The 114,667-nt window shown below is 46.4% G+C and overlaps 4 protein-coding genes and 1 pseudogene across 5 annotated transcripts; 4 read left to right on the top strand and 1 right to left on the bottom strand.

Moving 5' to 3' along the window:
* Nucleotides 1–3,835: 3,835 nt before the first annotated feature.
* On the bottom strand, nt 3,836–109,909 carry LOC126533226 (uncharacterized). The gene is made up of 11 exons (XM_055071824.1): nt 109,845–109,909; nt 25,374–25,918; nt 24,024–24,398; nt 16,182–16,293; nt 16,002–16,084; nt 15,175–15,509; nt 14,472–14,530; nt 6,414–6,514; nt 6,232–6,286; nt 5,466–5,647; nt 3,836–4,542 (listed from the first exon to the last, which is right to left on the bottom strand). The coding sequence occupies exons 2-11, from the start codon at nt 25,710–25,712 to the stop codon at nt 4,489–4,491; spliced, it is 1,695 nt and encodes a 564-aa protein (XP_054927799.1). The 5' UTR covers nt 25,713–25,918; nt 109,845–109,909; the 3' UTR covers nt 3,836–4,488.
* Nucleotides 16,440–19,034, top strand: LOC126533222 (ipis-1-like). Its single transcript, XM_050180498.3, has 2 exons — nt 16,440–16,791; nt 17,799–19,034. Exon 2 carries the CDS (start codon nt 17,817–17,819, stop codon nt 18,960–18,962), a length of 1,146 nt encoding a protein of 381 aa, XP_050036455.1. The 5' UTR covers nt 16,440–16,791; nt 17,799–17,816; the 3' UTR covers nt 18,963–19,034.
* Nucleotides 34,681–61,001, top strand: LOC126533249 (uncharacterized). 2 transcript variants are annotated; one of them, XM_055071825.1, is made up of 5 exons: nt 34,681–34,910; nt 48,539–48,643; nt 53,429–53,508; nt 58,346–58,420; nt 60,892–61,001. In XM_055071825.1, the coding sequence occupies exons 1-4, from the start codon at nt 34,707–34,709 to the stop codon at nt 58,392–58,394; spliced, it is 438 nt and encodes a 145-aa protein (XP_054927800.1). In that variant the 5' UTR covers nt 34,681–34,706; the 3' UTR covers nt 58,395–58,420; nt 60,892–61,001. The 2 variants fall into 2 exon arrangements, with proteins under 2 accessions (XP_054927800.1, XP_050036481.1); XM_050180524.3 differs by lacking the exon at nt 34,681–34,910 and adding an exon at nt 44,800–45,069.
* LOC126533247 (uncharacterized) lies at nt 71,662–78,264 on the top strand. The gene is made up of 4 exons (XM_050180522.3): nt 71,662–71,986; nt 74,524–74,628; nt 75,080–75,159; nt 78,114–78,264. The coding sequence occupies exons 1-4, from the start codon at nt 71,741–71,743 to the stop codon at nt 78,166–78,168; spliced, it is 486 nt and encodes a 161-aa protein (XP_050036479.1). The 5' UTR covers nt 71,662–71,740; the 3' UTR covers nt 78,169–78,264.
* LOC126533237 (glutathione peroxidase-like) lies at nt 82,816–106,258 on the top strand (annotated as a pseudogene).
* Nucleotides 109,910–114,667: the final 4,758 nt, after the last annotated feature.

Raw genomic sequence — 114,667 nt, forward strand, 5'->3', positions numbered from 1 at the left:
TATATTCATCATCATGGCCAGCGTCATCATCTTCAGCGCGTGACCGGCGCAATAAACCGTTGAGGCTTAACAGCTGTCTCACAAGTGGTGGAGGCTGCTTTCGATCCCTTGGTCCTCTACGCCTTCGAGTTTCCCTGGAGCTTCGTTCAGGCCGCCGCTTGCTCCACCTTTCTGCCAGGATGCCCCCAAGAGGATCCTTCAGGAGCCTCCGGTGCAGTGGCGTAGCTAGGTCGTCTGGCACCCGAGGCCCATAGGTCTTCTGTCATCCCCCCGAGTGTAGCCGGCTGAAAGAGGGATGTCTTCAGACGTACTATATGACACCCCCCTCCACTGGCCCCTTGGACCCGGGGCCCACAGCCCCCCCCCCCCCCCCCTGTTGTTACGCCACTGCTTCGGCGTCACTGTCTCTGCCCCACCGGCCGTTCCTTCAAGGACCATCAGCACTTGCAGCGCCTCGACGAAGTCCTGACATGCCTCTCAGCTGCTGGCGTTCAGCTCAATAATACAAAAAAGTGCCACTTCGCCAGCAAAACCATTAAAGTGCTCGGACACCTTGTCAGCAAAGAGGGCCTTCAATCCGACCCCGACAAGATTACCACTGTCCTCCGCTTCCCCAGGCCTCAACGCGCCAGAGACTTGCGTAGCTTCATTGGCCTAGCTTCGTATTTACGGCACTTCATACATAACTTTGCCACAATTGCGGCGCCACTCCATCAACTTCTTTCTTCTGGAGCTCCCTACATATGGTCGGACGAATGCCAAACTGCTTTTGACGCCCTCAAGCGTGCCCTCATGTCCGAACCTGTGCTTTGTCATTTCGACAACACTGCACCCACTCTTCTACATACTGACGCCAGCGGACACAGTATCGCCGCTGTTCTTCTGCAACGTCAGCAAAATTCTGAAGAACGTGTGGTTGTATACGCAAGTCGCACGCTAACAGCTGCAGAGAAAAATCATACGATTACCGAGCAAGAGTGTCTCGCCGTTGTTTGGCCCGTCCAAAAATTTCGGCCTTATCTGCACGGCCGCCACTTTACGGTCATTACTGATCACCACGCCTTGTGCTGGTTGGCGACGTTAAAGAATTTAACGGGACGTCTCGGCCGCTGGATACTCCGTTTACAAGAATACGACTTCGACGTCACCTACAAGTCTGGAAAGAAACACCAGGATGCCGATGCTCTCTCTCGTTGTCCCCTACCACCGTCTTCAAACGCTACTTGCTTACCACCTTCCGCGAGGGAACCGCAGGACGCGTCGCATGCATTCCCTTTGCTCGCAGCTCTCGACCGGCTCCTATCCAGCCATTCTCATACGTTTGCCTCTAGTCAACGTAATGACTTCTACTGCCACTCCGTTATGGAACGTATTCGTGGATCATCTCGCCCACATAACGCTCGGCTCCATCGGCAGTTGAACTTCAAGATCAAAAATTCGATATTATACTGGTACGTGTTTCATACCGAAGAACACCGTTGGGTTCCTGTCGTTCCCCGATCACTTCGGGCCCAGATACTGGAAACCTTTCATGACGATCCCACTGCCGGTCACCTTGGTTTCCATAAAACCTACGAGCGAATTCGCAGCCACTTCTCTTGGCCTGGACTTGCAACCAGCATAGTGAAATACGCGGCTTCCTGTTCTCTCTGCCAACACCGCAAACGACTGACCTCACCTCAGGCTGGACTGCTCCAACCTGTCCCGTGTCCTGAAGCTCCTTTCGCAGTCATTGGTATCGACTTTTATGGACCGCCACCCTTAACCACTGGCGGTAAACATTGGATCGTTACAACTGTAGACCACTTGACATGGTACACTGAAACAGCCGCACTATCTTCGGGATCCGCAGAGGAGGTTGCAGCCTTTTTCTTGGAAGCCATCTTTCTACGGCACGGAGCCCCACGTGTCCTTTTGAGTGACCGCAGCAAGACCTTTCTCTCTAAACTTCTCGACGACGTTCTCCGTGCGTGCAATACCATCCATAAAACGACTTCCAGCTACCACCCTCAAACTAATGGTCTCGCAGAGCGCTTTCATCGCACGCTATCCGACATGATATCTATGTACATCAACCCTGACCACACCAATTGGGATGTCATTCTACCATTCGTCACTTTCGCATACAACACGGCTGTCCAATGCACTACGGAATATTCGCCCTTTTTCCTCGTGTATGGTAGCCAACCGCTCACTATCCTCGACGCTTCTTTCTTCGGTGTCCCCGTGCCTTCGTCCACATCAATGTGCGAGCAGTTTGTTTCGCGCATTGCCTGGTGTCGCCAACGTGCCCGCCTCAACACCGACGCCAGTCAACAAGACCGCAAAATTCGCTATGATGCATATCACCATGTCGTTTCCTTCCACCCTGGAGACGAAGTTTTACTGTGTACCCCAATTCGCGCTCCTGGATTGTGCGAGAAATTTCAGTCCCATTTTATCGGGCCCTACATTGTTCGGGAACAGACTTCGCCAGTTAACTATCGCGTCACTCCAGTTGTTCCGCCTTTGGACGGCCGCTGCTGTGCCACGGAGATTGTGCATGTTTCTCGTTTAAAGCCTTTCATACGGCGTTTCCCGCCATAACCAGCGGCCAGGTTGGCCGCTTCCATGCGCAGGGGAAATTGTGTGTGAGCATTATAATACCACTTCATCTTCTTCATCTGTATATATTCATCATCATGGCCAGTGTCATCATCTTCAGCACTCGACCGGCGCAATAAACCGTTGAGGCTTAACAGCTGTCTCGCACATTGCATTATACAACAGAAAACAAATGCTACTTGTCGGCTTCTATTATATCCCTAGAGAAACAAACTACCACCCTTGTGTAAGGCTCGCACCCACACTTTAGGGTGCAAGAATTAGAAAAAGAACATTCACCAAGCATCACATGCATACCCACGTTTACATTAATTTCTGAAAGCTGCTACGAGATGGCTCTAACCTGTGCTAAAAAACATCTGTTGGTGTCGGCAAATGTGTTCATAGTCGGCCGCCAGTGGTTGCATTTATTTGACAGCACTCCAAGTTCAGTTCGTCGCTACAGTGAGTAGCCACAAGCATGCTTCTACTGAGGCCTGAACCAGTAAAAATTTGGGGAAAAAGATTTGTTGGCCTTACACCAGTAAACATAGAAATTTATGTAACCCTCGTCAATGATGTAGGTGGCCAAATGGTTTCATTTTTGCTCGACCCCACACCGCCCATACTTTCACATGTTGGTAGTTTCGGTATCGTGTAGTGCTGTGCTAGTCTTGCTGGCTTGCGAAGCTCACAGTAATTGCAAGCAGCAGAAAATGTATCGTTCGTGTGATGTTCTGCCTCTGGCTGCGTTTTACTCGAGAAACCGTAGCACCAGTTCATGGGTGCCATTTTATTTAGTGACGGCAGTAAAGGGCGGTGATAATGTGTGCAGTGCCACACCACCTCACACGTGACAGGCAATTTGTACGGTGCTAGAGGAATGTGGCCCTTTCAGTCGCAATTTTCCCTGGACGCAAGTATTTTCTTGGCATGAAACAAATGCTACAATGCTTCTGAAATGGTATAATAACATTGCACATTGGCTTAATATTCGCCTTTAAAGTCCCTTAAACCTGCTCAACCCTGACAACTCTGGCTAGGCCATCCTGCCTTCAAGCTCAACTGAACAGGTTCAATTCCCTGTTGCCATATTCTGATGGAGGGCAGAATGCAGGAAAGCTTATCTGCCAGAGTGTGGGTGTAGTATCTGGGTGTTTTGACCAAGTGGTCAAAACGACAGAACCAATCCATGGTCATTCAGTATGACATCTCTCACAGCTTGAGTGTTGCTTCAGGATTTCAAACCTCATCAATCAACGATTTATTAGTATAGTAGAAACACTGTGCATCACGCAATGTTGTTAAAATCTTGCTTATGATAGACTTGAAAAGTTTCAAAAAGAAAAAAGCGAAAATTTCTGCGTAAAATAGAATCAATACTCTTCTTTATATGGCTCTATGTATGTTTATTTCGCACTCGTGACATTAGTTCCACAAATCTTTCAGTAACAAAACTCAACAATGTGTCGGATACTGACTAATACTGATCTGCATTCTATTAGTAGTGTCAAATTTGAAATGACTGCAGTATGTACTGCATCAATAAGACATCACGCAGAATTTGTCAAAGACGTGCTTGAAGCCATATCAAAGCTCAATGATGCCACTGGCGGCTTTAATAAACAACAGCTTGAATAAGCTGCTTTCGTTTACATGTGTACCAAATACGATACAAATTTAGCGACTTTGGGAAAAGGTATGCCGATCTTGCTTCACCAATTTCCTTGTTTTGAATACTAGTACCAATCGCACCTTGTGTTACAAACTCTTGGACGAAATGTTAACATTCTGATGATTCATACATTCTAACTGCACTGGAACTGCGATATGTACATGTTACGCTGCAAGGATGATGCGGAAGATGATAACATCTTATGTGCACTGATAAATGAAAAATGTGCTTCACTTGAGCCTTGTGGCAGGTGGTTCTTTTGTGATAGCCGGCCTCCAGGAACACTGCAAAAAGAAAGCAGTGACAATGCATCATGGGGAACAAGTCAAGCAAACTGTAACTGTGTTCATATGTAGTTACACAACATGTGGCACAACAAGAAAAGTACAGTAGGCATTGTAGATTGAACCCCACATCTGTCTGGCACCACCTCTTGACACTACAGCCTCCAAAAGGCTCTGGAACTTTTCATAGTAGATGAGAACCATGGCAGAGAAATTTCATTGCATCCTTCTTGGTGTCATTGGGTCTGTTCCAGCCTTTCTTTTGCATGATCGGACTTATAACACACAAGACACCTCACAAACAATGCAAGAACTATAACTTGTTATTGCAAATAATTTGTGGCTACATCAGATGAAACGGAAGGTTATTACTGTACTCACAAAAACAGAACAAAGTAAAATTCATGGCGCAAAATAAGTGCCAGTGCTGGCCTGTAAAGGCACACTAAGGGTGAACACTGCTGAGGTAGTGATGGATTAGGGCTTCAAGATGTCTGAAACAGTGGTCTCAAACTTGCGTTGGGCATTGGACCACTTGCACTGCACAAGGCTTCCCTGGGCGACACTGTGACATGTTTGGCAAAGGGGAGATAATTTTCTTAACCCAAACTAAACTAGTGTAACAAGTGGTGAATGCACAAATGAATTACATCTGCTGCGCACAAGATCTCCGCAGGCAAAGTGTTTGAGGCTCCTGGTCAAAAACTCCACTTTTTTGGGAGAATGAAGCATTTTGTGAGAACATAAGCCTTTTCTCAGGTTATCTCCTATTTTCCGAAAGCCTGCAGTAGTTTCAGTAATTAGGCCATCGCTTGTGGCAGGCTAAGGGCTGAGGGAATCTATTACTTGAACTAGGTGTAATATTTGGCACCAATTCCCTTGCAAAGGGGAAGAGAAATTTCACACTGCAGCTGAAGACTGACCGCCACAACGTCGTCTCGTTGTAGCATCTGCGCACGCACGTTCCACCGGAGCTGCTTGTGGGCCTTTTCGCCTGGTGCCTTGTGCCGCTCCCAGAAGGCCTTGTACTCATGGTAGCGTGTCACAGGGTCACACTTATGTGGGCCTTTGTTCCACATGACTTTTGTGCCTGAAACCTTGAGCACTGCAACCGAAGGTCAAGTTGCATACGCTAAGAATCCGCATGTGAAACAGCTGATTAACCCTTTAACTGTCAAGCATCCTTAACAGATTATACCAACGTCACAAAAGACGACTGCTATCCATCCATCGTGAACATTTTCAAAGATGTGGTTCAATTCTGGCTTACATTCATGTTAATTGCGATTTCACACTTCATCTCATGATGACTTGCTCAGATGAAACATTTTTAGAATTTACATTTGTGCTAAGAGAAAGCCTCTTCTAAGAACCATGCTGTCCTTATTTTGGGTGGTAATAGTAAAAAATGAAAGTGTGACTTTTTTAAATTGGAGTATCATGCAAAAATATGTAGTACAATAATAAGTTTTCTAAATTACATACTTTGTTTTTGTTCTGCAAAGAACACAGAGCCATAGTTTTGACAAGCAGCAACATCCTGTTGCATAGCAAAAATGGTAGCACATGTCAACTTGACATCAGATTCTAGTAGTGGAATAATTATATATGGATTGCTTTGACTGTAATCGCTGTAGAAGTCCCAGGCACAGCACACAATAAATCGAAAAAGCAAGTCCTGAAACTTACGTGAAAGCATGGTCCCCTTTGGTGGCTTGATGAGATCTTTATGAATGGGTTCTCCCTGCAAACATTGTGCAAAAGTACATGCAAATTAATCAATGAGGTTGCATGATTGCCACAAACTGTGTTTTGAGCTGCAGTTTATGGAGTCAAATCACAAAATGCAAAGGTGGGCAACACACACAGACCTTCAACAGAGGCAGTGTGGCTGGCTTCAGTCTTTTTGGCAGAGTGTCGTCCAAGTTGGAATAGTTTTCCTTGAAACTCTCCAGTACGCTGCCTGTAAGTGCTTTAGTATGGAAAAAAAAGAAGAAGAAAGGTGTACCTCTAAAATATGCAAACGGTTACACATGCGTACTGCAGTAAAACCTTTTCAATGCATATTGTTTAAGAATAGCATTATCTGGGAAAATCTAATGTTCAATGATACCTACGAAAGCACTACAAATAAGGCAGAGCTACTTTCGCACAAAGCTTTAGTTGAAGTTGAATAGAAGGCCAAACAAGCTATTGGAAACAAACTATTAAATATGTGTTCACCAATACTGTATGGCAGTTAAATTGGTCACCAAACACTTTTTTTAAGCTGTCATAGCCATGAAAACACACTGAATGAAGCTCACAATTTCTATCTGGCACCTAAGTCAAATGTTCAATACTAGCAGCCTTGTTTCAAACACTCACAACCCTTATTCATTTTCCATGCAGTTGTGTATAAAAAAGTCAGTGTGCAAGGTATCGAAAGTCACAGGAGCATCCGTGGACGTGGGTGTGAGGCTGACCACTTGTGCCTTTATTCATCTCCTTCTCACTTTCAACACTGAGAGTCCTACTGAAATCGACGATGATGTTCAACCCACTCGGCAAGTCCACTGTCCAGACACCATCGCAAGACACATATTCTTGATAGGTGGCATAAGCTATTACTTGTGCCATAACATTCTCAAACTCCTGCAATTATTGCACTGTTGAGTAACTGTTCTACAGTAACATGCGGCAGTCAATGCATATGCTGCTGATGGATGATGCTGCGCCGGTGGTGCAATATCTTAATGGTAACAGATGAGGCGGGGAACTTAATAAACAGGCAGGTAATGTACGCATCCCTAACATAACTAAATAAAACTTGCATTTCAAAGGGTAACAGCTGGGAAAACATAACAGGAACATATCAACAAGGATCCACTATACTACATTGCATTTTTTCTCAGATCTTGCTGCTCATCCTTTATTTCAGAATGAAAAAGATTCACTAAGGTCCATACAAAAATTAAATAAACTTTTTGTTTTTAAATTATTGGCTGCTGACTTGTATCCGATATTGCCACAAGGTCTTTTTTAAGAGTGTACAATTAAAAACATGCTCAACAGTCATTAGACAAGGAGAAATCGTTTTTAGTGTGCAAAATGTACAAAGGAAAGAAGAAGGCAACAGGACAGATGCTCAGCAGAATGGAAGGGCATGTCGTGGATACTACAAACACAAACAGCAACAGTCAAAGCGTCCACAAAAAGAATTCGTGACAAGTTGCAACCTAACCATAAACAAACATGATGATGGCAAGCAGTACTTGTGCCAGATGACTATGCTGTCAAGTTGAAGTGATGGGTGCAGGCAAATAACACACAGGGTGTGGTAAAAGCATACCAACAAAAATTCATGTGGCCACACCTGTTTTTTTGCACAATTGAAATGACTTCGGAGCATTTACTTTAGCACTTCTGTACAAGAAAATAATGTCTTTTTCACAGGAATTTTGACATTATCTTACTTATTTGCTATGAACCTGAGTACTTTCCTGAACTTCCTTTGTCACCGCCGTGAAAAGAAAAGGGGGGGAGGTGAGAGTGCACAGATCTACAAGTAAATGTGTTTTGATTAGTGGCAAGCTTAATGCATTCATGGAGACTGTATTGATATAATTACTATTGTTACTGCTGAAATATACACATGCTTCTATCTTTCAAAGGTTTTCAGCATTTTCTTCACCAATGTCTTGCACTGACCTGTTGTTTCTCTTATTGCTGGTCAGGAAATGGCATCTAAGAACTTTAAATGTGGCTTAGTCAACCACACATCTTACTGTTTGCAAACAACAAGGGAACATACACACTTAATGTTCACAGGCACTTTCATAGACTGGCAAGTGTAAACTTGCACTTTTGTAGACTCCACAGCAGAGCTCAATGTCCATTGCTCGATGAAGGACAGTCTATAAAGATCTGCACTACATGTCTGATGATATAACATGTGGAACTATCTCACAGCAAAAGCAACGAAAAAAAATACCTATAGTGGTAAAAGTTGACAAAAGGCGCAACACTCTGTCCAGGTATACAAAAAATTATCATTTGCATAGAAGGAAGTGCCACAAGCTCAATTAGGACCACCTCTAGAGGTTCAATTTGTTACACCTGTCACAGTTTCCTACTACCAAATTGAATACTGTCCTAGTTGCTAGTCCAATTGCAGCGTCGTCGATAAAGCACAGTTGTGCGCCGAGTTCCTTATCAGCTACCAGCAAGAAACGTTGCTTGGCAGCAGCGGGCGTCGCTACTCACGTGGTTTCTTTTCAGTAACTTAAAAGCTCAAGTACACAGCAATAAACAGAACAGTATTCTGCAGCTGCTGTGTTGCGTCACTTCAGTAGCGATGAAGATGGGATCAAGGCCACCCGAGTTTGACGAGACAGCAAGCAGTTGGGACACCTACCGTGTTCGCCTAGAGGCTTACTTCGAAGGCAACAATATTAAGGACCCATCGAAGCGCCGAGTGCTTTTGGTAGCATCGCTCAGTGACAGCGTAGTTTGAGTTCTTCAGGGACGATGCCCGTCAATGTCCATGAACAGCTTAGAGTATGACGAAGTTGTGAAGGTGTTAGAAGAGCACTACAGCCCACAAGTGAACAAGACAGCGGCAAGTCACGCATTTTTCATACAGAAGCAAGAAGATGGCAAGGCAGTTAAGGACTTTGTGGCCAACTTACGATGCCTTGCAAAAGATTGCAATTTCGGCAGTTTTCTGGACAGAATGTTACGAGACCGGATAGTGTGTGGTATCCGGGAGGACGATGCAAGGCGGTTCCTGCTGACGCAAAGGAAGCTGACTTAGCAGGAAGCTGAGGAATTCGCAATGTCTTCAGAAACGGCTGACCGTAACGTCCGTTCCATGAGGAAAAGACACTAGCAATGTGCTCTTCGTTCAACGGCGTCGTGGCAGCGGACGAAATACTGACAGCGGGTACGATAGACGAGACCCATGCCCTTCGTGCTGGAGATGGGGTTCAAGTCATTCGGCACACGAATGCCAACATGTCGGGAAGGTGTGCCAGAAATGCGGCACTAGAGGACACTTGGCGAGAATGTGCCAACGCCGGTGCACCAACCAACAGGGATCATACGCGCTCAACGAACTGTCCAATAAGGAAGACAGCAGGGAAGAAATGCTTTTCGCCCTATTCACCCAGAACAATGCTGGCCAGAGTGTCAGGACACTGTGGATGCTGATCGACACAGGATCATCCGTCCGTCAGTGTCATACCAAAAAATGTCCTTAAGAGGCACCGTAACTGGTGGCCTGGGCTAGAAAAAACGCCACTTCGATTGGCCTGCTCCTTGGGGCTTCTTCCAGTGCTCGGCCGAGTCGCCATGAGGGTGGAGCATGGCAAGACACAAGTGGACACTTCGCTTGTGGTAGTCGACTGTGACGGACCACTACTGTGTGGTAGAAACACAATTCAAGCTTTCTGTGAAGCCGGCTTGTCACTCTTCAAAGAACAGGCTCTACCAGGCGTTCATGCGCTGCAGTCTGAAGACGGCCTAAAGGATCTGCTTGACGAGTTCTCAGACTTGTTTGAAGACCGGCTGGACTGTTGCAAAGGTCCGCCCGTGAAGCTGCACAAGAAAGAAGGTGTGGTGCCACAGTTTTTGAGGGCTCGTTCAGTGCCGTTCGCGCTTCGCAAAGCCGTGTCCGCGGAAATTGACCGCCTCATTCAGCAAGGCGTTCTGCTGCAGGTGAGTGTTTCCTAGTGGGCTGCGTCTGTTGTACCAGTGGTAAAGAAGAATGGGGACATCAGGCTGTGCGGCGATTTTAAACTCACCGTGAATCCCGCCATTCACCTGGAGCAGTACCTTTTGCCAAAGGTGGATGACATTTTTGCCGCGCTCTATGAGGGAGAAGTATTCACTACACTGGACTTGTGGAATGCTTATACCAGCTTCCGCTTGACGAAGAGGCTAAAAAGATAACCGTCATCAACATGCACTAGGGCTTATACTCGTACAATCGATTAGCCTTCGGCATCTCGTCTGCTCCCGCACTGTTCCTGCGGCGCATTGAGTCGTTATTGCGGGGCTTATCAAGAGTGTGCGTATACTTGGACGACTTCATAATCGCCGAGAAACAGCATGACATGTCGACGCTTCGACAAGTGTTGCAGAGATTGCAGGACAGTGGCCTCCAGCTGAACAAAGCCAAATGTCGGTTCCGAGAGAAAGAAGTGCAGTTTCTGGTGCACAAGGTTGATGCAACCGGCCTTCACCCGCTGTGTGACAACCTCCAAGCCGTAACAGCTGCGCCAAAACCAGAGTCGGTAAGCCAACTTAGGTCGTTTCTGGGGCTAATAACGTATTACTTAGTTTTTGCCTAATTTGGCTACGACCCTGGCTCCGCTCTATCGGTTGCTGGCGAAAGGCCAACACTGGAACTGGAAAGAAGAGCAGGAAAGAGCTTTTGAGGAAGCAAAGCATGCCTTGCTCAAGGCAAATTTTCTGGTTCACTACGAGCCGCAGAAGGAATTGCGACTAGAGTGTGACGCTTCATCAGACGGTTTAGGCGCAGTATTATCTCACCACATTGAGGGCATGGACCATCCGATAGCATTTCGTTCAAGAATGCTGACGTCAGCAGAATGCAATTATTCACAAATTGAGAAAGAAGCGCTGGCCTTGGTGTTTGGAAATTCAAAGTTTCGCAATTTCCTGTTCGGCAACAGTTTCACGTTAGTAACGGATCACAAGCCACTCACCGGGCTCTTCCACCCAGACAAACCGATTCCGCAGATGGCAGCAGCTCGAATTCAGCGTTGGGCGCTCCTTCTATCAGCATACCAATACAATCTGGAATACCGCAAGGGACTGCACAATGGCAACGCGGACGCTCTTAGCCGCATGCCTTTGCCAGGGGATCATGAACGCGGAAGTCAAGTGGTAATGAAATATGTGCTCTACACGCAGGGCTTAGATGCAAGTGCCCTTCCATCTGAACAAATAATTGCTCTGACCCAGGAGGACGGCACACTTCGGCAAGTACGGGAATGGATCGAGCGTGGCTGGCCATCACATCTTGCCAAGGAACAGCAGCATCTGCTTCCATTTTTCACCCACCGACGCGAGCTCGTCATGAGCCATAGCCTCATTTACTGGGGTCATCGTGTGGTCGTGCCGGAGACAGCCCGACAGTGCTTATTGAACAAGCTGCACGATACGCGCCCAGGAATCGGGGCCATGAAGAGGCTTGCGCGTACGTTATTCTGGTACCCCGGATTAGAAAATGACATTGAAAGGTTGGTGAAAGGCTGCCCCCAGTGCGTGCAGTGTTGGTCGATGCCTGCGGTGCAAGTTCCTTCCCCGTGGCCCAAGACAGGAAAGCTGTGGTACCAATTGCATATGGATTTTGCACGCCCTGTTGATGGTTACTTAATCTTCATCCTAGTTAACGCGGAAACCAAGTGGATAGAAGCAACGCCTGTGAAAACAGCGACGACAGACACAACTCTTCAGCTGCTCAGAGAAAGTTTCGCCCGTTTTGGTATTCAGCAGTGTGTGGTGTCGGACAACGGCCCCCAGTTCTCGAGCGCGGCATTGGCAAAGTTCATGCAGAAAAACTGCATGAACGTCAGGACAGCACCGTACCATCCACAATCAAATGGATTAGCGGAGCGGGTTGTGCGGACAATAAAAGAGGGTCTCGAGAAAAACAAACGCGGCACATTACAGGAACAGCTGTCCTGTTTTCTGTTCAGTTACAGATCAACACCTCTCGAAAGTGGTAAACCACCTGCACAACTACTCATTGGATTCCAGCCATGGACAAGGCTGTCTGCCCACTTCCCAGAAGGCGAGGTACTTGCAGAGGCTGACGCAATCCAGGAACAGTTTCCGTCGGCCAATACACAACCACTGTTCCCACCAGGAAAGCGCATCTGGTCCCGCCAATTTCAGTGAGGGCAAAAATGGCTACCAGGGACTGTAATAGCGACGGAGGGGAATCGCATGGTAAGGCTGGAGACACCCCTGGGAATACAACGCCGTCATGTGGATCAGTTGCGGACACGGCTAGCGGAAGCGACAACGCAAAGGGAGGATGCAACAACGCTCGGCCGCAGCTCAGCAGAAACACAGCCAGCCGCGGAGACTCGAGAAGCAAGTGCAACGGCACACAACAGTCCAGCGACTCCCCACCCGGCCGCAGAGACTCGACAAACGAGTGCATCAGAAGCGGGCCCAGTGCAACTTCGCCGCTCAACACGACCATGACACCCGCCGGAGCGACTGGGTTTTTGAAGGGGGAAGAAATGCAGCATCGTTGATAAAGCACACTTGTGCGCCGAGTTCCTTATCAGCTACCAGGAAGAAGCGTTGCTTGGCCGCAGTGGGTGTCGCTACTCACGTGGTTTCATTTCAGTAACTTAAAAGCTCAAGTACAGAGCAATAAATAGAACAGTATTCTGCAGCTGCTGTGTTGTGTCACTTCACTAATAATGATGGCAAGCTCTGCATGAACAATTGTGCTTGCCACTGACTTGACACATTGCTGGAACCAAAGATGACAAGAGATGATGGATTAATGACATGGGAAACACACTGATGACTTCCACAATGACGAACATGAGTAGGGACAACAAACACACGTTGGTCATGAACAGTCGCACTTGGCTCTTTCACGTGACACAGGGCTGGAAATGTGCTGTCCTTGACGTGAAAAATATGCTATGTGTGCATGTGTGTGCATTTTAGGGGAGTAGGTGCTTACCAAATTGAGAATGCTATCCATGTAACTACCCTCACTACCTTACTGCACTTTGTTGTTATGTTCTTTCAGACACATTAAGGCACCTGCTCGTTTGCTCAATAGATTTTCCACCACAATATCACAATTCCTTGCCTTGTTTCTGCACTGTGAATTTGCACCAGCTAAGAATAAAGCCTCTCCAAAGATAAAAGCCGAGTTTAAAACATATTGCAATCATCTCAAGGCACTTTAGTTATCATAAAATTTGTTACTATACATGAAATCATAAATTATGTCACAAAAACGCACAAGAAAGTGTACATCTGTGTGGTTGCTGCAGGCAATAGTACACCAGTGGGCATAAGTATACACAATAGATGAATGATTCTTGCAACAACAGAACTTCTTCACAGCCTAGACATGCAGGCTGGAAGTGAGTACTACAGTCTTAACCTGACTACATGAACCTGCAGTGCACTTGTCAATATCAGGATGCAGGCCTAAGGTATGTAGAAGGTGTTTTTTTTATTATTATTATCTTGAGTTTGTGGTTTATATACTTTTTGTTCATGGGTGTACTGTCGCACCATAATGAAACAAAAACATGGGAAACTCAACTAGATGGTAAATTTCCTTTCTTTTCCCAAATTTGCCACTTTGTACGACACCAGGATGATTCATTCACAGAGGCTTAGTTTTGGGGCCAGAGCACACTTAGCATGTGGCTACACCCAGATAAGCATCTCACTGTCAAGTAATTAGGTGTAAGAGGTGTCTATTTCTTCCCGTTCACATTTCATTCTGGCATGACAGTTCCATGGTCATTTAATTCATTGTCTGCATATGTTGTTTCTGCTAGTGATAACTTATACAAGTCTGAAAAGTTTGGCTGTCTTCAGGACACGCTGCATTTGAAACGGACGTTTGTGTCCTTGTAGCTGAATATCTTTAGGTTTAGGGCATGGTGGTCATATTTATGAACTCAACAACACTTATTGCAGAAATCAGTTTTACTGTGCCTGTTTTTGCATGTCCTAAAGACAATGACCAAAAAAAATAAACAGACAAATATCAAGTAATTATGTGACCACAACTAACACAAGCAAAAAAAAATGCATAGCATGATACAGTACATGAGGACTGGTCTATCTGCGGCATTATGAAACACTTTAAATTTACAATGTTCAATACATAACAAATTGTGAAACATATACATGTTAAGTGCACCACTTACCTTGAGAGTCTGTGCTCAATGTTGACCGTTCAGAGATGTAGGCATGACCATTACAGCATCTGTAGATGAGATGGGGGGGGGGGGCACATTCAGATCAAGCAATTCAACAGAATGCACTGTTTTTTCATCATGTTCATTCCATTTTGCCGTCGTCTTGGTTTCCTTTTAGGATCTGTATATGCTACTCGAGAGCAGCCCATATATGGGCAATGCCTCAGCAACAATAAGCAATTGGCAATTAGCGTTTTGCCGTCCCAGTCTGGTTTATTTCATGGTCGTTATTTGAACTCAGCACATTACAAGATGCACAAACACCAACTATTCCAATTTCTCGCTGTACACAAGCAACTGTACAAGGAGTACCAGAGATAAAGCTGGCTGATGCCAGACACTTTCCAACACCGCCGTTCTTACCAAAAATTTAATGCCATTACATCATCAGTCCTATTAGGTGCCCGACAGGATTCAACAGAAAACTTACTTCAGTGCACTAAATCTACACAATCCACCATGCAAGCCTGGTTTACATAGACATACTTCTTGTTTCAATTAATGACTGCACATTGGACAACATTTATTGCTAATTCAGTGCATATTACGAGATGTAAAAGTAGGCAGCGTTGAAAAGAGTTTCTTGGAAATTTTAACGTGCACAATCATGACTGGATGTAGCGGTTTGGTGCATGCCCGCTCATTTACGCACCTCAATACTTTTCGATGCAGTAGGCGCGGGACAAGCCCATCGCCGGAGCGATCGCTGCCCTTGCTTGAGGCTGTCGTTTGTTCACAGGAGGAACCAGCAGGCGTAGAATAGCAGGAAGAACTCGCTTCGGGCTTCACGTGATTCCGCGGGGCAGGAACAACTTTCCTTGGTGGTTTGGCTGTAGTAACGTAGTCCCCTTGTTTACAACCGCTGTCGCTTCGCTGGCTTTCGTAGTAGGGTGAAGAATAGCATGAAGAATATGTGACGTTATCGAACAAGGACGATGAATCGAAACGAGCTTGTTTCGCGCTGGAAGTGGAGCCTTTCGCTTGTTCCTGAAAAGAGAAACGTGTACAGCTCTCCTACGTGAACACCCCAAACAACGCGTTGTAAGTAAGAAGTTCTGAACTCTTACGTTTGATAACATGTGAGCGAGTCTGCCAAACAAACGTACGCTTAGCAAACGTAACGCAATGAAAAATTCTACCTCAGTCACAAGGGGCACTTCCGATCGCGACCGAGCTCGATCGGAATCGAACTTCTCGACCACCATTGGCTCCACAGCGCAAGCTGCGGAAGTGAGCCAATCGCAATCGAGGAATTCGATCCAGATCGGGCTTGATCACGATCGAAAGTGCCCCGTGCGACTGGGGTTGAATTTTTCATCACATTACGTTTTATTTTATGGTGATTTAGCGCTGACATACAGCCAATAAAGACGTATGTACAACGTAATAAATGAGTACCAAATAGGCAAAAATATATATATTATTCAGTACGGGTATCAACACACATCATTTGCTTTTGTACGCGTAAACGCAACTTACGCTAGCATACTGTGCACCGTTTACAAGAGGCGTCGACGTGTTGACTCCTTTGCGGATCTCTTCACGAATACGTCTTTGGAAATCTGAAAATAATCAAAACGGTAAGGCATAACTCCTTCGGGCAGGCACAACACTACACAAGTCATCTGCGTGAGCATAAATGTCAATAAAAATGCGTACCACACTTGAACTGCTGGAGAACAGAGTAGGATACCTCGCCGTAACCTTGTTTCCGCAGTTCGCTCCTGACTTCGTCATCCGACAGGTAGACGCTTTCGTCGAATGTCACAACCTGTTAACATTAGCGAAAACAAGAAAACATCTTAAGTTATTGCTAGAAAGTTTCAGGAACCTTGTAGTCCTTCAAGAAGCGGTATTAACATCTCCGCTGAGGCGACTTACGTTTGAACAGCCAGAGCGAGCGTCCATTTTTAAACAACCGCAATATCAGTGGCCAGACTCCGTGCGCAACAATGAGCCGCGTTTAACCGAGCAAGCAAAATACTGAAAAAAGCTACGTGTAGACATGGTGCGCGTCCTTTATTGCGCGTTCGATGTAATTCGAGCGTAATTAAAGTAGTTGACAAATATCAAAACATGTTACTCTTAAAGCGTGGTCAGAAATTTGTTATTCAGAAAACTAGAACGAGATGAACAAGACGCGATGGGCGCGAAGCACGAACGCGCGTGCAAGGCAGCTAGCGGGAACGCATGCAGAAAGCGATCGTGGCGGAAGAAGTAATCTCCAGAGACCGTTTCTCGTTACTGCCATCTCAGTCGCCTCGAATAAGTACGTACTGTCATATACAAATTGTTACTTTGTTTGCTTAGTTGGCTTGATGGTCGTATCCACGTGGTTTTTAGCATCCTGCTCGTACAACGACTATGAGAAAATAACCAGCGTGAATCGACGCTCCGATTCTTAACATTATGTCAAGGTCATTCTGCTTATACAAGCAAAGTTCTCTGCTCACTGTGTTCATTTAACGCTGACCAAGCACAAGGGTGGGTCTAAAAATTCATCTGCAGAAAACTAAAGTAATGTTTAACAGTCTCGGAAGAGAACAGCAGTTTACGATAGGTAGCGAGGCACTGGAAGTGGTAAGGGAATACATCTACTTAGGGCAGGTAGTGACCACGGATCCGGATCATGAGACTGAAATAATCAGGAAATAAGAATGGGTTGGGGTGCGTTTGGCAGGCATTCTCAAATCATGAACAGCAGGTTGCCACTATCCCTCAAGAGAAAAGTGTATAACAGCTGTGTCTTACCAGAACTCACGTATGGGGCAGAAACCTGGAGGATTATGAAAAGGGTTCTGCTTAAATTGAGGACGACGCAACGAGCTATGGAAAGAAGAATGATGGGTGTAACGTTAAGGGATAAGAAAAGAGCAGATTGGGTGAGGGAACAAACGCGGGTTAATGACATCTCAGTTGAAATAAAAAGAAATGGGCATGGGCAGGACATGTAATGAGGAGATAAGATAACCGATGGTCATTAAGGGTTACGGACTGGATTCAAAGGGAAGGGAAGCGTAGCAGGGGGCGGCAGAAAGTTAGGTGGGCGTATGACATTAAGAAGTTTGCAGGGACAGCATGGCCACAATTAGTACATGACCGAGGTAGTTGGAGAAGTGTGGCAGAGGCCTTTGCCCTGCAGTGGGCGTAACCAGGATGATGATGATGATGCACCTGCGCGACATGCTTCCCAGCTTGCGAGACTCCCGCATATATTCGCGCAGTTAATTGTCGTCGAGCGCACCTACACCCTTGGCGTACTTCAATTCTCCGCAGATCGCGACATCCACAGTCATGCCGAAATCTCTCAGTCGCATGATCGTGCGCTTTGCTGTGGACCTGCACAAAGAACTGCTACACTCCAGGAAAGACAAGAAAGAGAACGTCACCGCTTCGCCATACAACATCGCAGCCGCTCTGTCAATGACGTTTGCCGGAGCACGTGAGAACACTGCCGACGAGCTCTTGGCAGCGCTGCGTGGCAAGCAGGAGAAATTGCACGATAACTTCGCCTCCTTTATTCCAAAGCTGTCCAGCCACTCGAACAAGCTACAGTTCCACGTCGCCAATCGCATCTTCAGCGACCAGAAGTTTCCCATCGTGGAAGAGTACGCGGCATTCGTGAACTCGACGTATGCCTCGGCCATCCAATCGGTCGACTTCGAGAAACGCAGCGAGACCGTTCGCAGCGAGATCAATGCGTGGGTCAAGGTCGTCACCGAGTCCAAGATAGTCGACCTTCTGGCTCCCGGTAGCGTCACTCCTACCACCAACGTGCTCCTGGTCAACGCTGTTTACTTCAAGGGACTCTGGGAATCACCGTTTCCGGCCAGCTCGACGTCGCGCCGCGACTTTAACGTTGACTCCAAGACCAAGGTCCAGGTGGACATGATGTGCCAGAAGCAGGAGTTCGCCATCTCGCACAGCGAGGAACTCGGCGTCAGGGCCATCGAGATGCCCTATAGGGGGGGCAGGACCTCAATGATCATACTGCTGCCCGATGAAATCGAGGGCCTGTCACACGTGGAGCATCACTTGTCTCACTGCAAGTTGTCCAACATCGTGGCGGACCTTAAGGAAACGCCGAATGTCGAAGTGGTCATGCCCAAGCTCTTGCTTCAGCAGTGTCTGTACCTCAAGGACACTCTGGTGGCCTTGGGCGTGAACGATCTGTTTTCGGGCAACTGCAACCTTTCGGGAATGTTCAAGTCGGGCGGTCCCGTCGTGTCAGAGATGATCCACGAGGTGTACTTGCAGATCGACGAAGACGGCACCGACGCCGCTGTAGCCACGCCTGCCGTGCCTGCGGCCACTACGACGACTCCGCCTCCGGCAGCGACGCAAAAGACGGAGTTCGTAGTTGACCATCCGTTCATGCTGCTTGTGTTGAAGAGCAAGTCAGATGTGATCCTTTTTATGAGCTCCGTGCGTCATCCATGATTAACGCTTTTTGTGTGCGCGCGCGTCTTGCAGTTGCTGGGGAAAATATTAAAACTACGCATTTGCCGCATAGAGGCCTAGCGTACTGAGCATGATTGTCATGACGACTTTGCCCTATGGCAAACGCTATAGATAAGCATTTTGGACAGTTGGCGATGTGCTTATGTCCAAGAACTAGACTAAGGGAAAGTATTCAGCATACAAGTCAGCTTTTTCAGTCTGCAGGATACACAGACTGAGCACCACGCGATCTAGCAAACCGGTTTTTTACTGCTCATTGAGTCATAGTAAATCATTGCAAGTTTGACAGAGCAGAATCGTACAGTGCAAAGTGTGAAAAACCACGCGTAATGCGCTGACTACTAACTGGTGGGTTTGTGAAACGTCCCTTTTGGCTTTGAAGTGGTCATGTGTCCTGCCTATAAAGCATGGCTCGTACCTATGAGGGCGATTAGCCACAGTGCATTGATTAAAAAGTACACCCAACAAAAAACAAAAAGGGGTAAAAGGCAAACAGTCGATACGAAGCGCAAGGCGACTAAATGATAAGAATTTTGAGAGGGCGCATTCATAAACACAAAAAAAATAAAGTGCACCACGGTCGCTGTCCTAGCAGCGTAATCTTCCGGACGCTTCAATGAACTTATGCACAGCAGTAATAATAGACCCGTAGCTTGTGCCTAATTGGCAGGTACCGAAGGAAAATAGAGAGTTTTAGAATAGGGGCCCCAATAGTTTGGGGCCCCAAAGAGCATTGCGGTTGTTTAGCGTTGGGGCACGCAGGAGCGAAGAGTTTTAGAATAGGGTTTTACGTTTGCGGATAGCGTCTTGCGCTGACAGCGCCACTACGGCGTCAAAGAAAAGCTATTAGAAATAATTAAATAAAATATACCATTTTATGAGAGGAATAGTAATTTTGACTTGCGTGTATTCGTGTTTAATTACAATTTAGAGGTTATTCTGTAAGCAGCAAGCAATTAGTTGCGCTTAGTTTTGAGCAAACCAACTTTACGTGCCTTCACCAGCCAAGCTTAGCCGTGTTAGGCCTACGAGCCATAAAATCCACAATCGAATTCGGAATCAGCGGCGTCTAATGAATCAATCTTTATACCACACGCTAGTTGAGAGAAAGCGATAACCGCAGTCACTACTCCTAGCTTGCGAACTTCACGTGTTACCACGAATCGAACCCAGTTTGGAGCTAGGTTAGAGCCGTCGCTTCGATGGGTGCCGCCATGTTTGCTGACGCAAAGCTTTTGGGGCCGCTAATCGGTGAACGCAAAACCCAAACGCAGTTTGCGTCTCGCGCATGCGCAGTGGCTTCGACGCTAATTCTTTGGGGCCCCAAAACGTTTGGGGCCCCTATTCTAAAACTCTCTCATGTGTTTGGTGCAAGTGCTAAAGCGAGATTACCAGTCGGAATAAGAGAAACATACTGCTGAGGGAGGAGAAGCGGCAGCAAGAAATAAATGGCCAATACTTACTGGTTCGTTACAAAAAGAGCAGAGGTTATGGGTTCTAGATAAACGAGATCTGTGAAGGTAAAAATTTAGGCGAGGAACTCTACAACGAAAGTTTGATAGCATCACCTCGCATTGTTGTGAAAGGCATTTGCTCGAGTTCGATGGAAATTTTAGATGTCGAAAATCATCAGTGGAAAGTAGGAATGACTAATTGCAATTCAGAAATAAAGCGCGTTTAAATCTACCTCTTTTTATAGAAGAGAAATCAGGAAGAACATTTAAGACCGGACCGTTTAGTGATGACGATGCGAGCGAGACAGCGGATTAAATTAAAAAGAATTCACTATGTCCGGAGACCCAGACAAAGCGGTCTTTAGTCGAACTATTCGGGATAAGTGTCAAAAGATCAGAGGACGCTTAAGCACTTCTTACGAGTTATGAATACGAAAAACTTAATGTCCAATGGAACGCCGCTGAGCGGACCTTCCCGTTTAAAACTCCTCCCTGGCAAGCGAGTGCCTTGAGACGCTTGGCCAAGTTTATCCCAGTGGGTAAGACACTCTGCTTCTGAGTCGTAGGTTCGAAACTCACTACCGCCAACGTTTTTCCTTTAGAATTTATTTTGCTTTTTTTTCATTAATTTCTTCATAGGGATTGCCGAGGCGAAGTTTGAATGCAGGCGAGAGCTTGCGCGGACAAGGAACGCGCGGATAACGCAGACTTTCTAGAGCGAGAGAGAGAGAGTTACGTGACATCACGGCGATACCCTCTCTCCTAACGTAACACCTGGCGCAAGAGCGTTGCAGCAAGTGTTCCCTTGCGCACGCTCTGCTCCATCGAGGTGCGTGCTCAATGGACCATTTGATGCTTTCGCATCAATGTGTAAAAATAGTTTCCAGATCACCGCATTCACACCAGCGCCGGCTCATGCTGAACGTGGCCTGTGACGTTGGGTTGAACTTCATAAGTTCAACACAATTTTATTATTTTTTGGAACAAACTACGTACAGAAGGCTGCAGGAAAAGTAATCCAAGCACTACGCCTGCTTTCCTCTCCTAGTGATATTTTCCCAATTTTAATGTTTGCACTCTTACTTGTGTTTTAGTTATATTTAAACGCAATGACTACCAGCTTTCCGAGTAAACATGAGCCGACCATATTGAACATTCAGGCCTAACTCATATTTGCCTCGAGTACAGAATACCCTGAGAAGAGGTAAATTCATTGAGTCGAACATGGATTACTTCTTCAATTATTTCGCTAGATTAGATGTGAAGAAAATTGGGCGAATGTTATCCAAGACATATCCGAGGTTTTGATTTGTAAGTAAAAGCTTTTCTTTTTTTTAGATTTTCCAGGAGTTCGGAATCCATGTATAGTGCAGTGAGCAGTTGACTATAATATTCAAAATTTCATTGAGGAACAATCGTTTAATCATAGCAATTATAATACGGTCTGGTCTGGGAACCGATTGTTGTGCAGTTAAGATGACGTTAGATAATGTCGTCATGGCAACTTCTACAAATTCTGATGTCGAACCTTTAAACCTCATAGGTCTAGGGCACTGCGAAGAAAAACGATCTTCAAGTTCCTTCTCAATAACATCTAGCGAATCAGCTGTTTCTTTTGGGCAACAGAACAGCAGAATGTGACCACACAGACTGTTGAACAAATTGTTTCCTCCATAAAACCCTCAAAAGTGCCGATCTTCTAACTGGTTTTGACAGAAATGACTGCAGTCCGTTTTTGTGTTCACCTTTACCTAATGCCATAGTTCGTTTATACACATCTATATAGAATTTATAGCCCATTCATAATATATATAGCCGATTTATAAACCATATAACTAAAGGTCGAGCCGCCTTTGCCGTACGATAGGAGTCTGATGTGAAAACATTATTTAAAATGTAATGGGTAAGTGATCGCTACTTGTTTCATTGTCAAAGATAGGGAAGGGAACAGCAAGTACTTCTGCTAGCACAATGGCATCAAAATACGGACACGAACGTTTGTGAACACATTCACATTTCGTGAGCATCGCGGCGTAACTATCGACGAGATTCGGGATCACGTGACGAACATCAAATTAGTTCGTTCTAGGTAGCGACTGACGTTTGTGTACAAACTTGCATTTCGATTGGTTAAGTGGTGCCACTGATTGCGGTTATCTTTAATGAATGCCGCACTTGGCCTGTCTGTCGCGCAGAAGAAATCCGCACATCGCGCGTTGCCCAATGAACGCGCAGGACTCAAGGCCTTCGCACAGAGCCCATTATGAATAGGACGTTGCCATGCCGGGGCTTGATGAGAAATATGAAAGGCCGGTTCACAGTGAGGCGCGTGATTTCACCGAGTCCCGGACCGCCACCGACCAAGGCCTCCACAGAAGGCGCCATTATCTCGGCGCCCTCCTCGTTAACTTCCAGGAAGGTGCCGTGGAAGACGTCCGCAAGAGCAGGACTTCCTGTCTCGAAGATCCCGGACAGGTTGGCCCGTGCTGTGAACAACTCGCGCACGCCCATGGCCTTGAGGGGTTCGCGCAATTTGCAGCTGAGCTGCACCACAAACTTTGGCAGCTTCAGCATTACGTTCGGCCTGACGAGGATTTTGTGCAGTAGGTCCGACAGGCTCCGAGGGGTCAAGTTTCGCTCCAGCTCCGGCAGCCCGTCCGTCTTGTCTGGAAGGATGATGATCATGCAGGTCTTCCCGCCCAGATGCGGCATCTCAAGTGCCGTCGCCTGCAGCTGGTCGCTGTGGGCTATGCCGAACGGTTGCATCTGATTCATCATGTTGACGCGAACCACCGTGTGGGCGTCTACGTGGAACTCGTCGGGTCCCGTGAAGGCTGGCTGCAAACAGTTGAGGTGAGGTAGCATTGATCATCAACGGGAATTGAGAGCATTGCATAGCAAAGTCGTGCTATAGCGTATAGAACTATATTAGAAAATATTGGAAAAGGTTTTGATGTTTGATAGCAATAGCGTCGGGGGGCGACCTCTTGCTACGGAAAGTTCAACGAAAGCACGCGACATTTCTCTCGTTCCTATAGATACAGGTTTAATTTCAATTCAATTTAATTCAATTATTTGCTTTTGTGGTGAAATAAAGAAGCAGTCACAGAAAGCTACAACACTTATTTCAATTATTTTGTGTCACGAAGATGTACATAACTGCATATTCATCACGGATATTCTTGTGCACACTGCCTTTCTTGAAGAGAAAAATCGTGCGGAGCAAGAACGTTCCTTGCGCGCCTTGTGGTTAAGCACATCTTTACAACGCGTTACAACCCTAGTTAGTGCTCCGAATGCGTCCAAGAAGATTTATTGCCCCCTGTGGTTAACCACATCTTTACAACCCGTTACCACCCGAGTGTAGTGCTCCAGAATACTTCCAAGAGCGTTTCTTGCACCTTCTGGTTAAGCACATCTTTACGACCTGTTGCCATCGGAGTTAATGCTCCTCAATGGGTCCCCAAGGTATGTTCGCGAGCAATGACTTTTATGTGCTTTAGATATAAGATCTCAAGCGGCGGCGACGGCGGCTGCTACTGTTGCAGCCGCCACCGCCTGTGATGGTGGTGACGACCACGTGTACCTGGAACGGCGACTCCCAGGCGCCACAGAAATACGCCCCGCTGACCAGCGCCAGCTCCGTATTGGGGCCGAAGCTGTCCGAGCCGACGACGTCGCGGACTGTGTTGGACGAGGCGCGGGCCACGCAGTCGTTGGCCTCGGCGAGAACCTCGCCGTGGCGGAAGGAAAAGTCCACGGTGCGCACGGTGTCCTCACCGTACGTGTCGTGCAGGAAAGCTCGGTAGCCCTCGATGACCGGGTAGCGCAGGTCGCTGTACATGCGATTGTTCACCTCGAACACGACCTTCAGCGCACGGCTTGTGATGCGCGCCAACTGCGCCGCGAACTGGCTGTGGATCTGCTCGTCGTCGCGGGTGTGCAGCGCAGCCTCGAGCTCCTGGAGTGAGCGAAATTCAGAGTCGTTTCTGCGACATGCTGTACAAAGCGTATACACTGATGCCGAGGAGTGTACTCCACAGAAACCGCCGAAGGCTTGACGTGGTCTGTGCATCCATCGTTAGAACACGGAGCTGCTGAACGGCCTACTTACTTAATAAAGGCGCTTATAAATTAGCAGCAAATAAAGCGGGATGAGATATCAGCACGAGTTACAGCCGTTTCAAATTAAACGACTGCGTCAGCAATTCTTATCACAATTAAAACGCGTTTAGCTACTTCACCAGATGCGTTTTACAATTTGTTGATAGCAGTTGAATAGTATTGATGAACGAATTGTGATTGCTGACGCCACGCCATCGAGTGAATACGGGCCGAGCGTCGTTATCTAGATACGATCTCGTTCGGCCGATTCCATTACGCTGCAGAAATTAGTACCGCCCGCTTTTTGCATATCAAGAACCGGTCATGAACTCCTTTGATTATGGGCTTCAAGTGCTCACTTCGGATGAATCGTCTATTTCTTTCTGATAAAACGTAATTATTAAAGTTCTTTGCCTCTTCCTTCGACTTTTCCACTGCTGCTGCTGCTGCAACGCCGGCCACGTCAGCACGTAGTTGAGGCGCACGCCACTAACGGTGGCCGCGTCGGGACGTGGTGGAGACGTAGCCATGTCACAAAAGCATAAAAGGCACGCGCTATCGGTGTGTCATTTTCATATTTCCTTGTCTAATACTGCTACCTCAAGTATCTTAAAATGTACGCAAAGACAATTCTGAAGAAATCGCCTAATTACCTCGTTTGCCCTATATTTAAGCAATTTCGAAAACGTTTTTTTTTTCAACACGTTTAACAATATTGGCTTGTTATGCCTTCGTACGCCCCCCCCCCCCCCAATCCCCCGCTGTAATGTTACAATAAATTAAACGAAATACACACTGCGCAATACTGGCCGCATTCAGAATGCGCTCTCACTTTGGCTGTGCCGTAGCGGGCGCCGGCCAACGTCATGGACAGCGCCGCGGCCACCGCGAACGGCGAGAAGACGACGTTGCCCGGAGTCCCGGCGCCCTTGCCGCTGGCTCCGTGGCTGCCTGCGGCTCCGGTGTGCAGCACCAGCTGCCGGTACAGGTCAATGGCGAAGCCCACGATGGAGGCGCTGAGCGGCGGCGAGTGAGCCGAGGGTCCCACGGTGGTGGTCGTCATGTCGGACACAGAGGTGCGCCGGTCCCCTTCCTCGGTTTCCTGGGCTTCATGATGGCGGTGGGACGAATCGGAGCCGAACGAGAGGATTTCGTGCAAGAACCGACGCATCCCGGACCACTATCGGGTCTCGACAACGGGCACAACAGCGTCGCCTTTGTGCTTCTTCTTCTTACCGTCTCGTGCTCGCGACGCTCGCGATTTCGTTCTCGAGCGATTGTGGCGCCGCGAGCAAGCTGCCGTGGATGATACGGTGAGCGGTCGGTAGCTGTCCGGAGGCTCCCATACGTCCAACTTCGGTTGTTGACCCCAACATGCTGTGGGGAAAAAAAACGAGATTAAATAAACGCGGCCGCCCGCCAGTGCAGACAAAGAAAGAAGACGTTAGGAATAAACAGGTGCTACGCCATGGCACTGTGTTTTAGCCACAGGAACGCATGCATGGCCGTCTGCAAATTCCTTTGTGACAAGAGGAAAAGACGACGAAGTGTCTTTTGATACAGTGCTGTTCTATTTAGCTCCGTTTTTTTTTTTCTGTGATAACCTAAGTTCATCCGCTGGTCCTCGCTCCCTGCTCGGTCGTGATGGAAGTGGACGACCCTGCACGTCTGCCGGCGACGGCGGCGTCAGCGGCGGCCGCCTCCAGGAAGCGGATCGGTCAGCAGAGCGACACCGACAGCGAGGACACCCATGTCTACTCTCTCAGCAGTGAGGACACTTCCGATGACGACTTCCAGTTTGTGCAGAGCCGCAGAGCGAAGAGAAGGAACACCAGGACGTCCTCATCGTCAAGCACGCAAACAGTGAGACAGACGCAGAGGCCGGACGCCAATACCATCATATTTGTGCCCCTGCTTCCCACCGTCAACATGAAGCTACTTAACAGGCAATCTGTGTCGATGTCACTGGAAGCCCTGGTGCCAAATGAAATATCGGACATTCGAGTGAACACCCAAAAAAAATCTACTGGCGGTTGATGTCCAGCATGCGGCTGCTTTGACCACTGTACGCAGCGTAACGGACCTCGACGGCATTCAGGTGCGCTCTTACATCCCTCTGGGATCTGACGTAGTCACCGGCGTTATCTACGGCGTAGACGTCGCCATCCTTAATATAGATTTGCCGATTCTTATCAAGCCAGCCAATGATGAGGTCATCGTTGACGTTAAACGGCTAGGCAGTTCATGCTGCGTGAAAATAGCATTCAAGGGTAAATATATACCCTCGCATGTTAAGGTGGGACACTTCAGACATGCAGTGCGGCCTTTCATTGCAAAACCTATTCAGTGCCGCAAATGCATGAAACTGGGACACGTGAGCGGCGTTTGCGAAAATCAGGCAGCATGCCCCCACTGCGGAGAGCCCCACGCTGCAGATAAATGTGGCACAATGTAAATGTAATGAAGCGTTCAAACTGCGGAGGATCACATGAAGCTTCATCGAAGAAATGCCCACATATTAAGAAGGAAATGGCCATCTTGAAAGAGATGGCGAGAGATCATTCATCTCATCGCGAAGCCGCCGATAAAATCAGGAAGTGACGTTCACGTCGCCGGCGCTCCTCAAGGAAGGCGCATGCCACTTCCTACAACACCACCTCCTCCACCGCCCAGGCCAGACAATGTGGAAAGGACCGCGAAGAGCAAGTCCACTGAGAAGACCACATCTGCCGAATCTTGGCCGGCTCTACCGAAACGGCAGCATTCGCCAACAGAATCACAGCAAACTTTCGCTGGACAGCCCCCGACGTCTACTGTCGGCGATTTGTGCGACCAAGACAGGCAGGTGGCTGATATGCTGCAATCGCTAATTAATACAATGCGCATTATACTGAACAAGCGGCAAACACCAGCAGCTCGAAGCGCTCTGCAAATACTGGATGTACTAAATCCAGTGCTTGCTAGCATCGTTTAAGCATCATGGCTCGACCAATAGTCCCCTTCCGCACTGAACTTAAAAGTGCGTCGATCTTTCAGTGGAATGCCAGGGGTCTAACGACCCGTATATCAGACTTTCGCCAATTCATTTTTACAAATCGCTTCCCCATACTGGTCATTTGCGAACCAAATACATCAACTCCACTCACACTGTCCGGTTATTAATCTTTCGTCTCGTCCACATGCGGTGCGAGCACGAAAGTGATCATCTACATCCGCACGGACTTAACATATGTCGCTAACGCGGTAGAGCCTCATGACGAAAACCAATATGTCTGCCTAAATGTCCAAAAGAAGAATGTGTCATTTACACTAATTGGAGCCTACATTTCCCCAGCGGGTCACTTTGACAGCGAACGACTTAAGAAAATATTACTAATGAACAATGGCCCCTGGGTTATCACAGGTGACTTCAACGCGCATCACCAGCTATGGGGAAGCACTAAAATTGACTCCAATGGCAGGAGTCTTGCCTCCTTTGCTGCCGACCATGATTTGTGTTGTGTGAATGACGGCAGCCCTACATTTCTGCGAGGCACGACCTATAGTAGCTGCTTGGACTTGACTTTGGTGTCACGGCGCTTTGCCTCGAGCGTCCAATGGTTTACGGACATAGAAACACATGGAAGCGACCATATACCAACATACATAAAGATTAGACGAGTTGAGCAACGCTCCTCTACTGTCTCGCGTACAGTTGATTGGTCAAAGTTTAAGAAGGATATGGATGACACATGTCGGGAAGGCCTTTCACACACTATCGAAGAAGCAATCGCAGAGGCATTGAAAACATCCATCTGCTCGCTTACAAGGTCAGCAAGGCGAACAGACTTGGACATGGAACTGGAGAGGCTGCGTGCGGCACGCCGACAGGCGGAGAGGAGGTATCGGCGCACGAAGTCCGTCTTGGATCTGAGGGTTTCACGACGCATACAAAAGAAAGTCCAGCGTCGCATGGATAAATTGGAAGATAAGCGATGGAAAAGTTTCTGTCAGTCGCTTGATCCCAGAAAATCGCTCTCGCACATATGGAGAACCGTTAGGGGTCTTCGCTCACCTCCGCATCTCCCACCAACTCCGCTCGGAACTTCAAGTGGCTGAAGAGTTCCGTGCACGGTTGCTGGGTCCGTGGCCATCATTACTGACGCAGCATTGAATGACATCTCTGAGGCACGTGTACCAGAAATGAACGTGCTATTTTCACTCGAAGAGCTCGATGCAGCGTTTGCGACTTGCAGGCGTTCTTCGTCACCAGGACCTGATGGCATCACGCATGCTGCCCTATGCCACCTTGGACATGACGCACGTGATGAGCTGCTCAACTACTACAATGAGTCTTGGCAGAACGGCGTCGTTCCTAAACAATGGAAATCGAGCCGCTTGATCCCCATTCTGAAACCTGGAAAGTCTCCGCTTGAGCTCTCATCATATCGTCCGATTGCGCTTTCGAGCTGCGTCGGCAAAGTGATGAAAAGAATGATTCTTGCGCGCTTGGAATGGTACCTAGAACGATTCAACATCTATCCGGACGCCATGGCAGGCTTTCCTCGAGGTCGCACGTCCATCGACAACGTCATTGACATCGTAACATGGGTCCAAAATCAAAAAATCCTCAAGCGCCTATCTGCGGCACTTTTTCTAGATATAAAAGGAACATACGACAACGTCGCCCATGAGGCCATACTGAACTGACTTGAGGCTGTTGGAGTTGGTGGCCGGATATATAAATGAATTCGGGACTATTTGACTGAGAGGCGTTTTTTCTTACAGACCGAAGACGGCCCAACTTCAGACCATTACATGTGCCGTGGTGTGCCGCATGGTGGAGTGTTGATCCCCATTTTGTTCAACCTCGTCCTGGTAGGACTAGCGGATTGCCTACCGCAGACAGTTCATGTCTCGATATACGCCGACGACATTTGCATCTGGGCCTCTGCGGTGACTCGCCCTCAGCTAAGAGCCAGGCTTCAGCGGGCGGCAACTATGACGGCGTCTTATCTACGAGAACAAGGCCTCAGTGAGTCTACTGAAAAGTGTGCATTACTTGGTTTTACGCACAAACAAATGTCATTGTATCCTGTTTCCATCAATGGTCAAGCTGTATCCTATGTTAAGACGCATCGCTTTCTGGGCGTCATCATTGACCGCAACTTCTCGTGGAGCCCTCACTGTGTCTATCTGAAGAAGTTAGTCGCCATTGCTCAGATCTTCAAATTTCTGTGCGGGAAAAACTGCGGTACACCAGTCCATTCTATGTTGCAGCTGTACAGGGTTTTGTTTCTCGGACGCCTATGTTACAGCCTACCAGTGTTGTCAAATGCATGCAAGACGAACTTTCGCGCCTTAGAGAGCATACAAGGTCAAGCCCTACGCACGTGTTTAGGGCTGCCTCGGTGCACGTCAACAGCAGCAACAATTGCCATCGCGGGGGACCATATGATCCAGACACACGTAGTGTTCGACTCCCTCAGAGCGCACATTCGCCATCTGTCAAGGATCCCCGACCATCATTTGACCTCCCTACCAGCCGAAAGACCTCAAGCGACCTTTTCACGAGTGATTAGCGCTCATCATGAGTGCATACCGTTATCTTTTACACCGGCGACAAAGCCTTCATCTCCCCTGTGGTGCCTACGACAGCCTCAAGTGAATTTTGCTATTCCTGGAATTACAAAAAAGTCCAATCATCCAGCGCCGGCTCTGAAGCAACTTACGCTCCTATTACTGCACCAGACGTATCATGACCAAATTCATATATATACCGATGGTTCGACCTCACCTACCAGCTCAACTGCCGCATTCGTCGTTCCAGCCAAGAACGTTACAGTTAAATTCAAATTGTCGCACACGTCTACATCTACATCGGCAGAACTTGATGATGAGCTATGATGTACACCACCGAAGAGCCAACAGAGAAATGGGTCGTATTTTGTGACTCTAAGGCAGCCCTTCACAGCATCAAGTCTGCATTACGTCACAGAACGTACAAGCAGATGATATCTGACATCGGGGAAGTGCACCACCAAGCTCTGGAAAGAGGACACCACATTATATTTCAATGGATTCCTGCTCGCTGTGGCATCGAAGATACCAAGACGCGTCCAACACCTTTGGCGAGGTCGGACGCTGCCAGAGAACTTCGCCTACTTGCACGCAAGTCACAAGATCTCTGGATTTCAACTGACTTCAATTGCATATTACGTAAATTGGACCCCACGCTACGGCTACAACTGCCATCTAGCCTTTCCCGCGGCGAAACAACCTTGTTGTGTCGCTTGTGGCTGAGAGTGGCGGTCACGAACGCATACTCCTGCCGTATGGGAATGGCGGAGAGCCCGATATGCGACTCCTGTGGGTGCGAGGAGACCATCGAGCACCTATTGTGTACCTGCCCTCGCTACGATGTCCAACGCCTCTCTCTGCGGGCAACTTCACGCCGACTGGACTTCACTGAGTCAAAGATACTCAGACCGTGGCCACATCCGTCACTGGCTCGAAAAGCGATTCGCGCACTAGTGCAGTACTTGAAGTGCACCGGCTTAAGAGACCATTTATAGTGCCCTTGTGTATGGTGTCCCTACCACACGTACTCGGTGCTTACTCTCTCCCTTCCTCTTTCTATTCCCCTTTGCCCCACCCCCAGTGTAATGTAGCAAACCGGATGCGTTTCTCGTTGACCTCCCTGCCTTTCCTATCCTTGTTTTCTCTCTCTCTCATTGTGACAAAAGGAGTACACAATGATTTATTAATTGATTTTTCATATAATTACCTTCAAATTTGCTATCCTTTCAAAAGCACACGTATTTCTCTGAGGGAAAACAATAAGTGTCCAAGATTGTCTGCTATAGTTTCTTGTACAATTTCAACTTCACCCTAATGCAAATTTTTTTCTCGCAAGTTTTATGTACCCCCATCCGTATAACCGCCGTCTTCTTGGCAAATTCCCCATCGTGGGTACACGCCATTATATAGGAAGCAAGCAAGGATCCGTCTGAACTCTTGAGTTATTTTTTTTAACCAGCTGCCGTCTAAACATCTGCCTGGTTGCCCTCATTTCCAGGAATACCCCTGCTTCAAGCATACTCTCTGGCTCTGCCCACACGAACAAGAAGCACTACCGCAAACCCTCTCAGCAGTACACGTGTCCAACCATCGATCCCCAATCCCTCGAGTACTGGCTCACTCCCCCACCCGAGGCACCAGAAAAGCTTCTATGGGCCCTCGTGTAGCACGTCCTACAAGCGTTGGCGACACCTGGTGACTGCCGCCATGCCATGGACAGGGGGCCGTGTAGAATAAAAAAAAATGTTTCTCTCTCTCTATACATGCTTCAAGAACCTCTCTCCATGTTGAAATTATTAGTCAGGATATGCAATGTGCTTACAAAAATAACTACAGGAACATCTTGCATTTGCGATAGCCACCGTAAAAACGATTCGTACAGAATTAAGAGTTTTACAGTGACCGAGCGTGTATGAACACACGCACAGATGCACGCACACACACCGGCACACACATACACACACAAACATGCACAACAGCATTTCGGAAGCAAAGAAGCACGGGCCATGTCTTCTATGTTTTCGCAACCGCCATGCATTTCTTCCCATGAGAGAATTATCAACCAGCGTTTCCCTGTGATGAGCCCTACCTATCGCACCTGTCTGCGCGCGCATATGAAATAAAGGAGACAATAAACCTAGTTACGTCAAGATACGGGGAAATATTTATATACACTGTCACATACGTTGATGTATACGGGCACTGAATATGATTGGCTCATGACAAACCAAGCAGGCTATTTAGCTTCTCAGGGGGACTTCTAGCTCTTTCTACGCCAAGAGCAGAGCATGCATGCCGCTATGAAATGGCATTCTCTCGCCGGATCCACGGAATCCATAATCATAGAGCTTGTTTGCAATTGTCCAACGCGACAAATGACCTTCGCGAATTCTGGTTGCAGCTAACTCAGAAAAAGCCCCTGTCAGCATACTGAAGCTCGATGACACTATCGCTTGTGATAGTAGCATCCTGCAGCTGAGCTCGATGTCATGGGTTCTATACTGGCCGCAGCGCCTGCATTTCAACGGGTGCGAAATGCAAAAACGCTCGTGCCCTTAGATTCAGGTACACGTTCAAGAATCCCGGGTTTTAAAAATTTACCCACAGTCCACTACTACGGCATACCTTATAATAAATTTTGGCACGTAAAACACCAGACTTTATTTTAACTTAGTTCAAGTTGTGATCGCAGCTGCACAGCAAATGCGTTCAATATGTACTTGTCATATGCTATTTCTTTTTCTTCGCAGCACTCATTTCGCATGATCTCAGATTAGTAGCCTTAAAATTCCGAACATTGTCGGAGACTAAAAGGAAAAATCTTCAGTTCTGCTTGATCTAACCACCAAGAAATTAGTCAGTCTGGACGACATTCCTAACATGTTTTTCTATGGGTACGCTGAATGGTGCGCAAGGTGCCTCTACATCACAGTTAGCGAAACTTTAAGGAATCAGTGGAAACACCATTAGAATGAAGAACAGCCATCGCAGTGCTAGTGTGTAATTCTCGTGATAAGCATAGTGCACATATCCATACAGAACGGTCTCTTTGTTGTACAGTCGCAACAAAGTCATGAAACAGTTTCTTTTTGAGCGTCCATTTGTTTAGTGAACATTAACTTCTTTTCAAGGGTTCGACATGACTTCCGGCATGGCTTATCAACTATTACACAACTAGTTCAAACCATGAATGAACTAATAGCACAACTCGACAAGAGCAGACAAATGTGGATGTTTTTCACAAGACATCGCATTTGAACGTAAAGGCTCGATGCCTTCTAGACAACCGACAAATTGTGCAGTGGTTTGATACGTAGCTAATAGAACGCCAGCAGAATGTTCATGTAAGCAACTCAAATTCAATATTCGCATCAGTCCTCTATGTCGTCAATTCAACGCTGTATATATTTATCATCTCCAAAAAAGAAATTTATAATGTAGTTCCCGTAAACGAGCGCAAGGAATGCGTGATTCCAATGTTAACACGAAAAGCCACCCGGAATGTTGCACACAAGGATTTATGAACAAGTTCTTGTTTAATGCTATGGCGTAACAAGAAGAGAAATGTACAAAGAGAGGTACTAAAACAATAGCAAATTAAGTCGAGTTGTGGTTATCCCTGTGTGTACACCACTGTCACACGATAGAGAAAGCGACAGCAGGCCGGGATCTTGTATTGAAACGACAGATGTCGTATTGAAACGACGCAAAGCCAAGCGTGAGGAACGAGAGTTTGAAAAACAAAGTGACAAGTTCGGCAGCTGGCCTAAAAGATCATTTTAAGCTCCACGGGCAAAAGCAAGAGCCCTAGAGGCTGGGACGTACCTCTCATTCATGGGGTTCTTTCAGTTGCATCAGACCACACAGCAGCGGTACATGGAAGTGCATCATTTCATAGTGCTTTACGATGCAAAGAACAGAAAATTAAACGTATAAAACTATCATGTTTATGCGACAGTATCCGTTGCCTGGGCGCATCTAGCAAGACGCCATGACACTTCGGCACGAATTTTTACCTGCGGCGTGAGAGGCACTCCCGTTTTCCGTTAGCACATCAGACAAGCTCGAACTCTTGAATTTCTTTTCTTTCTCGACAGGAACTATGAAAAGCTTATACGATAGAAGCGCACGCTTTGCAACGTACGTAGCAGGTGCAAGTTATTCCGGCACCTTCGTGTGCTATGTCTCACGGCCAAACTACACACGAAGCAGCCGTGTAACATACGAGTCACTACATCACAAGTGAAGTCTCCACACTCCCTCTGCCGTCGTTCGCCACTTTCTGGAATGCTACATCACGCAGCACATGTCTGACGCTGCAGTAAAGTACATTCGTCGTGAGCTTATATGTTTTCGTGCTTAAGCTTTCTGCCTTAATCGTCACGTGTCATAGTCTTCTTGTCTCCCTCGCGCTTTATCCAGCGGAAGCGGTGACTACGCCAATCTGCTTCTGGCCGACCTCTCCGCCTTCTTACTCAAGAGAACATTCTTCCTCTCCCTCCACCTGTAGGAATGTAGGCCAGATGCCTCGCACGAAGGAAGAGCATCGGCATAATGTCCGTGGTCCAGCAGATGCGTGTCTATTTGTCAGGAGGCTTCCGGAAAGATGAGGTTCACTGTGTGTCGTCTGCTACCGTGCCTACTGTCCCTCGTCTTGGTAACAGTTCTTGCCAAGCCGGAATCCAGGAAAGTGGACAAGTCCATATTCCCCATATGCACAGGCTGGGCGCGTAGGATGACCTCGTTCGTATTCAAGCACGCCACAAGGTTGACTTTGCAGCTGGTGAAAATACTGGAAGTAACAGAAAAGGTGAGTGAAGGCACGCCAAAGGCGCGTAGCCTTTGCCAGCTCTCGTCAGATCCTTGAAACTTAGCAGCCTCGGGTTCAGCTGGTGCTTGCAAATGAATCCAGCTTAGAACAACACACAGCAGCTCCATGTTGGCTGCGGAATAGTTAAGGTACAGTTTTCTAGATGTGCACTTTCTGCGATTATGAAAGGGAACATCGCATTTGTGTTCGAAGCCGGCGATTTTCCTGGTGTATGTTTGTCAATAAAAAAAGATCCATGAGCGAGATCCACCAATAAGCTAACAAAATTACAAATTGTAGTGAGCGAGGTCGGAGTTGCACGTGTACAAGAATCGTTGTTTTAACACAGATGAAGTATTCCCTTTCATACTGGCGGAGAGTGTATGCGGGAACAAAAGCGCAGCCTTTTTCAATGAGAGGCATTGGCACTGTGTGGAGGAAAAAAGCGGGAACAGCCAGTTCAAGGCAGTCACAACCCATAGTTGGCCGCTTCCTATGTCGAGCTCTAGTCTCATTCTTTGTTTTTGTTTTTGTCGAGTACTGACTAAACGCAGTATACCCTTGAAGGGGCAGCGCAATATGACGAAAACAGAAGGCAGGAACACACAGGTCAGCGCTGTCCTGTGTGTTCCTGCCTTCTGTCTTCGTCATATTGTGCTGCCCCTTCAAGATGTTCAACCAGTACCAACTCGCCCAAATGTCGATCCTTCTGCAGTATACCCTACAACGGCGCACATTTTCACATCTTGAACGTAACCGGTGCTCTATGCCATAAATAATTACAACAGTGGCGTGGGCTTGTACTGCATTATATAGTCACTTTAAGTCCGCATGTAGTCCCGGACACACTGAACAATACTGAGAGAAAGGACGAGGACAAGTTGCACCACATAGTATGGTAATTTCGAAACATGTACACGAGGCCGCGAAGCGCGCACGAGGAAAATACACAGAAGACTTAATACAAGCACAAAGACACAACAAACTGGGTTTCGTCACAGAAAACGTATAAAGTATGACACACTTATCAGACAGAAGTGCAGACAAATACAAATGTCTTATTTGTAGCATGGGTTATGGTTATACTAGACACTTCGCTTGAAGCCTCCTGGCTGTCCGGCGTGCCCACGACCGGGCCGGTGGGCTAGACCTGCTGGTCCTGACGTGGGACTAGCCGGGTGCGCGACGAGTTCGCGCACTCGCCGGACCTGCAATAAAGTTTCTTCACTCACTCACTCGAACAATCGTTGATCTATCACGATTTTCCCGTCTCATGGTCGCATGCTGGCCACACGCCAAAGCAAAAAAATAATTATATTCAGGCCGCAGTTTGAACCGCTCGGTACTCTTGCTGTCAGCGCGTCGTCAGCTGCAGCACCACCTGTCTTGCTTTTGCCGCTCTGATCGCCGGTCGCTTGCGCTCACATTTTCCCGTCGCCACTGTACACTGCAGAATTTTGGCAAGGTCGTGGATCAAGACACAGCAGGTATGTATTTCGTAAGACCAAAAGATAAACACAGAAAAGAGACCATCACGCTAAGGGAACAAACATAATAAAACCAAGAAATATGACATATTTTAAAGCAAAACCAACTCAGACGAAGAAGTCTGATTATTACCAAGCGAATTTTTTAAAAACTTGATAGCTTCTCTGCACCATGAACGCAATTAATTAGATTTTGATATTCCAGCTTTCTCTTAGTGGTCTATCCTTCGGCAGGAAACACCGGCGTTCTGTTCAGTGCCGCTACACGTGTGGCTACCGTCTCACATGCAGTGGTAACGTGGCAGTCAAGTATCCGGGGTGTATTTTTTTTTTTTTATCAGAAAAAATTTCTCATAATTACCTCTGGTATACAGCGCAGTTCTAGTCATTGAGCTGGGTTACCCGAAAAGGCGACCGTACTTGCGCAAAAGATGTAAATGCCTAATCGACTAATAATGAGATTTAACTAATTATGTGTTAACTGATTACTTAACGACACGAACTGTAATTTACGTATTGCAGCCGGTGAGTTAGCAAGGTGTATCCACATGCAACAAATTCTCAGGATGAAAACTATCTCCAGATATTCATTCCCAAAGTGTGCGATGAACTACATAGGCATTCCGGTGTATTTTGTGCTTCAAAGCATAAAATGGCGTTTTGTCAAAAAAAAAAAAAGGTGAGTGGAACAACAGTGCATTTTTACCTCCGGTTTGACGGTACATGTAGCTCAAAACCGGCGCTGTCATTGGAATTAGTTCGATGCGGATAAGCCATGAAAACGTATCGTATTTGGCGTCGTAAAGTATTTGTTGGAACTTAATTAGTGAAAGCTTATTGATTAGTTCATCAGGTACTTAGATTTCTCGTGCGAGTATTGTCTGCCACTTCGAGCAATCCAGTTCAAGAAATACAATTGTGCTTCCTGCGCAGACATCTTTTTTTTTTATATATAATATTTTTTTTTAAAGAAACACCCAGTACACCTGCGGACTAGAGCCACCAACCCGTGATTCTGACGCACACGTTGCCAGCTGCTGCTATTAAGGCTTCTGGTTCTATGATTCATTAACACAAGTTATACACACATCATGAAGCGCAAGCTGATGTCAGTAATCAGAGTTCCTGGAAATCTAATTAAACAGGTAGTTTGGCTGTGGCACGGATTTTAAGCGCACTTTCTTCGGAGACGCTGCAGTCAGTTGACGGGAGAAATCCTCGAGGTTTGGGTGCATCATGCGTTATCATGACTTCATTGGCACTGTCCAGTAAAGATTTACGGCATGCGTGCGTCAGTGACGGTAGTGTCACAGCATGAATGCGCACCATCTTTTTTTCGTGGTCTTTGTCTTTTTATATACGTCTTCTATTTCGGAATGAAATATTGCTGAAAGTCAGCCTTGTGTGCGTCCTTTTCTGTTCTTCTGCTTTGTTGCGCTGTTCTGAATTCAGGACGTTCAACCAACAAGACAAAATTCTGACGCTATCAACTCTAATTGCACAACTTATAGACAGCTGGTGCCCCAAAACATTAGTTTATGTCTCGAAACATCGACAACGTTCGTGCATTGTAGCACGTTCAGATAGCACCTCCACGTCGCTTATCTGGAGCATGCCGTTTAATAGATGCTACGTACGTCAGCACGGCCTGCAAAAGGCGTTTCGCTAATTTGTGGCCACTCTTGGCGAACATTTTACCGCGATTTTATCAATTTCCTGTGTCTCTAAGGCTCCTACAAGCTGCGTATATCGTGGCAGAAGGCATTTGATATCTTGAACTGAGTTAGTTGGCCAGACAGAGTGAAAGCATTTCACTGCGCTAGAGACGGGGATGGAACACGTACAACTACACGGGCGTGTGGGTCGTTTTACGTTTTTCGTCTCCGTCTCTAGCGCCGTCAATTGCTTTCGCTTTTGATTTATTCCGAAAAAGGCTTAGATGGGAATTTCTTGGAAATATGTCTCATTGTTTTCTTGGTCATATATCCACGAAAAACATATGTGTTGTGTAAATAAATTACATCATGAAAAGGGTCACATGCACTATTTCAGCGAAGGTTAGGTACCTAAGTAACTTCAACGCACCACTTCACAGATCAAGTTCACGTGATCTGTGACGCTCTGTGCCGAGGGTACTTTAGTTCGGATGGGCGAAGTAAAACAAGGCCACTGTTGATAGTAGCGCCCGTACGTCCACCATGCCTTCTTTTGACCTGGTGCTTCTTTGCGCTTAACTCCCTTTCGTAATGCGAAGTCCGCATGGCCGGAAATGGCAGCTGAAAAAAAGGAAGTGCAATATTTCTCCATCTGAAACAGGCGTAATACATTCCATGACCGTCGCGTGGCGATCATTTTACTGCTTTGCAGGGATTGCAATCTTGTACCCAGAGCAAGCGAACCATAGGAAGTGACAGAACCAATGCAATCAAATGCATCGGCCGAGTAACATGGCACATCAGGGTCTCCTCCAGGTGGGTATTTTCAGTGTTCCGCGCAACAGCAAGTTATACTTATTGACGGCACTGATTCGTGTAACGTTGTATGAAGCCTCTTTAGGGTCATATGCCTAATCAAGCAAAAATAAACAAAAGAAGACGGGAAAGGACACAAAGTGCGCAACAATTTTTGGACATTATGTATTCCCCGAGTACATGGTAGATGGCTGCACGATAGGGTGCTGCAGCTTCTATTGTCCTATGCTCCCCATGGTACACTACAGCCTACCAGTACAGTACAGTACAGTACAGTACAGCTTACAGTAGTGTCTGTTTACGTCTTGCTAGCTAGTGACGGTGATCGATAGTGATAATGACGGTGCGATAAACATAATGAAGCTTATGATCTTCAAAAACAGTACAAACCCACTGTGTAGGAAATAAGCCATGATACTGGTACTGCTATAACAAAAGAATAAATAATATACTGAATAAACTGATCCTATATCAAATAAACTGACGCGCACGTAATACAGCAGCCAGACAAAAGAAATATAATAAGATAAATATAATTAAGGGACAGAAAACAAGTTGGGTAAAACGAATTTCACAAACTTCTAACACTTTGTATTTGTTTTCAATTTGTCATTTTGGTATTTCAATTTTCTAATTTCATAAAGAATCAATTGTGTGTGTGTCAGAAGAACTGTCACTCTAGTGCAGTGCGTCGTCCGCTTCATTCTCTCAAGACTTCAGCAGCAGTAGCTAGCTTCAAAGAGCTAGCAGGATGGCTTCGGGGTGTCGAGGTACGCAAAAAAAGAAAATACGACATTCGACGAGAACCCTTAAGCAAGGGACAGTGAAACACTTTTCAACACCCGCTGTTGTCTGGGACGAAAACACCGGAAGAAACGCCCACTGCCGCCTTCTTCATAAGTAGCGCGCGGATGGACTGATCCTTTAGTGGACAGTGAAGAAGCGCTTGTGGCAGTATGCTTCATATGCATCATTTCTTCGCTCCTCAGGTGTTGCTGATCCTGGCAATTGTCTCACCGTCTGCGCCCCTGCATATCTAAGCTGAAGTGCGCGCCTGCGCAGTTACCCATCATAACCATCGTGGTTCCGTCGACAGCATACGTCCCGAGACCTGTGTGCCGCCTTCCCACAGTTGGGCGCTGAACAGGAAGCTCATAGTTTCAGGAAGGGCAACCGGAAGAGACGCCCATTCCGGGATGCTTCATAAGCAGAGCGGATGGACTACTCTTTTAGTGGGCAGTGGAGCAGCATTTGTGGCAATATGCTTCATATGCATCATTTCTTCGCTCCTCAGGTGTTGCTGATCCTGGCAATTGTCTCACCGTCTGCGCCCCTGCATATCTAACCTGAAGTGCGCGCCTGCGCAGTTACCCATCATAACCATCGTGGTTCCGTCGACAGCATACGTCCCGAGACCTGTGTGCCGCCTTCCCACAGTTGGGCGCTGAACAGGAAGCTCATAGTTTCAGGAAGGGCAACCGGAAGAGACGCCCATTCCGGGCTGCTTCATAAGCAGAGCGGATGGACTACTCTTTTAGTGGGCAGTGGAGCAGCCTTTGTGGCAATATGCTTCATATGTATCATTTCTTCGCTCCTCAGGTGTTGCTGATCCTGGCAATTGTCTCACCGTCTGCGCCCCTGCATATCTAAGCTGAAGTGCGCGCCTGCGCAGTTACCCATCATAACCATCGTGGTTCCGTCGACAGCATACGCCCCGAGACCTGTGTGCCGCCTTCCCACAGTGGGGCGCTGAACAGGAAGCTCATAGTTTCAGGAAGGGCAACCGGAAGAGACGCCCATTCCGGGCTGCTTCATAAGCAGAGCGGATGGACTACTCTTTAAGTGGGCAGTGGAGCAGCATTTGTGGCAATATGCTTCATATGCATCATTTCTTCGCTCCTCAGGTGTTGCTGATCCTGGCAGTTGTCTCACCGTCTGCGCCCCTGCATATCTAACCTGAAGTGCGCGCCTGCGCAGTTACCCATCATAACCACCGTGGTTCCATCGACAGCATACGTCCCGAGACCTGTGTGCAGCCTTCCCACAGTTGGGCGCTGAACAGGAAGCTCATAGTTTCAGGAAGGGCAACCGGAAGAGCCCATTCCGGGCTGCTTCATAAGCAGAGCGGATGGACTACTCTTTTAGTGGGCAGTGGAGCAGCATTTGTGGCAATATGCTTCATATGCATCATTTCTTCGCTCCTCAGGTGTTGCTGATCCTGGCAGTTGTCTCACCGTCTGCGCCCCTGCATATCTAACCTGAAGTGCGCGCCTGCGCAGTTACCCATCATAACCATCGTGGTTCCGTCGACAGCATACGTCCCGAGACCTGTGTGCCGCCTTCCCACAGTTGGGCGCTGAACAGGAAGCTCATAGTTTCAGGAAGGGCAACCGGAAGAGACGCCCATTCCGGGCTGCTTCATAAGCAGAGCGGATGGACTACTCTTTTAGTGGGCAGTGGAGCAGCATTTGTGGCAATATGCTTCATATGCATCATTTCTTCGCTCCTCAGGTGTTGCTGATCCTGGCAGTTGTCTCACCGTCTGCGCCCCTGCATATCTAACCTGAAGTGCGCGCCTGCGCAGTTACCCATCATAACCATCGTGGTTCCGTCGACAGCATACGCCCCGAGACCTGTGTGCCGCCTTCCCACAGTGGGGCGCTGAACAGGAAGCTCATAGTTTCAGGAAGGGCAACCGGAAGAGACGCCCATTCCGGGCTGCTTCATAAGCAGAGCGGATGGACTACTCTTTTAGTGGGCAGTGGAGCAGCATGTGTGGCAATATGCTTCATATGCATCATTTCTTCGCTCCTCAGGTGTTGCTGATCCTGGCAGTGGTCTCACCGTCTGCGCCCCTGCATATCTAACCTGAAGTGCGCGCCTGCGCAGTTACCCATCATAACCATCGTGGTTCCGTCGACAGCATACGTCCCGAGGCCTGTGTGCCGCCTTCCCACAGTTGGGCGCTGAACAGGAAGCTCATAGTTTCAGGAAGGGCAACCGGAAGAGACGCCCATTCCGGGCTGCTTCATAAGCAGAGCGGATGGACTACTCTTTTAGTGGGCAGTGGAGCAGCATTTGTGGCAATATGCTTCATATGCATCATTTCTTCGCTCCTCAGGTGTTGCTGATCCTGGCAGTTGTCTCACCGTCTGCGCCCCTGCATATCTAACCTGAAGTGCGCGCCTGCGCAGTTACCCATCATAACCATCGTGGTTCCGTCGACAGCATACGTCCCGAGGCCTGTGTGCCGCCTTCCCACAGTTGGGCGCTGAACAGGAAGCTCATAGTTTCAGGAAGGGCAACCGGAAGAGATGCCCATTCCGGGCTACTTCATAAGCAGCGCGGATGGACTACTCTTTTAGTGGGCAGTGGAGCAGCGCTTGTGGCAATATGCTTCATATGCATCACTTCTTTCCTCCTCAGGTGAAACTATTTGGCTTTGCGCACTAAACGGAGTGAAAATTGCTGCCTATTGCTGCTCCCCTGCCCACTTGTTTTGTTCGATACTGTGTGTATCATACAAAATTGCCGCGTGACTGGTCGCTCGAGGCAATTCGCGTGTATTGGCGGGCTTTCACGCTCGGAAAAAACACTTATGTAGCACGTATAGAGCAACAGAAACCTGTATAGGAAGTTTTTCCTGTTACTCTACAATTTTCTCATTGAAAATTTTCATCTAATTATAATATTTGAGAAGTTGATCAATTAATTAGGACTAATTATGTAATTAGGATGAAACAAATAATCTGAGTATCTCCAAGCGACAGCAAACAAAATTACCTTGGCTTTGTCTAGCTACCTGTCATTCGCATACTTTTAAACGCTGGCTAAAGTTAGCTGGGACACCCTGTATAAAGGCAGTCAAAGGAAGCAAGAAACTGCTATGAGTCCTTTACCAGCGTAAAATAAGATTGAAATAAACCGTGACCGATGACGCCCACGCCTTCGCCGATCTCACTTTAATTGCTGAAAAGATTTTACTAAGACCGCACTTAAGAGCTCGAACGAAGCATTGCTGACCTCGTCCATCTGTAAAAAAGCACAAAGCTTGAGTTCATGAACTTCGTTCTTAATACAGGGCGACTGCACTGTCGGAGCAAGCGTTTCGTTACGTAACCAAATATATAGGGAATATTTTGAAGCGTATAAGTTTTATCTCTTATTTGAAAGGCAAAACCTCTCTCGCTGTGCTCATACACATCTTCGCCTCCGGTGACTCCGAAACCTCCTGAGCACCATTGATTCTCATAACTTTCGGCATAAGGTACTTTTAAAGCGTTCGCTAAGCGGATGGCGCAACACTTATAACTACGGCTGTAGTTTTTAAATTCCTCTCGTGAAAAGACTGCCCACGGCGAAGGGCACAAGAATACTCTTCTGGGGGAACAGAATTGTCTCTCAATCTGCTGTCAAAGGGGAATGGGATTCTCAGTCTTGTCGGTACATGTTACGACTAGTAAAATCATGGTGCAATGGGAAGAGTTTTTATGACCGTGAATGTATAGTGCAGAAATGCTGGATATGTAAATACAGATGGTACAGGTAAGGCAGTCGACCAACTGACGTGCTCAGTGGTGCGTATTGTTTCCGGAAAAAAGGGTGGTTTTTCTAAACACGCACATTACGCATATATGATCTTCACCTGTAGCGAATCACCTATACAAAGATCATCGAAGGAAACAGTTTTTAAAGCCTATAGAATTTAAGAAAACAACCAGTTGTTTACAAACAGCGAGACCGACATTATAGGGATGTAAGCCATGCACGTGGACGTCTACCTCGAATTTTCCGGCGATGTCCCTCTTTGTTGTGGAATTTCTCCTAACGACCACTGCAAAATACGAGTGAAATTTGCAACTTGTCGCCATTCCCAAGGCATATCTAAAGTTGTCGGTACATTCGGCTACCTCATACACAGCAGCGAACTGAACTCGTAGTTTTAACAATGCTTCCATAAGCAATGTATTCCGAACAACAATGTCATACTGCAAGAGAACAGATTTTACACGAAGCCTCACTCAAGAGCGCATACAAATTCATTAAATCGTGCAAGACTGCAAAGATTTATGCGGACGATATATTAAGTACGACATCGCGCCAGGGCATGACGGGGATAAGCACGTATCATGAAGGAATAGGGCCAAGACGACACGGCTTGTGCTAGATGGTGAGGTTGGTTTAAAATTTAAACAACTGGTACCAAGAAAGTTTTCTTCGAAGGCAACCAGGAGCAGGACAAAGAAATGAGCCGTAAGGGTATAGAGAAAGGGCATGGTCCGACATTTCAAAACAAAGCCACACATAACAATCATGATATAGCGCCAGGAGGCGTGCGTCATCTTCACCGAACATTACAACAAAGAAACAAAACAAAATGACTGCCTCGAATGATTTAAGGTTTTAGCGACAGAACCTTAAGCAGTTACGAAGTTCGCATTTGAAACAAAAATGTGATAGTTTTTTCTTCCTCTCTAGGCGCCTGTCCTCGTAAAAGAGATCAATATATCGGATGGTGTCACGCTGAAGGATATGCTGCAAAGGAAATTCTCGATGGCGCAACTATAAGCCTTGCGGGAAGTTCGCCACGTACTTGAATCTTCAATGCTCATCATTGCTATCTTGCGAAGTAGGATGGTGTACGGGGCCTTTCGGCGTAACATTTTATTTCCTTTTATACTTGTTTGCAGGCCTTCTTGAGAACTGCTTCGTCTCAGAAGTGTCAATCTAACAGGCGACAATGACGCAACAGTTCACTTTTGATCGTCAGACCTCTTTCACTATACTCCAATCAGAAGATGACGATTCGCGAGTTGCCGCAGCTGTCTTTTGAAACCATCGGCGACGTAACAGATGGGTCGTTAAATATCAAGCGACGAATTTACGGTCAAATCTGATGACGTCATTAATCGTATCTAAGTACTAGAAGCAGACGATCGCACGCCGTGTCTTGTGTTGTTGCAGTCCCCTCCGCGTCGCAGCAAACTTCTGTCGACTCCGAATATGAGGCTCCTCCTCGTCTTCGCCGTTATTGTGCTGATCGCGATCGTGTGCGCCACGCTTTCGGACGCCAAGAAGCGAGAAAAGGTGGAGAAGCAATCCCAATTTCGCCGCTACATGCGCTTTGCGCGTCAGCTGGCTCTGAGATACCAGCGTTCTGCAAAGCACGCAATGCGCGTGACCAAGGTCACCAACGTTGAGGTAAGCGCAGCTAATCACAACGGCTGCTATTGCTAGCCCCGCTCACTGGTAGCAAGGCAATCGTTAGCAAAATTTGAATTGCCCTGTAGTAGGTTACATCTCAATAGAAAAAAATCTAAGCGGGCGTAATGTCCCTTGTAACCCAACAAGCAGTTATATGGATGTCAGAAAAATAACTTCTGCGTTTTTACGCCCATGGTTCTACTATAGAAAATTTGCGTCTAAGGAGGTGCTCGTGTGACTAAACCTCAAATAATACTTTTCTCGAAATAATCCATGCAAGACGGGCGTAGTAAGTGCAAATTAACAACACACTTTCCAAAAATTGACACAGCCGTCATAACGCTTTAGAGGACGGTATCAGTATAGCGGAGCTTCTGCTAAAACTTTCCTTCAGAAACACACTGAAATTTTTGGCGCCTGTCTGCAATAGTCCGTTCGTTCTTTCTTGTGACCAGGTGGTGCGCGTGGCAACGTCAGCGTATTTTTCCTTAGCTCAACTTTCCTTTTTCCTCAACTTTTTCCTCAACTTCTTCCTTAGCGACCCCTGTGCACCCCTGTTTATTTATTTACTTATTTATTTATTGTACCCTCACGACTTTACAGCATTGTAGAGGGAAGGGGCATAGAAAGAACACTTACAGATTAAATAAGGAGCACATTACATAAAACAAAATCGGAAAAAGCAGCAAGAGAGATGAATGAAAAGTAACGGCATGTTGAGATAAGGTACATGGAATGAAATGTCAAGCCAACAAACACTGACACCAAGGACAACATAGGTGAAATTAATTGTGTGTAATGAGTGAAGTAAAAAAATGGTAAATTAATCGAAATGAAAGTGGATGAAAAAAACTACTTGCCGCAGGTGGGGAACGATCCCACAACCTTCGCATTTCGCGAAGGTTGTGGGATTGTTCTTCACCTGCGGCAAGTAGTTTTTTCATCCACTTTCATTTCCTTTAATTTGCCATTTCATTACTTCATTTATTACACACAAGTAATTTCCCCTATGTTGCCCTTGGTGTCAGTGTTTGTTGGCTCTTTATGATATGAATAATAAATATCGGGCCCCTCGGTTAACCCCCTTTCTTCTCGTATGGAATGAAATGGTTACACATAGGTCATTGCGCTACGCATGCATAAACGCCAAAGAAAAGATGTAAAAATAAAAAAAAACAACATCAAAAGTAACTGTGAAGCTCCTCGCGGAATCTTTCTGGGTTGGTAATACTCAGCAAAATTTTAAACTGCCTGAAGAAGACAGGAGACGAACAGAAACATAGACGCACACACAACGCACAGAGTTCCAACTGACTCTATTCTGTGAAGGCAGGGAACTTATCAGGTTCTACAAAACAGAAAAACAAGGAACAATCATGATGAAATTGTGCACGAGGCAGTGACGAAAAATACCAAGGCCCCTTTTTTGTCACTGCCTCGTGAACAATTTCAGCACGATTGTTCCTTCTTTTTCTGTTTTTAGAACCTTATAAATTCCCTGTTTTCACGAAATAAAGCAAGTTGGAAGTCTCTGCTTTGTGTGTGCGTCTGTGTCTCTGTTCATGTCCTCTCTTCTTCGCGCATTTTAAAATTTTGCTGAATTAATGTACCGACTAGCCCGACAACATGCCCTACTTAATAATGCTGACGGTTGAGGCTGGCAGGTGGTTCCAGTCACGGCTAGTTTTGGGTGTAAATGAATGGGAATATGTTACCGTGTTTCCTCGACGAATATGAACTTTGCAATGGTGATCAAGGCGTGAAGATAAGAAAGGAGCTGGCTGCATCCAGCGCGATTTAAGTACTTGATTGGGATAATAGATCTTCTGAAAAAGGCAGAGGCGAGCTAATTTTCTGCACATGACAAAGGTAGGGAGACTAAAGCTATTTTTCATGGTAGTTGCACTGGATGTTCAATAATAGTTCGAAAGCATGAAACGTGCTGAAGGAATTTGAACTGCTTCGAGCTCGTTGATAAGTGTTACCTGGCCGTTGTCAGGATTGGGGGCTCGATCCCATCGCTCGTGATCCGTTGTCAAGATTGGAGTCGGGCATGAATTAGAAGGTAGCTGGCCCATGCCGTCGTCCAACTTATCCACGCTGAGGACGTTGATGAAGGGAAGGGCTGCTTCTCATCGAGAACGAGGAATATGGGTTTATTTATAGTATTTATATCAGTCTAACATGACTGCTTGAGAGAGAGTGTCTCAGTTCAACATGACTGCTTAAGAAAAGTGTGTCGAGCATGCGCACAACAGCAGTTTTTAAACACTCGGTCCTCCCGCGATACAAGGCTACGCGAACGTTCGTTTGGTGATCGCAAACTAGCCGCCTCTCCGCAGGACGGTCTACACGCACAAAGGCACACCCGTTCGAAGGTCCGGAACCGACGTCAGAGGGGCCCCGTAGAACTCGGAGCCGTTCCGGGTAGCGCGTTGGGGAGTTTGGGAACAATAGTTGGCCCGCCGAACTCATTCCGTCACGAAGTCGATTTAGTCACGCTGTGGCTAGAAGTTGGCGGCGACGCTCCCGGAATGCTGCCGTCACAGTCGCAAGTGGGTGGCAATCTTGCACTGCAGCTCGCCGCTCTTAACAGCGCCGGGATGCTGCCGCCACAGTCGCAAGTGGGTGGCAATCTTGTACTGTAGCTCGCCGTTCCTAACAGCGCCTGGATTCTGGCGCCATAGTCGCAAGCGGGTGGCAAACTTGCATTGCAGCTGGCCGTTCTTAACACCGTGGTCCCATGCGGATGAAGCGTATTCCAGCATATATAGGACGGAACTAAGTGATATATAGCTGTTTGTTTAATGATGATGGTGCTAGGGGAAAATTACGTTTTATGTAACCAAGCATACGATTGGATTTGGGTGTTCCAGAATCAATGTGATCAGCTCATCACAAAAAGTTAGTACTGTGTACACCAGGATACCTATAAGTTCAAACAAATATCAACACAGTTTCATGATGATGATAACAGTGTGAGCTATGAGCATCCCATCTCAAAGGCGGTGGTAACGCATACAACTAAGATCACATTTCTACCTTCCTCGTGCAAATTAGTGTTTGAATTTATTGCACTAGAGGTCGATCGCCGTCGCCATCTGTCGGTAGAGTCAGGTACCGATAGGAAATATTATTTATGAAAATATGCTGGTCACTGTACTGATTCTATTACCTCTATATACATAAGCTGCGTTTAGTCAAAAAACAGGAGCGCAGGCAAATAGAGCAGAAAATACGTTTATCTTTTTTTTTTTTTTGCTACATTGAACAATTTGTAAACCAACTTTTGAAAGCTTGGTCTGTCATTCGTGCCTTCTGGGAAAATTCGCGCCACTAGAGCTCGCCGATATTGTTCCTCACGGATGTTGTTCCTTCTTGCTAACCAAGATAGTGACAGCAGCGCCGCCGCATCTACATGGTGTCACGCTGCGAAGTCTGTCTATTGCGTATGTCTGTTTTTCAGTTGAATGGCGACCGCGCCACCATTTATTTCAATGCCGTGGACACCGTGTGCAAACCAGGAAGGCGAATTCCAACACGGCAGCGGTGTCCCAAGATAAGAGGCAGGGTAAGTGTTGCGATTTCGAATCGCATTTCCTTCCCATCCTATACATCATTCTCGCAAAGAAATGCAGCGGAACGCATCTGTTGACGGTATTGCATTGAATCAGTATAGCTACAAAACGCACCGCCGAAACGCCTTGAGTATGAGGCGTGTATTGCAGAGGGATTCCTCTGTTGGGCGTCACCGCAAAACCTGAGCATGGCCTCCGAAATAAGTGGCGCGCCGGTGCATGCGCTTGGAAACGCGTCGCGCGGCAGCCGGGCTCCACTCTCGCGCTTTTTCCTGGACACACTACGCCACTTAGCGGCGCTGTCGAGAAGTCCGCGCATGGCCTCCGAGACTACATGCGTGGAGCTCTGGCGTGTTCGAAAGCTGAGAATTGTTCCCTCGCTTGGCCGCTCAGCAGCACATACTCAATGATCCAAGTTGGCGAGGGACTCATTGAAGAGCGGCACATGCCCACTGCTTTCACGGCGCAGCTCGCTGAAGCGTTGGCGTGGAAGACTTTCATGGAAAGGCAGCGCATACCCAGTGCATTTGTGACGCAGCTTGCTAAAGCATCAGCCTGGTCCTTGAGGAAACTTTGTGAAGCGGGTTCGATTCAGCAGCACATACTCAATGATCCAAGTTGGCGAGGGACTCATTGAAGAGCGGCACATGCCCACTGCTTTCACGGCGCAGCTCGCTGAAGCGTTGGCGTGGAAGACTTTCATGGAAAGGCAGCGCATACCCAGTGCATTTGTGACGCAGCTTGCTAAAGCATCAGCCTGGTCCTTGAGGAAACTTTGTGAAGCGGGTTCGATTCTTCCCAGCACGGGGTAAACATCACAGGTTTTCTAATGGCACCTTCGCTTGGTCGGAATCGTCCATCGCGAAGACGGCTGGTCCGAAATGCAGCTGGACTCCTTTCCCGCTCTACCACTGCCACTACACGCTACTTCCCACTGCACACGCTGCGTTGTCTATCGGCGACGCTGTAAAGTCCGCGCTCGGTGCGGCTTGGATTCCACCGAGCATCGAAGAAGCGGTATTTTTTTTTTTTCATTACAGAGTGGCACATTCTCAGCAGCGATTACATAGTTACCGAACTTGGCGTCAGAGACGTTCATTGAAGAGCGCCACGCACCTCTCGTACAGTCCCAGTTGCCAAAGTTGGCATCAAACTGGTTCCATAAAAAGCCGCACAAACCAACTGGCACATACACAATGAAAAATAAGCGCGAAAGAAATTAATTGCAGAGAGAGCGGTACATACTTAATCCCAGCAGGGACCCATGTCGACGTCAAAAAGGTTCGATGACGAGCGGTGCATAGGTACACAGTGCCACAAACCCAGTTATCCAAGTTGGAGCGACTGGTGGTTTCCGAACCCTGTTCCCTAGCAGTACAGCCCGGCACGCTACCCATTCGACCATGGACAACCGAGAGGCCCAGGTTTACGGGAAGACGGAGGACAGACAGAAAGACAGCAGCGTGTTCAAACGGGCTAGGTTCATCTTTATAATGAAAAACAAACGGCGTGACACAGGACGAGCGAGTGAAGAGCACAGGACAGATCGCTGTTTGTTGTTTTATTCTAAAGATAGATCTCGCAACGTGCCTGAGGTACCCGAAGAGTTTGGGTCATTGGATAGTCGATGTTCTAATGAGTACAGCACTGGACTGCTGTGCTGAGGCGACCAGGTTTGAATTCAACCATCGGATGAACTTGGGTCACTGGGAGTGAGCCATTCTTTAGGTGAACCTCTTTCACGCCAGCGTGGGAGAGTCAGACTCGGTATGTACCGCAGGGTATGGGCTGCTTATCATGAATCTGTTTGACGTCAACTTGAATCACTGGGTATGTGCCACTTGGTAATTGCCTCTACGCATTGAAAAAAAATCCTTTAAAATTTCCCCGGTGCTGAGCGGACTCAAACCCGCTTCACATACTTAGACAACCTCTCGTGAATGTATATCCACAAACGCACCACGCGTGGAGCACCAGCGCAGCCAGATGGCACAGCGTGTCCAGTGAGAAGCGCGAGAGGAGCCCAGCTGCAGCTACGCGCCTCATGCATGACGCGTTTCGGCGTAGGCAATACGGCGTGTCGCTACATTACTTTAATGCTAACCTCACTGACATCGACATTCGTCGTGAGATTAGTTCTGCCAGAATTTTCGCTACCGCACACATACTGTACTGTTAAACAGCACACAAGAAGTGAAATAGATTTCATACTCTGTGCCGACCCCAGCATAGTGCAGATTCACGGCCCTTTACTCTAGCTAACACTTCTGTGTTAGCTAGAGTAAAGGGCCGTGATCATAGGTTAGTGAGGCCTAGGATTGCACTCAATTAGCTGACAAAAAGCAAAATTAGGAAGTAAAACCTTAAGCTAGATGAGTCAGGGTACTGACTGGCATCTACTGTAAAATGACAGCGAAACACAAGAGAAAAATATAGCAGAAAATTTCGCAGTACGCGCACACACGCACGCTGAAGCATTCAACATTCAGTCAGTCCCAAGCAGTCACATGTAACCTGTCGCATCTCAATAGAACGCTTTAGCTCGGTTGCTTCTACCTAAATACATGGGAAATCAGAAATCGTTTTCATCGGCAAGCACTGCACTAAGTTTCATTAGGTCTGTTGCATTTAAGCGAAAAAAGTTAAAATCTAGCCGCTATAAGAAGCAGATGTTTTATTAGGCTGTCGATCTTTTATAAAAATTGTTTAAAATTGCATATATTCAAAAAACAAAACTGTGACATTCACAGCTCTGTAACACAACAACAATAATGACATTATATTTATGTGAATGGCATCTGATAGTATATGTAAAGCGTATAAAATTGATGCATCATACATGGCTCTTCAATACAGCACTATTATGTGAGTAGGGCTTTTGAAAAACCTTATAAACACGGTAACCAATTCACATAAGATATATATTAATAAATAAAATTTGTCCCATTTGCATGTTCTAAAGGACGCAGTTTACAGAGCTGCGACATCTGCTTTCGGTACAGAATTAATTACGTATTTGTAAACTTCGTGCTTCTAATTCTTTTTTTAACTCACCAGCCTTGGGCAATTTCGGTAAGAACATTCAGACCATAAGTCAAAATTCCAGTCCCATCAGTAAGCAAAATTTAATTTTCTCTTTAAAATGAAACAAATTTTATTAAAATGGTACAGGGGTTATATAAAAAAGCGCTTCTGCGTTCTACATGTATCTGAATAGGCGGCATGGAAGTTGGGCCTGAACTAAAGCTTCCTCTTAATATTGGCATGTACATTTGAACTTGTTCTTTTTTTATGGTAAATGTAGGACAGGACATCGAAAGCCTATAAAAACACTAGCAAGCTTCAGAGCGGCCTCAAATAATTTTCTAAACAGCTCTTCTGTGTACTATTCCCGGTTTCGTTTCTCAGCAGGTACATGTGTCGTGACATCATAACGCAAGAAAGAAAGCGGTCCAGCGGGAGCGACTTTCTGGCACCCGCTCGGTCGTCTGCTACTCTGCTACAACGGGTCTCGCAATGAATAGCAACGTAACGGGCAACCAAGCCAGCCGCAACTAGTACCAAAACATTACAATGTTCTGCAACTGCCTTCTGCGTCATGACATCATGGCGCATATACAACCTGGGAAACGAAACCGACACGTAGCAGAGCTAGCATATATATACAATATTACTTATGGCACTCGCTTGCCAGCATTTTTTCTAGGGTGTCGAGGTCGAGGCACCTTTATTTAAAGCAAGAACAAAATGAAAAGTACAAAAATGCCATGCCAGTGCTCCTTTCAGAAAGGCAGCGGTGTTTTGTGGTTCTGTGTACCGCATGTAAACGAGGCCGCGGTCCAAGAACTTTTTTCTTCTTGAAATGCCCGACGGATAATTACCGAGCCTCAGTGTGAAGGGCAAGCGTTGGATCATCGTATTGTAAATAGTATGTCACGCAGTACGTAATTCAAGCTTTGTTCTAAAATTTATTTTGACCACCTTTGACGTGCACCTAGTGCTTGGCATAAGTAAGCGTTTCGGCCTACCGGCGCTTTCGGATTGTGACCTATATGTAGCAAGGAATCTAATCCGCAGTGTCGTGTACAGCACGAGTACATCATAGCCATTTATTCACCGCTGGGGGATACAAAACAGTGCTGTTGGTTTCAATGCATTACCTTCGTATTATTAGTACAGGAAAATATTATTCAAACACAATGACTCGCGATAATATGTATCAAATTCCAAAACTATGAGCTTTGTGCAGATGTGATTTGGAGGACAGGCCCTCACTGTGTGCGGGTGTCAAGCGTATGTTTCTCTTTTCTACGTGTAAATTAGTATGCGAGTAAACATTGGTGTAGTATGTATTACAGGGAAACTAAGACATTTAATTAATTTTTATTAATAGAAAGACTTTACTTATGTAACCATGATCATGTTTTAGGTCAATTAAGGTTCAAAATAAACTGTTGTGCAATTATCCCGGCATTCTAATGGTGTCAAAGTGACCTTTAAGGAACTGGCATAGACAGTGGCGCGAGATTTCCCTCTGTGTAGTATTCCATAACAGCAATACTATTTGTCCTGCACTAAGCGCTTTTCCTTCAGACTTGAAGGGCGATGTCACAGCGTCAAGTGCACGGTTTCTGTGTAATGGAATAGTGCCGCGCTGGTTTTTAAGTGAACTCTTGCGCAGAATGTGTACGCGGATGGAACGAACGTTTTCCCTGTGCTAAGCGTGCGCGCCAATGCGCAGACGTACTCACTCGACCTGCACACAACTTGCTTTGCAGGAGCCACATACGTGCTTCGGTGAGGTGAAGTTCCTCGGAGACTCATTTCGGAGAGTCAAGTACGGGAAAACCAACTGCCTGTAAGTCTGTGCTTTGCTATGCACAAAATATTTCCTGTTAGTTCACCTCACGCGCGTCCATGCTACGCGGGGACATGTAGGACGAAAGACGACGACGCCTAGGTGCGCATTTCTTAAACCGAAGCTTTCTGTGCGAATCTGCCAGGAATTTGCTCCCCATGGCTGCTGTTCGGAGCTGCTGCTGTTTAGAAAAGATGTTAAGGATACCGTGTCTCATTGTGTTTTTTATCACGTGCACACAGTGCTAGTTTTCCCAAAAGCCTACTTATATCCAGTCCCGGTTGTACTTCATGTTTTAAACAAAGCATAGAGTTAGTAAATGAAGCCCGACCCGCCGTGGTTGCCTATAGTGGCAATGGTGTTGGGCCGCTAACCACGAGGTCGCGGGATTGAATCCCCGCCACGGCGGCCGCGTTTGGACGGGGGCGAAATGCGATAACACCCGTGTACTTACATTTAGGCGCACGTTAAAGAGCCCCAGGTGGTCCAAATTAATCCGGCGTCGCCCACTACGGTGTGCCTCATAATCAGATGGTAGTTTTGGCACTGAAAACCCCAAAAATTATTATAGGTAAGCCTGGGAACCATTACTTCCCTCTGAACACCCGTTACCAATCCATACTTCTTGTGCTCCACAACATATTATGCTAGAACAAGGACAATTTTTGTTACGTTTCTGGGAACCATTACTTCCCTCTGAACACCCGTTACCAATCCATACTTCTTGTGCTCCACAACATATTATGCTAGAACAAGGACAATTTTTGTTACCTTTCTGGGAACCATTACTTCCCTCTGAACACCCGTTACCAATCCATACTTCTTGTGCTCCACAACATATTATGCTAGAACAAGGACAATTTTTGTTATCTTTCACTTTGATTATCTCTTCATGCTTTCCTACGCATCCATTTCCCACTTTGAACTATACCCGTGCCTAGCTCTCGATTCTTCTGTTACTTTTCTGTTTCTAACTCCGATTTAACTGCTTTCATTATACATATGTACAGCAACCACAAAATTTTACGGACCGCGGTATCTCAAATAACGTTCAATTTCCCAGCATCCTTCAGCAGTAGTCAGTGAAACCGAACATCACAATGTTGTTCACATACACTGGTAGAGGCTGTAAATGCTAATACTAGGTTATTACTAGGCTAATACTAGGCTAATACTGCGTTGTGAGGCTGCGCATATATTCAGCTTTTGCTCAGATCTCATGTTCTGTAAAACTTTGTGGTTGACGGTACTCTCTGTAGGATTTATTTTTAAATCGTTAGGTAGAACTTGTTGTAGTTGTATGTCCATTACCTTCGTATACTAAATTTCCTTAGCTTGCCTTCGAATTTCTGGGTTTTTCTTGTTTCGTGTAGCAGAGCTGAACCATGACCTCGCCATTCGACGCTTTGTCGCTTCGTTTGAGGGCCATGCTGGCAGTTCCCAACAACTTTCATCTTCGGCAATGCTGCTTGAAAAAAAAATGTGGGATCATTTCTGACCTTGCGCAAAAGTACAGCAGCAGTTGTTCGTCTGGCTTCTTTCTGTTCGTCTGCCAGTGTGTGAGAAATGTTTTTACAACACTGTTAGCCTCTCGATGGTCGGCATTTTTCGTGTCCTTACGCGAGCAGAAATTATCACCCTCAGCAATGGCTCATACCCCCTAAGCAAACAAAAATGTAATGGCTCATACCCCTCGTGATGCAGAGGGTACAAGTACAGCGACCGCCCGTTCCTCCTTTCTCCAAGCTTCTCAGAAAGCCGGTGCCCCTCGCCTTGGGGGTCATTACCCTCTGCTCTTTCTTGGAATCGAAGCAGCTCCCCGGATTAAGACGCCACCACAGCCACTAGGCAAACCTGCTTTGACGTTTGAATAAAAGCCAGTCGACTCTCCGTTCTGAAGCTGTCAAAACGTGCATTCCCCTTCTCCACTTAAATTGAGCTCCCAACACAAGCACTCAGCAAAGTGATGCGAACATTACTTACATTCATTGGAATCACGGATACTACGCACAGAACAGCATACGTCTCAATAAAAAAAAAACTCAAAACAAGCATCTATCATCATCAGTAATGGCTCATACTCCCGTAAGCAAGAAATGCAACGGCTGATACCACCGTGAGGTAGAGGCTACAAGCGCTCAGTAAAGTGAAGCGACCAGTGCATACATTCCTTGAAATCACCCATACAACACACAGAACAGCATACGTTTCAATAAAGAACAAGCTCAGAACAAGCATCTGAACCACCAATAAAGAATTGCACATCCCCTTCAGCAGTTGTAGTGGCGGTTGTGCAACAGCTTCGCTGGACATCTACTTTCGCAGGGCCGGGATGGCGAGTCTCTTTCTTTTCTTTCTTTTTTTGCATACAGTTTCAGTTTCCCCAAAACATTGAGTAATAGCCGGAGGCACAAATCCCTATTGAGTTACAGATATGCGCACAGTAACATGGTCATTTTCTTGCAGTAACTGTCTCTCACGTTCCACCTTAGCAACCGTACGCGGCGTTGACGGATGGCCGACTCTTCTATCCCCGTGCACCGAATTTCTTATCTCCCAAAACATTCGATGCGATTGAAAGGCACTTCTAGATATTGTTTCGCCAGCATAAACTTGTATAATCAAGTTCCATGTCCTACCAAAAGCTTTCCTCAGCCTAACGCAGAACTTATTAACTCTCGGCTCATAATTCGTGTCCATCGCGCCACTCATGCAACGTCAAACTAAATGCTCCAACAACTCAAAACACTGGGTTGTTTACGTGGAACCCATGTTTACGTGGAAACCTTTCCATTGCTAAGTGTACTCTGAGCACATACAAAGCGATTTAATAACAACGTTTTCTTGAGCTTCAACGGAATATTGGCATGGGGCACACCTTCCAGAACAAACTACATGAAATTGATAGCCTTACAAAAAAAAAAGACTTATTCGCCTATACGCAAATTACTGTGGTTCTTTTTCACAACTAAGAACATCGCCACTATTCCAAAAATACGACATGCTGCGTGCGGACATGATGTGCCATACGCAACTTCTTCTAGAAATTCGAAAGAAAAACCCAGGCGCACAATGCAGTGAACGTAACCTTCCGGGATACTTCTTGCGACAGAGCACACAACACACACAAACCCAAAGACGGGAAACATACATTCGTCTGCCGGTGCACAAAAATAATGAACTGATACAGTGAATCGGTATCCTTGAACACTTTTTAAAGACATTTAAAGAAGAAGTAAGAGAATGGTTAAATAGGGAAGACATATACTTTAGAATTGAATAAATGAGTTTATTCAATAATGTTTCTGCCAGAACACACATTTTTTTCAGGATCCACGCATCATTTCATGCAATATTTTTGCATTTTCGTGTTTATTGTATTAATACATTTATATTTGAATGCATCCATGTCCTATTTCCAATCTTCATTGTATTTTGCATTATTTTAGCACTCAATTAGGATGTGGACTTTTTTTGTGCACATGCTGTTGCTTTATACTGCTCTATAAATTCGATAACGTTTACCTTTACAAAAAATTTATTTGTATAAATTCAGAACATCATTACAATCTGAAATGTTTGTTTGTACTTAACCGTGCTGCACAGTGCTTTACAAGTTTGAAGGTGTTTGAATACGATGACAATATATGTTGTTCCTATAATTTGTTCACAGCAATCAAGTCTGTTGTAACTTGCATAATTGTGCATACGTGTGTAAACTGCTGTCAAACATATCGCTTACGGGGGCTGAGATCTTAGTCAGGCTTTAGGCCTTTAGTCTCAGCCTACCCTCGTTTGAATGAACGGGAAATAAAATTCAATTCAATTAAGTGATATGGAAAAATAAATCAGAAATCAATCGTGAATCGTCTCCGAAAACCTTGCCTGCAAATTATTTCAGTGTACCCCACGGATGCATAGCTAAACTGTTTCATTATTTTTCAGAAGAGATTTGATGTGGTTTTGAAAAATGTTTTAGACCACTCCTAATTTTCTTTCGCATTTCGCAGAGCCGGCGATTGTTCAAGCTTTTGATTTTCTTTTTCTGCACAAAAATCTAGATTTCGATTAGAGCTGTGGCACCTCCTCATTGGTAGTCTGTGTAAAAGCCTGTGTATACGTCATATTCACGTCCTTTTTTTAAATGAAATGAATAACTGAATAAATCAAACTGTATTGCAATCTTACACAAGGCAGAAATCAACGAAAGGTGAAGTGATAAAGGTTGTATATTGAGTTTGCCTGTAGCCCCACGCATAAATTTGGCACGAAAGCTGTCAGACACAAGATTGCAATGTTTAAATCATAACAGAAGGAATATTAATAGACAAAATGACAAACTACAGCATAGCATTTAGAAAGTGCGCCTTAAACTCAGTAAGTCTTATTGGACATATGCTGAGTTTGCTAGTATTTATCCAAGAGGATAGACATGAGAAACTATAAAGCTTGTACGCCATCATTGCTTCGGTTACGAGTGACTGCCCATCCCTCTGCACTTGTTAAACATCTCTACCTGCAGGTCTGGCAAAACTTTTTAAAATAAATATATAGAGTTAGTGAAATAGCAATTGTGACGTCTATTCTAATTCACACAGCAGCAATAAAAAATGGGGAAAAATGTCACAACTTCAGAAAATTCTTGTATGCATATATAAGAAATATAAGAAGTATTGCAGCCCATACGGGCTGCAATACTTCTTATATTTACACAGTACTACCGAGCCTGAGAATAACTTCTTGTGCATTCTCGTGAATGCCAGCTATTTTCTCTCCAGCCTAACCTTTCTTCGTTGCTCTTTGTTTCTCGAATTGGTGCCTGCCTGTCCTGCAAAAGACGCATCGACGCTTCATTGGAAATACCAGCAACTTCAGCTTCAAGGTAGTGATGAGACACACCGGGTGTTGAAAGGTTGGTAATCTAAAATTTACATCCTACAAAACAGAGCAGCGTTCTTGGTTAACCTCTCTTACCGGCACAGGTCGGCGCACTCACTCACGAGTCGACTCACTCAGACTAACGCAGACTGAGACTACAGCTCGTTAGTCTGAGTCTGAGTGAGCCCGGCTGAGCAGAATTTTGATGAGCCTGAGTGATTTCTCAGCAAAAAAAAATCTGAAAGAACCAATCTCACGATGAACGTTGACGTTACGCGATTAGCATTGAAGCAAAGCAGCGACATACCATATTACAACCACAGAGACGCTTCATGCATAGGGCCTGTATGCAGCCGGACTGCTATCTCGCGTTTACCTCGGAACATGCTAAGTCAGTCAGCGGCGGCGCCGCGAATCCCGCACGTGGCACTTGTGCGAGAGAAGTTTGGCCAGATACAAATGACGTGGGTGTGATTCCGCCCAAGCACTCGAAAAATCTTAAATGCTTCTTCCATCAGAAAAGCGATACATACTAAGTGACACATAGTTACTCAAGTTGGCATTAGAAAGGCTCATTGAAGAGCTGTACATATCCAGTAGCATGTGCCCGGTGATCCAAGTTGGCCCCAAGGAGTTTCATTAAAGAACGGCACATAAGGAGTGGCGCACACCCAGTAACACAAATTGGCGTGAAGGCAAACTGATGAACGGCACATATGTATTGTCGCGTACCCGTGATTCAAGATGGCCCGACAATCGGTTTCGAACCCGGTTCCCTAATCACAGCATCCCTATGCTCTAAGCATTAGCCGCCCATGTGACCCCAGTGACTCAAGTTGACGAGAGAGAGAGAGAGAGACAGACAGACAGACAGACAGACAGACAGACAGACAGACAGACAGACAGACAGACAGACAGACAGACAGACAGACAGACCCCGGAAAGTGTGTGAATTTGTGAGTGAATCTGAGAGATTTTTGTTTATTTTGCAGGCCTATGCGTACCTGGGTGTGAAAGTTTCTCAACATACCGACTCGGCGCTTGATCTGGCGTTCTGGTTTGAGTAACTTGATACAGTATTATTTCTAGGGGCGTGCAAATAGCGATTTTTGAGACCAAATGAAATAAGCATCGAATAGTGCCAGACGCGAATGGAATCGAAACGAATATTTATTGGTTTTCGAATAATGAACAGTCGTTATCGCAATTAATATTTTTACGGGGAAGATAGAAGGCCAAAAGAAGCGCCGACAAACGCTGTCATAATATAAAACGATGCTCACATCCTACTATTCTTAAAGTGAGCAAGTTTCTGTCATTACACAGTACGTCATGAAACATTGTTTATTAAAAGCGCGAAGGGGGCATTAGGAGCAAACAAGTAGTTTCTTCAGATGCGCAGGACTCTTCAATAAGCGGGAATGCTCGCTGTACAGCCTGTAAAGTATGGATACCTAAGCGACGTATATAGCCTGCTCCATTACAGAAGTTCTCATGCTTTGTGTCTATGCCATGCCCGCGGGCATGAAAGTTTACCGTACTTTTGCTGAAATCTTATGTTTAAATGGGCGCTGTTGACGTTTTGAAATATTCGAAAAGTATTCGCAATAATTATCGCATTTACGAATAGTGGCTATTCGATACGAAGACCGAATCGAATAAGACACTTTTGGATTCGTCATTCAAAATTTCCGGATGTTCGTACACCCTTAACGATTTCAGAATGAGTTGACACATCATTAGTTGGACCGTATGAGTTGGTACAACATGTGCTACGCATATGAAGTGTAAATGCAGGTTGAAAAGCTTGAGTGGGAGAAAGCTGGGTTATCGTATCGGCAGCAGCTTTGTGGCATCAACATAAGATGCCACCAATCCTCGTTTATGAAAGAAAGTAGACGCCACGCTGGCTTAAGGGCTATGGCGTTGCGCTGCTGATCTGTATCTGGGTAGCGGGTTCGATCCCGCGCCATTTTCGCGGCGGCCGCATTTCAGTGGAGGCAGTATGTAAAAACCATCCTTACTTAAATTGAGGGACACGTTAAAGAAGCCCTGGTGGTCAGAATTATTCGCGAGTCGCCCACTGCGGCGTGTCTCATAATCATATCGCGGTTTCGGCACGTAAAATCTCATAACTTAAATTAAGCTGAGATGTGGGTCCAATTCGTCCAGTAGACCTGTAAGCGCCCACACGAATGATGTTTTTATATGGGTAATGTTAGCATAGTTCGAAATTTTACTTTCATGAGCTCGTTCGTACGGCACAGTCCATCTTTGGCGACCCACGCGAAAATCGCTTAGGAGATTACCGTGCATAACTAGTGACGACCGGTGTGATAAAGTCGTATGTGTGGCTATTATTGAGTGAAAGTGCCAGATGCCCCCCTCCCCCCAACGCTCTGTTTCTCTCTATTCCCTCCGCAACTCTTACGCAGTTCATAAAAAAAGTTCGCTTGTCCATGGTGCTCAAGGAGTGACTTCATTTTTTTTTTTTTTTTTTTGCAGCCTCATGCAAAGAGTAAAGTCGTCGTTATCACCACCGTGTATGGTCAATCGTCAGCACTGTGCAAGCTTCTTCGCTGTAGTGGGAATAAATTCCTGTCTTTCTGTACGGAGTTGCGCTGCCTCATTCGGAATATCTGCACAGTGGTGCTGGGATCACAACGAGTGCTACCGCCTTGACGAGCCGAATATACGTTGGCTGGCACTGTATCACGAGAAAAAAGAACATTTTTTTCCGGGACAACAGTAAATAGGGACAGCTCGCGCTAGTTAATCACAACAACTTGAAAAACGGGCTGTCAGAGGCATCAGAGTGACATTTCCTGTTACTGCCATGATCGTTTTTTTTCACACTTACATTAATATACTAAGGACAAAATTGCTATACCAGGCACCTTAACCAACTGATATGACGCATCATCTCCATTTTTAATTTTTTGTTACTTCTCTAACAGTTGTAAAGCATGATTACAAAACAAAAACTTTCAGCGGGCAAAATATAAAAGTGGAGCACAAAAGAACAAGAAAAATTCTAAAAACACGAAAAATCTGCAGAACTTCCGGCGGGCACACGGTATAATAGGTAATAGCACGCGTTAATAATATGCCCTTGTACGGCATAAAAGTAATATCAAAATCAGAAGAATCCGCTCACGGGCCAGTTGGTACATCCTTAATTGTACAGAGTATCCGCAGCATAATAGACGAGAAGAAAAGAACACAGAAACGACATGTGCCGGACTGGCGCTGACTTCCAACTATGTAATAATAAAAAAAAAACTTTTATATATGCAGCCATGTTATCACAAACGGAAAGTATCAAAGGTGACCAAAAATACTGCATTTCGTTATCAAACTAGGAGCACTTACACAGATAACATCAGTTTTCCTCATGTGCGCTGCCTGTGTTATCTCCCTTTTGTTTTTGTTTTTACATTCTTCAGGAAAGTCATGTGATCCAAGTGTGGATTGCATCCACACCCTGCTGCAGTGATCTGCAAGATGACCACCGGATTCGTTTTTCTTTTTTTTTCTTTTTCTTTTAGGTAATGCTCGGCGTGCCCTCACACTGTAGCATCGGCCCCTCTGGCCGATGTACACTCGACCACAACCTAGTGAAATCTTGTACACCATGTGCGTTACATAGTGTAACCATGAGCATGGTTCTTTGCTGACAATTTCTTTTCATCGGGCAGCAAAGCACAGATTTGTGCTAACTTGCATGGAGCAGAAAACACAACTGCGACATCATTAGCACATTTCAAGGTAAAACAATGTATTCTTTCAAATGCTAACCAACTAAGAGGGTCCAACCACACCATATCAGAAGACTACTCCGCTAATACTCGGCATGCACGTAAACAACTAATCGAGTTCGGCAAGTCGCAGCAGAAGCCTTTTAAAATTCGGTACGACAAACTAATCATGGAGAACAGAACTTACAAGTATGATAGCACTACAAATAGAGTTATGGCAACTTCATAGCCACCATCACGTATTACTGCAAAACCAGATAATATCCCTGTATCATTTGTTTATACTAACATTAGAAGCTTGTCGCCCAAACGCGAAGCACTCTGTAGCCTCATCGATTCTTCTGATTGCAAGCTCCTCGTACTAACAGAAACGTCTCTGAATTCCACCGTCGATAACACAGAGCTCAATTCATTCCTCCCTAATTTTGATATGTTTAGGCGGGATCGTGTATGCAAATGCGGAGGAGGTGTTCTGATCGCTGCTCATCGCAGCCTCTGGTGCTCCGTTGTCAATATCACTTCACGCCTAGAAATTTTATTCGTATTGTGCAGTACTTGGTACCTACAAATTATTATCGGTGTATGCTATCGACCCTAACTATGCTAACACTCCCTAAAATGTTGCAAAACAATCCAAAACAATTCTGGAAATACATTAGCCCAAACAACCGTAAACCATTGTTATTATATGATAACAACAATAACCATGTTCCCGACCATAAGGTACCTGAAGTACTAAACTCTCTCTTCTCTTCCGTGTTCACTTCTGAACCTAACACTGACCTTCCCGACTGTCCTTACCTCAACCACCCAACCATGCCAGACATAACCCTTGAGGCATACGGTATCACCAAGCTAATAGAATCCCTCAAATTAACATCCTCGGCCGGCATCACTGGAATCAATTCGATAATGCTCAAGAACACTGCGCACATCTCTAGTGTATTCTTGTGCCATATCTTTCAGCAATCATTATCATCTGAAGTGGTGCCGCAAGACTGGAAAATAGGTAAGATAATTCCAGTACCAAAGAAAGGATCATCACCATCGTGCCACAACTACCATCCAATTTCCCTCACCAGTGTTTGCTCCAAACTAATGCAGCATATAATTTATTCTCATGTTGTCAAGTATTTAACATCCGCTAATTTAGTTAATCCTAATCAACATGGTTTTCAGAAAGGCATGTCCATCAAGACTCAACGAGCTCTCTTTGTTAATGATATCAGCTCACACATTGATCAAACGTACCCATAGATGCCCTCTTCCTAGATTTCCGAAAGGCTTTCGACAAGGTTCCTCATGAACGGCTCTTCCTAAAACTATCGCGTCTTAATCTTAACCCTTGTGTTCTCCAATGGATACGCAACTTTCTGACTAACCGTCAACAGTTCGTTTAAGCTAACCAATGCTCGTCTAATTTATCACCCGTTATCTCCGGCGTGCCGCAAGGCACAGTCCTGGGGCCGCTACTCTTCTTAATATGCATTAACGACTTACCGGGAGGTTGTTCTTACAAAATTCGTTTATTTGCTGATGATTGCGTAATATATCGTCCTATTACTAACGACGCTGATTCTCGTGCTTTCCAGTCCGACCTTAACGTTACTGAAACTTGGTGTAATAATTGGCTCTCAACGTCAAAAAAACGTCGCTAGTTACTTTCCACCGTCGCCAATCATATATTTCAGCTAACTACGTTATCACCGGTTCTGAAATATGTGATGTGACTTCTTATAAGTACTTAGGTATTAACTTGTCCACTAACCTCGGTTGGTCCTCACACATCTGCAGCATTAGCAATGATGCCAATCGTGTACTACGCAACCTGCGCCGTAATCTACGTCTTGTCAACCCCTCAGTAAAACTACTCGCATATTTAACACTTATTCGACCCAAACTGGAATACGCATGCTCAGTGTGGGACCCATACCAGTCTAACCTGGCAACAGCACTGGAATTCATACAGAATCGCGCAGCAAGGTTCATGCATTCTGACTACTCGTACCACATTAGCATCACTAAAGTTCAGTCTTCTGTGAACCTTCCAACCCTCGAACACCACCGCACAACAGCAAGGCTGTGTCTCCTTTACAAATTTTATCACTCGCTGCTTCACCAGACCGACATCACGCCTGCGCATCGCACTTCATCCCGTCATAGCCATTCAAAGGCTGCTTATCCTCCTCCAGCTCGCACCACCGCTCATCTTAACTCTTTCTTCGTTCTAACAGCGAAAGACTGGAATCATCTACCTGCTGAAGCGGTGCACCACTCCAGACATTCATCGTTCAAGGAATTCATTGAAAATATGACCTAAATATGCCCACCCCTCATGTAAAACCCCAAATGGGGCATTTGAGGTATGAATAAATAAATAAATAAATAAAATATCTGTTAGCCATCTTAAGACTGAGTAAAATTTTGTGCAGGTAGGGAATACCCTGCAGTCAACGTTTATCCTTTTCCATTTTTGGCCTGGGTCCTTCTTCAGGTCCGGCAATACTGAGTCGCATACAGCAGTGATAAGAGGAAGGAAATCGAGGAGCACCAAAGCGTTCTTCCTGATTATTCAAACTTTCTGAGATCGTGTGGCAGCAGTTTTTTTTTTTTTTTTTTTTTTTTTTTTACTAGGTAAGCTTTCACACCTTACATTGCGAAACCCATTTTAACAAGTTTAGTTAAATCGTTCCCTACGGGTCATTCCCGCAGGTCATTCCCTGCAATCACAAAATTTCATACAAGCTTAAGCTCGGGTGCTGCTATCTAAACACATTTAAAAGGAAAATTCGTTTTCCTCGGCAACCACTGCACCAAATTTGACGAAGTTTACTGAATGTAAAAGAAGAAGGTAAAATCTAATGACTGTTGGTTTCGGGCTTTTGATTTAGGCTGTCAATTTTTTATTTAAGAATTGGCAAAAATAGTAAATTTTTAGAAAACTAAACTATCCGGCTTACAACTCTAACTCAGCAATGCAAAATGATACCATAATACTAGTAATTACATATGATAGTACATCTAGAACGGACGAAATTGATGTGTTACACTTGAATCTAAAGATATTTAGTATTATAGAAATACAGCTTTTGCAGAACCCTTGTAGACAACGTAACGAATTCGCGCAAGATATAAATTGACATATCCAATTTTCCGCTTTGAACAATCTAATGGATGCCGTTTACAGAACCGCGATATCTGTTCTTGATGAGGAGATGTTAATTTATAAACTTCGTTCTTTTATTTTATTTCGAGCTTTCAAATTTCTGAAAATCCAGCTAACAAAAATTCAGGCCCTAAATCGAAATTCCGCTTTTAACAGTCACTAGAATTTAAGCTTCTCTCTCAAATGCAACAAATTTCATTAAAATCGGTCCAGGAGTTATCACAGAAAAGCGTTTCTGCGTTTTACAGGTGTTTGAATAGGACGCGTCGGAGTTGGGCCCGAGCTAAAGCTTCCTCATAAGAAGGTGGCTAACAGATATGATGTTGCAGTTGTATTTTCTGCCCCATGCAAGTTAGCACAAATCTGCCTTTTGCTGACCAATGAAAAGAGTGAGTGAGTGAGTGAGTGAGTGAGTGAGTGAGTGAGTGAGTGAGTGAGTGAGTGAGTGAGTGAGTGAGTGAGTGAGTGAGTGAGTGAGTGAGTGAGTGAGTGAGTGAGTGAGTGAGTGAGTGAGTGAGTGAGTGAGCGAGCGAGCGAGCGAGTGAGTGAGTGAGTGAGGAAACTTTATTGCAAGTCCGGCGAGGACGCGAACTCGTCGCGCACCTGGCTAGTCCCACGTCTCGACCGGCAGGTCTAGTCCACCGGCCCGGTAGCGGGCACGCCGGACGGTCAGGATTTGCTTTTCTAGAGCGGGGCTAAGCAGAAGTGAGTCCCACTCCTCCTTGGCGAACTTGGGGCATGTCGACCCGCACTCCCAGAGCATGTGCGCTAAAGTGGAGGTCTGCCCGCAGGACCGGCAGGCGTCGTCGCAATACACGTCGGGTATCGCGACGACGCCTGCCCGTCCTGCGGGCAGACCTCCACTCTAGCGCGCATGCTGTGGGAGTGCGGCTCGACATACCCCAAGTTCATCGAGGTTAGTGGACAAGTTAATACCTCGTGGATACCTCGTGGAGTTTGATACCTGGTGGAGAGCGGCAGACACGGATATGTGCTGGTCAGTAGAAGTCTAAGCGAAACGGCTTGTGCCCTATTCAACTTGGGGTGAGGGGGTGGAATGAAAGGAAAACATTGTGTGCAACGAAGCATGCTCATCGTTACACTGATTGTGTAACGCACGTGGGGTACAAGATTCCACTTTGTTGTGGCCGAGTGCACATCGGCCAGAGGGGCTGATGCTACAATGCGAGGACACGCGAGCATTAGCTAAAGTAAAAAAAAAAACTAACCCGATGGACATCTTGCAGATCACTGCAGCAGGTGCGGATGCACACCACATTTAGATCAGACGGCTTTGCTTAAGCATGCGCAAACAAAAAACAGAGAGGGAGATAGTAGAGGCAGCGCACCTTGGGAAAACTGGTGTTGGCTGCGTAAGTGCTTCTGGTTTGAATATTACAGAAAAAGAAATGAAGTTTCGGTATGGTCCCATTTGATACTTTACGTTTGTGATAACATTTTGGCATGCATAAATGTTTTTATGTTCTTTCCAAATGAAATAGTTGGAAGTCAGCGGCAGTCCGTGTCGCTTCTGTGTTTCTTTCCTCTCTCTGTTTTTACTGCGCTGCACAAGCTATATACAACCAAAATCTAGAACACCAACTTTTATTATTAGCACAATACCGTAGGATTTTCAAATGAGTCAGCCCGTTTCATGCGCGATGTGTCCACGTAGAAACACCACCACTCGTTGCAATGACAGCACACATTCATGTGGGTTGAAGAATTCAGATTTCAGCGACAATCCACGCGCGTCAACTTTGGCGGGTTTTCAAGAGGTCTCTGATCATTTTACGATGCACGCATGAAACGGCTGACATCGTAGCAACACAATGAACCAACTGAAACGCTTCCAAAACGCTCAATGACAAAACAAATAGGTCGTATGTAGGCGTGATGCTGGTATTTGCAGTCGAAAACAGTCGGCAGAAGATTTAGCGATGCATCGCTAGAGTGCTGGGAATGGCCGCACACTCGCCGTGGTTACGGCCTGATTTTCCTCGTATAAGAGAAACAAATAAGCCTGGCCTGTAGTAACCCCCTTGCAATCGCAGCTCAATCACGGGTGTTTGTGAGCCTCCTGTAAGCTGTACAAAGTACTGTCCCTGAGAAAGTCCAATAAAAATATTAAGCACACTGCATTCATTAAATACGAGCATGAGATCTTGTTTACCATACGCATCTTCAGAATCAAACAGATTCCGTTGTGATCTTCAAAATTTCGAAGCGAAGTTGTGAACATGGTGTCCATGTCAACGGCAACGGTTGAGATCTTCCCCATTCAAATGCCAACCGTCCTTCGCTGCACGATAGCTCCCACATAAGCTTGAATATTCTGCGCGAAGAAATGAGGCTCAATTGAGCCTTGACAAATTCCAGGATATCCAGGGTGTCGGTACCTGTAAGTCCAAGAAAGCCGAGATAGTTGGGATAAAGCCTGTGGGAAATGTGGAAAGCTTCGTCAAGAAATTTCGAAGCATAGAAGACAGCACACATTGCAAATTGTGCTTCACTGCTCGTTGTTCAGGAACGCTCGCCTGAAGCGCACATCTGCCCTTTGCTGGCGCTGGCAAGCAGGCTTAGTCTTTGCACGCCAATATTTCTCTTCACGCCTCGTGAGCGTTTCAGAACATCACTGTTGCTAGGGCGATTGCTGCAGCAGGAGGAGGAGGAAATAAAGAGAGAAAGCAGGGATGTTAACCAGAAATGCGTCTGGTTGGCTACCCTACTCTGGGGGACGGGAAAGAGCTAGGGACTAGAAAGATAAGATAGAGAGAGGGATGGGAGGGGAGGAAAGTCGCGGTGAGCTCGCGCACGCATGCTGCATATTTTTCGAAATACCATCTCGCCTAAGCATAAAAACAGGTGCAGAATTCAGAAACCTCTTCTTTAGTAAGTAATGTTTGCCACTGACCGGCACCTTCGCTATTATGTCAAACATCATGATCGGCTGGCATGTGGTGTCTTACGAACTACTTTAGCGTAAGAACATTCTTTTTTAATACGGGCCCAGTTTTCTAACACAACCTAAAGATAATGAAAAGACTGGAAAAAACAAGTTACCTATCAATAATTACTTTGCCAAGAAACCTTAGTGTTCTTTTTCCTATCTCCTCACGCAGTGCGTTGATGTTCCAGCTTTCTAATCGCTCGAGATCGCATCTGTAGAACTGGTAACAGACGCTCTCCTGAAGGGGTTCAAACGACGTATCGACTCCGTAATCATAAACCCATCCCTAGCGCTTCTACGAGTGTCGTGCCGCCACCTTGATGTCATTAGGTAGCATGCGAGGATTTATTAGAAACAGGCCTTCTCTTTAAGATCACATGCCACGTGACGCCATCGGGCAAAAAAGAATGTTCCACATCTGCCCACCACGGCTCTGAGTGGCGCTGGCTAACACTCCAAGTGCTGTATTTAGTAAATAGAAATACCCAACTTAGTGGACGAATCGATGGCTGTCGCCGTAGCACAATTGGTAGTGCAACGCACGCGTAATGCGGATGTTGTGGGTTCGGCTCCCACCGGCGACAAGTTTCCTTTTCGTCCACTTTCATTTCCCTTTTTATTATTTTCTACGTTCCAATTTCAACCACAATTAATTTCCCCAGCGCTATCCTTGGCTTAATTGTCTGTTGGCGTTATGTGGTCATGATTAACAGAATCGAGCCCCTAGGTACCCCTTCTCTCGTTTATTCACATAAAAAGGCTTGCTTATGAAGTCATCGCTCTCATGCGAATCGCAGCGAAACAGTGCTCAAAGGCTGAGATAAATATATTGACAGGCTGAACGTGATTGAGGCGCCATTCTACATAAAACATGATGATGATGACGATGATGGTGATGATGATGGTGATGATAATTTTAATGAGAGAAGCTGCTAAGTCCAATGTCAATGTTTTAATATATCGCAAGATGACACCAGTGCATAAAAGAAAAAAAAGAAGTATCCTACATTTGCCAGCTTTGTTTACATTGTTTCCTGTTTTCTTATAGTGAAACAACCAGAGAGACCTAACTTGTTACACCACCGAAAGACAATTGCTTTAAGCTCGTCAAATCACTAGCTTTTAGAGTGCTTCATTGTACAAATTAAACAAAATGCCAATCTATGTAACTACCCATTCTCATTCATACTTCCCGATTCAGGATTTTCTGAACTGTTCTTTCGAAGGTTCCCGTACACACAGGTGGAAAAAAGAGTGCCTCATTTGCTTAATACTATGGTAGCTAAGGTATATGCAACTATATTGTGATCATGATGCGAGGTGTCTAATCAGTATATGTCCAAGATTAAAGAAGAAACATCAGTTTGTTGGACACATTTGCATTTTGGTACATGGGATCACTTGACTTTATTTTTCCTTATAACTCATGGAATGTTGAAGGTATAGTGAGGAAATTTGATAGGACGAAGAGAAAAGAAACCATACAGAACAAAACTCCCGCTGACCGGCAACTAAATTTTAAGGGAACAAGCACCAACCATTAATAGTCATGTCGAAAACAAAGGAAATCATCCGGTTTGACGGGCATGCGCACAGGTGACACTAGAGACAAGTGTTTGTCCTGAAATGACATCTAAGCAAGCGATGCTATTTCTGGATAAATGCATGTCGTTTATTACCATAATGTTTCTTTGGCAGAAGTCGACAGGAGAGACAACGTTATTTGTAACCATCCAAGATTCAGTTGCCCCATGCTGTGCACAATTTTTGTGCATGAAGCCGTATTCAGAGACTCAAGTTTAGGTGCAAATTGCATTGCAGGCATATTGATCTCCACAAATGTCTTTTCAGCATTCTTGATTGATACTGCCTTTTCTTGATGCGAATTTCGTGGTTCTAACCTAATCAAAATTTTCTAGTTTTCCGCATTCACAAATTGCTCGCTCGTGGCATATATTCGGCTCTGTTTAGAGTTTTTTTTTTTTCCTGGGAAGCCTAAGTAATTCACTTCAAATGTCAGCTCATCTGTAAGTCGAATGGTGTAACCTTCCTGGCTCCTGAAGAAATGGTCGAAACATCATCTCATGCGTCTGACACCTACCATTCAGACGTTGTACTCAAAGGGGTAGCGCTATAGCTCTCTCTCTAAACTGACTGGGAAGTTAGACGATATATAGAAGCCAAGGTCCGCGACTCTGTGCACGTAGCGACTCTTTACTCTTGCAAATCAAGCATCGAGGCTGTATCAAACATCGCTTGACGTTGCAGTCAATATGGATATGACAACCTCGTACATCATTGTGAGTAGATATCACGTAGCAATAAATTAACCCGTCAGTGAGTTCCAAACATAAGCTGATGAAAGCAAAAGGATTCGAGCAGGAGTTATGGCTTCGCACGGAGGCAAATGGAGCTCAAAAGTCAAAAGCTCTGGCTGTCGCAATCGTAGGCCCTGTGGCTCAGTCACGAAGTTCAAGACTTTCTTTTCTTTTCCCTATACGTCATCACGAATGAAAGCAAAGAAATAATTTTGGGTCACTGGTGGGACAAGAGGCAAAAGCAGAACAAAAACAAAAATATAAATCAAACTCGCTGATCAAAGAATTAATATCTTTCCTGGCGACCTGATGCGCAACGTTCCATTAACGAGCACAGTCAATGAGAGCCATAAAAGCAGCTGCTATTGCAGGGGAAACGCACATCAGTGACGCACGTTTTGTCTAAGTAATAACATGCAGTACTGGGAAAGGCACAATTCGTGCAAGTTATCTTTCGAAAGGACGGACACCAGACCTGCGCACGGACGTGCGACTGATTGTTCATCTGGAAGCGGCAGAGCAAGCCAGTGCCCGTGGCAGCTGCTCGTGCTCGGCGCACCTTATTTCCAGCAAGCTAATCAGCGGCCGCGATAAAAGCGGCGCGAAAGATGCGCTGACCAACACTCACCGGCTGCCTTTATCAGGACAGCCAGCAATACGACGAGAGCCTATAGTTGCGAGTCACTCGCGAAGCGTTTCACAAAGAAAAAGTTGTGAAATGAAATTGGTTGTCCCATTTGCCAATGAAAGCCGCAGTATTCATCAACGCTGCTCCGAGTGCGAAACGCGTTCGCAAGCCGCGACAGCGGTTACATCGCCCTTCGCAGCAGCTCCAGACTCGTTCGGAAGTTACGTTCAAGAACCTTCAATACTCGTTTGTTGCATGCAAATATGTGAGACGTTGACGGAGACGCAGCCATCACTGCGATCTAGCATGAAAAGGGAACTCGTGTCCTACATCATCACCGATTGCTCCCCCACCCCCCACATTCCGCCTTAGCAAACAGCGGACGCACGGAACTTCGCGTGAAACTCGAAACGCAAATCACGTGCCTATTTATAACGCGCCGAAAAGTCGCACGTATAAGCAAGGCATAAAGATTTCTCGCAGAGCTTCTGCGGAGTACCCGAAGCCCGCCAGCTGCCGAGATCCGGGCCAGACATGCGACTCGCGTTACTCTTGGCCGCCTCGCTGGCATTAGTGGGAACGGTCGCAGGACGCGGCCGACCCAGGAAGGACGGTCAAGTTGACGGATGCGCTGGCGCTTCCCACAACAGACGCCCTCTCATGGTGCCAAGATCAGAATTCAGGAAGTACCTGGGATTGGCCTTCGAATTGGCGACCCGTATCTCAATGCTCAGTAGAAAGATATACCACTTCCGGCGCATCGAGCAGATTCGGTGGCAGGTAAGACCCGCGCAGTTTCGTTATACAGTCACCATCGAAACAAAATACGCAGACTCGACGCACGCTTTGAAATTTATGTGAAGCGAGGCTTTCGTGAAGATGCCAGTTATATGCTATAAAACTACATTCGATGCGTGCAGTCGTTTTCATTTTAATCGGGTGGTGCGTGTGATCTATCGCAAACTTTATGCCCCGCGCCGGTCGTAACCTTAATGTTGTGCGACGTTTCTGCTTATGCACGATACCGCTTACAAGCTATGGCGAAATGCTAACACCAGATTCGGCGAATAGACGATGTAAGACATTGGCACAACGATTGCACGAGGACTAGGGCGATGTTTGATGTTAGTAGAGGGAATAATGGTAACGATAAGTGTAGAAGACAGAACCACGACACATACTTAAGTACAGCAGAATCTCGGTAAACGGACATCGCTTAAACGGAATTGCCGATTGAATGGAACAACATCATCTACATTGGTTGTTTTTGTATTCGCATACAGCAGAAATAAAAAAAATTTCTCAATCAGAACCAAAATTTTCGCAACTCTCATTAAACGGAACCACAGAAGCAAGCTCTAAAGTATTCATTTTCGTTTTCAGAAAACCCCAAAATCAATTTATTTTATGTGACACCTGATGTCTATGCAGAAAACCATCCTTAGAAAGCGTGGCAAAGACTCGAGCAAGCAAAATTTTTATAGATATTCAATGCATCGCATGCTGCAGTCCGGACATCTTGGCGGCACTGCCCCTTGCCCCTTTGACGCCCGAAATAAGAACTAGAAAACTTTCGGATACCTTACAGCGTGCCATTCGATAATTTGGACTCCACCAGCTCGTCACTCATTTAAATGAGAAGCAAACTGGTCTTCGTGAATGCCACGCCTAGCCGCAAGCGACGCAATAATGTTACATCGCAGCGCGCCAGAGGACTTGTGGTAGCTGAAGCCTCAGATATTCGCGTCAAGAATTCGCAGACGACAGTTCGAGTGATGGGGTGTTTCACTCAGCTAGAATGGCATTACGAGCCAGGTGGATCCAGAGGAAGTTTTCATGCGGTGGCAGCATCATTGGTGCTCCAGACGCTAAACAACAACAGAGAAAATGGCAAGCGCGAACTTCGTATATGAAGTTGTTTACTTGTGCGCTGTATTATGCATTCGATAACACGAGTGTAGGTGAGCCAGTTCGTACATGTGGAATCATGGATTCGCTTTACTCTGTCAATTTTGGCGTCGTTCTGGTCATTTCGGTCTGCCCTTGCCGTGGCTTCGAAGCTTTGCGTTGAAGCCGCAAAGTTGAGCAGACGCTCCCGCGACACTTCTGTAACCGCATGGTAGTACTGCGGTAGGCAGTGACTTGTATAGTGAACATCACCATAGTTGTGCAGAATAAGCGGACTCTCACTCATACTCACTGTGCTCCCTCACGCCGGCTATGGACTCACTCACATTCATGTACACTCGCACTCGTCGGTGCTCACTCGCCAACACTCACTTGCGTTCATGGCCACTTACATTCACACTTACTCATACCTACCCACATACGTCCACACACTCACTCGCCGTCAATCCGTCTTGTTGATACGTTCACTCACCGTCACTGACTTTCGTTCGTACTCACGTTAACCGGCACTCACTCCATCTCATACTCACGCCCGTTCATACTCAGTGGAAGTGATAGCGACAGCAAAGTATCAGGAAATTATACGAAGTAAGGTTCCTAGTTTTATAGGCCGTGTGAATTGCAGTAAACATTCGATTACTAACTAAACAAGAATGCTGAACGCACGCACGCATAGACAAACATGAACATATCTCACTCGATGACCGTGACCACTCGCTTTCACAACGTTGAAGTAGCGAGCAATGCCAGCAGTGCATGGGGAGAGAATGCCTCGTGCTGCCGGCATGAAGCCACTAAGAATCTCGGCTTGCTCTTAGCGCTGGCACGCGCCGCAGGTGACCTCCGAGATACGGCGCGCTGGCCACGAGTATGCGCTTAGCCGCGCGAACAGCCACGCGTATCCACGGCCGGGCTACAGGAGGATATGCGCAGCCTCCTCCCTTGGTACACGCTCGATCATGTGACTTTCCTTGGAGGCGCGGGAAAACGGCGCGCATCAAGCCATCATCATTCTCTGCTCACCCTCGCACCCGCAGCATGCAGTGCGATGGCCGCTCATTCATATCTCACTTGGCCTTTATACGGAACCTCACGGCGACGGCGAAAGTTCGCCTGGAGTCTCCGCACAGTCGGTATTGCAATAATTATATTTTCTATAATAGTTCCGTTGTAATAGCCTGTCTCATTGGTCAAGGGGCAAGAGTACGTGTGTGACCGAAGAGCTGCCACACTATATGCGCTTCCAAATCTCGTAGGGTTGCGTATTCGTTGCCCCCGCGGCTGTCAATGTCTCCACTCGCTCAGCGCAGTCAGCAGTTGAAAACGCATTCACGGATCGTGTTGTTCTTGTTGTTGTTGTTCTTCCTGCCTGCCTGATGGAGCGAGCTCACTACTTTATTAATTCGCAGACCAAGTCCAGACTCATTATGAAGATTAGGAACCTCTCCTCCAGCTGCAAAAATGTGCCTTGGTATCCGTACCATGTCGCGCAGTGCAAGCCGGATTACAGGAAGGTGAGTGGAGCCATGTCACTGCGAATGCGGAGGTTGCTAAATATAAGATTTTTCTTCGTTTAACCTCACAGCTGCTTTCTCTCTGGTCACGTCAAGGCTAAGATCGATTTCAAGGTACATACGTAAGGCGATATAAAAAGACGGAAGCAGGTTTAGGATGCGTTAAACGTAAAAATGAGTGAAGCCCGAAACTGTGGAATGTCGAAAGACACATAGACCAATATAAAGAGTTGTTAATGTTAATAAGGAGTGATCATTTCTGAATTTACGAAGCGATTTCGTCATGACTGCAGCAAAAGTTCGCACTCCGGCCTATGACGCCGAGCATAACAGAACGCCTGCTGAACATATACACACAAGCGCCTCAAAAGGATCAGGATATATCCAGCTACTGACGTGTCACTTCGCGTTAATTGCATAAGCTTTTTCTATGCGTGTTTTCTTCACACAGGGCGCCGCAACATGTTGGGCCACGATGGACTTGCTGCCCAGATCACTAAAAGTAAAAAGAATATATAGACCAACGTGCCGGTAAGCCCCCTTTAGTGTAGTACTCATGCATGACGTGAATAGCCACCTGTGTTTATGTATTTATGAGTGCATTTATGTATGCATAAAATACATAACTGTTTGCTTTGCCGGAGGATTTGAGGATCGTTATGCGTGACGACGTAAGTTCTCGTTATACTAACCTACTGATCAACCCTATCATCCATTTACTTCACTCAATCGATTTAATGATAACTTTATCGCCCACCTAACGAACCCAAGTGGAACAGGGCGCTACCTGCGCAATCCTTTCCACGTTCATTAATTGTCAGTCTTACTTCAGTAGGGTACAAACTTGGGCCGGTTGGCGCAGCATACTTGAAATTCTGAAATAATTCGAACTACGTGCTGTGTTAAAACTCTACATGTTGTGTGCCATGTGCTGTGTTCATATGTGTGTTAGTCGTTCTTCTCTGTGTATTTCGTCTGAGCACTGGTCTTCCAGAATTTGGTTAATCTTACTGTTCACAATAAAAATATAGTTACGTTGATATCATTTTTGTCATGTCAATTTTGTGAAGAATTTATCCCAAGTAATAAGACACCCAGTGAGCAAAAAAGTTAATCTGAAATAACAAAGAACACAAAAGCATGATATTGATGAGGTACGCGTGATGTACACTGCCCGGTGCGAACGTTATCGTTGTTTTTTTGTCTCCTTCGCCACTCAAAGCCACAATGTGACGACGACGCAGCGAATGCGGCTGGGGTGTCCTTATATTTTCTATCGCAATAAACAGGAACAACAAACTGGCAACTTTTGCAAACCTTCAAGGTCCGACAAGGGTATATCCATGACCTCCGATATCGCGCGCAGTGTCAGAGGCCACGGATATGTAAACGTAGTTTCCTACTATGTACGAATCAGGCACGTACCCAGTGGGCTAGGGGGGGGGGGAGGGGGGGGAGGGGGGGGGAGGGGCATGGTCATGGGGGCTCCCTGAATTCAAATAAAAAAAAAGCTACTTTACTTCGCAACTTTACAAGGCGAAAAAGCGTCATCCAAATTAAGCGTCATACCCTCCCCCGCCACCATTCCCCGCACACAGTCCTAAAGCGCCGCCAAATCAATCTTGAGACTTGAAAGCCATTCGGCGGTCAACATTTTGCTGCCTTTTTAACTCCTTTTGGGTAGCGGTAGCTATCGGCGTCTCCTGGGCTGCGAAGGCAAGTTTCCTCATCCATTCGGTGCCCGCGCGATTATTTCGAGATGCGTTCAGTTGTCACCACCTATTGCAACGGTCACGCGCATCGCCGTTGCTTTGTTAGTTCAACCTTCTTTGTCTAGACTGATCCAGGGTCCAGGAAAGGGATTCAGTTCGTAGTCAGCTGGTCTGTATGCTCGTGGAACGAGTTGCGGCCGGAGACAAAGCCAGTTGCGTTTAACTTTTCCTTTTCCTCCATTCTTTTCTCGAGTGACACCTCGCCGCGACGCTGGCCGCATACCCGTGATATAGGTTTGATAAGGTGGAAAATAAAATAATCCGAAACATCGTCCATCATCAAACCCTGCCTGTACGGGACTGGCGGCCACGCGTCGTTACGCAACTTCCCAAATAACTATACGAGTCGGTTTTGGCACTTGGTAGAGCAGCAAACGAGGGATACAGAAGAACTGATTGTTCCGCAAATATACATTTCTCTATCATTCTTCCAGATCTAATTAAAAAAAAACGCTACTAGAAATCTTTATTTTACACTTTCGCTTTTTTACTTGTTCTTGGCAGTGTTCTTCCTGCGCTTCTTTCCTGCACGAGTCCATTTGATGTGGTTCCTTGTTTGTAAAGCAAAATAGAGGTGGATCTCACAGGCGTATACCTGTGAGATACACTTTATTTCTCTTTTGCGGGTTTACGCATCTTTATGGCGAACGGTGGGCATCACTCACGCTTGTACTAGTAAGGGTACCCCCTCCCCTTATTTGCACAGAAAACTTGCCTTGGGTTGCCCCTCCCCCGAAAAAAAAATCCTAGGTATGCCTGGTATATAAATATTATTACTAGAGAGAAGTCTGGCGCTGCGGTCGATCAGCTATCACGGGAATGATGGTTAGTGCGTGCATCAGTCTATAATCTCCGTTCTCGGAGGGCTTCGGACGTCCTTGTGGCTTTAATGACTGTGCTTCACCTACCCTTATCCACCTGGATGTTAAATAAATCCTAGTTTCTTAAATGAATAAGGGCGATAAATGTATGCGCACATGTTTAATCAATGCGAAGTGTTGGTTTTATGACGCTAATTTTGTTGGAAATCGTGAATTTTCAATGTGACAAAAATGCTTGAAGCCGCTGAAGGACGAAATTTAGGCAAAACCGTGCACCAACCGTAATTCCCACGACGGCTGAAACGCCATGTTTGCAGCTCCTACATTAACTAGCTGCATACTTCGTTCTAGTAACTTTTGTCGGAAACTGTGTGGGTCCATGATCGTGAAAGTACAATTCATTCATGACGTCACGATGACGTTACCACTCAAACGAAGTTGAACGATGGCGATGGCATGGACGTGGAAGTGTAGAATAGTTGCAGGAAAGGAGGACACAAAGGGCAGTGATTCTCAGCAGATGGCTTGCAGCCGCATTAAACACCGGACGATGCTCTGAGCAGGGTCCTGTAGCGCGTAATAACGAACTTAGTCGTTGCAGTTACTGCTTTTTTTTTTCCTCACTTTGCGCTGTGCGCTTTTCTTCATACGCATGATCCAGATTGATTGGGCATACAAATTTCCCTAATGCATGGAACTTTCTTTTGTATGCAAGTGCAGCGCGCGAACGACCGGCCCCCGCATTGGCGATCGGCTCGTTATCAAGCCGATCGCTATCGCGCGTGGGGGAAGCGCCACGCGCGATGACGAGGAAGAAGAGCGTTCAGAATACGGGTCCTTCTCGGGAAGGGCCATTTCTCGCTCCTAACGTTTCTTCAACCTTGTTTTGCAGGGAATTTAACAGGAGTACACCGAGATGGCCAGGCACGTCAAATCGCCGCTATTAGCTCCGCTGCATATAGAACATCGTCTCAGCGGTTTTTGTCACCAGCTACGTGCAATTTTATTGATTGCGTGCCCACAATAAAGGAAAGAACGCTTCAGCGACGTTTCTTTGATTTCATTCTTTTGTTTCAATTACCGAACCGCATCCTTGGCCACAAAGAGAGCACTCTTTTTCTAAATAATTTTTTTCAAGTGGAATCATTCTAACGCTGTGATATTAACCATCCAATATTACACAAGAATAAAGCAAGGCAACATCTTCGTCATTATGAATGCGGTATCACTCTGGCTCAACCTAAAAAAAAAAAGGGGGGGGGGGGGGTCAATTTTCCCTGTAGCTCTGACGCTGTCCCTGAGGAAACAAAAATCCCCGATGTTATACCTGCTATATGCACACTCTCAGAAACTTTAATATTCACAATGAGAAGACCCGCCTAGGAAACCAACGATGACAGGTTACGAGCAAAACACCCTGACATTAAAATTACACTAAATAGAAACACTAGATCACTTTAGAGTGATGAAATGGACTTCAATAACTGATGTTAATTTCGCGACAACAGGCTGTTGTATGTTTCTTTCTTTCTTTCTTTCTTTGCGCTGATACTCGAGCGATTGGTACGCTATTGACATAAAGTAAGTCGACTCAAAACCTGGTGCGTAAAGCTGCTTGGTTCATTCAGAATGAAATGTATACGCGGAGGCCATCAAAATTCATGACGTCACGGAGAGATGGTGCGGGAACTTGAATATGACGTCGCCATCCGTCTTCGGGCTTTGCATCTTCTCTAACCTATTAAGCCTCCTGCTATGGCAAGCCTGAGTTATTAGTGTGGTTAGACGGGTAAGTTAATAATACCATTCAAATTATTTTTCTCTTTAGTGCCACTTTAAGGGTCCGTTGAAAATACCCCTTCATTGTAGTGTCCGAGCACCGACATTGACAGCGTCATAGTAGGAACGTATGGCTTGTGGGAGACAAGCCCCTGAATCGGCAACAGAGGACATCCTTAGCGCTATCGTGGGGGCAGTGAAAGGAGAAGCAAGTTCTAGGCATGGCTAGGGCCTGCAGACCACGACCTTCCCCACGTAGGCGATCAAAGTTGGATATCAGAATATAGGCAATGTCTGTGCATTGCTAACAAGACGACCAGCTCAGGCTATCGGAGGGTTTGGCATGAGAGCCTAGACATGAACCTCTGCACTGACGTGACCAAGCATCGATTGTCACTGGCGCGGCAGGGCAGCTACCCAGGCAGGTACAGCCGCACGCGACAGGCTTGGGTCCCGGAGATGCGATTTCCATGCTGATTGTCCGCGTAACCGCCGCGGAGCGTTACTGAACCAGCGCAATCATAACTCCGAAGTCTCTCCGATGATTTAGTTGAGTAGCAGGACGACACATATCTCTCGGCGTCGAGTAAAGGCTACAGCTCTGACCCTCCTCTGTGAAACTGATAGGTGCTGTTTCTCTGCACCGACCAAATTTTATTGACTGTTGAGAGCTGACTTTTCATTTGCGCCTTTAAATATCTCAGATCTATTTCCGGAAGTCTGGAATTTTGAAAGCACTGACGCGTGAAATTTAAAACGCGTAACCACTCAATAAAAACACTTGTCTCAAAAGCTATCGCAAATGATCACCAAAGTCGGCAATATTTTTTTATTGTCACCTCGCGGCCCATCTCTGTGCCATCGCATGATCCACGGCAAGCTTGATGGGCATACCAGCAGAGACACTAAAGGTACACCCTCACCTGCGGAAGTAAGCGTGCGCAAGGCGGCGCACTTATTTCGGCAGCGCTTGTGGTGTCGTCTTCTCGCCTCGTGTCCCGTCTACGTTTTGCGCTGTTAACACCAGGATGGAAAACCAACAAGCCCAAGCTGCTATTCTAGAGAATTCTTGCCGCGAAAGCGCCTTTCGCGGCGCGCGTTTTTGAGCGCGCCGCCTTGCGAGCGCATATTTCCGCAAGTGAGGACTTGAGGCGCAACCTCGCTGACCGCACCAATGCCACTCCCGCAGCATATATTGGCGCTATGTTCTATTGAGCTTCGCTACCCACCCCAATGTCAAGATACGATGCCACTTCACAGTATATTCTAAAGTCCCACTCAACCGTACTGCCAGCTCCACCACAACCAATTTCACCCTCGCAGCACATTATTTGCAACTTCGTTCCAACCTCCCAGGAACCAATGATACCCGGACACGGCAACTTCTTGGACTCGTCAATGCTTATATTCTACAATCAAGAGGCAAATTCGCCGCGATATCATTGGTACGCCACTAGGATTCACTGAAAGAAATGCAATGAGAGCTTCCCTTTAAAAGAAGCCGCAGTAGGTCAAGTGCGACTATGCCTGACAGTTATTAAAAAAATAGGATAAAAGAGGCTCGACTCTTCATTCTCTCCTCCTTTTCAGTTGCGCATTCTTTTCAGACGCCATCGTTGATACTGCGGAAAGCTACTTTATATGAACCCACAAAACCGCACCTCCCACGCAACGCCTCGTAGCGTCACGAAGACTGCAGCATGAATTACCATGCTGGGAAAGTTGTTGCCCGAGCTCTACTCTAGTCAACGCAAACCATTACGCATACCGTGACATGTACAGGACTTTCGAAAATCGTTTCCTTCCAGATGATGGCTCAATGTCGCGTTCAATTTGTGGGCGTGCATGGTTCGAATGCATGTCAAAGATAGGACTTCGGGGACAATTCGAAATTTGCCAAGGTTGAAGAGTGGGCTTCTTGGTATGGCATATTAGAGGTTCGATTGGGCAACATTTGGACGACACACACAGAAGGGAACCACATACCATATTCTGTGGTGTGTGTTTCCCTTCTGTGTGTGTCGTCCAAATGTTGCGCAATCGAACCTCTAAAGTCTTTTCAAAGCAGCTCCATTGGAGTCGGGATATATGAACACTTATTTACGCCATGCAAACGAAGACAGCGAACTTCAGTTTTTGGGCTGTTACAGCGCGTGTGTAGTCGTCCCACGCTTCGACTCTCCGCGTATGCGAGCGTGCGCTTTCAACAGGCCAGTCTCAAACATGGCAACGGCCCCATCGAGCCACTAAAAGAAAAGTGTATATAAAGTATTCAGGCTCACTGGAAGCCCACCGCGTGACCGGGATCATCCAGCGAGCTCGCAGGGAACGCTAGACCGTTCCGCTCCTACTCACTGGTTGCTTTGAAAGCATATGTATAGCTGGCGTCAGTGCTGCCATTTCATGACATTGTGCAACTGCACTCTTTTCTCCTAACTTCGACATAAAATATATCATGTATCCAAGCTTGATCTCGGATGCATGCAGCCATCTTTCTGTCTCTTAATGTTACACCTACCATATTTCACTATGTCGCTGGTTGCCATTAGCAATGCACTGCCTAATCATGAGGATTCACCTCTGTTCTCTTTCACACAGTTAACTGCAAAAAGTTGAATTTTTTTTATGTTTCGTATACGTTTAACAAAATCTATCGCAACGCGTCAAGAAGCGCGAATTCTGGAAAAGATGCGTGAAGAAACCGACCAGGTATTAAAGAAAATGCCGCATGCGCACTTGGCTGTATATTCGCAAGTCTGATCTTGCTCCATCAAATTTATGTCGTTTTTTTTAATTAGTGTGAATATGCACATTATAATTTATACGCCGTAATTGCCTTTCGCTTCAAGCGAGAAGACCTTTAGAAAATCCCTCTTGAAAACTAGGCCTGAACTTGACTCTTCGAGTGGTCATTTTGTTTGGTACTATACCGCTCTCGGTTTTGCCCGCAAAAATGACTGTGAAGTCATATTCGATTTTCTGGACAATACAAACAAAAAGTGCTGGATTTTCTCCTTCCTTAGATTCTGTTTTTTTTCTTCGCAGCAATACTTATTTAGTTGTCATTAGTGAGTGCATATCTCTATTGGCTAGCACTTAAATTCAGCAAGTTATTCATGTTGTTGTACCTTTCATTGCTTGAAGGTTTTTTTATGTCATTGACCCCTCCCAGCGCCCGATTCCTGGCCGATCGCACAAAGTGGTTTGACCTGCCATTACACTTAAGAATAAAGAACCACCCAATGTTGGTTAATTCATTTATATGAGAATATTGGAAATGCCAACGTTTGTCGCTGACTTTCCCATGACATTTTAGTGTCTAATTAATAGGCAGAAAGGACAAAACGAAATTAACAGAAGGCACGCACACACAATGGCAAGCATTCATTAGCATTGAAGAGCTTAAAATAATGAGCAATATAGCAAGCATGACAATACACAATTGTTTCGATGCATACATAAGTGTGCGCTCAGAGTACGAGCAGCTGTATATAGCTATGGAAAATACAAAAGAAGGCAAACAAATGTAGTTAGTACTGAGCTTAATATTTGTCGTTACATATCTCAGCAACAATCGGATCGTCTAGCTGCTCCTAGCTGTTCCCGCAAGGAAAATAAGTAAACACCATCGCGGCAATAGCAGAGCGCGGCTCTTGAGAAATGAGACAGCGCATAGAACATGTGTTCGGCGCACCATAAATTAGAAACCAGGCGTGAAAGTATCAAAAGCAGTTGTTGGAGCTCTCCTATCGCGCGCCCGAGTGATCAATGTCACATTGATATTCTTGGGCGAGTAGGGAGGAAGCTCTTCCGAGATTTATAAGACGAGCGAAACCAGCGACTCCTGTTGTGGAGGGTGCATTTCGGACCGCTTGACGAAGAGTGAGGTGGCGATCGCTGGCGAGCTCTGGCAAAAGCGGGCGTCGATGTGAACAACTACTCTCCGAGCGAGTAAGGAGGGCTGTTTTCTGGGCACCTGAATGGCGGCCGCGCAGGTGTCTATTTAATCGTTGCTTCGAAAGGCAAGTCGGAGTGGACTTCTGGGAGCGTTAACATGCCAATTTTTTTAGGTGCATAAAGCCGAGGCAACAAAAAAAATAAAGAAAAACATCCCCGAACTTCAGTGAACCTTTCATTCCAAGTCTTTGATTACCTTAACGCCCCCCCCGCCCCCCCCCCCCCCTTGAAGTGTTTCGCACAACAAAAAAAAAAACGAAAGCCAAACTCCGTTACCGTTATTGCTTTTTCATACGCACGACCGCTAGCATCCACTAAATTAGTCTCCCATTTTTAAAGTTAAACTGAATTTTAAGTTTCACACTAGGAGACGCGACCGGCTTGCCTTGAAGCAAAACTTCCTTTAGGGCAGAGTTTGGTGGTTCGATTCCGAACCTTAGCAACCTTCCCTGGTGTTATCACTTATTAGCTTTAGGCTAGTTACTATACCCTATCTGCCACTGATGTTATTAGCAAGAGCGTGTCATTTTCTTATGCTTGTGCCACTGCAGCGCTGATGTACGTCACTTTGTCTCCTTTGTTCTGTATCGAAGCAGTGCTGACAAGAATCCCGGAACCACCTCAGGAGGATACGATGCCTGTAGTCTCACGCTCCTCAACAATATATGTACGAAATAAAATTAAACGGTCGCCTAACATCGTATGCGAGTATCGGACACACATACACGCGTTGCCGAGCATGTGTGTCCGTTACTTGTGTTCAGTATATACAGGGTGCTTCATAGAACACTTTCATAAATTCTTAAAGGTTACCTTTCGCTTCAATGCAGATTTCCTCATGCTTCAATGCATAAAACGACGTTTTGTTAAGAAAGTAACTGAAGCGCCAATGCATTTCTCCGCAAAGTTCGGGAATTAATATATCGAAGCTGGTGTCATCCTGAGAATTCGTTCCAAGTGGATTAGTCCTGCGAACTGCCGGGCTAGGATTTGTAATTTATATGTGTCATAAGGGAATTAGTTAGAAACTTAATTAGTGAATTTCTGTTAATTCGCCGATAGTGCATTTCAATTTTTTTTGCAAATAACGTCAGCCTCTTCGAGTAGACCAATTCATCAAATAGAATTGTGATATTTGCTACAGGCAACCTTTAAAAATTTTTGAAAGTGTTCGCTGAAACGCCCGGCATATATAGGCATTGGCAGTTTGCTACAATGGCACCAAATTACGAACTCACCCAACAAGGCGTTTCGTGCGTGTGTTTTTTCTGTTGGTTGTGCACTACTTTTTACAACCTTCTTACCGTGGCTCACCTCCCAGTCGCGTATGCGCAAGCCACTTGAGCCCCTGCGAGGTCGACATAAAGTTTGACGCAAGCGATCCGCTTACCGCAGGAAAAGCTGCTCAAAAAGCAGGAGAAAAAATCCGCTCGATTTCACTAATCTAAAGCACTCTAAAACGTCATTGAAGTTAAATACTCAATCAGTATGTATTGATGACGTATACCAAGGCAACTTTATTTTCGTTGTTATTGCGGTAATAGGTTGGGTTTCGGTTAATCAGGGAAATATTACGTATTACTTCACGTCTTGCGTGAAAAAAAATTACACAGCTTACGTGAGCTTTGTGAAAGTCCTATTCGCAAATTAGTGGTAAGTTTCAGACTCTATATATTTACATAAGCGATCAACTGCGAGGTGGCTTTGAGCGATCAATCTGATTCAGTTCGCAGAAGAGCAATAAGTGCTGCTTTCATTGTGTATAACTAGAGAGCCGTAAATTTGATGCTTCATTTTTGTCTTTCATTTCAGCCAATGCATGGTGTCTACTAAGTTGAAATTTCCAAATTCCCTGAGTTTTCCCGGTTTTCCTGAGTGCCTTTGCAAAATTGCCTGAGTGACACAGAACTTTGTTTTACGTCAGGACTGGCTGACACCATGTTGCCCGATGCTGTCACTCTCTAGAAAGCATCTTAAAAATTTTAAAAAGCGACTCAATCCAGTTTGAATAGTAACGAGCAGTGTTTATCTTATTCAAAAAGAAAACAGAAGGGAGGCGTTAGTAAATTGCACAGCGAATATCTTTGAAAAAAAGATGGTAAAGCCCATTGCAAACCGAGTCGAACATTTTCAAATACGAATGAAAAGAGACGCATACAGAAGCAAATATTTTAGAATGTGAACTATTTCTATCAACTGATAGCAAGCTCATCGTTACGAAGCCGGAACTCTGTCACAAGTGAGATTCTCTCTCAGCAGCTGGAAAGTCAACCTCAACTGTCCTGACATACTCTTAGCCCGCGCTCAATGCCTCAGTGTTGCGTTTCACTGCTGTAAAGAGTCTATTTTGGTTCGGATGAGGGACACCTGTACCTCGGCGTCATTCAACACTTCGTTTTTTGAGCTCAAGCTCCCTCAAAGAAGTAGCGGCACACTTCCTTTCCCGTTCATTTCTCAATGCGTCGGCCCTTTCAATTTTCGTGCTCCTTCCACCGCGCGTTCGCCCCATGGACTATTTTAACCAGCCTCTTGGTCAATTGTACAGTCAACGTCTGATTTTTCGGACTCCCTACGGGCCATGATAACGTCCGAAAAATCAGGCAGTCCGAAAAAATGGATGCATGTCTTTTACCGCACCTTAGGGCTCAGTTAGCCAAAGGCACGTCCGAAGAAGCTCGGAAGGCCTGCCGGTACACTTATTAGGCATATCGGTGCTCGTACTGTGACAGGAGACGGTGGGTTCACGCGTGTATAATTAAGGAATGCATACTGTGTCCCATGAGAATTGCCCCTTCCCACGCTTGTTAAGCTTCACTGCAGTTGTGTACGCTTCACCGCGTAACATCCCTGTGTTAAGGCGAAGTTAACTTTCGTGAGCCGGCATTATGCAATGCGTCGTGCTTTCCTAGCTTCAAAGCCAATCACAAAGATTACAAAAGCGGAGTCGGTGCCGTTGCAGAAAGCGGCGAATTCTTTCAATGAAGAAACACGGCACCAAACGGCAAGAAGCTTAATGGCGAATATCAAAGCAGCTAGGCCTAGCGTCGCCGGGTGGTGGCCACGGCTGCCAGCGGATCTGCATGCAAGAGCGCCGGTTCGAAGCGGTGAGATAATCAAAATGGCGGCGGTGGTGGCTTTGATTAACGCTGTTTCGGACTTGCAGTCACGGCAGAAAGCCCGGAAAATCGGACGGCGAAGGGTTCTGGCGTTTGAAATTTCAGACCTTTTTATACATGGACTAGGGTACGTGGTGGTGCCGCGAAGTCGTCCGAATTATCGGGCATGTTTCAAAAATCGGGTGTCCGGAAAATCGGTCGCCCGGTAAATCGGTCGTTGACTGTACACTGGCAACGCCTCCAACCGACGACACGGCGTCAAAGACAATTCGTTACGATTCCTCTCTGTTGATGATCAAGCCAGCATTACCGGTTCTTTCGTTCTATTTCAAGAAAATTACAGCTAATTTTCCCTCATAGAAGCACAAATGCCCTGTGTTTTCCTTTAGTATTTCCAGACTATTCAAAATCCCTGAGAATTCCCGGTTTTTCCTGGTTTGCCCGGATGGCAGACACGTTGCAATGATTGTTTTGTATCAAGTAACAGAGAAACCATAAATAAAAAAATCCTACTGTCAATTATCAGCGAATCTCAATTTTCAAGCAGCACAATTTTCCATTCACATTTATTGTATTTAGAAACAAGCTTCAAAGATGAAACTTTCTCTAAACCAGCTGGCTCAGATGAAGTTCGTTAGCTGTGCTCTTTATTTTTCTCTTTATCTTTTTTCTTTGTCTTCCGTGTTTTCGTGGTCTTTGTGACGTTTCCACTGGTTCATCCTTTCATTATGCATCATTGACCTCTTCCCATCAGTGATTAATTAAGTGGACTGCACGCAAACTTGCATCATTCGGCAAAGGCTTTGTAGGCACTCCCGACCGACAAGAGATCCGCCATACGGACCCTGCTGAGCGACTACCAAGGCCCGCGCTCGGTACGCCAGCACTCAGTGCACTACTACAGAGATAGACTTTCATGTGTGGTGGAGAGGTTAGTCTATAGCCGCACGCTTGGCAAGCTAATGCAAAATATTCAGTGAAAAGTAAAATGGGCATGGAAGAAAGTAATGCCAGAAAGTGGTAACAAAAGATTGGAAATAAGGAAACCTATACCCTTCCACGGAATAAATACTTCTATCTATATACTTTTATTTACTTATATATGCTTTTATTTATATATTTATATACCTTATTTATTATATATACTTTATTTATATACTTTATATACTTTTATTTATATTTCTTATTTAATTCCGCGATTACCTGCGCGCGCTTTTCAAATAATGTGCCTTATGTGTTTATGCTACGCAGTTATGCTCGTGTGTCCTATTGTTGGTTATCAAAAAAAATGTGCTGCACTTACTCTTGCGCTGTGCGTATACCTACGCCTATTCATGTGCTCCGCTATTATTTTCTTTCTTTTTCTTGTTTCTTTTTGTACGTTGTTGACGTGAATTTATACTTCAGCTCCCATTGTTCATTTACTGCTCATTGTTGTGATGCCCTCCTTGACTCAATGTCCGATGCAGGGCTCGTAAGCTGTTTCTAAACAAAATAAAAATAAAATGAATAATAAACGTGAAATCGAAAGCAGCAGCAGGCTGAAGGCGATGAAATATTAATGTGCAGTAAAGCTGTCGCAGCTTTGCGTTGCTTCGCCCACTTTACGTTGCTTTCAAACCCACTTTCCCAAGCGCCTGCCGCCACAGTTCCGCGGAACGAACGTTTTCACTCCGTGCCCGCGCTTCAATAACGCATACGCACTTTGCGGCAACTGGATTCCCAGCTGTTTCGGACGTTTAAACTGAAAACTTCAAGCGCACAATACGATTCATTTAAAGCGCGGTAATATTTCTTCGCGGCCGTCATTGTGCCCTTGTTGTGCGAGAGGCCGGGCTTCAACAGCGGTCGGTTTCTGGGATTTCTGAGCGACAACGGCGCGTTGCGCAGAGCGCGATTCCAAGGCGTAATTTAGAACCTTTTCATCGTGTTACACCGTCGGGACTGAACTGTCTATCGCTTCAACAAGGCTTCGACGCAAGAGCGGCGAGAACACATCCATCTGCCGACCATTTTCAAGATAGGGCGCGCGCGACCGTGCGAAGTACGCACTTGTTGGCGGAGTCAAAGGCGCCCCCCTCCCTCCCTCCTTGCTGGGCTGCCTGCCCGCTTTTTTCCCTATCGCGCTCGAGATTGAGCTGCGATGGTCAGTTCACCGTGTGCCCGGTCGCGAAATACGCAATTGGTGCCGGAGCACAACGCCGACCCCTCCTCCTCCTCCTCCTCCCTCCCATGCCCCCACGGCCCTTCGCTAGACGGAAGACAGCGCGTTTCCTCCCCACTTTCCTCCGCGAGCGCCAGATTGAACCCCGATCGTCGGCTTCCCTCGCGTGCTTTCACTCGCACACACAGCATACGAGGCGCGGCGATTGTGTGATCGCCTTGTACATTACACGGAACGTCACGGCGATGCTGACGGCATAAATGCGCCTGAAGTGTCCGTATAATTGTTGTCGCAATAAAATAGCCTCAAGATCACGCAGCACCTACACTTACTGAATGCAAAAGGGTGGCGGTGGTTATCTACGAGTTAGAAAATTTGCGCCAGCGTATAATTATTCCGTTTGAAGTGGTAGCTTAGGTCGCTACGCTGCACCGTCCATGAGCGGCCACTATTGCGGGAACGTGTTTATGCTACAGGTCGAGTGCTAGGCACCCGAGCAGCCATCCATATACGACCCGAAACGCACGGCAGCGAGGTGAAGCCAAGAGCACCCGCCAGTGACCTCAGAGATCACAAGGGCGTTGCGATCTCGGAGGTCACGACCCGACAGTCGCACTTTCCCGACACACTTGCTTTATACATGCCGACCTCACAACTCGAACTCTCATCTTACAGAGGTGAGACCGCACCCTCAATCGACCACTTACGGGGATAATTTGATGGGATGGGGAGGCTCAGCCACATGACGTCCACCACTGCCGGCTACGGAGCTCGCTGCACTGCGTGCTGCTTTTGCTCACGTTTTGGACCAGCAGATCACCCATCTACAAGGCAAGTCGATCGGTGATGTGCACTCCTTTTCGAGGGGCGATTTTCTCTCTGAGGACGCCACAGTAGTGTAGTTAGTGTGTGTGGGCGCGCGCGCGCGTGCGTGCGTGCGTGCGTGCGTGCGTGCGTGCGTGCGTGCGTGCGTGCGTGCGTGCGTGCGTGCGTGCGTGCGTGCGTGCGTGCGTGCGTGCGTGCGTGCGTGCGTGCGCATGTGTGTGTGTGTGTATGTGGGGGGGGGGGGTGCTTGGGGGCTTGCGCGCGTGCGTGTTGTAATCTGGGTTCTCAGTATTCTTTTACAGACGACGAAGCAAGTGTCCACAATCGCTAAACGAGTCCTGTTTCCCCCTTCGTTTTTCTTTTTTTCCCCTGTTTCGTGGCTTCAGCACAATTCATGCGGATGTGTTTAACCATGAGCCCTCTTCGTCGCGCCGGTATTCATAATCGACAGAGTGTTCCGAGTGTCTATCACGCACCATAAAACAGATGTTGCACTCGGTTCACTGCAAGGTCTACGCCAAAGGCAACGCCGAGAACCAGACCGGAAATTAGACGTCGCGGCTCTCGACATATACTATATTCACAGCTGCGGTCAGCGACTCGACAGCAGCGGCCTCCACCTGGTTTGTGTTCACCTGTGCGCCTTTCTTGCAGTTGCATACAGAATAGGCTATACAGGCATCTTGCGATTTGTGCAGCGCTCCCAAAAAAAAAAAAACTGGGACAAAGAAAAGGACTTGCATACGACAAACGCTGACTCACAGTTACGTTCTATAGTAGAACAACCTAATTAAGGTTATGCACCGTTATCTTGCGCTGTGTCGAACGTTATACTTTATGCTATGTTAAAGTAAAGACCATGTTATCTTCACATACATATATATATATATATATATATATATACACACTACCAGTCTGTCATATCTCACTCTTTCTCAGTCTCTCTGACAATTACCCCCCGTTCTCTCCCTCTGTTATAACAGACAGGCGCATGCTCCCCTAAAGCGAGCTCTCCCAACACCCTCTAGAGAACTGCCTCTCCCCGTTCTGCCCGGACGCAGGAAAGGAGGAAAGAAGTCCCTTCGTGCCGCATAAAAACCGCAGCGTCGCCCTGCCTCATCCACACACTGCGGCGGAGTAGTGCGTGCAGCATGCCGGCGTCCTCGTCGCTCGCGCTGGCGCTTTTGTGGGCCGCCGGAGCTGCGATGGCCTCCGAGACGCCGCCGCAAAAGGCTGACTGCTACACGCGCAGGAGACCGACGGCCGACGATGCCACGCTCTACCAGTTCGAGTTCCCGGAGATCGTGGGCAACGACACCGTGAACCTGGAAGCGTACCGGGGTCACGTGCTCCTGCTGGTGAACGTTGCCACTTACTGAGCACAGACCTGGACCTACTGGGAACTGAATGCACTCCAGTACAGGTTCCGGGACAGAAACTTCACCGTCATCGGCTTTCCCTGCAACCAGTTTGGAAAGGTGCCGTAGTCAAGCTCCTCGAAGCTTTTGAAACGAATGCACTGTGGCGACATGTCAGGCATGGCATACCGAACGTGGATAATTAAGTATAGCGATAAATATTTTTTCAAGTAGAAGGATCCTATTCAGCAAGTATGAATGCCGGCAAACATTTATATTTTAATTTAGTACTAAATTCGCGTCGCAATGCTGGACTTGGAATCATAGACATTGTCGTGACGGCATGACAAAGAGCGAAATTCGCTGACGTCAAGTAGCAATAAGGCAACGTATGGGACTTGCTCATAAATAATAAACGTGGGCTGTGCTCGTTTCTTCCTGATGCGTTCTCGTGTGACAGTCGCAGCGACCACACCAACGGAGCCAGTCCCTGTACTGTAACGTCATGATGTGTCCACTTCCTCGTTTCTGAAGCTGAAACTTGGTCGTAGAAAGAGATACTTCAGCAAACTTTTTAGAGCGTTCTCCTGCTTGCCAGTATCTTAAAGATTTAGAGCGTGTGGAATTTCATTCGACGCAGAAAAAGACAAAAAGAAATAAGTATCAGAAGTCGTAACTATCATGCCAGTGCCTATTTAAAGGATGCGGTCTGCCGTTCGTTTCTATTCGTCTGTTATGCTTCTTTGCACCAGCCATCGATTTCCTCTTTTATCGTCCCTTGTCGTAGCGCCGAGTTTTGTTCGTAATCACGAATCGATTTCCAAAACCGCTTTGTCGAGCCGATATCAGCAATTTTAGTTCTTGATTTCTGCGTTTTTGATGCGTATCCCTGCCAAAAGTGCAAAGCACAATAGAGCGTGCACGCGCCATTAAAATGTTCCGTTTTGCTGGTAGGCAGCGCCGTATAAGCTACGCCAAATAGGCTCACCACCAGCGCTAACAACTCTTCGTCCTTGAGGCACGGCCTCCGAGATTTGCGCGAACAGGCAGGTCTCGCTCCGGCCGTCCGACTCTCACCAAGAGAGCGCAATCTCAGTTGTGGACGTGGCCTGGATCCTTCTCTGCGCCACGGCGCTCGCACCCGAGGGCTTTGACTTTGAAAGTCTGCCTCTCTGACTTTGCACTTGGAAAGTGAGAGATGCTGAAATAATCTCATGGGTGGCGGCAGTGGAAAAGAAACCTGTCATGAGTAACTACTTAGAAGTAAAGAACGAAATCAGGAAACAAACAATTTATGATAACTCAAAGGGAAGCTCATTACTTTTCGAAGCGAGATCGGGCTGCCTTAGAACACGCACCTATAAAGCGAGATATATGAAGGAAGAATAAGCATGGGGGGTGCTTGCTGCGGTAAAGCTAGGGAAACGATGGAGCGTGTTTTATTAGAATGTGAAGAAGTCTGCCCAGCGGTCGATTTAGGCACCACTGGCCTCTTTCAAGCCCTTGGGTTCAGCGAGAGCAGGGAGAAAGCAAACATGTCCCCAATAGAGATTAGTCGGAGGCGATTGGAAGATTGGTGGAAGAAAAGTAGGGAAACGACAAAAAACGGAGACGTACAAAAGCAAAGTTCACAATAGGGGGTCAGAAAATTTGTTTGTGAGAGTTCATCGTGGTTTCTCTTTCTTTTTTAACCTAGGTAAGACATTAAGCAGTATAATAGCAAGGGCTTGGTGGCGCAACCCAGCGCCCCGTTCCAAAGCGCACGCTCATAACATCCATCCATCCATTTTCATGCGTCGATGTGGGTTTCGCGCGTTCAGGTACTGTTGCTGCAGCTTGGATGAGACGAGAAAAAAAAAAACTGGATTTTGCACTGCTATACCATCCCTCACTGATTAGGAAAGGATGGACGAATGTTCACGAGGGGCAAATCGCGTGCTGGCGGCCATTTATGCTCAAATATGTTAATTACATTGTGCGCAAGTATATTCCCACTATACGTTCACGTGGATACGTAAAAGTGGTATATCTGTTCAAGCGTTCGTCGCGAGACGGTAGAAAGTATGAAGCGGAAAAACAATTAGCCCCTTCCGTCGACCCGCTAGAACTACGTATCTAGCGTAGGCTTTGCTAGTCGACGAACAAAACTAAATCGAAGGAATCAGTGTGCCATTTCAAAGGCAAATATTCAAAGTGAAGTGTCACTGAAAGTGCAAACACACAAAGAACGTTTCAGATAGGGTGCAGCATGCTTTAAGAAAGGTTTCGTTGCGGATTGAACAAAATCCGTGTGTTCTCCCGCGTGCATTTCCGTGCCATTGCCTGCTGTGTGCCGACGCTTCCAGGCCCGATGGAGAGAGAAATTTTGCGGCGAAGCGTGAAATTATAACTTATACAAGTATTTACTCGTTTACTAGTATGTTATAGTTGCTGCGCAAGCAGGCATTATCGTAATTATGAACAGTATGATTGAAATGTGAATTACACCGAACGCATAAATCTGCGTGTGCCTCATACGCACGTCTGCTCATAGCATGTTTATTTTACTTACTTTAAGAAAAGACAGCTATTTATGAATATCTTACAGGCCTTCAGAGAGGTTTGGGTAAGCAGAAAACTACGGTTACATTAACATAAAACACGCGCTATGCAACGAGGCGAAAAAAAAGCATCAACGTAATAAAAGCTTTATTCGCACAACCTAACAGCGGGCTAGTTCACTACTGTCAATACAATAAGTACAATCGAAATTAAAACTAAAAACAGGAAAAAGTACGCACGGTAAGATACAAGTACATATTACACAAAGATCATCGCACCACAGAGTCGGCGTGAAACGCGACAATTGTCATATCAAATGCTAGATCACCGCAATGCAAAATGCAAAGAAGGAAAAGAAAAGGAACAAAGTAAGACAAAGCAACAATTAAACTCGGCCATCTGAGATAGGCTGCAATTTCGGAGACAACGGATGGTGTGTGAACTCGCACACGATTTGTTTAGAAAAGCAAAGTAGTAAATATAGGTACTACAAATTCAATGGAAAATAACGTAGAATGTCATTGGGGAAAAAAAAGTAAAGGCACCAGAGAACTAGATGGCTGAGGCGCCAAAACATTCGAGGCAGAGCTGGAAAATTGCCTGGTGCATATTTTGCGAAAATCTCCCGCAAAACGTGAAAAAAGGGCAATGCGCACGTTGAGATCTCGAGCGGTCGGCCTTCGACGGTCGCGTCCGCGTCCGCCGGTCCCCTTAAAGCCCCTTAAACTTCGTAAAGTAGTGCCACGCTTTGAAGAATGCCGCCTCCTCCTCGCGTGCTCTGGCCGAGGCCGACGCCGCATCGCTATTGGCCTAATAGCATCACGTGGGCCCTCGCGCCGTGCATCAGCGCCACTTTTGCTCACGAAGCGTCTACGGAGTGGTGAGGAGCGCATGTCGGCGCCTTTGCTACGCTCGAGCAGTGTAGGCGGCGCCACCGTCGAGGAGGGAGCGTGAAAGAGATGAGAAACGAGGAGTGAAGGCGGAGGAGGAGAGTGTCGCTACTTTATGAAGCTTATGGGGCTTTAGGACCCCTCGGCTAGCAGCGCCGTCCAGGGGCGGCCGGACACGCGCGCACAGCATTGCACTTTAACGCAATAGCGTTAAGGGCCCCGTGTCGCAGAAAATCCGGTGTTGGTGTCGGTGGAGTTGTCCGTGAGCGAAAATTTCCACACGTATTTAGGTATATGTATATATATGACACGCCTTGCTATATGACATATGCGGTATAAATGCGGGTTATATTACCACACCCCTCTATCACTAAACTTGCTCATACCTTGTCTTACATTCTTGACAAAGTTTATCCTCGGAATTTTGAGCACGACAGCCCACAAACAAATATCCCGAAACAAAACACCGACAGAGCATGACTTTTTTGCTAAAGCTTCTCAGACTTAAATATTAAAAGTGCGAAACAATAAGAGAAACCTGAAAATTATGTAGTTTTTTTGGGGGGGAGGGGGGGCGAGGCTGTGCACTACCTCCGCGGTCGGCCCACGCAAGAAGCCGCGTTTCTACCAAAAAGCTCGCCTTCGTGCATAGCGTTCGCCGCCAGCGTTTCCCGGTAAACATTACGATTGTATAAGCTGCAGTTGCCGGGAAGCATGAGAAGTAGTGAGAGATATTTGAATGCTATCGCGTTCCACTCTTAAAGACTAAGCTTAAGCGTCCTCCAAATATTTTTTTGCTGGGGATCGCGCCGAATGGGACGGCCGGAGCAAAACCTGCGAGCGTACGCAATCTCGGAGGCCATGCTTGAGGGGATGTATAGGGGCGAGCCCCACCACGGCAAAGACTGCCGCTGCAGTCGGCGTGACGTAGCATGAGGGATCACGTGGGCAAAGCTGCCGCGTAGGCCGCTTGGAACCAAGGGGAGCGGACGGAGAATGAAATCTTTAGCAATGCCACAGAAGCCTCAGCGGCGCGGTTGTTTGCAGCTCACCTACGACAAATGATGAGACATCAAAAAGAATCCAGAAAAAAAGATTGACTAGCTGAGAAGGGCTGTCGCATGTTCCTGTTGGCGACGAAGTCTCCAACTTTGCAGCGGAAGGATTTTCGCACAGCTGCGAAAGCATTCGCACAACGATCATTGCTTTTGTCCCTTCAAAAGCTATGTGCTGCGAGCTAATTCGTTCGCGTGAGGTACAGGTACGCCGCGTTCATGACGAAAATAAAAACTGCATCGGAAGCAGCTGCATGGACAAGGGCGGATGGAATATCGCCTTGTTCAGACCGGTCTTTATTGTCCCGCACTTCTCATTTATCGGTCATGAAGCCGCATACAAAGCTTAAATTCAGGCTTGTTGGCAATAAACAGCGATTTTTTTTTGTTTTTTCAGTTATACAGTAAATATATTTTCAAAAATTGCCTTGAAAGCACCTTTGGATTTTCTGATGGGTTATCTCAAGGGGCGGACATTCGCAGTGACCAGGTAGCTATAATTGAAAGTATTCGCTGATTGCCTTTTTATTTGTTTACTTTGTTAGGTGTCGAAATCTTGAAATTCCGCAGTATTGAAGTCACGCCTGCTTAGCGGAAATACTATAGGACTATCGCATCAACACTGACATCTGCGTCTCCAAAATGACGAACGAAATATATTCGCATTCCTGATAACAGATTAAGAAGAGGCGGCCATCTAAGAGTTCAGAACGATAATATGGCAATGCCAATGCACAATTTAGCACATTTTGGGGACGTACATCTCGAAAGTGATGTTAGTCTCAAGATTCTTGCTAGGCAAACAGTACTTCACTACTTCTCGGTTTCAATTTCGTAATTTCGAAAGTGACTGATATCAAAAAATAATATTAGTGCATACTTTTAATTAGTTAAGTGGTAATGTATCAGTTTCTCTGCAGGCGATATGTCCGCCTATTCCTGTAATTCACTTGAACGGATCTAAATTCGTTATCATTCGCATGCGCTGTCAAACTGAATGTAGCCACAGTCCAACTAAATAGAGAAACGAGACACACGGGCGGTACCGCTCGCAGGACATATCGCTCGATAACGTACGCGTGGAAACTCGCATAAAAATTATTAGTACATACTTTTAATTATAGCTATGTGGTCATATCAGTTTCTCGTGGAGGCAAATAGCCGCCTATTCCTGTACTTCGTTGAGAATCCGTGCGATCTCCGTATTGAGACGATGGCTGCTGTTTTACATTGTACAACAGGAATTTATTTGGTTGCTTCTGTCACGCCAAAAAGAAAAACACGGCTTGGCGGACTCCATGCGACGAGCGCACCCAGTGACCGCGTATTGTATTTTGCGAAGTTACGTCGTGTGTATACAGTGTTCCGTGTTTGCAATTTGCCCGGGACCAGTCGTGTTGCAGTTAGCTGCTTCCCTTGTTTTGAAGGCACTTACCACACTGTCCAGAATGGCGCCCGCTCGGTGCCTCGTTTGAGCGCTGGCAGCCAAAATATATGGGAGGAGTGCGCCGTGTCGTCCCTCCTACTACGTCAGAGGTGCGCACCCGGAAGATGGCGCCACCGTATGCCATCGCCCCCAATAGCTGTGCGGGGATTTGCGCAATACTGCAGTGGAGGGCGCGACTCCTCGGATTTGGCAGAGCGTCCAAGCTTTACGAACAAGGAAATTTGGGCCACACTTGATGCGTTCTACGAAAGCGCAGGTATAGTGCGACTGCGCAAACGACACATGCGACATGTAGTAACGAGAAACATAGATGACACAAAATCATTGTGCCATCGCCTTTTCCTGTTCTACATCGACCATCTTGCACAAGTTGCAGTGTCTGGCACGGACTTATAAGTGGTGGCTTATAATACGCCCGGGAAGTTATATAATTGACATGCACTTCTCCCAATTTGGGTAGTCGGCGCTATTTCGAACTAAATGATGGTAACACCTATGCGGCCTTGGGTGTGTTGGCTAGTTTTTTTGTCAGGTCTTTATATAGCGTCAGTGTTATTTAAAGTTTGCAGGGACAATATGACACCTAATTTCATCGCTAGGCCTCATGTAATACATACTATAATGAGACGCCTGGCTCCTTCGCTAATGTTAATTTTAATTCCGACGGATGTCAATTTTATGCTTGAAGAAAAATATTGAAGACATGTCATGGGGTGGATGTTAACGTTACTTAAGATAAAGAGCACTGGTTAGGTTTAAAATGTGACAATGTGATCATATATACATGTCGCCGTCTTTACGACTAGACTGTATAGCGAACTAGACTTCTTGTTCACTGCACTATCGACAGCACTGTCAGGATCTCCACTCCTCTCCTTTCAGGCGTAATCTCCCGAGTCTGTAGCCGCACTCTGAAAGCTAAATCAATCCACGATAATTTCGTAACTCGACGACTTGACGAGCTTTCTTTGGATCTTTTTTTTTTTTCTCCATCAGCCTTGACACAGCGTCGAGCCGTCAATACGGAGTCTGCATCCTCGTTCCATTTCTTTTATGACTATACCTTCTTTCCCGTATACGGTCGGTTCGAGCCATCGCTATTGAAAAAGCACGTCCTCCGAAACGCAACGCCAGTCCGTGGTATACTGCGTCACGCACGATTCCTCGAGCTCTCGTATACCTCCAATCTCGTCTCAGTTCACGCATGCAGCGCCTTCAAGTGCGGAAAATTCTGTGAAGCGGGCGCGGCTACGCTATGTGCAACAGGATACACTTCACCTAGACAAATGAATACCGTGAAAAGGGAAATGAAGCAAATGACGCTTGCGTATCTAGCATTACCTGAAAGGCTACCAAAAGAGAAAAAATAATAATGTCGAAGACACGCACGTGTTGGACACAGCACGGAAAGGATAAATCGGTAGAACTAACAAAGAAACAGGCACATCCCTCTGCGCAGATTAAGCAGGAAACCTGCAGGAGACCAATGACGCTCCATTCATATACATTCGAATCCCGTTAATTCGATCCTTGCGGGACCTCGAGATTTGGCCGAGTTATCCGAAAGGTCGGATAATTTTCGGAATTATGCTAAAGGTCGTATTTTGCCTCAGAAAATTGAGGCAAAGTGAAGTTTATTCAAATTTTCTTTTACTGCTCGAAGTAGTTTGTAATGTCTTTTTATCAACCAGCATGCGGAGAAGAGCGCGGGCACGTTTAAACGCTGTCTCAGCGTTAGACTACCACGTTGCTGGAAGTGCCGTCGTCGGCGAGAAGCCAACAAGCCTCAAATTAATTGCTGCCGGCGCAGACAAAATCCTCAAAAGAGACAAAGGATGTAGCGTCGTCTACTGAATTTCTTGTGTCTTCAAGGTGTTAGTAACTACTACGCACATGAGGGGGCGCCAGTTGAGGTCAGTGGAGGTCGAACGAACCGAACAGAGATGCCTTTGCATTCGAACTAAAGGCGTTCTCCTTCCGTACCAATGTACAGTTTCTTGCCAGGACTTCTTAGTGCGGTCGAATTAAGCGAGATGTCGAATTAACCGAGGTGGTACTAACGGTGGTCGATTGTCTATACTCTTATCGGTTTTGACGGCATACAATTTGGTGAGGCCGTGCAAGTCGCAAATAAACTACCACAGCGAACAACCGTAAGTGAGACGCTCGACATGTTGCTCATCAGTTTTTCAAGTCGCGTCTGCTGATATCGGGCCGAGAAACGCGGTATTTCCGCAGGCAATAGAAACGGTCCTGCTCCGAGCTAGACTCTCAAGTAACGACAGATTTCTTCAAAGCGATCTGTATTCAGAACGACAGAGAAAGAAAACAAAAACCATTAACGTCCCCAATGTCACCACGGAGAAGCAACGAGGCCTCATGCCTATAGTTAGTAGTAGTAGTAGTAGTAGTAGTAGTAGTAGTAGTAGTAGTAGTAGTAGTAAGTAGTAGTAGTAGCAGTACTTTGTACGTCATTTAGAAGTATTGAAATTATAGAAGAATACAGAAAGAGGTCTCAGAGTGTGACACTGCAATGGGACCTCTATAGTTAGTAATTACATGAAACATGTTAATATTAAGAGGAAGCTTCTTTGCCTTCTGCCGGCTTCGTTGACCTCGCAGCAAGAGCCTGGCGGATCGGGCGACGAGATCCTCAATGGCATCCGCTACGTGAGACCGGGCAACGACTACGTGCCAAACTTCAGGCTTGTCCAGAAGCTGGATGTGAATGGAGAGATGCAGCACCCGCTCTTTGGGCTTCTTAAGGTGAGCGACAACGCAGGCGTGGGCGCTACAGGAAAAACTGATAGCTTTGACTTATGTTGTGTTAATTATACGGCGGACACAATTTCGTAGGCAAGCCGCTTGTGCATCCTATGTGTAATGTACAGACTTACACTTAACTAATTACATGTAATTGATTACTTGTAATATGTTCCATCTCTTGGTAATGTTCAAATTTAACGATTACTTTTACTCGATAACGCTCACAGTAATGAAATTATTTTTTCAGTAACCAATTACTTATAACCGGCTACATTTCTAACGGAACAAGCTATAACAGGTGACGCAGCCTTGAAAACATGAAAACTACAGCGCCCAAAGGGATGAAAACGTGCACATGGGTTACCTCCTTCTCAACATCAGCGTCTTGCATCCACGCCTCGATTCATGGCAGGCTTGCAAATTTGCACGCCTTGCTTAGAAGTCCTACCTCCGAGCCTTCTTTTTTTCTTATAGTTACTCTCTCTCTCGCTCTTCTCGAAGCAATTTTAAGCAGCCTTTATAGGCACAAAACGCTGTTGCTTAATTCTTCGCTTAGTGCAGTGTATGACTTCTCTGATGTAAGACAAGTTTTGGGCCGTAAAACGCGTATATTTCAATTTGTTTGATATATATGTGATTAATATACAGTCTATCCCGGTTATAACGAAGCCACTTATAGCGAAATAGCGGTTATAACGAAGGGATTTCAATTTCCCATTCCCATCTTTGCATTTTCAATACATTTTGGGTCCGGTTTTAACGAAGTAAATAAGAGCGCGTCAGCGGATATAACGAAGAGATTTAATACAAACCGAAAAATAATCTGTCAATCAACACATTTTTGCGTCGTTGAGGTGATTTTTTCCGCGAAAATAAGAGCAAAATTCGGCTGACGGCGTCCTTTCATGGCGTCGTCTGCTCTCCCGCGGAGCGAAAGGTTGCTTCACTGCATCGCATGGCAGCATCGATGCAGCATGCAGCTTTGGGATTCCGCTAGCGACTTGAACCTTGTGCCTGCGGGTCTAAGCCACATGAACTTCGTTTTCGCCGACGAAGACCTTGTTGCCACCGAGGACTTCACGACTGAAGAAGTTGCCGGGAGTGTCATGGAAGAGACCTTGGCGGACAGCGCCTCCGACAGCGAATGCGACGATGCTAGTTGTGCCCCTACGCCGGTCACCTCCGCAGCGGCCATCGCAGCTGTTGACACGTTACGGATGTACCTCGGGAGTCCGGAGTTCGACCAGATCTTTGGTTCGAAGTTGGATGGTATGGAAGCCGCAATCCTGAAGTCCGCACTCGCGAAACGTGTTCAGGGGACGCTGGACCACTTCTTTCAGCGGCAATAAACCGGTATGCCCATGTTAGCATTTTTTTTTTCATAGTCCACATATAACAAAATAGCGGATATAGCGAAGTGATTTCCGATTCCCGCCGACTTTGTTATAACCGGGCTAGACTGTATACCTTTTTTTGTGACGGTGCAATATCTTTAGGGCTGAATAATATGCAGCTTTATTAAATTACTGCATACATGTGGTCTCCATTCAAAGAAACGTGAACGTTTACTGTCGTCCTTTGCAATCGCTAAAGGGTGGCAGGCCACGGGATGGCGTCCCTTACATATGTTGGCCGACAAATTGAAACGGCGCTTCTATGGCTCGATAGCGAGGACCATTTCGGACGTTGTTGCCAGAGAATGTCCTATGGACAGTGTTTCAGTCTTTCACTGGTTTTATATCTGAAGCGCCTTCCTCTAGACCCAGTAAAAATGAAGCGCTGCGCTTCATAGAGGACCTACACCTGAACGTCGCGGCATTGAGTAACTAGCCACAATGTTGTGAGCACGGTGTCCTTACTTTACAATGCAGCCCTTCCCTCCAGCGCGCACATTGAGCGAGTTTTTAGTGTCGCTGCAGATGTCTTCACAAGAAGACGAAGGTAAATTACCAAAGAAAAGTTTGCAAAGTAATTTTTGGTGAAGATAAACGTGTAATGGGGGCTGCAGAGGACGCATTGAAATAGCCAGGCCAGCTCGGTCTATATACAATACTTGTGCAATGCTAAGAGTAGGAAGGAAGTAATGTTAAAGTAATCGAATAATGATTAGTAATTGATCAGTTACTTTCGTGTGGCAGGAATTGGTAAATGTAATGAATTAAAATTTTTAAAGGTGCAATTGCAATCGGTAACTTTCTTTCTGTAACGTGCGCAAGTCTGAATATATTTAACCTATAGAGAAAAAATGGTCACCCAAGTATCGACGCTAAAGACAAGGTTGACGTGCATGGTGGTTCTATAACTAAATTATGATTATATTTCTCTAATCTGTCTCTTTTTCATGTTCACTGTTCCCTCATTACGTACCAATATCTTATTCGTATCGTATTTCACGCGCTATTACGTCGACTGTCTTCTTTAGCGTCGACACTTGGTTGACCCTTTCTTCTTTTTGTGGAAGTGGTTACAAGATAGCCAGATCCCAGATACACCAAACCAGTATAAACTGAGCAAAATAAAACGATCTCGTCTTCAATATCATCTAATGTCAAGTTGAATTTGCAAGTTAGTAGCCACGTTTCTACGAATCCGACAGGTGGCGCATCGCATTTCTGAAGGCATCGCATCCGTGTACAAGTGGCGATGATGCGCTAGGAAGGCGAATCACATTAATGGGCCAGGAGATGGAAGATCGAGGCAGTGCATGTAAACGCTGGGGTGTCGCGTCGAGGAAGAGTAAAACTGCTAACGACAGGCGGCGTGTGCTCTCCTCCATCACTCACTGGGGAAACGCACCCGTCGGAAGCAGGCTGCGGCAGGTCTCGGGCGAAGCGGGATATATGCGCCATATCCAAACGCTGCGCTAAAAAATGCGATGTGCTACTGTCGCATTTATGTAAACGTGACCGCTGTAGTAGCGCAAGCAAAACCACAGACATGATAAGGCAACACACACACACACAGTGAGCTTCGTGTGATGCCATATAAACTGAAAAAAGTTAGCACCCTTTCGTGCTTTTTCGAAACAATAACCATCTTCTACCTTGCTTGCACATTCTATTTTGAAAACTGCGGCAGCTACATTGCTGTCAGGAATGCTACGTCGCGCTGACAACGCGAATGTCAACTTTTTTTCTTTAGTGTACGAACCATATAGCTTCCATAACGACAATCTTCGACCATGTAAACGCGGCTATAGTCTTCTGAAATAACAGCACTGTTACTATACTCGCTAGCAAGAACAGAGTTTCAGTGTAGGCGAATGCCGTACCATGGTTATGATGTCAGGGGGTACATTCGTTGTTCTGTATAATATCCGCAGAGTCGCTGCCCGTCACCAGTGACCCCGTTTCGGTCCAAGGACCGTCTGTTCTACTCGCCCCAGGACAGCGGCGACATCCGGTGGAACTTCGAGAAGTTCCTCGTCGACCGGGACGGCACACCGCTTCGCCGGTACGAGCCGAACTTCTTGCCGCGCGACATGGAGGACGACATCGACGCCCTGACGGGCGATGGAGCCCTGCCGCCGATCGAAGAAAGCGCGACGCTCCAGTAGCGTGTATACTTACTCGCGGCAAAGTACACTCTTAGGCTAAAAGTACACCCTTTGGGGTATATCTATGCCACACAACGATAATCGTCATCTGCCTTGCTTGCGTTTCCTTTCTTGAAAACGCCGCGCCCGCGACTTTCCTGTCGGCAATGCTATGTCATGCTGATAACGCGCATGCCGTTCGTTACTGGGAAGTACCGAGCTCGCCGCTTTAAAGAAATGCGGACAAGACAGACGACGATTATCGTTGTGTTGCAAAAGGGTGTAATTTTGCTTAAGAGCGTATAGCCGGCAAACGTGTGCTTTGACTGTCGCTTTTCTTTTTTTCTTACGCAGTTTTAGCTCAGGTTGCATGCGCCGAGATCACTGCAGCGAACAAGCTTGATTACACATGCTCGGCAAACACACAACCACGAGACGTGGCCGACGCGCAGTCAGCTTGGCTGCAAAACGACAGAACGAGCGCAGCGTCTATTCGTTACGCTGCGGGCATGGCGCTGTGCGCACGCGAAATTTCGTTCCCGCCGAGCGGTTGCACGTGTGCAACTCGTCTATACATAGATCTGAGCGAAGTGGATCGAAGGCGCTCAACTAAAGCGATCTATATTGCAGAAAAATATCGTTGGCGGGCTATACGCCTGGTTTAGCGTTCAGGACTAGCACAGAGAGGACATCTTACAGTCCTGCGTTATATGTGCCACAAGTTTATATATCTACCCAGAACATCGGATTACGCATATCTATACGCGAGGAGTAACGGCAGTGTGTTCAAGCTAAGAGAGCGGAACTTTTGTTGCAATGAGCGACTGTTTCATACTCAGTATATCTTCAGGGTAAACGCCAACATCTAATAATCAGGAAATTCTTTTGTATCTATATATTTTACTAACGGAAAAGTGGCGCATGTCGCCATCAACGTTGCAGCTGCCCATGCGGCTGCAGCCTGCGAAAAAAAAAATGCGAGGCCTCATCTGTTTATATTTCCAGAAGGGACCAGGGCTGAGGACAACGACGAAGAGACGGCACATCAAAGGGTCACGTGCTGCGCTGTATGCACTTAGGCGGAAAACAGTCACTTCGGGATCCGCCAGATTTCCTGCATTTAACCGCATATTTGTGCCTCTTCAGCTGTTTAGGACATGACGCATCGCAACTCATATTTCTGCGGAAATGCCTCGCCGCAGTGCGGTGCATTTGCGGTTACCACAACCAAATTTAAACGTTTCGCGCATACGCATGCAGTCCATAAATTATCCGAATAGCGCTTGTCATGCGTAGTTGCTCGGCTTCGTGCTTGTCACCTCTTTCGCATACTGTTATTCGCAATGAAGTCTAGCCAGACGGATAGAAAGTTGGGCGAGTTGGTACGGTAACATATTCTTGGATTGTAGCGCGAAGTGACACACACACAACTAGAAGAATAGCGCTCGTCCTCTCTTCTTCTAGTCTGTGTGTGTGTGTCACTTCACGCTACGATCCAAGAATAAGTGTAAATAGCTCGTGATGTGGTGTGTGTTTCTTTCTTGTGTCCTCGTTTTTTTTTTTTCGCTCAGTTAAAAGAAACGTCTAAAGCTATGAACCAAATGGCCCGCCAGAACGACCTACAGCTTGGCCTATTGTCACCATTTTGCTGCAGACAAATGTCTGCATGATTTTCGCAACACTCTTACGTAATTACAGAAGCGTCACAGTGCCGCCACCACGGGCTATTAACACGGCCGTTTACTAACCCTAGCAAGCAGTGCGCAGCGCTATACGGCTGATTCACATAAATACAAAAATTCAATATCCGCATATACATTAGTCGCACAGACGCATTTAATGTTCAACGATCATGTTGATTTCATATCACTACATAGAATTTGTTAATTGTTATATAACAGCCAAAGATGGAGACACCCATCAACCTAAAATAACGTCTACAAGGGTTGCTATTTATTGAGTGCCAAACACCGGAGTCGTGTAAGGCAGGATGGATGCAGAAATGCGCTCGGAAACGGTGTGGTATGGCTAGTTGCCGCAAGCTCCTTCTTGGTACTTCACTGCTGTGTCTATCCTGGTTCGCGCGAGAAAACTCAGAATTATCATCAGCCTATCTTTATGTCCACTGCAGAGCGAAGTCCGCTCCCAGCGATCTCCAGTTATCCTCGTCTTGGGCCGGCTGACTATTTTATGCCTGCAAATATCTTAATAATCCCTTTCTCCTCTCCCCCCCCCCCCCCCCCGCTTGCTTTTCTGCGGTGCTCGACTTCTGATGGCCCCCATTCTGCAACGCTAATAAAATACCGGTTGCTTGCATTACGCATTATATTCTGTGTTAACCTCCGAGTTTCTGCTCCATATGCTACTACCGGTAGGACGCAATGTTTGTACATTTTCCTTTTCAAATACAGCGTCGAGCTGCCGGTCATGACTTCGTAATGCCTGCCGTGTGCGCTCCAACCTAATTATATTCGTCTCTAAATTTCCTTCATATGATTGGTGTATCCTAGCTGTGAGTAATTAGTCTAGATAAACTTACTCTTGCACATATCCTAGAGGCTAACTGCCAATCACTAATTTTATTTATCTTGCCAGGCTATAGAACATTTCTGCCTTCTGCCTAATCTTAAACCCTACTCATATACACTTTCTCGGCGAAGGTCCTCAGTCATCTGTTGCAGTTAATTCCCAATGTTGCTGATCAGGAAAATGTGATCTGCAAACAGAATGTTGTTGGGATATTTGCCGTTGATCTTCATTCTTAATCATTCCTAGTCTAATAGCTTGAATACTTCTGAACATGCAGCGAATAGCATTGGAAAGGTTGTGTCACCTTGCCTGGCCCCTTCCTTGATCGGTAGTTTTCCCCTTTCCACCATGAACAGCAATCCTCCTATAATTCTGTGTTTCATACTTTTGCTAGTAGCAGCGGTTGTAGCGACATCTAGTGATGATTTGTTCGAAAAAGAACCGTTAGAACGCTCTTGTGTCGCATGCTGTCCTCGCCGAAGGAAAACAAAGGAGCCACAATACAGGCACGTTACTGCCGACGCCTTTACACCAGCAGCTAAGTAGCAGGCAGTCCCTCATTGCAATAACAGTTTCTTTCGCACTGGTTTAGCTATGCAGCGTCACGAGGTGGCGCCACCAACGTTTTCGCTCAAGTCTACGTCTTAGGTGGCCACTAAGTGGTACTATTGCTGCACTTACGGTCATAAACACAATTACCATTCCGCCTAAATACTTGATAATTTTTGAGCGAATTCTGCGGAAACCTTGCCAAGCTACCGGGCAGCGCAAAAGGAACATCTTTGTAGAAACGTTTCGTTTACTTACGTGTCGTCATCACCCTATGAAGACACGGCACGTTACTGCAATGTCGAGACATTCGGCGACCATATTGCGCGAAGGCCGAGCACCGCCCACATATGACGAGCCGGCCCCAAAGCGACCGCCGGGCCAGCTCTGAAAGGAGCCATCGTCGCAGCCTTCTTGTGCATTCGGGGCTGAACCGTGATGCTGTGGTTACCGGCTGTGTGCTCGGCCTCGAAGCGTGCGTCCGAAACAGTTTCAATTGAAAAGAATAAAAAGAAACGTGCTGATATATCTCCCGGCGCCGTGGGCCTCCGTGTGTAATTTCGGGCAGTGAATGCCCGTGTGCAATCTTGGACTCAAGTAAGCACAATTCATTTCAGTGTTGGGAGCGACGTGATGCTAAGTAGATATGGCCTTCACTACTTCTCACTTCAATTTCACAATTACAGGTGACGTACATTTAGTAATTAAGTAGTTAATTAGCATATTTGTCTCACGGCAAAACGCCCAGTACGCCTGCATTTACCGGAATAAACGCCCTTGTGAATTTATCGTGGGAAGGCCAGTGCCTTGAGACGCTTGGCACGTTTCGATGTGGCCACTTTGACAAGCTGAACCGTTGCAGTTAGTAGCGATTGTGTGTGCTCGCAGCGTCTTCTGCACTTCAAAAAGTATAGATTGTTCTGAAATTTACGACAGTGAAGGCATATAAAGCGTAACAAACAAAGCCACAAGAGCGTGTGAATCCACAAGCACGACGATAAGAAAAATCCATGTACTTCCCATCATTCCCATGGTGGTACAACGATTGCAGCGCCAGAGTTCCCTCTAGTAATTATTGTAAAGCACTCTATGCTTTCACATACCTTCCTTAATTCATTGGAACAAGATGGCCACGGAATGGTTTCATAATATCTGGAGAAACGATGAGAGTCCATGCGTTCTACAAAAACGCGATAGCCTTCCAAAAGGTGCTGCTCATCAGAGGAGCAGGCGCTTGTGAAAAAAATATAGTGAGGGGAGTGACAGTAGTGCTTGCTTCGTAATATCTGTCCCTCTAGTACTCCTCCAAAACGCCTGTCACTTTTGCTTCACCAAGAAAAGCGTATAACGCACAAAGCGCAGAAAGAGGCAATAATGTTGCAATCAAACTAGGAGTGAATGCAGTGCCAACAATAGAAAAGGGCGCCACTTTTGCAAATACCTTTTCAAACTACTTATATATCTTCGGCGCTCCAATTTGTCACGAACGTGTTGGTGGTGCTTCGTCGAAGATGCCTCGGAAGCTCAATGCCCTTCCCGCTTGAGTTAAGGGAGGCGCCACTGCACTAACCGAAAGACCTCCACCATAGCGTCACCTATACCTGCACATTATTCATGCAATTATGTATTATTTGAATTGCATTCATGCCTTACAATGGGGTGGACACACTTCGAAAGAAATTATGGGGTTTTACGTGCCAAAAATACTTTCTGATTATGAGGCACGCCGTAGTGGAGGACTCCGGAAATTTCGACCACCTGGGGTTCTTTAACGTGCACCTAAAGTGGACACACTTCCGTGAACTAAATGAGGGACCATTAGCAGTTTTTTTACCGATTCGGAAAGTCGACGAACAGTGTTTAGGCGACTCTCATATGATATTTCTTGTGGTTTCGCTTATTTTTCGTCTGTATAGTCGCAGCCTGCGAGTGTTCTTTATGCGATGATGTTTTAATACAGTGCATGTATTGGAGTATAGTATCGCAACCACACACCGAGTCGGTATGGTAACATACTTACACAGCTCCCGCCGTAGTTTCGAAGCCAGCTCCATATTCAAGTTGCAAAGAGGCAAAAGGAAAAAAGATGCTGCTAACAAGCCTAAAAAGAAACATGCAATCTGAACAGTCTCCGCCAGTTTCTGCATGAACACAACAGTTCGAAACGTTAACTGACGTTCGTGCCGTTCAAATCGTGCAACATGACCTCCCGCAAAGTAGGAACCCTTCAATTGTATAAAATCAATCGCCGAACCGAAATAAAGTGGTGTTGTTGCTGCCGTTTCTGCAAACACGATCCGAAGTTTTCCACTCGACATTTATTATTTTAAAAGCAAGCGGATAGCGCGAACGAACCGCCGCCATCACTGCAGGAAGTTTCAAAAAAGGCAAAAAGAGGGCGAAGCTGCTTTGCTGAACGTGGCACCACCTGCACCGCGCTTGAATAAAGCTGTGTAGTTGTTTCTGATGCTTACATATTTTCACTTTAAAACAACTTTAGTGACAGATATGCTTTTTGAACCACATACATTTAAATTTTTAGGTGCTATTTAAGCACATATTAAATTACGCGCCCTCTTTGCGAGCTGCAAGTCGCAGCATGCAATCAATGTGGCACCAGATTTGTGGCGCACCAATGTGGCGTCGGTCCTGTCGTTTGTGTTCCTCTTCTGTCCTGGTCTATTACGCCTTGCTCTTTACTCATTCAAACATGATCCAACTAGCACAAGCAAGAGTTTTACCAGATTTGAACCGGCCAATATACGCGCTTTAAAAAAAGGAAGGACGAAAAAAACCGTATGCAGGAGATCTATGAAGAATCGCTTTCCGCGCGCTCCCTTGCGGCGCTGACTGCGCTACAAGGAGTTTCATATATGCCCTATCAACTCAACTACTCTCTCAGCTTTTATAAAGCATGACGGTGACTTCCCGCGTATAAAACTGACCGTACCTACCCCGACACAATCACTCGATGTATCGGCGAGGCGCCAACCCTCCAATTCGTTGAGAGTGCCATGGATCCCCACTGACAATGCATTCGAAATGTTTGACAGTTTTTCTAAGTATGTCTTCACAATGGCTAGAAGCGTGTGGCTTGGAGACATCAAGTGCTAGCCATGGCATATTTTCTTTTTTTTTTTTTTTTAGTAAACATCTTCAAAATTTCTAGTGCGTATAGTTTAGAGACATCAAGTGTCAACCATGTTGAAGATGATTAAACTATAGCTTGACATAGCACTAGCTGCTTCTATATAGCTTGCTCAAGCTAGCTATTATAGTACCTAACTTGTGCTTCCTGGGTGATCAGACAAATATTTCGCTACAGAATCGGCGACAACATCCGAGAAACTTCTGATACAGCAAAGCATATCTCGCGCCGAGCGATAGCGCTGTAACAGTGGATATGGGCGATGAAAAAACGGTCATCGGAAACACGATGTTACACGTGTCAATGCTTTCCATGGTCGACGCAGAGCGCGCAGTTGAACTGTACATCTTTCTGAAACCCGTGCTAAAGGCTGCGACTGCCGTGCCAGATTCCGACGATTGAAGAAGTTCTGACGGGCAAAGGTATTAACGAAAGGGTCCAACAGGAAAGTGCACGATGCTCAGCAAGTGGTCAAACTGCGCTTGAACAACTGCTTGGCGCACTTCCGCAAAGCAATACTCTATACTGCATCTTGAAGTATCCGTGCGGCTTGAGAAATTGTGGCTCGTGGTCGAGCTATTGCAACAGTTTGCTGTGCTACGATCGCCGACAGATCAGAAAGCTGGAGTGGTCCCTTCTGGAAGATCGGTATTACGGGTAGCTCCCAAGCGATGCGACCAATGGCGATGCGTACTCTAGTCTACGACTCGTGAGCATGTAGTACATACGTAAAAATCGTTGCAACGACTTTGAATGTTCTAGAGAGCGTACCCTGCGCAAGGGCGACTGTCTACTGCATCTGCGCGTCTACGCGGTACTCAAGGGCGCCGTAGGAGTGCGCAATTCCAACATGATGAAGCACGTCCCTGTCAATCGCACCCTCGAGATATTCAGCTACACTGTCGAGCGAGTACGTTCACCAATGGACCCGCGAATCGTAGACAGTAATGAAGCGCCTACATACATGGAGACGACACCGTCTGCCACTTCCGCAATCCGGCCAGCCACAACTTGGTTTTCTGGGTGTCCTCCTACAGCAAAACTTGTCCCTGCCAGGATTTGGACAAGTCACTGTAGTCGTGGAAGACGAGGTCCGCTCAGTGGTCCGCTCGGCGACCGCTTCTTCCAGGCTTTCGAACATCCCGAATTGCTTAGCGCCATCAAGTCACTGCACGAGCATGGAGCACGACACTCATATTCTGCTGCCGGCGCAACAGGCAGACTGGTTACTACGATCCCGGTGCGCACATAGCGCGCACCTCTACACGATACAAGAATTCCTCCGAACCTGCTGCGTCAGGGACATGCGAAATTCAACGTGACGTCATATCACACCACGTACGACAGAAACTGCGTCCTCGTCGCGGCCACGGCGCCGCCCCCGTGCGCCGTCCACCACGACAATTCGTCCGTACTTGCTCACCGACGGACGCGAGATCTCGACCTTGCGCGAGCCATTTGCGCGCTGTGGCCCACGCTCACCGAGTTGAGCTTCGAATGGGCGCACACTTGGACGACGCTGCGGCGACTATATAGTCATCGGTGAAGTTGCAAGGACGGCGTCGAACACTGCTATAACACCTTATTTTGCTGAGCGAGCAGAGCTTGAAAAGGGGATCGTCTAGCCAGTGTACCTGCTGTCGCACTGTGGCAGGCACAGTGACAGACGAGTTTAGTGATAAACAAGGGACGCGCGAAAAGTGAAGCGCGAACAGTCGACCGACCTTTATCCAAAAGGAAAGAATTTATGTTGCAATACAACTTAGTTGCAGTAAACCAAAAAAGACCGGTGCAGGTGATTCCGTATGTTCATAAATTCTCACACAGCATCAAGAAGGTTGCTTCGAAGCATGAGGTTCCGATTGTGGGTATTTTCTGTGCCGTGCAAGTTGTCAAAAATATGTACAATGACAAGGAGAAGTTGCCACAATGCACTACTCAGCACAGAATTAAATTTACAGACTGTATGGCAAATATTGTCTATGAAATTCCTTTGCGTTGCCGTCGCCGGTATATAGGCCAAACGGGGCAATGTTTCAGCAGGCGGGCTTGGGAGCATTATCTTAAAGTACGTAATAAGACAGGTAGCTCTCTGGCTGAACATTGCAAGCTGTGCGGCTGCAAACCAAAATTTGACGACACTAAGTTTCTGGTGAAAGCAGAAGAAAGGACCAAGCGGGAAAAGAATGAGTTTCTCGAAGGTTTTGTTTATACATATAGGCCTAAATTTTTCACACTCTTTTAAAGGTCTTTTTTTTTTTTTTGGTTACGGAAGCCTACTCAAACCAAGTGTGTGGATACTTTGTTCTGTGCGCATGCTCATTGTTTCCGTTATATTTTCTTATGCATAGCGACTTCGCCTTAGACCGAAGCATTGAGATACGTGGCGATAGTAGACGATTATCGATGACCCTATCTTGTTCTTACGGTTTCTATGAACTCAGCAACGTTTTCTTAAACGTTTGGGGTATCTTGTCTTTGGTTGATCATGTGTGACCATATCTGTGCTAACTGCGATGCTACACAGCAAGCCTGTTTGCGCATAAATAGGCCGGTTTCGGAGCAAATAAAACCAGTTGTTAGTCAGCGCTTGTGTTGTGGTTTGCGTTTCTTTGTCTCTGTCCCAGTCGCGCTGAGCCTTTTGAATTTATACCCGTAACCGCAATCAGCAGCTGCGGGTGACATGCATACAAAAAGAGAGAGAGAAGAAGAAAAAAGATAAAAAATGAGATCTCACACGTGGCCCATTTAAATCATACGGAAGCGTGTTACGGTGAGAGGGTGACACATGGCGGATCGCTAACGCAGGCTTCTGCGCAAGTCGCAACCATTGAAAGTGCTTGATAAATACTCCCTGGTCACTTTTTTCTTGCTTATGCAGTGGTGTACAGTGAAATTTCTTTTCTTTGTAGGGGGGGGGGGGGGGGGGGGTCATGCACTTTATCGGGAATGGCAAGCGAAGGGTGAAAAATAAAAAGTGGGGGAAGGGGGCTGGCGGACGTACCCGGTGTGCCCCCGCCACAATCCCTCTATCTACGCCACTGTTACAGGGTACATGGTAGCCGGGGTTAATGACTCTGCTTCCACAGCTTCACCGATGAAGCTGCCACAATTTCCTTCGCTCAAATCGGAACCTTGCATATCTCACCATTGCAGCCGGGGCCTCTGCCGTGACGCTTCCGTCGGTGAGGAACGCGAGAAACCTGTGCGTGCTCGCGGAGGCTCCGACGAGGCGCAAAACCGCAGCGGTCTTTGTCGACCTCGTGCGAGAGCGGTTGCGCGGCCGATCGAGTCCGTCCACGTCAATTGCGTAGGTGACAGTTCGGAGACGAGGGTGCTGACTCGGGTTCGCCAACGAAACGGCGCGCGAGGAGCCACGCCCTGGACGACAGTCCTTCTCTCGGCCACCTCTGCCCAGCGAAAAGTTCCGTCGGCCTGAACAGGCAATGAAACCGCTGCTGACGATCGAGCATAAAGTTGCCCTATACCAGAACGCATCGACCACCGCTAGTGACAGAAGACCCGTTCTTGCGACCCGGTATGATTCACTGATCCCCCTGCCTTTTTGCATATTTTAACCTGTGCAATAAATTATTTTACGCATGGGAAAGTTGTTACATCTTGTGATGCGTTCATTCACGGCTGGATTGCAAGCGGTGGCTCCGGCCGTGGTTTGTACGCTTTTTCCGCCTCATCTTTATGGGACATTGACTACACGGCAAGTGAAAGTATTTGTCTTCTTACCCTAGGGTTCCTAGGACAACTTTTTTGTTATTCGCTTGGGTTGCTACGTGGCATAACTTTAACATGGCCCACCGTGGTTGCTATAGTGGCTGTTGGGCTGCCAAGCGCGAGGTCGCGGGATCGAATTCTCGCCACGGCGGCCGCATTTCAATGGGGGCGAAAACACTCGTGTACTTAGATTTAGGTGCACGTTAAAGAACCCTAGGCGGTCCAAATTTCCTGAGTCCCCCATTACGGCGTGCCTCATATTCAGAAAGTAGTTCTGCCACGTAAAACCCCATATTTTTTTAGACATTAAGATGAAATTAAAAGCGAGCATGACGGCCAAGCACTATCGAATACTTAAGATAAAACAGTAGCTATAGGGAGCTTTATATCAAGACTATCTAGTATATCAGAAGCAGTGGCGTTGCCATAAATTCTTTTTCGGGGTAGGCTCGCGCTTGACCGGTAGTATAGTGCCTAATATTCTAGGCACTATACCGGTAGATTGGGGAGGGGGGGGGGGTTCTAAAGCACGTTCCCGGTGCGCACCCCCCTCCCCTAAGTACTGCATCTATAGTGCACAACACAAGGACAGAGTGAAAACCGATGAAGAGAGCTACCCCTTCTATGCCCATTGTGACAAGAAGAATGAGGGCGCAAATTGCCCAAAAATTACTTTGCGAGAAACTCGGTCATGGAGTTGCCTAACTGCTGCACATGTAGTAAACTAAGTGTCTTCTTTGTCCCAACTGATAACAACTGCCGTCCCTGTATATGCGAAACATAATAATAATAATCAATCAAATTTTTATTATAGCGCCCACGAACAGCTACGGTGCCCTCTTACTGGTACGCGCACTTTAAATAGTCATGCAGCAAATTATTAGACAGCTATACAATTAAAGTAAGGTTAGTCGCTTTAGCTGAATGAACTGTTGTAAACATTGGCTTAATAACTAAATGAACAAGCACGTTGTCAGGCGCACACAGGCAAACACATCTCGGTCGACGAGCGCGAACGCTTGCTGTCAGAACGCTGGAGTGAGGAAGCGTGGCAGCAGCGGCGAGCGAATTCCCCTTAATGTTGCTGCCTCTCGTTTCAACGCGAACCATGCGCGCGAGAACACAGCGCACACGAAGCCATCGGCTAGCTCAGGTCCGCTAGCCTTCGAACTCTATCGAGCCCACCGCAAGACTGCCTCCAAGATAGGACGCGCGCGGCCGCGCTTTGCTGCTGCAGCAGGAGGAGGAGGAGGCGCACACTGACCTGCGCCTATTCCCCTCTCCCCCACCCTTTCGCGCGAGAGAGGACGGCGCGCACCGCCGCATCAAACCACCACCCTTCACGGCTCACCCCCTCAAGCTTTCGCTCGCAACTACAGCACACGGCGCGCGGCTTCGATGTTATCGCACTTCGACTTTATACTAAACATCACGGCGACGGCGGTGTGTGTGTGTTATGGCGACGCTCGACTCTGTTGCGCCCCTTTATGTTGTTTTCCCCGCATCGCTCTCGCATCTCCTGTAATCCGGCTTGCCCGCATAGCGAAGCGCCGCAGGCGGTCGCGATGGTTACAGAATAGTACGAAAGATGGCGCAAGTGTTGCGCTGTTAACGCCACCTAAAGGCGGGGTTACTGAGGCGCAAACGGGAGCGGCCTCTTGCGACCTCTTCCTCTTTGATTTGGGGTCGGCGGCGTCTGCGGATATCTCGCGCGCCGGTCGGCACACTTCGCGGGACTGTCCGGAGAAAGACTTCGGAGCGGGACACCGGGATAGACGAACACGATCGTTCGAAAGCACCACTGTTTGCTAGTGTCCAGCATGAAGGCAAACGCATATGCTCAATAACCTGTCACGGTGAGTCAATCTTCCTCAATTCACCAACGCCATCGGCATGTTCTATTAGTAGTAATTCGGCTGGCTAGATTTGCCTATAAGAGGTGCAATAAATGCCACTTCGATTGTTTGCTCTGTGTTGTTGTTCCTTTCTCCCAAAGCATGTTTGAGGCCCCCCATTTATACATAGACAGACCGATAGGATACACCATCTCATCAT

The sequence above is a fragment of the Dermacentor andersoni genome, chromosome 7 (genome assembly GCF_023375885.2).
Source record: "Dermacentor andersoni chromosome 7, qqDerAnde1_hic_scaffold, whole genome shotgun sequence".
NCBI classification, from domain to species: Eukaryota; Metazoa; Arthropoda; class Arachnida; order Ixodida; family Ixodidae; genus Dermacentor; species Dermacentor andersoni.

Excerpts from the sequence above, each read along its gene's own strand:
- LOC126533222 (XM_050180498.3), top strand. The coding sequence starts at position 17,817 with ATGCCGAAATCTCTCAGTCGCATGATCGTGCGCTTTGCTGTGGACCTG.
- LOC126533226 (XM_055071824.1), bottom strand. The coding sequence starts at position 25,712 with ATGCGTCGGTTCTTGCACGAAATCCTCTCGTTCGGCTCCGATTCGTCC. Across the intron at positions 16,085-16,181 it reads TCTCCAGCAGTTCAAGTGTG|ATTTCCAAAGACGTATTCGT; the intron begins GTACGCATTTTT and ends GATTATTTTCAG. Across the intron at positions 6,515-14,471 it reads ATTGAGCACAGACTCTCAAG|CACTTACAGGCAGCGTACTG; the intron begins GTAAGTGGTGCA and ends TCCATACTAAAG.
- LOC126533249 (XM_055071825.1), top strand. The coding sequence starts at position 34,707 with ATGAGGTTCACTGTGTGTCGTCTGCTACCGTGCCTACTGTCCCTCGTC. Across the intron at positions 34,911-48,538 it reads TACTGGAAGTAACAGAAAAG|TTGAATGGCGACCGCGCCAC; the intron begins GTGAGTGAAGGC and ends TCTGTTTTTCAG. Across the intron at positions 48,644-53,428 it reads GTCCCAAGATAAGAGGCAGG|GAGCCACATACGTGCTTCGG; the intron begins GTAAGTGTTGCG and ends CTTGCTTTGCAG.
- LOC126533247 (XM_050180522.3), top strand. The coding sequence starts at position 71,741 with ATGCGACTCGCGTTACTCTTGGCCGCCTCGCTGGCATTAGTGGGAACG. Across the intron at positions 71,987-74,523 it reads TCGAGCAGATTCGGTGGCAG|ACCAAGTCCAGACTCATTAT; the intron begins GTAAGACCCGCG and ends ATTAATTCGCAG. Across the intron at positions 75,160-78,113 it reads ATATATAGACCAACGTGCCG|GGAATTTAACAGGAGTACAC; the intron begins GTAAGCCCCCTT and ends CTTGTTTTGCAG.